The sequence below is a fragment of the Astatotilapia calliptera genome, chromosome 10, assembly GCF_964374335.1.
Source record: "Astatotilapia calliptera chromosome 10, fAstCal68.1, whole genome shotgun sequence".
Taxonomy (NCBI): domain Eukaryota; kingdom Metazoa; phylum Chordata; class Actinopteri; order Cichliformes; family Cichlidae; genus Astatotilapia; species Astatotilapia calliptera.
The window spans coordinates 23,155,650-23,299,828 of NC_137431.1; the positions used below are offsets into that span (position 1 = coordinate 23,155,650).

General features: G+C 37.9%; 2 protein-coding genes across 2 annotated transcripts; one reads left to right on the top strand and one right to left on the bottom strand.

Moving 5' to 3' along the window:
• Positions 1 to 8,906: 8,906 nt before the first annotated feature.
• Positions 8,907 to 34,678, bottom strand: gabra6b (gamma-aminobutyric acid type A receptor subunit alpha6b). The gene is made up of 10 exons (XM_026182502.2): positions 34,472 to 34,678; positions 34,196 to 34,320; positions 33,741 to 33,808; positions 32,461 to 32,681; positions 30,930 to 31,012; positions 30,589 to 30,732; positions 30,152 to 30,304; positions 25,198 to 25,475; positions 17,570 to 17,826; positions 8,907 to 9,064 (listed from the first exon to the last, which is right to left on the bottom strand). The coding sequence occupies exons 1-10, from the start codon at positions 34,555 to 34,557 to the stop codon at positions 9,052 to 9,054; spliced, it is 1,428 nt and encodes a 475-aa protein (XP_026038287.1). The 5' UTR covers positions 34,558 to 34,678; the 3' UTR covers positions 8,907 to 9,051.
• A 12,828-nt stretch (positions 34,679 to 47,506) lies between these two features.
• gabrb2b (gamma-aminobutyric acid type A receptor subunit beta2b) lies at positions 47,507 to 113,455 on the top strand. Its single transcript, XM_026182501.2, has 10 exons — positions 47,507 to 48,100; positions 48,238 to 48,335; positions 48,888 to 48,955; positions 76,690 to 76,910; positions 89,144 to 89,226; positions 97,987 to 98,124; positions 100,064 to 100,216; positions 107,165 to 107,409; positions 108,830 to 108,967; positions 109,095 to 113,455. The coding sequence occupies exons 1-10, from the start codon at positions 48,018 to 48,020 to the stop codon at positions 109,440 to 109,442; spliced, it is 1,575 nt and encodes a 524-aa protein (XP_026038286.1). The 5' UTR covers positions 47,507 to 48,017; the 3' UTR covers positions 109,443 to 113,455.
• Positions 113,456 to 144,179: the final 30,724 nt, after the last annotated feature.

Consider the following 144,179-nt stretch of genomic DNA (forward strand, 5'->3'; position numbering starts at 1 on the left):
TCCCAAGGAACACTGCAGTGGATGAATCTGCATATTTGATTTGGTACAGATTTCCACACCGGATGCCCTTCTTGACACAACCCTCCCATTTATCCAGGCTTGGGCCCAGCAGTAGGAGTAGACTAGCTTGTGAATATGCAATCAATCAGATAAATCAGCAATAATCTGTCACACAGATGAACAGAGCTGCCATCATATCATGAAGCATAAAAGAACTGAAAACAAAAAAATAATTGTTTTACAGCCGCATGCATGATCAAATTTAAAAGACATTCTTCCTGCTGTTGTATTGTTTATGTAGTGTTTTCATTGTAGAGTATTCCAAGTTCGGTTAAAATTTCCATATTTAAGAAATGAGCAGGTAATAAAAGCTGTAATTTAGGTGTATATCATCATCACCATACAGCACACTCTCTCCCTGTTCAAAATTATTTTGAAACAAGTGACAGTTAAAAAGTCACTCCAGCTGTAATGTGCCACTTTAGATCTCATTTACATTTTACACAGTGACACATTGCATAATATCATGAAACACTGAAGATTTTCTCTTTAGGTTTATAAAAAGATACACTGGAAAGAGCCACAAAGCATTGTTGAATAAGTGCTCTTTAATACTTCAGGTCTATATATTTCCATATATTCAACAGCTGAACTGTGATACGTCTGGTTTTAGCTTCATTCAAAATACTCCACATCAAGTGAAGCCTCCAAACCTTCATGTGCTGTGTTGCTACTGAGCAGCAAATGGAATTGGAGATCTGTGTGCATCAAACTATATTAATGCTCCAGAAGAAAACAACATGGAACAAAATGAAATGAGATTCAGGAAGCACCTCCACACAAAACGCTACAGTTAGTGTGTCGGTGGCTCTGTCACAGAAGGAGAGACAACAAGCGAGAGCCTGAGACTGTTTCCCATCTGTGTGACACTCAGAGTTCCCGGGTTAGTGGCTGGTTTGTGCCGTTACGTTTCTTATTGAGCACCAACTTGCCTCGTCAGGCACGAGAGGGCTTGAGTTCTGCTTGTGTGCTGCTTCTATTTATTCATCTTTTATCTGAATCCACTCTCCCCCTCCCTATTCCTGCTTATTTTCTTTCACTCCTCCCGGTTTGTCATATTATCCACTTCCACTATCCAGTTTTCTCTCACCTCTGCATGTTTGGATCTTTTCCCTCACCTTTCTGTTTCTGCTTCCCCTCGCTCACTCCCTCCTTCTGTTTCTCTGTCTTCGTTCTCTCCTGTGTTGACAGTGTGGAAAGATGATGAATCAGACTGCATGTGACAGTCTGGCATTTGAGTGAATCTGATGTGGTTAATATGGTGCCTGCTGACAGTGCTGTGGAAATCGTCATGAGCACTCATAGACAGCTACATTTTGGCCCAACTTTGCACACTCTATTTGCGGCTAGCATGTCTGCATGGAGGGTGCACTTGTTTACTTGCATGTGTGCAACTGTGGGTGTAAATAAACATTTTTTTTCACAGTGGTCAAAGGTCGGCAGAATAAGCTGCCTTCAATTTACTCTACCTACACGAGTCATCCTTGTTCTTGCAGCTCTACCTTCAAGAGTTCAAACTCCAGTGACCTTGGAAGCCAGACAGGCTTACTGGATGAACTCTATGTTTACACTTTTACATAAAGGAAACAAAGCATGTGCAAAACCTATTTTACACAATAGTTTGGCTATGATAACTTCCTGCCCCCCCCCCAAAAAAGGGGAGAAGGTTACCTTCATAGAGACAGCTTAAAATGAGTATTTAAATTATGTTTTTGCATTTCTTTCTTTCATTTCGTTTATGATCACCTGGTAAATTCAAGTGAAAATGTTTATGAGCAAAGATAAGTTCCTTATTTGTACTAAAATTCAATAAATAAAATATTGGCATAATTTATTCTGAAATAATCATGAAATCTCAGAAAAAAGTCACCCCAAATTACATACATATAAAGTCACACTATTAAGCATTAGCAAGGTATTAGGAAGTGCTTAACTAATCATTTATGTATCATTGTCCTCATTACTTAGGTGTGTTACTGTTACACAATGTACAGCTATCACTGCTACTACATTACTGCTATTAAAAATCATAATCACAGTCATAATTATATTTATGTATTTATAAATGACATACTAAGGAGGAGTATTGCCATTAAATGAAATAACCACTTGCTAATAGCTTACTAATACCTTAATATAGCTTAATAGTGTGATGTAGTAGTGTTTAATATTATTCATTTTTTATTTTTATGATATTTTATGTTATTTTATTTAACTTTCTGTAGAAATTATTGCTGATTTGTATTTATTAGTATTAATAAATGTATGAATCTGTGTGTCCTAGCAACTGTGTGGGTAAAAAAAACCAGAACGTTTCCATGTGTCAGTCTTTGTGTGTGCGGGGTTACAGTGTGTGCTCAAACTGTGTTTCCTTTTGCGTGTGTAAAAACATATGGTGAGTCAGTGTGTCGGAGCCGTGTGCCTGTGTGTCTGTGGGGGGAGGAAGAGTGGATAGGTGGGGATGGAGAAAATTGAGGATTCAGGTTATACGCCAATAGATGGCACTCTACCCTTTTTTGATTGGCTGCTGTGACCAAGACTAAGACAGGTCTCACAAGCACCATCCAAACGGAAGAGGAAGTTGGATAATAAAATGTACTTTTTCCCTCCGTGGTCTGGGTTATTTCTGCCTGCCAGCTGCTCTTAATGTAGAGAAGCTGAAATGCAGAGGGAGTAGAGTGTGATAGAGGTTTAAAGCACTATTTCACCTACACCTGGCCATGTGTTGCCTGTATACGTGTTCATGCTTGTATATTAGCTGTGTAAACATGATTGCTTGTGTACCTGTTTGCAGTGCACTCTGTGTTTGCAGTGCGATCAGCTGTAGTTTATTGTAGCATACCCCCACTCATGGAGCAGATAATACTCAGAGTGAATTACATAAATGCTTGAATGAGTCACCATAAATCATTCCTCTACCTTTTTTGTCATGACATGCTCCAATTAGTGGAAACTTGATTAGGTACACCTTATACACCTTATAGTCCTAAGTTGAACCCTGTTTTGCCTCCCAAACTGCCATAATTCTTTATGGCTTGAATTCAACAAGGTAGTGGAAACATTCCTTAGCGATCCGGTTCATACTGACACAATAGCATCACACACTTGCTGCATATCTATTGACTGAACATCCATGATGCTAATCTTCTGATCTATGAAATTGCTTTGACACTCTGTTGGACTGAGATCTTGTAACTGTTTCATGTTCAAGAAACCCATTCAAGATGATTTGTATCTAATAATATGGCTTGTTTCTGATGGATTGAAGCCAATCAGAAGATGGGTACACTATAGTCATAAACAGATGGGCATGGTCAGCAACAAAATTATGCTCGCATGCACCTAAAGGGCCCAAAATGTGCCAAAAAATATCCCCCCCAGTTTTACACCAATACCACCAGATGTCTTGTGCTTTCACAGATGCTCTTGTGATTTACTTGGTTGTTACAAGTGGCTATTTAAGTTACTGTTGCATACCTTTGCTCAAAGCAGTCTCACCATTCTCCTTTGACCTCTGAATAACACACAAACAAAGGTAATTTTGCTGTGTCTTTATTAAACACACAGAGTAATCATTCACGGTGCAGGCTAAAACAAAAAAGTAGATGAACCTATTTTAATGACTTCTTCAGAGGCTACTTGAAGTCAGGTGTTCCAATTAAGTTAATGCCATCTTATATGAGGTTTGTAAAGATTTCTCTCCTTATAAATAAAAACATGCTAAGTTTGGGAGCTGGTCTAAACCATCCCTGAATTGAAACAACTTTCATAGGACCATAAGTGATGTATTACATAGATGTATGAACCTGATATAAAGCTAGAAAGGCATTTATACAGAGAGGTGTTCACCAGTCCAAAACTGCCTACAAACAGGAAATTCAGGCGCTTCCCTCAAAAGAGCACACTGGGAGTATAACATGCATCATAAAAGACATGAAAAATAGAAGAAATCTAGATAACTTGCACAACATTTTGTTAGAGGGAATAGGCACCGCACGCCAATACTAACATAGAGCATCGCAGTTTGAGACTCTTTTCCTATTTTTAAGCCCGGGTTATTCCGTAATCACTGACGGAACAGTGAATTTGCAACTCTTAAAAGAAATGTTACAGGAAAAAAATCAGAGCAATAGTGTATGATCTAAAGGTTGGGTGTTGCAATATTAAAATTACCTGATGCAAATTAAAGCAGAATGTTTGGAAAACAAGAAAAAAGGCTTGAAATGAACCCTAACACTATGCTGTAGCGTGAACTCAGAGTTTGATAAGGTTTTATAAGGAGAAATAGTGCAAATATGTACTCTCATCTCATTGTTGTTCTGATTTCTTTTTTCAGTCTGCACTTTGAGTGATGACTCAATGTATATATAAATGCATGTTTCAATGCATATATATATATATATATATATATATATGTGAAAATGAGCAGGGGTCATTTATTGACAAAACATGGACATATGCACATATTATCTTTTGAAAATAAATTAATAAATAAACACAAACAAAAAGCAAGCCTTACTTGGTAACAGTGTATAAAGGAGCAAAAAGGGATCAACTAAATTCATAAAATGTAAAAAGCTGTAGTCATTCAGACAGGTACAAATGGCTAATATTGTGAAGATGTGGAGATGATCATCAAGCAGAGCCATACAATAGGAGTACATACATAAATATCTCATTATATTCACAAAATATACACATAATATAACAATATATGGCATTCACTGTCTTCTAAGGTGTGGTAAAAACTTCTAGGCAAATAAGAAAAACAGAACAAAACATTATTTGATAAAGAATCAATAAGCCATGTCTGTGGAATGACCAAAAAATAAAAATAAAAACTGCAAAGGCCAATTTGTGGCCAAAGTCACCAGAACAATAGAATTCTATTTTATATAGAGTCCGTTATCTTCTACATTCAACAACCCTAACATACACATAAAGGGTCAGAGTTCATGCATATGTGATTCTTGCAACTAGGCTTTGGGTAAATGCATACAAGTTCAGTCAGTATAGAAAAAAAGTTTCTCAGCACTGTTTAAACTGATTATTTGACTGAATATTGTTCTGCAGAGAAAATGCCCAGTCACTGCTGGAGGTGGAACAAAGTCAGTGCTCCGAGGCTCCATTGGGGTTGCACCAATAGTTCTCTGGCAGTCTGATTTCACTGGCAGTTCCACAACACAGCCTGACATACAGGGCATTAAGGGTTGAAACGTCCCATCTCTTCAGCCTCTGCCTCATAGACAGAGGGGAAGAGGGTGATGAATAAAGTAGGGAAAGAAGGAAGATACAAGGACAGTTTATAGAGACTGCCATTATTGTTACTTTAGTCTTCTAATTTACATGTGAAAAAAAATGCACAACAGGTTTTAAAATGAGCAAATCTTTGAAAATCAGTTTACAAAGATCGTAGATCACAATACACTTTATCTCAGTGTCAACTGAACAAGGATCTCAAACACAATTTACCTAGAACATCAGATTTTTCATGTAGGATACAAGACATTCTATCTTTCACAGATCTACAAACTTATTAAAACAGAACAAGCAGAACACGTCTTTGCTTAACCCTAATAAAGTGGCTAACCTAATGGCAACTGTGATCATACCATGCAGTGATGGCATACAAAACAGCTATGTATAATCCTTGGCAATATTCAAAGACCCTTCTATTAATGTATTATTATTATTATTATTATTATTATTATTATTATTATTATTATTATTATTATTATTATTATTATTATTAACAGATTTAAAATGCTAATTTAGAAAAAAAAAGAAAACATTTGCATCCTACTAACATTTTCTATGAAATTGATCTGAACCTTAGAGTTCAAATTGATTTATTATTGCATTTTTTGTTGCATTGCATATTGTCTTCATTTGACCTTTGCATTACTGATTATATCTGTGTTTTCACAAATGTTCATATAAGATACAATAATTACATAAAATGATTGAATACTATTAAACATGATGTTATTTCTTGTTTCAAACTAAATATTCAAAACTGAACAAGAAGATGGGGAAAAACTTCTCCACCATAAAGTTTGTTTATGTTTCATCAATATCAAACAGCCACTCAACAGACACAGACTTCAGACTTCATACAATCTTTTGGTGCTGTAGTCAGGTGTTTTTTATTTATTTAATATGAATAATAATTATTAATACTATCAAATATTAAATAATATTATTTTTTGTGTCTTTGTCAATAAAAGCACTTTAAATCAAAACACCCTTCGTGCATGATGCATGCAATGAGGCAGTAAACACACTGGTTTAGATGTAGACACCACATATCTTGAACATGTTACCCTTTGTACTTAATTGGAAACACTGCATAATCATATGCTAATCCACATAAGTGGATTATTAATGAATATGTCTTGGCATTTTGTATAATTGGTGATGATAGGTTTAATTTTCTATTTCTGCTGCTTTTTAATGAAAAACTAGAGCAATGGCTGTCATCTTGACAAATTATTGGGAACCAATGCAGGAATCATTTAACTCCAATTAAAATTATGAAAAAAAGGAGAAAAAATAAGTATTGAATAATAAAATGCTTACATTAGCATATAAAGGTTTAAATATTTTCTGTGAAAAGGGGGTTATTGCCATGCCTCGCTGTATTAAATGGTTGCAAGTAATGTCAATATTTTAGTCCAAAAATGTGGCTCAAATAAGTAGTATGCGTGGATGTTTTTAACCCTCTAGTAACTGTATGCACACGTTTTTTCTATCTGCATCTGCATGTGACACTAAATATTCAGTGCAGCCAATGAATCTGTGGAACACACCATCTAAACCCTTTGAAGATTTTTCTTCACATCCTCTATACTCCAGCAGAGGGAAATTAAGCCAATGAACCAAAAAATAGAGTGTTGGAAGGGAAAAAATGAATAGTGGAAAGTAGAGCTGGCAGTGAGAGAGTTCCTGCAATTCAGTCACTCAGTCACAATGGATGCAGTATCAGGACAAGTACACTTATTCCCTTACATGTGTTCTAAATATTGAAGCAGGAAATGTGTCATTTCAACCACAGATGCAATATCATTCTGATGTCTGGAACTGCATGTGAATTGCATGCACACAGAAAATCAATACATACAACAAAGTGGATCTTTGTGGATGCTTTAGCTCTTGCTCTCCCAAAGTAGGTCCTACCCCAGCTATTACTAATGGGTAATTTTTTTTATATCTCAGAGATTTGAAATGAATGAAAAAGAGTGGTAGAGAGATGTAGTTTCTGTTTTAAATTATACCAGAGCATGGGGCTCTGGAGCTCATATGGCTTTGAGTTGCCTGGTCAAGTTGGCAAAAGGATCAGGTACATCTGCTCTCAAAGCACTTGCTTTCCATGCAACAAGATAAAATGAAATACAATGCACTGAGGTGGCAAAAAGAGAGCTTGGCAAGTATTTTTTTTCCTTTGTGTGAAAATCCAGTTTATTAAGTGATCAGATTGCTCTATGTGGTGAATCTCCCCATAAATGTTCTATCTTCTCCAGCACTAGAATCCGGCAACCTGCTTTTTTTGTTTGTTTGTTTTTTTTAAATATATTTTTGCTTTTGTCGTGTAACTTATAGACGAAGTTTAGTGGCAAACTTACTCTATATTATATTTTTAGATTATATCTGCTTTGCTGTTAGGAAGGGTTCAATGGGTTAATGTTGTAACCCATTGAACCCTTTCTTCTTTATCTTAATGTTGTAAGATAAAGAAGAAATTCTACAGGTAGCCTTGAAGCCTTTATCTGGAGTCTTTCTATACTATGTTTACTTGTATTTGCAGCCATATAAAAGTCAGTGAGCTGATATTAAATTAGAAAATATTTTATCTGAATAAATGGATAAGCATAATATTTTTGGCAGTTCAAAAATAACTTATAACTTTTATAACTTATAGATGTGTGGCTGCCCTAGTTCTGCAGCCAGGTAAACATATCCTACAATTAATATCTGAATCTCCTGTGGTATTCTTTCTGGATTAAGGAACTAGATCTCTTCAAAATGTAAATAACAATGATTAGAGATGGGTCAGATAGAGCCAAGTGACTAAGCAGCAGTCAGTAGTAGAAGGGAATATAATGTCCAAATAGGTGGTACATCAGGTCAGGAGCATGACCAGAGTCATGGTTATCTTTTGTTTCATGTACTGTGTAACTCCAGGTTCAGACTTTTCGCTTACATCCTGAAGTGTTTAAGGGGAAGCATTTGGCACAAATAATCCGGCTTGTGTTGCAATGTGTACATAGCAGTTTTTTGTCACTTACCACCATTATTACTTACCTACATGAGTTGGCTACTTGATATGATAAATGGAGTAGGAGCATTGTAAGTAGTGCAAAACATCAAAAGAACTTAATAACTTACTTAACTGGGTTTTGCTTTTTTATGGAGAAGTGGAACTTTTTGTTTGTGCCTCTTAAATTTATATCAGATTAGCCATAACAATGAATCTAATTGCCTAGCACTGGGTTCCACTTGATCTGCAAAAGCAAATCTAACCTGTCCAGATATGGACATGGGGTGTCTGAGGCTGGGTGTCCTCTGGTGCCTGGCTTCTTTAGAGTGTATCTCCTGTGAATTTGTGGCTCATTCTGGAGAATTCCACTGATTCATCATCAGATAAGTACCTGGGAACTTTTGTCTTTGTTGTGTTCTTCACCCATTCCTGAGGAGTTTTTATATCATGGGGGTAAATTATACAGCTTGGGAAGGTTGCAGTTGTTGGGGAATGTTGTTGCAATGGTGGGGTGTGCTTAGTCGGGAACAAAGGTTAGGTAAGCAGTTCAAGTCAAAGTAAAATCCATATGAATGTCAGAGCCCAAGGTTTCCCAGAAGAGTGCTGCATTTAAATGAACTGATCAATGTTGTTCACTTCAATGGTCGCTGGTTTTAAGGTTGTGGCTGATACATATAAATGTAAATGTATGCATGTAAGTGTGTGTGTGCCATCCAGAAGAACAAACACTAGGCCTAGATGGTATCCCTGTAAGACAAAAATCAGAGAAGAAAATGTTGAATTAGTAAAAATTATTCAAAATAAAATAGAAAGCATCATGATCATGAAGAATGGATTTTAACACATTCAACTAAACTAATATATGCTTACAGAAACCTACATATGCATACCTATTCAAATCTGCATCTGTCCATATCTGCCTGAACACCATTCCAGACTGAATTTAAAGGTAAAATAAATCTGAAATTATTCAGTGTCTCACTGCCACTGTTCTCCTGAAAGACTTTGTGAAACCCATCTGGAAAACTTAGCTAGGTAGTTTACATCTTTACCATCTCTGCCTTATGTGTTGAAGCCGGTGACACTTTTGACAGCACTGAGAGCCATTTTTAGCCAGAGAACTTTACATGCCTGCTGGCAAAAGTTGGAGGTTTTCTGTGTGTTTTTAGTTAGAATTCACTGCAATACAAAAATGAAAACAAAATCTTTAATAGTTTCAGTATGCAAATGTATTTTTTGTGTCTTTTAACTTCATCCTTTATATCATCAAGTTTTAACTGTGATATGCTGAGACAGATTAAAAATAGGCATTTAGCATTTGTAAATCCAGTAGACATAAGTGTTTAACCATAGTGTCATTCCAGTCAAAAGTAAAACACAGTGGAGTATGACAACAAATGTACCATTGTATACTGATTTGTTATAATTTATTGTCACTGCCTTGTATTATTGGTACACTCTGGGGTTTAAGAGGGCTGGAATGATCTAGAATAGCATTACAGAATCTTCGATTCAATGACTAAATAAATCTGATAGTTAGTATTTTGTATGAAACTGCCTAACTTACTAACTCCATCTTTCCAGCTGATGCTACAGTTAATTCACCACTTGACCCTACCCTACCTACTGCAGCCCCTTCTCCACCATTGATTCATTCCTGTTATGCATTCAATTGAATTCAACAGTCGCCTCAAGGCGTTTTATATTATAAGGTAGACCCTACAATAATACAAACAGAGAAGAACCCAACAATGAAATGACCCGCTATGGGCAAGCACTTTGGCGACAGTGAGAAGGAAAAACTCCCTTTTAACAGGAAGAAACCTCCAGCAGAACCAGGCTCAGGGAGGGGCGGCCATCTTCCACGACCGGTTGGGGTAAGAGAAGGAAGACAGTATAAAAGACATGCTGGTGAAGACAGCCAGAGATAAATAACAAGTATGCAGATATCAATAATGTTGCACCAGCAGTACTTCAGCATCTAGCTAGCACTACAAAATAACTTTTTTATGGGTAATCTCAAATGAAACCTTTCTAGCAGTTCAACAAACATCACCAGTGACAAACAGGTTCTCTGTGCAGTTTGGCACAGAATCTGTGCGCTAGCTAGATGTGCACAGTTCACGTATTTTCCAGGAAGAACAAAGATGTTTTAAAACGTCCCACTTTAGGTGGAGAAAAATGCAACAAAGAGAGGACACTGAGAGATTACTTTCAAATGTAAGTGCTGCTCAGCATGTGACATTTGGTAAGCTGGAAATTTAAGGCTTAGGACTAATTCATATTAGCTTTCAGTGGATCTCTATATGATTTATGGCTAAAGTTGGCAATTCATATAATGAAATCTCTTTGACAACAAATTAAATGATGATTGAAATTCATCTTATTTAAAGTCAAGGAGGACAACAGGTGCCGGCCAAACTGGGCAGGGTGCAATAGACTTATTGGGCACATTGTACAGTAGGCAGACTCTTTGCTACACAACTGTTGGGTTGAGCTAGCAGCAGTAGCATCATAAGAAAGATAGACATGAAACTCAAACAATTTCTAAAAATGAAATTCATGGGAGATTTTATAACAGCAAATATGCTGGAAAAAGTGAAAAAAAAAGTCTTATTTATGGGTAAAGTCAACAAATATTTAAGTATATTCGATTGGATTTGGCTATTTTGTACATGCAGTTTTTATGGTCCCCTGACCATTGAAATGAAGGGTAATTTTGATAATGTTTCAAAATAATTACTAAAATAACTGCCCCAAATTTGATTCATTGTCGCTGCTAAGTAACAGGACTTGTTTCGAGATGAGGTCGAGTTGAATTTGAATTTCTTTAGCAACTCTTCTCAATTTCCATGTTTACAAAGGCTAGGTTTTGGAAAGCAGCCATAATACAATATTTCACGTAACTCCTGCATATACTATGTAGCATGTACGACAAAGAGCAAAGGAAAACCTAAAGAAGGAGCAACATTTATATGAATATACCCTACAAAATTATTGTAAGACTTAGTTGTAAATGAGTCTTTTTCCCCTTTTGCCCCCTTACCTACACTACCTCCACTTGGCAAAGCCCACTTGGCGACCCCTGGGAACACTGCATAGATTAAACAAAACAATTTGCAATATACATGTGTCCAGGTGACAGAAATTATATATGTGACATTTGCTACGACATTTGTCATTCCATTCTCACAATATTTTACTGTCAAAACAATTCATATGTCTTTAAGAAAAAGATTCAAAGAGTCTGACTTGAAATGAATCATCAGTCTTGTTCTAGGGTGCACTGACAGGTCAAAGAACTGCAGACAGGCTCTTAAAGGAAGTGAACTTGTGACCTTTTGGTAACAGCACCATTTATCTTAAAACAAGGCTGCCTTTCCTTATTAACTGCATTTGTTCAACTAACCAAATGACAAATTTGCATCTGTACAGTTGCTAAAGAGGACTGATCAGCAAAGCACTGGGAGAGTCCCACAGAGACAAGTCTCTTCTTTGCAGTTGAAAGCCTGGGTGATTAATGCTGAGAAAATGAGGTATAGGGACAGCACTCTGCTTAGCCTGTCAGGCTGTCCCGTTTTATCAAGGAAGATTCAGACTGCAGACTGTGCACCATGGCAGAGTGGAAGATGTGGTAATATAGTGGAGAGATGGTGACTGAGAAAGGAAGCGTTTAAAAGAGTGACACTAGATAGAGTAAGAAATAGAAAAAGCAAATGGGAGCAAGGGGTGATAGACGATGCGAAAAAAAGAAAAAAGAGAACAGATTTCTTGTTTGATAACAAATTATCCTATTAAGATTTGTAAATGCTTGTGTTTTTTTTCTGCATGAGTGTGCACACAGGCTTCCATGCAAACAAAGGTAGATGTGTGATAAATGCCTGACAGACAAAGGCAGATGTAAACAGTTCTCACAAGACCCAGGAGAGAAAAATGATAGATAGGGGATCACTGTTTATATCGGTCTTCTCGACTCCCTGTATGAGTGGCCTGTAATTGAATGATCATTACACCAAAGCTATGGCTATGGCCCTGCAGTTGAAAATAGGAATTGAGTTTGAAAGAGCATTTAGTGGTTTTGATTTATGAGCAACAATAGGGAAGTTGTTTTTTCAAGCCTGGAACTCTGATGGCCAATAAAGAGGAGCAAGGCTTATCGCCTGCTGTACCCACTCTGACACACATACACCATTTAGCCTGCTAGGCAGCCAGCAACCAGTCAACCAACCAGCTGGGGCCCTTCACGGAAGGAAGTGTTTTCAGCAAATTTGTTTCCTTCATGTCTCGCCCTGAATGGTGCTATTCATTAAAATAGCCTGCAGTCGGTAGGCACTGCTGCCACGGCACATTTATACACTTGTATGCCTGTATCCTCACTGAAGTAGACACACACTTGCACACAAATCCACCTACACTCACAGCAGACCAAAATCTTTTCTTTTGGTTCACCTCATCTTTGCAGGAGACCCTTCAATAAAAAAGCAAAGACACAAAGAGAGAAAAAGGGTCTGTTGCTTGCACAGCTATCTGCTTTCAGTTAGGCCGCTGGAGTTGTATGTTTATTTCTCTGAAATGAAAAGAGCTGCTCACTTTCATTTAATGGATACAATATTTGGATTCATGTGGGTCTTACTGAGAATCAAGAGGTTACTAGTGTAGGTGGTGCTGCACACAAGAGCAAAGAAATGTAAAGTGTTAACTGTGAAAGTATTGTGCAGTGGACCGTGTTTCAGTCATAATCTATAGCGCTCCCGCTATTTTAACTGTAATTTAACTTATAATCTTAGGCAGTGTTTGCACCACTTTAGCCACAATTCAAAATATCAGCCAAATATATCTCAATTATCCCAGGCAACAAGCAAATTAGGTAAAAATGCAATTCACCATTCAGGTTCTCACCCACGTTGATATGTTTCCCTTCATTCATGCTGATAATCAGATGTTTAATTGAGAAAAGGGTGAACTTTACAATACCAAACAGTTCATTTATGGAGAAAAGTCAACTATTGGCAGCTTTATAACCTCTTTATTCATGTTTACCTCCATGTGGCATAAAGATTGGCAGCAAATTTCAGTGTGATTTTACTTGTAAAGGTTATCATTTGGGTGAGTCTGTTGGCAAGATGCCAAAAGTGAATTATCAAGCAACTATATATATTTCATAATAACAAAATGCATGCCAAGAAATGTTTTATGACTGTTTTTAGTGTTTTAGAAATCATCATTATGTCAACAAAAGCGTTGTGAGTTTTTCTCTGCACTTGTCTATTTTCATGGAATGGATTGAGGTGCAGTACTGTTACTTTTTAGAGTCATCTCAGCAGATAACTGCCCAGCTCCTGACATGACGAGCACACCAAAAACCTCTGATCATCCTGCCATGAACTCTATTCCCTTGCCAAGCCCGATAGTAACTTATTGCTGCCTCTGAGACCCACTGTGATTTGAAAATAAGTAATTTTGTTCCAAAGATGTAATATCTACTGCTGAAAAAATGGATAACATTTTAACAGGTGCATCTCTTCGCAGCATATCACTGTCAATAAGATTATTTTCCCCAAAAAGGGTCTGTTTGCGGTTGTTGTCTTCTGCTGACATGCCAAGTTCGCAAGTAGGATTTCAGACATGAGATGTTCTGTATTGGAGAAGACCTTCTGATCTTTCTCAGGATGAATATAAGAACCATCTCTACAACACCACCTGCAGCAAGCGTGTTCAGTGGCAGTTTTTGTCGATGTTAGACGATTCAACTCTTACAGTCATGTAGCCGTTATCGATCAGAATGACAACCTGTGGTTATACTTGTTCTTTGCACTAGCTGCTTCTAAGACCACTGGGGGTTTCAGTTATTAGCCCTGGGGCTCTGTGTATTGTATCACCTCCTTCTTGCCTTTCATCAATCCTCCCCACTCACTGCACTTTCTCAGTCACACTTAAATGCACTGTATGTGAAGAAATTCCTCTGTGACATATGCACATGAATTCCAAAAGAAACACATGCATACTTTATTATATGCCATTTTCTTATTTTTAATTGCTCCTGATTCCCAGAGCTGAAATGCTGTCACTCTGCAATTTTTCTACAGGACGTTTGTCAGGATCTCCTTTCAAGCTTGCAGTTCCTATCAATTAACAGAAACAGTTAGGAGAGTGTCACTAAGCGGGTTAGTCACACACAGCTATCCTGATCCCTTCCAACACTGTCATGTCATCTGACTTGTCTCAGCTCATGCCAGGGGGCTTTTCTCTTTTTAGAGAAAGAGCAAGAAAGGAGAATAAAAGGAGCTGAACCCACACAGTTGAAAAGCCCCAGAGTCAGAAGTGTTGATGCACATTGATAGTGTGCATATCGATAGTGTGAACATAAATGCACAACCAGGCAGACACATTTGTTTAGAGCATATGGCCGGGACAAATCAAGCACACTAAGTTGCACACATACACAATAAAGTGAGCCTTTTTATCTCTAACTAGTATAAATCTCAACATCCTATCAAAGTGTCATACGGGAGCTATAGATGTAATATAAGAGAGCACAATGCATCTCATGATGTCATCAAAAGAACCATAGCGCTATTTGTGCTTTAGCAATAACAAAGCCAAGACGCAGCACGACTGCTGTGTATATCAGCAATAACTGTAAGTTATGTGCAGTATACAATTTAAAAGACAGCACCTGAAAAAACAGAAAAATAGATTCAGATTTAGTTTACTATGTTGTACTATAAGTATTCATAATATAGTCTGTTGTGAGTATTAGCCTCTCAAGTTGCTGTTTCAAGTCACATCCTATATATGATTTGATGCTGTTTACTAAACTGATTTAGTGTAAGCTTAAGGTGTATTGTTTGAAAGCTGTCGCCTTCGCTGAATTCAATATGTAGAAATCCTGATGTTTGACAAAAAGCTAAAGGATTTCTTTGAGATCACATTTTGTATGAAAATTTGAACGAAAATTTAAAAAAACTAAATATTAGTGGGAGCTTAGTTAGCAAACAGCAAAGAAAAGATCATCATACAGAGTGTGTGTCTGATCAGGACCTGGTGTCCACATATGTGGAAATCACATTTTGGGTTATTTAGACCAAAATGCTGAATTTTGCTCTACAAGGTCACAGATTAAGTGAGTAGAAGGGTTGTTTTCTGGTAGATTAATGAAGTTGCCAATTATAAAGAGAGCAAGCGGTCCCTTTTTACCATATATTTCACTTAATGTGACTGCAGATTCAACATAAAGTTAATTTTGCATTCAATATGACTTGAAATTCCCAAATGAGACCATTAAGTCATTAGTGAAATGTTGACTGAGACAATAAATTATGCGTGAATTAGGCTACTTTTATCCTAGTCTTCTCTGCACTTTGACTTGTTTTAAGATAGGAGAGCCAACCCCTGCTGGCCATTACAGATATTGCACAGTTTTGTACCACATTAGCCCAAATATAAGAGAATTATGACTTTATAAAGAGGTCAAGCAATTATACATTAATTATTTTTTCTTTATTTTCTCTGGCTTGGACAGGCATGGCTCATTAAAGCTTTGCACACAGCTATTATGCCTGTTTACAAGTGCAATCTATGCATGGCAAATGATGGCTAGGAGATATATTTTTAGTAATGTTGCTAAGAGAAACAGAAGATAATTGCATGTTCATCCTATTTGGGCAAGAATTCATTATGTATTGAAAGTACATACTCATAAAACCTGTAAATAATGCAGTCCGTTCAGTATCAACCCCGTGACCAGTCTCTAACACGTTTGGAAAAAGTCATATTGGAAAAATTCTCTGTAAGTTGAAAGATCTTTGTGTATTTGATGAATAATATATGCCCTTCCAGAATAGCAAATGCACAATGAAGAAAGAAAAAAATGTAAAACAATATATATAATGAATACTTCACATTCCCATATTCTGTTTTCTCTCTCTGTCTCTAACTTCCTTTATCTCTTACACACAGAGACCCATTGGTATACAAACACACAAGTACACACACACACAGCAGACAAACTTTAGAACACAGATGGGTATATTTTCAGTTATATTTTGCTCAATAGCCAAAGGTCCCTAAGCGCAACAAAATCCACCAATAAGGAAGACAATATAAGCTATTTCTCACACACTTGGAGACTTAGCAAAATGTAAACTTCCAGAACCACCTGCCCACATAATCAGCATACTGCCTTTCTTTTCATCCAAAACTCTCACATTTTTCTTAATTGTGAGAAATGTGTATGCATGTATGTGTATTGTATTATTGTTGTGGGGACATAAACCAGATTACACAGTCATATTGTGGAACCTTATGAGCCTTTTTTGAGCAAAAAGCATCTTTTGCGTCTTTTAAAATTTACCACATATTGACTCTTCAAGTTTATTATGAAGATCTGGAATCAAAGTAGGTAATTGTAACTGATGAAAAGACTAACACCAACTGCGTGTGAGAACCTCAGCATGCAAACTTGACAGAGAAAAGACTTTCTATTACAGTTTGGTAATACTGTGGTAGTGTGGTATTAATATGAAAGTAGCAAAATAACTAAACCTGCAGTTTCCCATCCAACGTCCTCACTGCTCCTTCAGACTCCACCTTCTCACCCAATATTATTATTACTCAGCTATTACTATTACTCTATTACTCAGCTAAAGCCACTGATTATGCATGATATTACTTAGTTATTACTTTGATATTAATTTGTATTTAAGTCATAGTAAACTCCTATTTCCATATTATTACCTTGTCATTTCCACCTTATTACTCTATTATTACCACACTGTTACCAAGCAGTAATGTAAAGTGCAAATAATTTTCTTGTTCATATGTCAATAATTTGATGAACATTCCATATATCATTATATCTTATATAAGTACAGAAGCTGTACATTTGTTTCGTAGTAGTCAAGTTAATGCTTGACCTCTGACCTTGACCTTGAGGCTGAGATCTGTGAGATTCAAACTTGTGTGAGATTTTAGTAGATGTACCAATGGTGCTAATTTGATACTACTATGTTGCGTTGTTCTCAAGTTATTGCATTCACAAATTTGGGTGTCGACGCCGCCTGCCCGCCCACCCTCCCACCCAGCAGGTTGCCGACAATATCCCATCGGGCTTTCCTAGCCGAGTGGGGGGGAAAAAACCCATTCAGTTATAGTCAGTAAGGCAGTAGTCATCCTAAAATCTGTCTGTTGTCTCTCTACAAACACATAAAAACAAATGCTGGAATCATTTGTAACAACATGCCATCTGTTCACCTGGACATCTCCATTGTGTCCTTGGTAAGATAGACAATCCAGTAGACCAGGTTGAAGGCGCCAAACGAAAGGGGGAAAAGGATGCGTGAGTATTTGTCGATGATGCTGGTGCCAGTCAGAACATTGTTGGCCGGTACAGCCGAACCTTGCTGGAGGAATGCTTGGGCATTGACCGGTGGGTTGGGAAATGTCTTGGCAGGACGCTCAAACATCGGGGTGGAGTTCATCCTCTTCTTAAGCACACTACTGGCATCCACCTTGGAGAGGAAAATAAGAACGATACAAAGTATATAAAGACCAGGGAAAAACAAAATGTTATAATGTCAGTATCTTATAACATCAATGCTAGTTAGTGTTAAGGGAGGAAATAAGGAAAAAAGGAAAAATCCATTCTGATGATAGTGGTGTGTTTAACATACTGTAAATAGATAAGTCCATATGTTCTATGGAGCATGTGATCTATATCTAAAATGAGTATGAGTATCACAGTAATTACACCCAGAAAAGAAAATCAATGATGTTTTGATTTTGATTGAAACTTCAGCCCATTCTGTCAAGGCTGGCGTAGTTGTGGGAGGCAAACAAACCATATTAAACGAAAGAAGCTCAATATATTGACGCATGGGTTTCTCACGCCTCATCAACTTTGAGTAAACTAGTGTGATCGCAACACATGCTCCCTGCTCCAATAGTTGTAAATCATATACAGTATGTGTACAGAAAGTAAGGGGAGTGTACATCTGGAAAATGGGTCAAGTAACAATGTGTTGCCTCCAGGTAGAGTAAGTGAGAAAGAACACGTTCCCTTTTAAAGGAACAAATTTCAGCATAAAAAAATACAGTCATTCCACGATGGCCTTTTATTGATCAGCACTGAACTTTATAATAATATAATTTAATATTTATTTTAAATATGCTGTTTTGTGCCATATTTATGCTTTATAGGACACTTTTTGTTTACATGGAAATTTCAAATATATTCCTTGTTAAATTTGCAAGTTTCTAGAACATTTATTGCAGAGCAGAGTTTGAACAGTTCTTTACATTTTATTTTGGGGGAAAAACTCCTAGTAGTTTACTAAAGCATTCAGTGTTTCTCACTTCAGTGTGGATATTTTTTGGCAGTCTTGGAACAAAATCTGAACTTGTGAGATTTAGGCAGGATTTGTGAGGCTACAGGATTACATGCTCCTCTACAGGTTAAGAAACTATTAAACTGTTACAATCCTAAGGCTTAGGGGAAACATTCCAAAAAATAAATAAATAAATAAAATCCATGGTGGCCAGTTTAAATATCCATTAGCAGTTAAATTAGAGTTATTAACAACATTAATACTGAATCAAATTAAATATAAAATATTTGTCAGTCATTCCATGGCAGCTATGCTGAGTAGTGCAATCATGCTGTAAAATCTTAATATATTATACGTCTGGGGGTTTAAATGTGTATCATTTGAGGAAGTTCACAGGAGTGCAAGTCACAAACATTTGATATGGAGGTGTTAGACAAAGATAAAAAAGCTAATGTTTGAGCAGCATTTTAAACCTTTCTATTCTCTTTAAGCTGTATTATTATGGGCTTGATGAATATATCAAGCTCTGTAAAGTTCTATAGCAACACTGGGGAAGGGCTGTGAGAGAGAGAGCAGGTCCAGATGATCTAACCACCATTACCACCAGTCATTTTCGAGGTTAAGTTCACTCTTCAGTGAATAATAGTGTATCCTCTTATCTGTGAGTGGTATACTGTATGCTTCACAACACCAGGCTGTAGCTTCAAATGTCAGCTACCTGTTTCTGTTTCCCTTTTAGGTAACAACATGCAGTGAGTACACACACCGCATGCATTACTTCTGCATGGTGTACTGCACATGTCTGCAGTTGAGCCAAATGACAAGCTATTGCTCATGATGACAACAGGATCTCTTGGCTTCCTCTTAAATCTCATGGGAGATCAAGTCCTTGTCCCTTATTCACTGCTCTAGTTTTCAACAGACTCACAGAAAGGTTGGGTGCTGACTAACGGATATATGGATCATGTTTGGATGTGGGTCTCCGTGAGTAGAGCAGGTTAAGAGCTACACACGAGTGTGTTTATGTTTCATAGTGTGCGAAGGGGTTAATAGACAGCACGATTTCACTTTCTGTCCACTAAGGAGCCTCATCTCTGGGTGTTTGGATGTAAGTGGGTGAATATATGTAAATAATTATTACAAATTAAAAGCCATGGATATTACACACACAGTCACACACAACAGTTATGATCCAATAAGATGAACCATCGAAGGATACGGATAAATGAATGAAAAGACAAAAAATGTCCTGATCATTGTCATTTTGCACATTTAAACCATATTAATCTCACAATCTCACAGGGTTCACGAAACTGTTTTTTGTTTTTGTTTTGTTTTTTTACTTTTATGTACAGTACCAAGAGATTACTGGCAGAGAAATAAGGATAAGAAACAAATTGTTCACACATATATCAAAGCCTTCAAAAACACTGGTGACAACATAACTCTTTTAACCTCGCAAATTCAGTAACACAGAGATCTTGCCCTAGGCGAAGTGAATTCAGGTGACTTCTTTGAATCATAGCATGGTTGCTCAAGGTGATTGCACAGTTTAAGGCACAGTTGCACATTTTAGATGACTAAATTAATTTGCATGACTAAATTACATTGCAAAACTGCTACTAGTATGACTTCTGAAAATTTCAATAAAGAGTTGGTGGGAAACAGTGGGAGGCATGCAGTTCTGCATAGTGTGTGGGAAAGTTACTTAACTTTCCTACACTACTGCCATTATGGGAAGTGAAAGTAGGCTAATGACATACATTAACTGGCTTAATGGTTGTAGCTTGTTTCTAAAAAGTTCTTAAAAATACAAAATTTCCCAATGATTAAGCCTGGCAGGCAGTCATTTTAGGCTTGGAAACTTTAACTGTGCTGAATAAAAAATGAATAGGCTAGAGATGTAAGCTTCATGTAGCGCCGTTCCCTGGTGGTTTGATTATTTCCTGTCTCATGTTGACTGAAAGATAACAGTTGTTCAGTGTTTTTCACAGCAGAATTTTCTCCAAAAACTGGATGTCCATCGAATTACCATGACTAAATTATCATTTAATAATACCGTTGATAAAGGTGGATATTTATGGTTATGCTTCACATACTGAATTATTATAGAGTTAGCTATAAACATAGAAAAATAGGGGGTGGGGGGTGGAAGACTGCTAAATGATGTAGAAATAGAAATTTCTAAATAAATACCTGTAATCAGTGCATTCAACAAGTGTTACTTCATTACAATTTTTTTATTAGTCCTTCATTTATTCAGGTAAAAAAAAAATCTCATTGAGATCAAAAAATCTCATTTCCAAGAGAGACCTGACATCTTGGCAACAAAAGTCAAAATGTTATGCACCATCCATGACGCTACTTTTTAGTTAGTGTTGATCCCTGAACCTGAAAATCCTCTCTTTCAGTCTAGTTATTAAGCCGACAGGACAGCAAAAGAATTTCCTTAAAAATGTCCTGATTTAATCAGTGTCTCATCGCCTAAGCAATCTTTTCAAATTCTGTGATTGCAAGTACCCGTGGCTCAACCTCTGCATAAAGATCACATCTTTCTATCTCTCACCTTATTTTTTTTTCTTAATATGAAAAAAATATTTTCTTTATTTCCAGCACTAAATACTGCACCACCTACTCACCACTGGAAATGCATTCAGCACCCGTTACTCACACTGACAAACACTCGATCCCCCATTATGTTTACAGTTGTATATTTGATTCATTAACTGAACCAATTTGCTTTTGTGAGGTTTCCATGCCTGCTGTGTTTTACATGACAGTCATAACAGGTCGTGGTCTTTTAAATCGTGACTGGTAGATGGCTATTTCTATTCCCAGTGATACGCCATTGTTGTGTTTTTTTTCTATGTAATAAAGAGTCTTTCCTCCTACATATTTGGTGAAAGCAGTCATTTTCCATGATGCATCCCTCCCACTCTATTTCTCCTCTCAGTGTAACTTTAATGCATACACACACACACACACACACACACACACACACACACACACACACACACACACACACACACACACACACACACACACACACACGAATGCAAACTCACATAAAACACAAAAAACAAACCACACTGGCCCATCATCCATCTCTCCATCTTGTTCCATATAAAAAATAAAAAATAATTTTTTTTTTTTTTAAATGGACTGTGCCTGCTTTCTCAGCCCCCTCTCTGCTTTATTGTGGTGGTGGTTGCCCTCCTTCTTGTGAGCGTGCAGTGATATGCTGGATATTCCCTTAATCTATGGCTCTTACATAATCGGCAGCAACATCATTCACTGAGCCACTGGCTGTCTCCCCGTGTCACTCACTGTGGTTATCACACAGTTACAGGGATGAATAAAGGACTGGGAGAAAGGGCTGGATGGATGATATACTGTAGCTAGATGGATAGATAAGGCATTGTTGAAAGCGATGAGTGAACTATATGGATGCAGGGGACATCGTTTGTTGCCGATGATGTATATACACGGGTTGGTTAGGTGTGTGTTGCAGATAATATCTGCATGTGAGTTATATGAGTGCAAAACTGGAAAAAGTGAAGGTTGTTATGTTTCACTGTTTATGTGTGGACAGCACATTCAAGCAAAAGTAGCAGGAGAGACGCAGAAGGGAGATCTGTGTGTGTGTGTGTGTGTGTGTGTGTGTGTGTGTGTGTGTGTGTGTGTGTGTGTGTGTGTGTGTGTGTAGTAGAGAATAGAGGTCTTACAATAGTAGCATAGAGCAGAGAGAGGAAGCAGGGAAAAGCAATATTGTAACATTTAATTGATCAAAAGGGTGAGATAGAAGCATTGGATAAATTGCAAACAAAAGCATGATTTTGTGATTTTTCATGTATTGTGTTCTATTTACATTATAGATGTGGCAAATGTCGTATTTGTTCTGTCAGCAAAAAATACGACAGAAAGAATTTAGGGGAAAAAGGTTAAGAGTAGAATCAAATCTATTCTTGTCAAGCAGGACCAACATGCTAAAGCAGGGGTAAGGTCTCCCATTGCTCACAGAACAACCTTTAATTTTCTTTGCAGAATTTCACAATATATCACAAACACTGCATTGACATGATTACTTCATGTATGCAGCAGGGACTTGGCATGGTCTACACTTGTTAAAGCCTGCCTTTCTCATTTACATTCAAACAAAAATTTAAGATTTTTTTCAGGTAATTTGGTATTTCTCTTATGTTTCTGTTTATTATATTTGTTGAATGTCTTTCATGAAAGGCTTTGCTGTTAAACATTTTTTAAAATATTGTTATTGTTCTTTTTATTAGATATTCGACTGAAGACAACACTCATGTATCGAAAAAAAGGCTGTTTAAAATAAAGTGAACAAAAACACGAATCTGCCGTAACACTAAAATGGGAACATTTCTAATATTAATAAATTGGAATGCAAACTAAATCTTCACTAAACAGAGGATAAACAACAAATATGAAAATGAAAGTGGTTGGTAAATGGACTACCATTATGGACTATATACCACTTTTCTTAAAGTGCTTTATACAACTTGCCTAATTCACCCCCATTCATTCAAGTACATTTTCCTATGATTTTTTTTCTTTTTGGTAAGTGTTTTTTAATCTAAAATTCATAGAAGTTCTTACTCTTATGGATGCATTGGAGAGCAACTCGGGGTCAGTATCTTGACCAAGGATATTTGGCATGCAGACTGGAGCAACCAGAGCTCAAACAACCAATTTTACCTGCTCTTTCTCCTTCAAAGCGGCCTTTAAGATTTAATAAAGCAGTTTTCGGACACAAGCACAATTGTGTGATCCATCACATTGCTCTGTAGAAAGTCTGATGCTTTCAAATTGCTGTAATTGTATCCCTCCAAGAAATACTGGCCCACGTAGGAGTCTTCTGCTATATGATGGATACAGACTCAAAACTCCAGCTAACTCTTTTTGCATTTGTGTGTCCATGGAGCATTCTCTAAAAAATGGCACAAATAACAGGAGTTGTAGAACTAGTCAAAAAAGACATCAAAGTGTGTGGCTCCGGTAGTGACATGGCTTTTGATGCACACTGTGTTGACGCAATAAGTACAGACTAAGCTTTAAACATTGATCAATGAACAATCATTTGTCATGGAGATATCGGTCACAGTGATGAAATATTCTTGTCATCGCTGGCATGAAGCTGAAACAACTATACGATCATAAAACTTAAGTAAATGTGGTTTAAATCATTTTACACTATAGACAGAATATAGTTCGAATATGTGTTTTCTCCCCACGTGGGTTCTCATAGGGAGTACTACCTACATTTTTCCTACAGTATGGCTTTACAGTGTAGAGTGCTCTAAGATAACTCCTATTGTAAATATCAGAAATGAATTGAACTAAATTTGAATAATTACATTTCAAGTTGTGTGATTCATTGCTGTTTTTCAAGTTCCTTGGAATAAAATGACAGCTCTGCTCTTTATATCACTGCCATCATGAATCATTGCATCAGAGCTCAGTTAACAATGGCTTTTTTTATTATACATACAACTTCGTCAGACACTTTTATATAGTCAGAGTTAGCTAAAAAAAAATTCAAGTGTTCAGGTAATTCAGGTCTTTTTCAGCAAACTCTTTTCTAACTCAGGATTAGACAATTCAGAATTCAAGAATTAGACTCAACGTAAGTTAAGCAAAAAGGTTGCATATTGTAGTACTCGCCTTTTTTAACACAATTACTATTTTTTTTATCTACTGCTCTCCGTTTGCCACACAGATGTGCTTATGTCATGCTGACAGAGCCAACATAAACTGTGAAAAGAATGAAACGCTGAAATTGTTATATAACAGCACAGAGCAAAGAATGGATTTCGTCAGCTAAAGAGAGACAAACACAAGCTAGACAGGATGAAAAAAAAAATACAGAAGCTTAGCAAGATACCAGAAGTCAAGTCAAACCTCAGATCTAAATAAACACAATGATTAGGGAGAAGAACCTGATATGCAATATATAGAGATGATGTCATAATGCGCATGTTATATACCTCAACCTTAGAACCACAAGCACTTTTGGCCACCTCATTTTTGTGTTTTTAGCCCTTCCCAAACAAATGACTCATACTTCACAAAAAAAACTGCTTCCCACCTTCCTTGAGTTATAATTCAGAAAAACCAAAACTAATAAGTAAATTTCTAGAATTTGTGTAATTCAAATAGGGGCATATCAATATGTGCAAGCCATTTCACAGAGCAATTAGTGCAAAAAAATACATAAATACACTTTGCTTAGTATTAGCCAGATGTTACTGAGCCACATTTTTTAAATCCCATGCTTCATTCATTTGCTGGGATTAACCAATTTCTAATGTTTAAAGCTGGAGCTAATACTATACCATCACTTTCTGCATGTCCTTTACTGGTTTAAGTAAAGAAAAGCAAAAAAGTAAAGGTGGCATTTCTCTACTTTTGTGATATTAAGATGTTTTATCTGAAAGAAACAACAGCAGGCTGGTCATCTTCAACTAGCTAATTATCAGAATATTTGTTGATACATGTAAACAGAAGTTTGAAAAGGTGAGCTAGACTTACTGAGGACACCTCTACGTCATTCCCTGCGGCCACAGCGGGAGCAGCGGCCGCAGTTGCTGCCTCCTGAGCTGCTGCCTTCATGGCCGCTGCTTTCCGGTGCTCCCTGTTGGCCTGTAAGGTGGAGAAGTAGTTGACGGCGGCAAACTCAATCAGGGCGGAGAAGACAAAGGCAAAGCAAACAGCAATGAACCAATCCATGGCTGTGGCATAGGAGACTTTAGGGAGTGAGTGGCGGGCACTGATGCTGAGCGTTGTCATCGTCAAGACAGTGGTGATACCTGCATATGGGAAGGAGACAGCAGTAGATATATTGTTAAATAAGGATGCTGAGCCAGCCTGTTTAAATTGAGCCTTTTTTTTTTCTCAAAATCTGTAGATCAAATCTTAGAAATCATTTATCATTTTACCCAAATCTTCACACCACTTATTACAATGGTGTTTAACACCAAAAAAGAGAAAAAAAACTATTTCACGCATGTCAGGATTTTAAAGAGAAAGCACTGCTGTTCAAACAGAGGGCCAAAGGATTGTCTGAACACATTTTATTGGATATTTATTGGAGCTTTCTGGTTGAAATGAGAAGTTTCTGTTTGGAGAAAGGAGAACACTGCATTCCAGCAAAGGAACCTTATCCCATCTGTGAAACGTGGTGGTGGGAGTATTGTAGTTTGGGCATGTTTTGGTGCATCTGGTCCAGGGCAGCTTGCCATTAGTGATGAAACAATAAATTCTTAATTTTACCAGAGAAAACGTGAAAGAAAAAGACAACCAGTAAACAAACACTGATCGGTCGTTCTACCAAAAAGTTTTTGTAGTAAAAGAAAGATTATTTTTTGGAATCATCAAGGTTCTGATATACATCCAGCAGAAATGATGTGGAAGGATCAGGATAAGCAGTTCACGAGCAAACCCACTAACAATGCAAAGTTGAAGCTCTTCTGTAAAGACGGATTTGAGAAAACTGGATGTTTAGGTGTTCATTGCTTCTCAAAAAGTAAAAACATTAAAGACACTGACAGTAACAATCCACACACAAATATGCAATACTGGGACATTTGTTCCTAAAGAACAAAAAAGTTAACAATTTAGGTTAACAATGATTGTTAACCTAAATATTGGGAGAAATCTTACAGTTTCTTCATGCAGTTGCTAAATTTGAGATTTCAAATTTATACTTTCATCAAAATATCAATAGTATCAGCAATATCCATGATGAAACTGCAAACAAACCATCATGATGGACTCGTATGAGTTACTGATAAATATCATAATAAGCTAACTTGACATACACATTTATACATCTTCTTCTTCAGCTGCTTCCTTTAGGGGTTGCTAATGGATCATCTGCTTCAATTTCACCTCATCACTTATATCCAATTCTATCATCCCTACTCTCTGCATATCCTCGTTTGCTACATATATATGAACCATCTCTGTGGTCTTCCTTTTTTCCTTTTGCTTAGCAGCTCCATCTTTAAGATCTTTTCTCCAATATACCCCGTGTCCCTCCTCTTCTTATATTCATACTATCTCATCCTTTTCTCTTACTTTCCCTCCAAATTATTGAACCTGAGCTGTTCTTTTCTGTTCATTTCAGCTGTTCATTTCTAATCCTGCACCTCCAGGTCCCAATCGAAATCGTAGCATCGTGTTATTAATATTTATAGAGAAAGATATACTTTTAAAAAAAGGCACATTGCACATCATACAACAAAAGATACTGTGTAACACTAGTTAAGATGTTGATGTCATAAATCTTTGATAAAAATATATGTGTATATGATGTAACAAGAAAATAACAGAGCCAAGCAGAGCATATTTTTCCCATGGAATATTTTTAACATGTGGCAGCAGTCCTGTTTTATAGCATATAACTAGAATGTGGCATTTCAAATCAGAAAGTGTTGCCAAAAAGTCACTTGAGGGAATGCTAATCTGTCCATAAGCAGACTAACCCCTGCCCCCACATTGGCACGTCGGTAAAAAGAGACCGAATATCTATAAACATTCTGGAGAAAGACATCCAGGCTGTATGGTATTTGCTAATATTTGTTTGCTTGTCTAATATGAGGTACAGACAAGATGATGGAGAGAGATGATCAGAAGAAAGAATGAACATGAACTTGAAGCTTAGACTAAGACTAACAGACTTCCTTTTAGTAGGAAATCAATATACATGTATATATATATATAATTATTCTTTTTTTAATTTTTTTTCTAAGTAATTTTCATTTGGGAGAAGAGTAGTTTATCACACAAAAGGTCCATTACATCTCCATTTTAGATATAACATTTCAGACATAGCCCCTAATACTACTTAATTCATGAATAGAAATGATCCGTAGTTCTTAATCCTTAGATAAGAATTTCCCTTTTCCCCACCCAGATTCCTTCCTTATTAAGTCAGATAAAGATGCTGACAATGGTAAATGGTAAATGGCCTGTATTTATATAGCGCTTTACTAGTCCCTAAGGACCCCAAAGCGCTTTACATATCCAGTCATCCACCCATTCACGCACACATTCACACACTGGTGATGGCAGCTACATTGTAGCCACAGCCACCCTGGGGCGCACTGACAGAGGCGAGGCTGCCGGACACTGGCGCCACCGGGCCCTCTGACCACCACCAGTAGGCAACGGGTGAAGTGTCTTGCCCAAGGACACAACAACCAAGACTGTCCAAGCCGGGGCTCGAACCGGCAACCTTCCGATTACAAGGCGAACTCCCAACTCTTGAGCCACGACAATGAACATCTCTTTTAACAGCCCATTACCAAAGTACATATCTAATTCACTTTCATCAAGCTAAAGCAAGCAGGGATAAAGGGCCATTGAACACTGTTCCCATGGTTTACCAAATGTGCACTGTAGCTGTGCACTTTTCATTAGCATTGTAGGAACTTATGGGGGTTTTAATGCACCTAATAATGTCTCAAAAACATTTTCTACACAGCACTTTGATGGTAAAACCTAACAACCCTCAGATGCAACCTCCTCCAACAGTCAACCAGTCTGACTGTTTAAATCTGAAGCACCAGTTAAATGACTGCAAAAGGGAGGAGGAACATGGAAAGAAAGCCTGTCAGGGTAGGAGGGAGAGGCAAAAGAAAAAGAAAGAAAGAGTGTGGGAGGGAGAGGGATGAAGTATAAAGACAGGATAGAAATGAAATGCTTGGGGCATTTATGGGCTTTTATAAGAAAAAAAGCAAGGTACAAATTAGGCCACACTCAATTAAGTCTGTAAGACTTGTGCTCAAGGGACTTTCAGCTCTTAGGTTGTTGACAATTCAGCACGCAATATGGTATGGTTTAATGCACTGTCAGTGTCAGGCCTGTCTCCAGAACAAAACAACCTAGGATGCATCTGAAGAAAATGAGAGTGCACTAGCTCTGGTTACCTTCCAAATAATGATTATCAGATTAATACACACAGCTATTCACTGTTTTCTGTTGTTGTAGCAAATGTATGTCTTGTGAAGTCAAAGAAGTGTTTAAAGTTCACAAATGAATTATGACTTCATAGACACAATAATTGTTTGTTTTGAACCCCCTTAATACATGTTTTGTATGTTTAATATTCTTACACCTATAGGTCACCTATAACTTATCTGTTCTTCTCAAACGTAACTAAACTGTCTATCTTTTAGTCACAACCCAAAACTTGTGTGTTAATTCAATTTATTCAAGCAGTGGCTTTTTGGCCATCACTTGCAATGCAACTTGTTTTGTACATAATCTCTTGTGTCCTCTGTCCTCGATTTAGAATGAGCAGGTTTTTGGGTTTGTTTCGGGGGTTTTTTGCTTGTCTGTATCTTTTCATTCCAGCCAGTACTGAGTGAATTGAGAACAGCAGGATGAGTGAGGCTAATGAGTTGCCACAGATGTGCTTTCTACACGAGGCTTCAACTTCCATGCAAACATTAATGACGGGGATCTATTCTCTGAAGGAGAATGCAGATTTGTTGGAGCGCTGGCTCGTTTCCAAAGACAAGGGCTAGCACTGCTTCTGTGCACAGCTGCATCTTGAGTTTTACAAATAATGGAAATTCAGTTAAAAATGATAGCAAAATCTGTGCACTTTTGCACATTATCCTCACTTTTTGCATCTGTGCTTTTTCTGTCTTTCTGTTGCTGTCATTCCTCTTAGTCTATCTCTGTTTTTGTTCAGTGTATCTCACCCTTGCTGCTCCTGAGGCTAGAGCTTGGTAGCAACTGTAGCGTAATGTAATGTGAGCAAGCGGAACCTGTGAGTGCTCGGAAAAGGGCCAAGTAAACATCCTCCCCCTCTCAGCCCTTGCATGACCAATTTCAAAAAGGACATCTATTCCCAATTAATTCAGCTCCACCATAGTGGAGGAGGAATAGAGATAATGAAGGTAAAACCTGACTGTGATGACTGTGGTGGTCTTTGTTCTATTGCAGGAGGTTTCATTTTAAAGACAGCTCATTGCAGTTTAATTTAGGGTGCAACAAACAGAGAAAATATAGTTGCTTAAAGTTTGTAAAGTGAGAGTCAGGAGTTGTGGGGTCAACCAGTGGGCGGCAAGTCAATAAATCCAGACAGTTTATTATTTGGCTTTTTGATACTTTGATACTTTACTAAAAAGAAGTAAGCCACAACAAAATAATGGATAATGTATGCTTGGCTATTTTGTTCAGCTAATTAATGGGCACTCAAGTTGTGTCATAATCTGAAGCTAACTGCAATGGTGCAAAATTAGAACTGAGAAAACCTGAATATTTACAAAAAATTGCCAGTTATTTTTGGAAGACAAACTGAAAATGTTCTTCAGCGTTCCAAATATTTCAATCCAAGTAGTCAATGGCTGTGTGAAATGTGTTAGCTCTGGAGTCTACGTCAAAATCCCTTTTTCTGATATTTTTTTCAAATCTTGAAACTGACATTGAAATTTATACACTAAATGAGTATGAGAATTTAAGGAGCTCTTACCGAACACAGTCCGAGCTGGAACTGATTCCTTATTAATCCAGAATGAGACTTGGGCCAGGATGACAGTCATGATACAGGGAATGTAAGTCTGAATCAAGAAGAAGCCCATTTTCCTTTGCAGGTGAAAATGAACGGTCATAATGACATATTCACCTGGAAGAGTAAATACCAAAAAGATTTGTCAATGCTGAGAATTTACTTGACATGGTTGCCATCTGATGAATACACCAGTCTTTTAATACTGACTGGTGAAAAGTATTGTTCTATTTATGATGAAATTTTTAAAAAGAATGCAAGTTCATGCATGACATAACATTCCACAAACATGTAATGGTAAATAGTTCACGGATTCACTGAAGTGTCCTTAGCAGGTTTTAGTTTTAACACAGTGACCACTGCACACTCTTTATGACAGGTGATGTTAAACATCTGCTCACCTGTATTGGATTTTAGTCTCTCACTGGAAACTGTCTGACCAATAAGGTCATACTGCAGCAAACTGGATGATTCTTGTGGCACTTCAACAGATGACAGAGGACCTTTCTTCCATGTGTACACAATTTCACTGATGGGGTAAGCATCTAGACAGCATGGATAAAAAGGGCGATTAAAAATGAAAACTTTCAAAAATTCACACACACATACACACATATGTATGGCATTTCAAATTAAGATCTTTGACGATATCTTGTCAGTCATCTGCTCAGTGACAGAGTAATCAGTGATTGAAAGTGACACCATCTGTCGGGTGAGTAAGGCTGAAAAAAAACTAACTCACAACTCCCAAACTTAAGTGGGCAGGCATGGCCGTCCATGGGGAAGTTCATCAGACGCATGGGGCACTCTGCATTTATAGTTAATCTGTAGGAATAGAAAACAGTTTAATTAAGTGTATGATTTATATTTCATACTAGCTTTATAAACACTGCTCTTTCAAGCTGGGTCTGGTGTGGTGCCATTCAGCATTATAGCAAAAAAACAAGTACAGAATATAGGATTATACAATATTTTTGGTAACATAGATGACCTAAAACCTGCAAGACCATTTCACTGCGGTGAACACACAACTTGGCGAAGGACAACCGTGGATAACACATTTCACAAAGGATGTTTTTATTTATTTATTTATTTTTAATGGCAGAAGAAGAATCCCATGTTTGTTGTCTGCTCATAAGTAAAACATATACTTACATATTTTCATAACTTATTTATAACTTATTTTTAATAACAACTTAATGTTATTTTCTATTTGTATTTATTTTATTTTATTTATTTGTTTATTTACTTGTAAAACACATTTGATTCTTTGGAATTATTCAAGTTATAAAATTCACAGAACACAACATCTTAATAATATCCTTAGTTGTTAAAACATTTCCAGTGATATTATATTGGTTTTATTGTTAATGTAATAAATGACTTAGGTTATTCAGTTCTACAATGTTGTTATAATATTCTTGTTTACCAGAGTGACAGTTTATACAAGAACTCACAGCTAATAAGCAGCTCAGAGCTTTGAGGAAATTTCTCAGGCTCACAGACGAAGGGGGGGAAACTGATCCCAAATGAAATGATTCAAGTTAAACTACTTTAAAAACAAAAACAAAAAAAAACAACTTTAAGATGAAGTAATTCAGAAAAAGTTTAGATCTTTTACCCAAAGCTAACACAAGGACAAAATTCAAGCTGAGACTGTAGAAACTGCATCATTATACTCACAAAACTACAGTTAGCTTATCTGTTATTTAAACATCTATTGCCTTCGAATGTATTTTCTTTTCAGCCAGTGAACCAATAAATGTAGCACTACTTCATATATGTAAAAAAAACAAAAAAACAATAAAAAAACAAACAAGTTGGTTTGTGTCTGCCATCTTGTCTATAGCCCCTCACCCCACCCTCATAAAATCTGTACTGTAGACAAAGGTGGCATCCCTTTATTGTAATATAGTTTACAAATTTTCTTAGATAAAGCCTTTTTATTTACTTTTAAATGTTTTAGAGTTCATCCACTTAGATAATCTAATTAAAAACAAAAAAATCTGTTTTTGTGCCATTATTGACTCTAGGGGCTTTTTTTTTCATTCTGCATATCTCCTTTTGGAACAAAGCTGGAGTCATGTTTGTTTGAATCACTTTCCAGGGCTGTTTTCAGTATCAGATGGCACATATCTTGTTTTTGGAATGGCACGCTGTTTCTTTTCATGTCTGTGCATATTCTTGGATGCCTGTTCATCTAATTTGTTTTCCAGGTCTGTGCTCTATTCCGGTCTTGGCTAGGTTTGAATCTCACTGTCCAGCACTGTTACCTCATGGTGTAGAGGATAGTTCCGTTCTGCATGATGCGGAACAGCTTGTTGGGGGTAGTCATGTTGTGAGAGATCGACCTCTTGCCATTGCGGAAAAATGTGTCCGGTGTCCAGATCTTGCTGACCATCAAGTTGTTGAGCCGCAGGATCTCAATGGGGCCCTCAAATTTTAGTCGTTCGTCAATCCACGTCTGACGAAAGAACACATCCATGGTGTATTCCTGGATGGAGGTGAGAGCGTGGGTTACGAATGTATTTACTACTACTATGACCACTCCTACTGCTGGTGCTGCATCTACTATCTCCTGCCATTATTATCTGCTTCCCCCGGAGATAATGGCAGATGGGTTTGTGAGCCATGGTTTCGAAGGAACCTGCTGGATAGAGTATTGGCAATGTGATGAATTGTTTTCTCTTTCTCAGTCTCTTTTTCTTTCTGGAGGATTATGTTATTAATGCCAATACTGCCAAAACTAAAACCTTGTTTATGATGAAAACCCTCAAGACATAGCATATTGTACACTTTGGTCACCTTTACACACACACACACACACACACACACACACACACACACACACACACACACACATATATATATATATATATATATATATAGTTTTTCTTCAATTGTTGCAAATTTTACTTTTCTGTTTTCCATGTTTCATTCCCTACCAGCTCTGAAAGTTAAGTGAATTGATTGAGTAATTCATTATTAATACACAGTTAAAATAGACACAGTTTATTTCATCTGTAGAGTCAGCAGTAAGTCAGTATTATGAGTCTATCCAGCCTTTAGATCACATGGATGGCCTTGCTTCCCTTAAAAGCTTTACATACCCCTCTATAGAACTGCCCCTAGCATATCGCATGGCAGTTCTAGTAGGCTTTAGAGGCTGTGAAGCAGTATCTAAAGCTTAAGACCAAAGATAGTAGAGTACAACAGACATACATCACTCAGCCTATCCCGTGGCAGAAGTAGCCCGCCTATTCCATCCTAACACAGCCACATCGCTATGGCGGAGGGTGGGGGGGGGGTGGGGGGGATTGTCAACCAGATTAAAATCCTAAGCTGCACTAATGACATCCTGCCCAAATGTTGGAATAATGAATGCTGGGAGTAACATGAGTTGAGGTTGAAAGACCATATACATTGCAGTGAAATCTTGTTTTCACATGTACTTTGTTTACAATCAACCAAACACATGTATGTGAATAACATCCACACATTTTTCCTTGTGTATCCTGTATCAGTACTTCAGTGGTCGGCATAGTTGACATACCATCTCAACATCTGAAACAGGTCCAAAGCTGGTGACAAAGATGTCAGTTTTGACCTCTGTAACTGGACCTACAGCAGAAAGATAAGTGGTTGCTTTGATGCAGACAAAAATTTTGGACTAGCTTATTTGTTAATTTCTTAAAATATAAAGAGGTTAAGGAATAAAGTTATATGTATAAAATGTGCCATTTACAGACTTAAAATAACCACATCAGATAAAATGAACACACAACAAAACAGCATGCTTTAGATATGATAATTTTATGAAAAGTTTCTAATAGCAAACTTGTGATTTTATTATAATGTAAGAGGGGAAAGACGGCTAAGAGATAACGTAAACTAGATGAGATACAAACAACTAGTTGAGTAAAACTTTATCCTTTAAGGAAGGATATGGATCTAATCATCATGAAGCAATATTATACAAAATACAGTATAATACGTCCATTAGCATACCTCCAAATCCAGGTCGCAGTCTGTTGTCATAGCCATCCAGTAATCTATCCAATATACGCGTGATGTTATCCAAATATATACTGGTCTCACTGTGCTGATTTCCCCAAACACTGCTAGCACTGTAACTAAAGTACATATGCACTGCTCAAAGCTCATTTCAACAGATAGAAAATCAGTTGAATATACTGAGTTTCTCAAAGGCACAAGCATCCACAGTCTGTGATTAAGATGCGTAAAAGTCCGAGAACATGCAGAGAAAAGAGTTGCCATACTCACCAAGACAAAAATAAGCAAGTTACAAGGAAAGCCATGCCTCGACACCTGACAACTAGAAATCCCAGGTCAACTTTTAAAATCAGCATATTCCATCATTTTCAAAGCTTGATAAAATGCGAGTCCGCTCTTGCTTTACTTGTAAACCGTGAGAGGATACCGCGCCAGTCCAGCACGACTTGACTTTCCCTCTAGTGCGGTTGCGCCCGCCTCAGCCTGAATCGCTCAGCTGGAAAAACCTGAAGAGTTTTTAAGAGAGTGAAGAGGAAGAACGACGCGAGCTTTAACGTTAACGGGACAAAGCAGTTTGCAGGGAATACATCGGTCTCGACGGCAACTTTGCTTTAGATCGTTTTGAAGGTTAAATAACGAAGAATGTCGTCCTTTATTTATTTATTTATTTGTGTTTTTAAAGACGATGGAAAAGAAAAGCGCGAAGAGGGATACAGAAGGGGAGGAGGGAGAAGTAGAGAAAGAGAGCTTGCACAAATACAATACTGTTATATCAATGGACAGTATAGCAAGGGACCTTTTTGAGTACAGATTGATTTCAAATTCATTTTTCTGTGTGTGTGTGTGTGTGTGTGTGTGTGTGTGTGTGTGTGTGTGTGTGTGTGTGTGTGTGTGTGTGTGTGTGTGTGTGTGTGTGTGTGTGTAATCGCGGGACTTTGTTCATGCAAAACCCGAAAACTGCAAGTAGAGCGAAAGCATGATTCATATAGTAGTTAGGTGGTTGAGTGGAGTGGGCGGTAGGTACATTTAGTGCACCTTCAAACTCCACAGACCCAGAACAAGGGGGGGAAACACCATACTGTAAAAGTCAGAACTGAGTTCACATGAATTTATTTCTGTTGCAAAAGCGCAGTTCAAGAAATTGCACCCTGCTAAGTGAGTTTCCACTAGCACATTTTGTGCAAGGTGTATGGAAGAAAGAAAAATATCGGAAAAGTAAACCCTGCAAATGAAGTGCAAAAGCAAAATTTATCACTCTATTTATTTATTTATTATTCATCTAGGTTTGTGCAAAAAAAGTCAAAGACAGTATTGTGTGGGAGGAATAGTTACTGTACCACCACTATGTGGAAAAAATGCTAATTATAACTCATATGCAATAATCATAAACTGATTTTTTCTCTTGAAAACAGAACAACTTTAAGAGAAAAAAAAAGTGAAAGCCAATATTCACTGACGAATGCCAGCAAGCCTCTGTAAGGTTATATGCTCAGTGATCAATGAACTACAATACTTTCTTCCAGTGCACCATTACTTTTTCATTAGAGGTATCATATCATAAGTGATATCATAGTGATTCCATCAATAATTCATATGAGGGATACAAATATAGGAAATTCTTCTAAAGGCATTAAATTGTGAAGACTGATTATGCAACTGTGGTCTCTTTGTACTCAAAGCTGAAGTTATATAATGATCTCAAAATATTGTTTAAATCATATGGAAACGATCACTTTCAGTTCAAGCATATTCAGATTTGATTCTTTTAAAAGAAAACTGGATATTGCTGTAATTTGTCTGATAAATTGAAGTTATTCTCTTGGTTTTCTCTTTAAAATGGTAAATGGCCTGTATTTATATAGCGCTTTACTAGTCCCTAAGGACCCCAAAGCGCTTTACATATCCAGTCATCCACCCATTCACACACACATTCACACAGTGGTTATGGCAAGCTACATTGTAGCCACAGCCACCCTGGGGCGCACTGACAGAGGCAAGGCTGCCGGACACTGGCGCCACCGGGCCCTCTGACCACCACCAGTAGGCAACGGGTGAAGTGTCTTGCCCAAGGACACAACGACCGAGACTGTCCAAGCTGGGGCTCGAACTGGCAACCTTCCGATTACAAGGCGAACTCCCAACTCTTGAGCCACGATCGCCCAATCTTGTATTGTTAGACATATCATCAAAGTAAAAATCGAAAGTTTAAGAAAGAGTTTGGTGAACATTTATAATTCTTTAAAGAAATATCCTGTATTCTGCATTATTAGAAGAACATGGAGGGCATAATTTCACTTTGCATACTGGATGATAAAACTAAGATTTGATATTTCAAAATAGAACACAGCATTTGTTAGAGGTATGGGAGCAGAAGCTTTAACACTACTTTATACAACACGAGTATTGTGGTGAGAGCAGTGGCCATCCTAGAAGTGGTGGGTACAATTGCAACAGTGGCAATAGTAGGAAATACAGACCAGGCATATACTGAGGTAGTACTGTATTAGAAGCAATTGCAGTGGCAGTTTCAGTTTCTCTGTTGACTTGCTGGTACATAATGTTATCTGACCCTAATGCCGCGATCAACTTGATCTTTTAAAGCATGAGGTCAACTCATCTGACCAACCACAGTGCACTGACCATGAAAGGCTTCTGACCTGATTTGCATTGCTGGCACTAGCTGAGATTTTGGATGAGCCACAGCAAAAGCGAACACATTCTATTCCTCCCTGCTGTGAATGTGCTAAACATGCTTTGTAAAGCTTCTGATATCTCAGAAAAGCAGTCACAAGTGTACGCACATAAATACTTGTGATGCAGACAAGGGCCATCACTATTTAAGCCACCTCTGCAATTTGGTTGCTTTAAGTAGTACTGGACGCACCACACATTTAGTAGATCACTGTTTTTTTAAGCATGCCACCACTTATAAGAATATTTAACATTTACAAAAATTAGCACTTCTGAAAAGAGAAAGATCTGAAGCTACATGATGTTGTTTGTGTGGGAGAAGATTGGCTTGACCCAAATCAGAGACTGACATGCACTTTTGAATATATCTGTAACTTGTCTGCCTGTTTGCTCACCTAATTTCCTTCCATCATAGCATTTTTTTCCTAGACAGACAAGTTGCTGCCTGGATAATTACCTGACTGGATAGCTGATTGATAGAACAATGCGCTTGCTAGTTCGACGTTTTGCCTAAATAGCATAATGACTGACTTATAGACAGATATTAAAATGCTGACTGGATCATTGCCTGCCTGGAGACTACATCTAGAAGTGCACTCTGTCAGTCCTCCAACCAAACATTCACAATCAGTGGTGCAGCGAGTAGAGAAACAGATGGTTAGGCTGGCTAAATTGGGAGCCGTCTAAATCCATATTGTTATATGAACAGCCAGCAGAGATAAAATTCAGCTATGGCAACTCCTTACATCAGTTTTATTGATTGTCCTGGCATGGTGATCGTGATCTTACATGTTAGTCGCAATTCTGTCTTCCCAATTTATAATTTCTTTGTAACCGGTCACTACATTCTAAAGCCCATGTCAAGAGAACAATTGCAATTAATGAGAGGTCATTATATCTAACAGAGCATATTTCCATAAAATATAATCACTAAACCATTCATTAGTCTTAAGTTCTGAACTGAGATGAAAAAGGCACAGTGATTCTGATGGATTGCAATTAGGTATGCTTCGTTCCATGAGAACAATACACCTCGTATGCCAGGATGAATAGCAATTCAATTATGTCAATTTAGGAAGTACAATTACTTCGGGAAGATAACGGGACATACTTGAAAATCCAATGTGTTTTGATGAAGGAGGAAAAAGCCTTCAGAAGGAGTTTGTTAATTAGTTCATTATTCAACAAAACAGGATTTAATTAAACATGTCATGATATGCACTCTGTACTTGAACACATATAGCAGCCTCTCAAGGAGCAAGATGCAGAGCTAGGAGATTATTGCAAGAAACTTTTCACAACTTGCTGACCTTTTTGAGGGAGGAGGAACTTTCAAATGGTAGAACTGGAGTGTGTATGTGTGTGTTAAGCTGTATGTTCAATAAAATTCTTTTTAAAGAGACTGAAATTGGTGTGAGGAAGCACGCTACACTGTAGATAAACAGAAAGAAAAACAGATGAGAGAAGATTTGAAGATATCCGCTCTTGTGCATCTGTCCTTCAGCACCATGGACAGCTCTGACAGGCGACTTGGTTCTATTTTGCCAAAGAAAAATACAATAAGAATTCAAAGTCACTGCTGACAAACTTGCACACCATACTCCACAGTCCCTCTTACGGTGCCTGTGATTAGTCAAAAAAAAAAGTGCATTGTCTAAACTCGTTTCTGGCCGCATCACAGTGCTTCTATAAATAAATGATTTTTCCCACGTGAGATGGACCCACTGTACTTCATGTGCCTCACAATGCAGTATCTATGGTAACCACTTACAGTAGAAGAAACTCAGCATGTGTGGTGTAATGTGGATGCGTGTTTGGAGATGGCATGAACTAAATGTGCTCAAGAACAGTGAACAATTTTAGGTCAGTGCTTCTAAAAGTAATTTTTGGATGACTTTAGGGTTAACGTCAGGATCAAGTTTTATTAAGTGACTGATATGTTTCAGTACGTGGTGGTATAAAGGAGTTGGAATTTGTATTTCAAAGTGCTATTTAGAGTTTAGTATTAGGTTGTTGTAGGGGGACTAGTGGTAGAGGTTATAAAATCATTTTGTGTATCTGAATTTTGTTTTTCCGCTCGTCTGTAGGTTAATGGCTAGAAATATACAGTTAGTGCTTGCGAGTGTTCCTCCATCAATAATGCCATTGCATAACACCTACATTAAATTCAGTCTTTGAAATCTTTGGGACTTGGCCTGGTTTTATCTTTTTTTTCCCGTCAGCCCCCGTAGTCACACATCCATAACAGCGCACACAAAGCAGTAGTTCTTTAAAATCGCTGTTCCTTACACATGATGTGCTGCACCAGTTCCCGTGGTTTTCAACATTAGGAAGAAATTTCCATTGCAGTTTCCATGGAGACCAAACCATATCATAGTACGATAAAATGTTGATTTGGAGAAAACAGTTGTCCTCGCTGCCTCAGTTGACCTCTTGCCTGACTACAGCCAAAAGCTTCACAATGAACTGTGCTGGATAGCTGCCAACGTCCTGCTGTAAGGAGAGTGGAAATAAAAGTGGTGCAACAAAACAGAAAGCCACAGAATACATAATAGGAAATAATAATATTTATATATATGATGTGAAAGTTAAATGTTTTGCTCTGCAGATGCTGGTTTAATTATGAAACAGAAATTATTTGATTGCTGACATTCTGGAATCTTGTCATGCGTATGGTATTCCTTATTTTCCATATGCAAGAATAAAGAGTTGATATTCAGTCTCCATGGGAAGAAAAAAAGTCAATGTCAAGTTAAAGTCAGTGTGCTTGCAGAGGCAGTGCCTTCATAAATCTGTGACCTGAGTTGATTAAACTTGATTGAATCAAATTATTTGAAGAAAAGACGCAGAAAAAATAAAAAAAATTTCAAATGGCATTTTGATTATATATTGACAATCTTTCTCATACTTTTTATCACTGGTCTGCTTGTTAAGTTTGTCCTTGAAATTGAAAAAAAAATGAGTCCAACTTTATATATATATATATATATATATATATATATATATATATATATATATATATATATATATATATATATATACATATACATATACATATATTAAAAAGATTTGTGATTAGATTTGGTTTTGTGCTGTCAACATATAATTTGCTATACAAAAGTAAGGCTCCCTTAATTTTGTAGCTGAGATCACATGTTAAAAAAAAAAGTGCCCCTTTAAAGTGCATCAAGTATAAGCCTCACTGTGTAACTGTAGCTCTTGATCTTTGAAATCTGCAGGTGGCATGGTGGAACGGCGACACAAGAAGCCAACTACATCGCTGTCATCCTGTGTCGCAGTCTAAATCATCGCTTTTGATGCCAAGACACCAAACGTGAGGTTTCTGGCAGAGGCCTCCAAATAATCCTCCCACCCTTCCCTCCTTCCATCACTCCCTTCATCTTTCCACCCATCCAACTGTGGCTAAAGCTGACACTCACCCTGGACTCCTGTCTGCAGTTCTGGCAGCAATGACCGACGTCTGTTGGGGCCAGAGTGAAATACTGAGACAGAAATGAAGAGAAAGAAAATGTGGAGGTGAAAATGGAGTTGGCCAACTATCTGCTGTTTTGGTGTTAGCTGGGCAGGTAAGGACACCATAACCTTGAAAAGCTAGCAGGTGGTGCTTCCTCTGGTAGTGAAGCTAGTTAAGGCAAGCTAATGAAGCATAAAACTTGGGTTATGGACTTCTTTTATTTATTTATTTTTTTCAATCTACATGGTAAAGGTCGATACCGCCATCCTCACAATTTGTTTGGTGTAAGCGCATTGTCAGTATTAACCCTGTTCAGGACACATTCACGGACAGCTCAAAGCAGTGCTGATGGGTAGTTTTTAACTGTAATGGATGGAGTGCAGCCAATATAGGATTTTGAATCTATTAGATCTGGTGAAACATTCATGAACTTAAATGTTGGTGAAGTGCAAGAGAGGACCGTCATATTTTTATGTATTCATTATTCAGAGGACCGATAAGTGTGTTTCTATTTAATTCATTCCTGATGCAAAATCCTCAATATGCCATTTAAAGAATATGCAATTTAAAGAAATTAAAAAATGTGTTGTACATTAGAGCATGACTTGTTTCTTTTCTTTTTCTTTAGTCTTCAAATCATGGGATCCTAAATGAAGGAAGTCAAAAAGCTTTGATCAGATATATGTATTAAAAGACACTCATCACTCTAGTCTATCCACTATCCTTCCTTCGCACAAGTCCAAATGATCTCAGTCTTGTCTCTCTTAACTTCGTCTCTAAACCACTCAACCTCTATAGCCCTCCTTCTGGTCAGTCCCACTGAAAATCAGCGCATCTTTAATTTTGCTGCTTGCTTTCCTTCTATCACCAGTCACCGCTGACAGTCGTCTCCATCTACTTCACCCTGCCGGTACTCTCTCCTTCACCTTTCTTGTGCACTGTCCATTGCTTTGAATGGATGCAATAATGTGCTTTATATTACACAAGCTACTTACATCAATAGCATGACTGATGATTAGTAAACAAAACATTTTTCTAACTTGGAAGTAACCATTTACAAAAGTTTGATTACACATTAATTGACCCTTTATTATTATTATTGATTGTTTTAAAGTAGTACATTTCTTCCTCTGTTTAGGATGTTTTTGGGACATTGTCAGTTGGTGGTTGTAAATGGTCTCTCCTTCTTTATCTTTAACTAGTATATATTGACTTTTTAGGATTCACCTGGGAGAGTTTCATTGTGTGGGAACTCATTTCAGGACCTTTAAGTATGAAGAGGTTGTTAATAGAGGCAGATTTAAGTACTGCACCGCTACTTTATGCTAATTTGTACCTTTTGTTTTCATTTTAAAGGCCACTATATAACACTTTGCAGCCTGGAGGTGAATGTCTTCTCTACAAAACTTAAACTTGCGAGAGAATTTTTACCTCGTAAGATTAGTTATGCCTGAGAAGCAACTGTTGCTTAGACAGAGAATCTGACTATTTCCTTCACTACTGCACCGCGTAAGCTTTTTTTTTTCCATGTCTAGCTATCAATAACTTTATCTGGGTCAACTATGCTTACACTACACACTGGTGATCGTCTTTTTGTGAAGCTTTTTTTTTTTTAAATTTAATTATTTTATTTTAAATTGAACTTAAGTTAACAAGTCAGATCAACACAACAGATTCAAGTTACACACAACACACAATAAGTGAAACATAACTTAAATAAACTTAAATATTTAAATAACTTCTATAATTTCAAGATGATGGAAAAATACACCACTGTCACAAAAGCAGAAAGCTGATTGAGAATATTTTAAAATATTGCATTACCTCAAGTACATCTCAAATACCCTTTTTACAATTTAATTGACCCAAACACTAAAATAAATGAAAAAATACAAGTAATATTTTCAAAAAGCCCTCCATATAAACAATCAATGGTTGTTTGCACCATGCCTCAAAACTGAAACAAAATAAAATAAAAATAATTACTGAAATAGTAAAGAAGGGTTTCTGGGTACTTAGCAACATGCACGACTTTCAACTGAGAGGCTGAGCTTTAGAGTCATTTTTTGAATCATTTTTTTTACATTTAGAGTCAATCGATGTTTACTTTCATTTTCATTCGCTGTTTGCCCAGATTTAGGCATTAAAACTAGGCTACTTGTCAGGATTAGGACCAGATTATAGTTTGGGATAAAACAGAACCTTTTACAAGGATAAACACATGTTAGAAAGCTCCATTTTCTAGGTTACCAGGGTGATGAGTTCTGCCCCATATAACAGCGACACCGCCAGCGCATATTTTACATGCATTTACCACTAGAGGTCGTTCAATTTTAAAAACACAAGGATAATTCATATTAGCTGCTTGCACAAACAACCTATTGGGTTGTACTTTACGCGAGGACAGTCTCGCATTGACATAATTTAAAAGTGCCTTCCCAAGTCCTCTAATGGAGCTCTCCTGCTGAGTTAAGGAGCTCTAATCAGCGGTGTCAATGCTGTAATTGCAGTTCGCATAAAAGAGAAATACAGAGAGGTGTTTTAATTACAGGGAAAGGCAGAGTGCAATTTCCTTCCCTGCCTGACAAATTGTGTTTGATTATATTATAAATGTGATGTACGTTAACTGTTGGATACTATGTTGTTTTGTAATTTTAGATCTGACAGTCAATCCAACTTTATCCAACACAGGGACATGGTGAGAGAGAGACAGAGAGAGAGAGAGAGAGGATGAAATGACGGCACTTTATTTTGGCCATGAGCTTTGGCATGCTGCTGGTCCATCTCTGTCCATCTGGATGGATATCAGACAGTCAATCCATGGGAAGCCTTACCTGCTGAGAACATACCAGGTGCAAACTCCACAGTAAGACAACAACCAGTAGAGGTTTATTAAGTACTGCACAGTAATCAATCTTCTTCCCTTCCCACCTTCCCACAGCATATGCGTGATAAATAAATAAATACAAGTAAACTGCTTTGGTCTGATTGTTTTGCTAATATTTGTTTAGGTTTTATAAAAGCTTTGACAAGATTTTAATGTGTAACAATTCATTAATAAGATAAATGGTGAGTTGAGATGACATTATAGGTACAACGGTTAACGCAGAAGAGCTCCGCATCATAATGAATTTGCTATGAAATTAAAAGTATCGATAAATGACCATTTTTAGAACAAAGATCCAGTATCTTTGAACGTTACATTTACGTATCAGTGACATATGGAAAAATATATATTTCCTATCTATAGTCACAATGTGTCATTTTCAATTTGTGGCCAAAAAGCTGATCGCCCTTCAGTTAAATATGTTTGTATATGTGTGAAGATCAAACTATTAGAATACTGAATGTAGTGCCCATCCAAACAGTCAGTGTTTGACATCCTCTGCCATTGTTTGAGTTTTCCGTCATGTTCAAAACCTAAATCAACGTTATGGCAGATGATTAACTGAGATCTGCTATCTGTGTGCTCAGGCACAGAAGGCTATCTCTCTCTCTCTCTCTCTCTCTCTCTCTCTCTCTCACACACACACACACACACACACACACACACACACACACACACACACACACACACACACGCAGAGCGAGATCACAAGCCTCTTCCCTGAATACTTCCATCATATTGCCAAGATCCCAGCAAACAAACGCATGTTTACTGACATGAAACAACACAAATGCTTCTTTGAAAACATTGCGGACATCCTTTTTCATTCCTCAGCACAGGGCAGCCTGAGTATAGCTTTGGAAGAAGTGTTTTACTGGGACGCTCAGAAAGGCAGTCATTACATTCCTCTTAGTGCAAAGATGCAGAAAGACAGAGAGGAAATGGAAGCATGAGAGCCCATTTGAGGATGTTTAACAATTGGCCAAACCAGGCATTAAGAACAGCAGAGCAGGTCAAAATATTTAATTGCTTTCTTCAGTGGCAGATTCAAGGTAATGTCTGAATCTACACACTGAGATTTGAGGGCTAGATTACAGCATTATGTTTTTTATACACACAGTATTATAACTTGTGTAGAATTGTATAATTCCTCCATCTGTTTATCTTCGAATGAGTATTGGTGAGTCAAAGATATGTCATAGTCTTCAAACCAACATACTTTTATAAACTGTTTTGTTTATACAACCATGTATGATTAATTATGTGAGCTACTTTCATATAAGACATGCTGGCAGGATTAAATTAAATAAATAGACACAAGCACACAATATTCACGTTAAAGCCCGACTAACTTCGGATATACATCATGATTTACAGGGAATTGTGTAGGAGAATGAGGAAGAAAAGTGATTTAAGTGACACTGATGGCTGTTAATGCCAAATGTACTTGGCCAGGCCTGTAATTCGAAACTGCTGATATACCATCTGTAGGATCTGCAGAGAATAGCCTGAAAAAAGGCAAAACATTCAGTAAGTGCCAGTTCTCTTTATAAAATTGTTTTATTAATGCCCGAGACCAGAAGAGAATGGTCCGACTGCTTTGAGCTGATAGGAAGGCAACAGTAACTCAAGGAACCATTTGTTACACCCAACATATGCAGAAGCCCATTTCTGAATGCACAAACATACCAACTAATAAAATCAACAGAAAGCATATGATTTATGCTCTTGTTCATTTGGATTTCTATCAGCAAGTGACCAAGTACAACATTTCACAAAAGTCTTGACCCATTTCTTTAGATTTTGCTTCCAAGGAGACAGACTTTCTGATTCTGCAATTCAACAAGTAGTCTTGGGGATCTTGATTAATGTATTTATGAATGCAGAAAAGTACATTTGACCTGTCATGCAACACCATCTGGAATGCATCCAATTGGTAATGGCTTTATTTTTCAGCATAACAATGATTCCAAACACTCTGCCAATGCAGTAAAAGCATACCTGGATGGCGAAACAAAACACACACACAATGGAACACTATCAGTCATCGAATGAGCACCACAGAGTCTAGACATCAAAATTATTGAAGAACTATGGGATCATCTTGAGAGAGAAATGAAGAAAAGATACCCTACATCTAAAGAAATTATTTGAGTCTTCTTCAGGAAGTCTGGAGAACTATTCCTGAAAACTAGATGAGGAAATGACAATAAAGGTTGCCTAAGAGATAAAAAGTTCAGATTGCCATACCAAACACTGACTTTCAAGCTTGTTAAATGCGTAAAAACTCTTTGCTTTATATACTCTTTTTCCATGTATGGCTGCATGTTTCGATAAATTGCTTCACCTATTTCCTAAATTCCCAACAAAATATAAAGAAATGTGGCGTGGTGGAATACTTTTGCATATCATGGTATTGAAAGGATAGCTCATTAAACTAAAACTGTATTTCCATGTGTTCATCTTGAGTTTCCAAGTCCCTAAATTTCGTCCTTTTTTGTCTATAGTTATAGCTGGGCTTTGTGCCAGAAATAATTTTAGCAAGACCAAATAAATAGCTTACAACTATAGCAGATTTGAAGCACAATTAAACTTATCTATGGTGGCTTCCAGATGACAAAAATGGGGACAAAGTCATTAAAGCACCATAAAAATAATTTGAGTTTGAATGAATTCAGCCAAAATAATGGTGGTAAACATTCTTACGGGTGATCATGTAAAGTGGAATGCCAACTGTTAACTACCCAAGAGGAGCACAGTGATATATGAGTTTTCAAGGCTTTATGAGGACCAAAGCATCTGTGCATGTGTTTCAGTGTAAAACCGTACAAAGACTTATTAGTAAAACAGGCCAAAAGCCCATAATGCTGATGTGCAAAACTTCAAACTTGTTCAGGTTTTTTCTTTTTTTTAGGTAGGATTTGTGCATTTGTGTGCAAAAGATGATTTGCAAATGGCCAGTGTTCATTAAAGACTATTGAAATGATTGTACCTCCCTGTAGTGAAATGCAAGCTACTTCATAACTTACAGCAATAAAAAATGTTTGGTTTTGATGTATGGGGTTGTATAGAATTAACGAAAAATAAATAATAAATCTGGCAACCTAATGTTTGTCTCTTAACGTGTCATATCAGCCCCCTGCAGATAAAGTTTCAATGTGTGCAATGGGGCTTCAAATATACCCCGATTATTATTTGATTTACTTAGACTTTAAGTTAAATTTACTTTGGTTTTTGTTTTCAGATTTTTGCACAATTTTTAGTTCCAGAAACGCCATCAGGTCGAATAAGGTGCAAAAATTCCACCTGTTGTCTTGATAATACAGGGATTCCATTATTTATGTGAATAAATCACAGTAATGAATAGAAGTCTCAATATGAAGAGAGTTGTGCTTTGAATTGAAGAGAAAATTCTGCAGCTTCCTGGCAGGATCCCCCCACCCCCCACCACCAGTACCACACACACACACAGAGCTGTGAATCGCTACTGGACTCCTACACGGGGCTCACTGCCTTTTGCATCTGCCTCTGATCCCACCATATTCATGACGCTTCGTGTCCGAGTTTACACAGCGGCGCACATCCTGCTTACCGGTGCGTGGAGCCACCAGCGTGCACGGCTGTGTGAGACGCGCAGAGTGCAAGCTTCAGCGCATAGTGCTCTCCTCCATGAAACCTGCTTCCAACCTCGAGGCACTGCGCTGGCAAGGCGCTTCCCAGAATGTAAAGCCAAGCTGCTCTTTTTGTCAGAGGCCTCAATGCGTTGAGGTCGATGTGTGAGCAACTGCTGGTTTAGACACGATATCACGATATACAGGAGAGAGAGAGAGAGAGAGAGAGAGAGAGAGAGAGAGAGAGAGAGCTCCATGGGCAATGTCAAGGGGAGCGGCTGACTGAATTCACTGGTTTAAGCATCATGGATAGAAAGGCTTTTTTTTCTCTTTCTCTGGGCGTTGAGCAAATTGCGGACCTGTTGTGTACCCCAGCTGTAGGAAAAGTTTTGTCTCCTGGTTTGGACAAACAATGTCACTGATGTATACTCATATCTGATAATATTTGCACATATCCTATGTCGATTAGATCTTTGGTTTAAGAACGTATCATACATATCCTTTCCTCTTCACCAACGCTTAGGTCTGTGACCAATTCCAGAATCTATAAAACTAGATTTTAGTTAAATGCTTCACCACAGTGCTGCTGTTTCACAAACAAAGATGCTAAATTTAGAATATGAACTGTGTCGTGCAGACTTCAACTGAGAGCTGCCGAGTTGCTCTGCAGGAGCAAAGAGATTTAGTGCCTTCAGTGGTTTGCTCGGGGACTGACGAGTTGGCTAACTGATGTCCGGAAAAAAAAGCTAGTGGAAAGACACAACCACACCCACAATTTTCAGTAATCTCACGAGTGTCGAACTATCGCTTTTTCTATCACAGTTGTTGCTTTTTAAACAACAGCTCAACGTGTAAAAAATCAAAACACACGCCCACGCATTCTCTCTCTCTCTCTCTCACGCATATCCAAAACAAACAAAACAAAAAAAAAGGAAAGAAACGGGGAGACCCCCATATGCCCCTGAGCAACCTAAAGTCTTGATTCTCCTTTAAATTTTCTCCTAGATTTGCCAGTACCATCAGCGGCAGCGGTGCTGCCTCTCGGTGTTGTGGTCGGGAGTACGCATGCGCCCGGCATTGGAATTACTGCGCTGGCAAGAATAAGTTAGACCTCGTCTTTCCTAAAAGAGCGAAAAAACACAGAGTTTAAATATGGTAGTGTTCAGAAGACGAAGAATGATGTGTTTTATCGTCTGCTTGCTCCCCGTCATTGTGGCCATGGTGTGCGCTCAAAGGTAAGTGACGGAGGATGCTCCACTCGTTTTACTAAGTGTATTACAGACGGCATGGGAAATACTTAGGCACTTCTGTTTGAAGAATATATCCTGTTTGAATCTGATTTTGTCTCTTTCTGTGTTTTCTTCGTCCATAGTGCCAGTGTCAGTGACCCTAGCAATATGTCTTTGGTCAAAGAAACGGTGGACAGACTGTTAAAAGGTTATGATATACGATTGAGGCCAGATTTCGGAGGTAAATGTACTTCTATTTTCCGATACTATGTTAAAGGCAGCGCGTTGTCAGCCTGTGAAATATTACAGTTAATGTGTTAACTGGGCAGTTTTAAGCAAGTAAGGAGGGGGGGGGGGGAGGATATATCAGCTTTAGAATGACAGTGTAGATAAAATACGACTAACGCCAGAACACATGTGGATGATAAATTGCACCAGCACATTTATTTGAATGACGAGTCTCCAGAGTTGGGGAAAAAAAACAGTATCTGCTCATTTTTCTTAATATTAACGTCCAACTCAGGCGTTTATTGTCACGGAAATACGTTAGAACTATCTGAGCTAAAGTCAGCAACTTTTAGAGGCAATACCAATACTTTCACTGCTGGCCAACGCATCTAATCCCACCCGAAATGAACACTGTAAACTGTTATTCAGCTGACAAGAGCTAAATTCACAACTGTGTGCTTCCTAGTCACGTACTCATTATTAACCGATATGTCAGCGAATCACTCGGGCTACATCTGATGTGCAGTGTCTTCTTTTTTGTGTGTGCTTGTTTTCATCTGCCCAGGTCCTCCGGTTGGAGTGGGAATGAATATAGATATAGCCAGCATAGACATGGTATCAGAAGTCAATATGGTAAGTAGGCCATTATCACCTCTACTTTTGGGACAGTGTGTGACGATAGTGATAGCTGTTATGCTTAAGCCTATGGTGGGAGATGCCCACCATAGGCTGTGTGAACGTGCCAGATCAAATCAGTGGGCGTGAGTTTGAGACTTCAAAGCCACTGATCATTGTGTGTCATGACACGAATTAAACCTCTTTGGAGCTTTTAAATTGACTGGAATAGATGGACGATTGGTTTTTGGTCTTTTAAGCTGATTGCAGCCTCATTTTCTGAGCAAAAAGGCTGCACAGCCAAGCATCACTAACCTAACACAATCAATTGTTTTAGGGAATAAAGTTCAATCTGCATACATGGCACGCACCTGCAGTGTACTTCCATCTATCTTGAGGGAAGTTTTGATATTAACAAAAGTCTCAACGCTGACAAGATTTTCTGAAACATCGTTTTTGACGAGTCTGTCAAAGCTGGGATTTTGCTAGTAATAGTGACAGTGGAGGAACTTCAGCAGCTGTAGCTATGAGAGGTGATTAAGTTTCATACAAGTGCGCCTCCTAGTGACGATATTATAGAACATCACCTCGATTTTGAGAGAAACAGAGACATGTATTTTATCACACTGGAAGGTCAGCTTGACACTTATAATACACCAAGCAAAGGGGGCCAAAATGATATTTATGATGTTATGCATTAGCTTTTGATAGGTGCATTGTCACTCCTACATTTTTTTTAAACTTCTTCTTTTAATGTTTTACTTCAACAGTGGGAGCTGGCACATTAGTATTTACAACTTTTACATGAAATGTCTAGCTGTGTCCTGCTGCAGCAGTTGTTTTGGTGTTGCTATCTGTGATATGTTGCATATGTTTCACTCTAGGAAATTGTGGGCTGCAGCACCCAAACACTGTCGCTTGTGTTGTTATCTTCGTGCCTCTGTTGATTCGCAAGAGTGAGAAAACAGATGATAATATGTCTATTTGCATGTATTTGAGGACTTGCACAATCAGTCACACACACACCCACATACACAGGTACGCACACACATGCATACACAATGCAAGTCTTTGGAGCCTAGGACTGTGGCTTTGAATTCTTAATTAAAGCCATGTTTTCTCTGTGTGAAGGATGTTGAAAGCTGCCTTACATAGAGGTTGTTCATGTATATGTACTTGTTAAAGAGAGTGTAGGTTCAGAACTGTACTGTAAGTGCTAAAATAAGATGTATTTTCATGTATCAAATGCATTCATGATGTTCTTTCCATCCTCATCCAGATTAATTATAGAATAACTAAGCATGTGAACATGTTTATGCAATTTATAGATGCAGGCTGGTTAGGAAAAAAGGACAGCATACCATGTGTTACGTTACTAGTGATTCACATTATTTTCAAACTCATTAAACCACATTAGGACCCTTATGCCCTATGGATGGGGAAATTGTCATCCAGGATGACACGATAGAAGTGTTTCATCGTAGCAAAAAGTTATTATTAGAACAACCTTATACTTTTCTCCTATTTTGATCAAGTCTACCCAAATGGCAGGGTTCAGGTTCCCACAGCATAACAGGTCGTTACGTCACCTCACTGTACAGTGGGGGTCGAGCATCATGGTTTTTCATTTAATTTGTGTCCTCTCTGTATATTTTCTCAGAAAATGCACAACAGCAGGAACTTATTATTAAATGACAATAGTGCTAGAAAGTAAATAATGATATTTATGTTATTTAGATTACATGGAGCAGTGCGGGAAGCAAATCAGGAAACTGTAATAGATTATGAGCTAGATACCATGGTGTGCCAAAACTATTTTTGCTAATACTTTCAACTCCCAACAACATTCAGAAAAAAAAACTGACCTAACCTAACATCATTATTCTTGCCTACAAGCACACCACAGCTGGGATTTATATTCATGCACCCCCACACGGACAAACAACAAAAAAAAAAATCCCACTCTCCATCTAAACACAAAAAAGCTGCTTCTTTTGATCATGAGAAGCCTTTGTTAGGTTTGGCCTACTAAACACCCTCTAATGTGAAAGCAGAGTCATTACCACCTGACCCACTGGAGTCTCATAAAAAGAAGAGGCCACATGTGTGTGTAATGGTCTCAGCATCTTTGATCTCTTGTCTTCCTCTAAATGTAGCCACTTTTCAGGATAGCAGCTGGTGTAGAAGCACTTTCCTTTCTTCCATTTCCTCTACCCCATCTGGCTCTCTGTCTGCCACTTATTTCAGTGCAGGGATAGAACCTCCCTGTGTACTTTCTTTATTGAACGGAAAAGGGTTGAGGGTCGAGGATAATGGAGAGATGTCACAGAGGAATGCATCCAGCAGAGCTGCATTTATCTTCATGGTAGAACAGAACATCCATGTTTTGGTATGTATATATCAATTGAATCTGCTAGTCTGGCATTACTCTATGTTGGAGGCCTCACATCTGAAGCAGAGACACCAGGTGATGGCATATGTATTTGTTGACATTTTGCAAAAGACCTTTTAAAATAAATACATCTTTTGCAGCATTTGTCCTCAGTGTCATAGATCCATTTGCATCAAACTCACTTTAGATGAGTTCTCAACCTAAAAGAGCCTTTAAGCATGGGTGGCCGTCTCTGGTATTCATCACATATTTAATATTAAAACTGTACATGCATATCTTCACTGATGATTGTGCCATATAGAAAACTATATTACATGTTTGGGTTTTTTTAAGGATTGCGGCTTGACAATGAAGAGGATGTGGCCAGTGAAAGGTCACTTGTTCCTGTGTTTTGGACCCAGTGTCACAATCTTTGGCTTGGGACTTTGGATATGATTGTCTAAGACCTAGGGGTCACATTTTTCACTTTTCAGTATGTGACATAAAGAGACAGAGAGAGAGACAGATAGGAGAAAGAGCTCTGACATTAACAAGTTACCATGTGGAGAGCCAGCAGCGGTGCTGGTGTTGGAGGGAAGGTCATGTACCTAGTGCTGCAGAGGGTTCATTCTGCGTGACTCAGAGGTGGACATACAGAGAGGGACGCACACTCGGAATACCAATGACATGTTAGACATTCAACCTAAGGCAAGTGGCTTGCAAGCCTTGATTCATGTCGTGGTCAAAATAAAAAATAGAAAAAATAGTGGAAATTAAGTGGGAATATAGAGGCATTAGTAGATCTCCCTTCAATCCTCTCAGTAATTGTCTTCTGCTTCTCTGCTGCTCAAGTCTCAATATTTACTTTTGGTTTAGCTCCTGAGCAGTTGAAGTTTAAGCCAGCAGTTTTCACAGGAGAGAAATATTCCTGTCTGAGGATGAAGAACAGTTCTTATCCCCCTCCAAAAGGCAGAAATACCATTATTGATGCACATAAAGGTCGAAAGGAGCTTATTGATTGTTGGAGAGGGACTGCAAACTTCAGACCCCCTTCAATTTTGGTACCACCTCTCAGCACGTCTGGTGTAAATGCATGAAGACTGTACGGAAAACTCTACCGCTTATACTATATATCATAAAGATACATTATAATGGATGTTGGCTGAAAGGCAGGAGATTATTGCTTACCACATGATATTAAAAAGGAAGAAAGATTGTGATAGCACTTATGTGGTATTGCACAATATCTCATCCCAGACCTAAGAGCTTTAAAATGATATTAAGCCTGCTTCTATAGATATGTCTAAATCTATGTCACAGCCACCTTCAGTAATCTGGATAGAGCTGTATACCAATGAGCAGATGACGTACGGAGGAATGTTCAACCGTGTCAGTATTAGTTTAAATAGGTTTCCATGACATGGGTTTGAACACTGAAGAACACTTAGTATAAAATGTCAGTGGGGAAGAAAACATCTGCTTAATCAGATCATAATAAGGTTAAACCAATTGATGGGTGTCATGTAATCTTAGAAAATAATGAGCGCCACTAAATCTATTTTCATTAAAGAATACATCAGCTCTATTGTCTTTTTTTTGTCAAAGCCCACACACTTTGGCAGGGTTTCACCAAAGCTATACACAGGTTGATTGCTGCAGGCTTTGCCAGTACTCCAATTACCCCCACACTCCTGCTCCATGGTTGTTGCATAGTAACTAATGGAAGCGAAGAAGCAATGTGTGAAGATTCACAAACTGAAACACCTTTCATTTGTGGAAGGAAATAAAAAGAAATGTGCTAAAACTCAATCAACATGTGTGAATTTGTGAAGACACACCAATGTTTTTTGGTGTGCAAAGTGTCAAATTAAATGTGAAACTATTAAATCGTCTTTGCTCAGATATAAATTTGAAACAAGCTATTTAGAAAATATTGGTAATATTTATTTGAGTTGGAAATTTTGCAACTTGATGGCATACTTTGATTAAAATGACTAAAAAAAAATCTTCTTTTTTCAGTGTAAAAGTTATAACCATGCCTCTAACTTTGGGAAGGCTATAACTAGTCAAAACGTCTTCATTAAAAGTTACACTTGCTAAAAGCTCATTGAAGTGCCTCGTGTAGTGAAGTGACTTCTTATCCTCAGTCTGTGAACAGACATGGACATACTTAAAATGTCTTTAATGAGAAGTACAGTGTGTCTGTGTTTCTCCCATGCACATGCATACATTCGCAAATCCAAAGCCCTCGCTGGTCTATAGCCATGTCTCATCTCATAAACTGGTATTTTAACAGATCCTCAGTGAAGTTGTTGGAATAATGCAAGAGACCAGAGTCCAGACAAATGCACCCATGGTCACATTCAGGGTTTTTATTTATTTATTTAAGAAAACAAGCTGAACACAATAATTGTACAGTTGCGGGCCATAAAACTACTTTATAAGCTAAAAGAGACTATGGACAGATGCATAGCTGCGTTGCAGTCTGCCACAGTAACTTTTGCTTCCAAAACCTACAACATCTGAAGCATCCTTAATTTGTAGTATTTAATCAGCTGATTATGAAAGCACTGGAAAATGTTATGTAAGAATTGTGAACAACCTTTATATATCAATAGAAGAACACATTTGGAAATAAAAGACCTCCTTCATTGTATATTGATGCTACCATGTTATTTGGTAGGAAAAGCTTATAATTTATTTGTGAATACTTTCAGGTTTGTTTACTCTTATTGTAGCAAAAGTTTGAAAGGGGAAAAAAGGCTGATTTGGAGGTCAGTCCAAATAAAAATATTTATCACAGTGAGTATTTTAGTGAAACGTGTTTACTCATACATTTATATTCACAGGGAATATTTTCAACTCCCTCATTATTAAGCTGTGATGCATTTTGAACTTTTCTAATAAGTTCCTGTCCTTGGCATTCACTTGTCTCTCCCACTGCTTCCAGGTGTAACCTGTTTCCTTGGTATAGTTTGTTCTTCAGACAGAAACCCTTGTGTCACAGAATATTCTCCACCCTCTCACTCTCTTAATATTTTCTTTCATGGCAGTTTTCATTGTGATACCTCTTTCCACCTGTAAATCTGGCCATGACTTTCCTCTGTCTAATCAGCATGAAGAGGAAAAACATGAAACGGAAATGGAAATTCTTCACCTTGCATAGAAATCAACAAGTAAATATGACATTGTGCAGAGGATGTTGGAGATGAAATTGTGTTTTAGTGATGACCCTGTTCCTCACTGGAGAAAGATTCTAGGTTCTGAGGCATTTTTGTGTGTTAGTACGTTCTCCCTCTGCATGTGTGGGTTCCCTCCTAGTGCACCAACCTTTTTCACAAGTCCAAAGACGTGCATATTAGGGTAATAAGTGATTCTATTTTGGCTGTATAGTTGTGACTGCTCACATTCACACCTATATCCATGTCGCTGTCTCTCTGTGGTAGACTGGCAACCTGTCATGGGTGTCCCCCACCTCTTTCCTATGTGTGATAGGCTCCAGCTCTGCCTATGATCCTGAATTGGATACATGGTTATGAAAACAGATGGATGGATGCCAGCCTATAGAGTTTTAGTAATCTATTTACAGTTAAGTCATGGGTCACTTGAATCTTGTTTTAAAAAAAGGCATAATTTATGTGGGTGTTTATGTACACAACATAGGATTACTTTTTTATGTCAACAATAAGAACACATAACCTACAGGTAGGTGTTAGCAGAAGCTATTAGCAGAATATAAATGAGGCTGAAGCTAATAATTGTGTTTCTGCGATAAGACCATGATATAATAAAGCAGGTAAACAGAAATAAGGTTCTAAATGATCCTCTTCATCAGGGAGATTAAGAAAATGAATGTAAAACTTGAACAGAATAAACATAAATGAGGAATTTCCTCCTTTGATGAGCACTGTACACGATAAAGTGATCACCGAGGATGTGCCTCACCAATAAATACCAACAAGTTTAGGGTAAAAAAAAAAACACGTGTCAGAGCCTTAAGACTCTGTTTGTTGGCTTTATGAATATACAGTGGGGCAAAAAAGTATTTAGTCAGCCACCGATTGTGCAAGTTCCCCCACCTAAAATGATGACAGAGGTCAGTAATTTGCACTAGAGGTACACTTCAACTGTGAGAGACAGAATGTGAAAGAAAAATCCATGAATTCACATGATAGGATTTGTAAAGAATTTATTCGTAAATCAGGGTGGAAAATAAGTATTTGGTCAATAACAAAAATACAACTCAATACTTTGTAACATAACCTTTGTTGGCAATAACAGAGGTCAAACGTTTACTATAGGTCTTTACCAGGTTTGCACACACAGTAGCTGGTATTTTGGCCCATTCCTCCATGCAGATCTTCTCGAGAGCAGTGATGTTTTGGGGCTGTCGCCGAGCAACATGGACTTTCAACTCCCGCCACAGATTTTCTATGGGGTTGAGGTCTGGAGACTGGCTAGGCCACTCCAGGACTTTCAAATGCTTCTTACGGAGCCACTCCTTTGTTGCCCGGGCGGTGTGTTTTGGATCATTGTCATGTTGGAAGACCCAGCCTCGTCTCATCTTCAAAGTTCTCACTGATGGAAGGAGGTTTTGGCTCAAAATCTCACGATACATGGCCCCATTCATTCTGTCCTTAACACGGATCAGTCGTCCTGTCCCCTTGGCAGAAAAACAGCCCCATAGCATGATGTTTCCACCCCCATGCTTCACAGTAGGTATGGTGTTCTTGGGATGCAACTCAGTATTCTTCGTCCTCCAAACACGACGAGTTGAGTTTATACCAAAAAGTTCTACTTTGGTTTCATCTGACCACATGACATTCTCCCAATCCTCTGCTGTATCATCCATGTGCTCTCTGGCAAACTTCAGACGGGCCTGGACATGCACTGGCTTCAGCAGCGGAACACGTCTGGCACTGCGGGATTTGATTCCCTGCCGTTGTAGTGTGTTACTGATGGTGACCTTTGTTACTTTGGTCCCAGCTCTCTGCAGGTCATTCACCAGGTCCCCCCGTGTGGTTCTGGGATCTTTGCTCACCGTTCTCATGATCATTTTGACCCCACGGGATGAGATCTTGCGTGGAGCCCCAGATCGTGGGAGATTATCAGTGGTCTTGTATGTCTTCCATTTTCTGATGATTGCTCCCACAGTTGATTTTTTCACACCAAGCTGCTTGCCTATTGTAGATTCACTCTTCCCAGTCTGGTGCAGGTCTACAATACTTTTCCTGGTGTCCTTCGAAAGCTCTTTGGTCTTGGCCATGGCGGAGTTTGGAGTCTGACTGTTTGAGGCTGTGGACAGGTGTCTTTTATACAGATGAGTTCAAACAGGTGCCATTCATACAGGTAACGAGTGAGGGACAGAAAAGCTTCTTACAGAAGACGTTACAGGTCTGTGAGAGCCAGAGATTTTCCTTGTTTGAGGTGACCAAATACTTATTTTCCACCCTGATTTACGAATAAATTCTTTACAAATCCTACCATGTGAATTCATGGATTTTTTTTTCACATTCTGTCTCTCACAGTTGAAGTGTACCTCTGGTGCAAATTATTGACCTCTGTCATCATTTTAAGTGGGGGAACTTGCACAATCGGTGGCTGACTAAATACTTTTTTGCCCCACTGTAGTATGTAAAGTAAATTTAAATTCTTTAACACATACAAAGCAAGTAATACATGTTCCATCAGTGTTCACATATTTTGGAAACTAGCTGGAATTATTCATTACTAAACTTCTTTATTTTAAGTATTGATTGTTTTAGAGACAGGGCATGGACATCAAAAAGCACTTGTAATGCAATTTTATTAAATGTTATCCTAAAATGTTTTACAGTAATAAAAACAAAGATTTCCACTCGTGTTATCTTTTAAAAAACAATTGCAAATTTAACAAATTAACATATTTCTTAACTAGACCACTTACCATTCACACAGTGTCTAATAGCAATTAAAAGCAACTAAAGTAGTACCAAACTGAGCGCCATGACACAACTGCCTAGCAACAACTGTTATAAAGAGAGTGCTGAAGGATCTCCAATCTGGATTGCTGAGTGTAGCCTGAAACTGTAGAGAAGATTGAGTATTTAGTTGCTCAATAAGCAAGCTAACAGTTGGAACCAAAGTCAATCAGATGTAGCAAACACATTTAAAATGCCGTGGGTAGGCAGTAAATCAAAAAGGAGGCTGATGATCATATAAGCAGGTACAGACAAGTGGAACACAGTGAAGGCTGCAGCAACACGGGAATAAGACAACTTAGGCAACCTGGAAAATGTTTTCTATGTGCTATTAATTTCAGATAAGGTAGAAAGAGAGGTCATTGTGATCAGTGTCAAGAAGCAACAGGAAAATTCAAAAACAGTGGCTGGTGGGCATGAAGAAAGAATGACATAGCTGAAAGTGATATTATATTACTGAGAGCACAGGAAATAGTCAGAGGCAGAGGAGGGAGGAGAGAAAGATGGAGCAGCTGTCCCCATGACAAGATTACCACAGGTTTTTGTGCAGTCGAAATCTCTTAAGCCGTGTGTACAAAGATGTCTGACTAAATAGGGACTAAGGAGTTAGCTTGCCATTATTTCTCATCTCACTGCAGGTATCTTTTTAAAATCACACAACTCGTCTTTACAAAACCTGTCCTCAGCCCCGAGTTATGATTCAAAAGTAGTTTTTCGATCACTGTATTTAATTAGGCGTAGCCAAGTGTTGAAAAGCTTTCACTTGGGCAGTCTAACAATCCCTTTTTGCAGATGATGTGGTTCTGTTGGCTTCATTAGGTGGTGGCCTCCAAGTCTAAGGCCATGGTCCTCAGCTGGAAATAGGTGGAGTGCCCACTCCAGGCCAAGGATGAGTTACTGAAAGAAGGAGTTTAAGTATCTCGGGGTCTTGTTCACGAGTGAAAAGAGCAGTAGATCAACCGACAGATTGTTGCAGTGACTGCAAAAATGCCGGTATGTCCATCAGTTCGTCATTCTAAAGAGAGAGCTAAATGTAGAAGCCAAGCCCTCGATTTAACGGTCAATCTATGTCCCTACCCTCACCAATGGTCACAAGCTTTGTGTAGCGACTGAAAGGAAAAAGTAAACGGATACAAGCAGCAGAAAAGAGCTTTCGCCGAAGGAAACCTAGCTTTTCCCTTAGAGATAGGGTGAAGAGTTTGCCCATCCGGGAGGGGTTCATAGTACTACTCCTACAAATCGAAAGGAGCCAGTTGAGGTGATTCGGGCATCTGATGAGAATGCCTCATGGGCGCCTACTCGGTGAGGTGTTCCGGGCATGTCCCACCAGCAGGAGGCCATGGGGCAGACCCAGGACACACTGGGCTGGCCTGAGTACACCTTCTTGTTCCCACGGACAAACTGGAGATGGTGGTTATCCGCTTAGGCTCCTGCCCTGTGACCCAGCCCCAGATAGGTGGAAGAACATGTACGTATGGATGGATGGTATTTAATTAGGTTCAAAGTTTAGGCACAGTTCACAGCCTTGCTATACTTAGCCTCTCACTTTTCATCCTGTTCCATCATAAGGTTAAAAGTGTTGAACCTTAAGCTGTTAAAAAGTTTCTGTGCTGGGTTGAATGCAAGCTAAACAGCAAAGATGGATATATTTACTGCCAGAATACCATTGTCTTACTGCACTTTGCCTCTCTGCACTCTTTCCTGTTAAGGAAACTGGATAGGCAGAACAAAGAAAGGAACATATGGAGTTCAACACTTTCGCAAATGCAAAAAAACAAATTCACTAAAACTTTTCAAAATATTAAAAGCTGGGTGTCCCATGGGTACACTAAATTGTACATGGAGGAATCCTTTAAGTGTTTGGCCACTGCATTTTCACATCTTGATATAACTCAAATCTGGTTATCTTTGAAATATCAGCTGAGTTTCATACACCCATCACTGTATCCACACATGCACCAGAAATGTACTTCTTAGATTGCTATTAATATTACAGACATTGCATATTGTACAATTAGTACCATAGCTCTAAATGTCAAGGGAAGGAAGGCATGTAATCAATTCCCTCAGGTTAAACAAGCTCACTAGTTAAGCATCTGATTCACTGCTGCCTGTGACAGAGAATGATGGGCTGGATGTTCAGACAACAGCACATTCCCTGCAGCAGTAGGTCTAAAATCATCTTGTTTTCGTGTCGGTGGGCAGAGCAGGGCGATTTAACAGCATATTGCCACTGTTCTATTGAGTATTGCAAGGTAATAATTTCTACCCTTATATTATGTTGCTCTGTTATATTTTCCCGTCTGTCTCTCTCTTTCTCTCTCTCCCTCCAAAGTGTATCTCTCATTTTCATTTTTTCTTTGCCTATTTGATAATGACACAAGGCTGAGGCCCTGCTGCAGGGGGGATTAGACAGAGTTACAAATCAAAGTGGGTTAATCGGCTAGCCTACCATTTTTGCAGGCATCGCTCAGTTCAGTGGTCCCACTACTCTATTTGTTTGTGTGTATTACTGTAGTGTTTGCGCACACCTGCTCAATGGTTGTTGTTTTTTTTTGTTAGTTTATTCGTTAAAACAAAAACGAGCAAAAAATATCACAACATATTTCTTTTGAACTTTTTATGGACTCACCTTTGGAGAGACAAATTAGGAGTGACAGTACAATCAACCATCCGCTTTCAGGAAATAAACCCAAGATGGCTTGTGTGGTTGCATACAAAGTCAGTTGATGAGCATGGTTCTGGTGATTCTCCTGCCTTCAGGTTTGGACATTGTGGACTCTTTTTTTGGAGACTGCTGTTTGATTTTTTGTGTGCAGCAGAAAACTCTCCACGCCAGGCATCATCCTGCACATGAAGATTGGGTCACATTCAGAGCTCTTTGCACAAGTTTGAAGTCCATGTTTAAATCACAAATGAGGATTTGCAAGTTTAGTCCTAGACTTCCAAGGAGAAAATGTAGCATGAACTATGTGCTGAGCTTTAGAACCTTTTTATTCAACCCCACATACTGATGAATATTCTTAAAATCCTGTTAGTTGCTGAAACTAAGACAGTCAGCACAGTGTGGAATGGACTGGACTAGGACACAAACAGGTCTAATCTCAGATTCCTCAAAGCTAGTGTTATTTTTGCCAAAGACGCTGAGCCTATATAATTACTTAATTCCCAGTGTTAATCAGTGATAAATGTTTAGTGGCAGCTATTTTCCTTTGATTGAAACATTTTTTAGCCATATGCTGTCATGGCTGGATGCCAGGTGACTATTTATGCATTAAAGATGGTATGATATGTCTCTGACACTCACAGTTTACTGTGCACACATTTATCTTCAAAGCTGAGAGCTGCACAGTATGTTGTGTCACTGAAGTTGTGTTACAGAAAAGCAAAGACAGATGCATATAATACTCATAGTCACAGCCACATTTGGGTGCACTTTCCATTTTGCCTGCTCTTTTTCTTAATAGGAAGGGCACGAGTTGAATCACGATCGACTGTGTGTTCAAAATATGAGTGTTAGTGTGTAAGCATTGCTGTTGAGTGTTGTGTACCAGGGATAACACTCATCACTGCGTGGGATCTATTTTTAGGTTGTTAATCAAGTAACATGTTCTGACTGACACACTCAGTATGATATCCCATGAAGTGTGAGTGCAGGGAGATTGCTTCATTTTGGCTCATCCCACCGCAGTGACCTACCAGAGGTCAAAATGATGTGTGTGAGAGTGCAGATGCAAGTCTTTGCTTTAGTGCCTGTTGTCAAACAACAAAATAGCTCTGTACAGTGTTTCCAGATGCAAAGGGTGCCAGACACATTTACAGAGATTTGCTTCTCTTTATTTGTATGTGTTTGTTCTCTTTAAATGCATCCCAAAAATTGGACAAGAGGGAAGGGTAAAAATATGTTTTTTTTCTAAAACGTCTATTATGAAACAAGAACGGTCATGACACAGAAAGATGCCGTAATTATCCAGGGAACAATACGACACAGCGTAGCCACTCACATTTAGTACAACCTTTTGAACAAAGTTAAACATGTCAGTAGGGCAAAATTTTAGAGTGACATGAAGGTTACAGGTTATAAAAGTCAGATGACATTTATAGTCATCAGAACTAAGCAAATAAGACACTAATAATATGTAATATACAATTGTTTGTTTGTTTTTGTTTTTCATAATTCTATAATGACTGATGAATTAAAGCCAGTTAAGCACTTGCACTACAGCAGGTAATGTTTGAGATAAAGGATTAGCAGTCACTCTCTACTGACCAATCAGTGCTCAGGAAAATAACATAACCATACATGGAAGACCCCTTATCTCCCAGTGATAGGACAGTAATAGGGACTAAAGTTTTTTTAAGTGTTAAAGGTGTTGTTCTTGTTTTTCTTTCTGATTAGCAATATATAATGATTTGTAAGATGGACATTGTAAACACCTTGACCAAAACACAATTGAAAAGTGTAAATTATAACACATAGACATGGACTTCACACCTGACATTTGAGGTAAACAATGATTTCACAGGCTACCCTTACCACAGCAGTTAAAACATTTAAGTTGAATCACATAAAGACAAGGAAAATGACACAAGTCTTTTTTTTTTCTTACTCTCAGTTTATTGTTAGTGTAGATGTTATTCACATACATTAAAATACAGTGTGTACAAAAGCATGGCCACTAAGAGATACAGTGGTTTAATCCTAAAACAGGATAACTATTTGCATTTGCTGACTTTTAATCCAAATTTATAGGCAAGCTGAGTCTACATTTGATAACCACCATAGTGTGAACACATTGCTGAATTGCTAGTATTAAGATAACTGAGCCCAGATAAGACAAAGTTATCCTGGGTATGCTAAACTTGCTTTGTAGTCCAGCCGCCGCAAAAATTCTTAACAATGCTGGGTTTTTTTCTCCTATTATAAGAGAATAATGATCCAATCAGTGATACCTGTTAAATACAACAGTAATACTTACCGGGGTGCTACATTAGGAGTCAAAATCAAATCACTATTTCATTAAAATTATTTCATTTTACCAACCAACTGAGAATGTTGTCAGTTGCAATAACTATAATGTATAACAAACCAAATGAGAAAGTTATTTGGAAGATTCTTGACGCTAATCTTTTAATAAACCTTACATGAGGCCAGCAATTACAAAGTTACAATATTTTTTTTCCTTGTGTATATTCTTGTGTGTATATATTTTCTTCCTTCTCTGATTAAACAGATTTATTAACGTGTTTGTGACTGTTTATCTTTGCTATAAATTTGACTGTTGGTCACATGATTTGCTTCATGTCTGGCAATAACATAGATTTTACAGTGTGTGAAAACTCATGATACTAGCTGTCAATGGAGCACAGGACTATATCCTACTTTATCGCAGCTTGTCAAAATACGAGAAGTTGATAATGGCGTGGCAGGAGAACCAGGGGGTGTGGATTGGTTTTCACAGCAGTTGAACGTGGCACAGAGTTGATAATGGGATAGCGCTGAGCGGTGTAATGCAGCAGTAGCACTTGGCCTAAAGGATATGTTTGCTCTCACTTCTGTCTTATGGGAAAGCATTTTAGCATTGTTACTTTTATGCAAGTTACAAGTTTAGTTTAAATTTAGATGGCTAGTTTTCGGTCCAAAAAAACCCAAAACACAGACAATACAAGCTTATTGATCATAGTCTTAGGTATGGGCTAGGTATGATTTTCCCTCTCGTATTTGTTTCCAACAAGATAGAACAAGTTCTGTGGTTGCCTGTTGTGCCATTAAAGGGAGTTTTATGTCCAGCACCCGTGTTGAATATGAATCATGAAACAATTTCTATCTTATTCAACCTTGTATAGACAGCTGTGATAAAGTATGAAATGAGTCTTTTGAAGGGCTTTTCCTTTTGCTGTTGCAGATTCTCTCTCTCGTACTTCTCTCTCTAACTGTGATTTGTGTTTATGTATGTATAATATAATAAGTACATTTCCTAAGTTCAATTCCATTAACAACAACATGTAATTTATATTACATGGCAAAGAAACTATTATAAGGAAAACCCCCAACAATCAGTTGAGCAAACACCTATGAGCAAGCACTTGGTGACAATGAGAAGGAAAAGAAGAAACCTCTGGAAGAACCGCTATCAGGGAGGGGCAGCATTCTGCCATGACCATTTGGGAGATCATGAGAAAGAGGGGGGAAAGAAAAGCTTAGAGAGAACGGACAAAACAAATACATTTTATATTGCAATACTAACAGTTTCTTGATTGATAAATGGTGGTACAACTTGATAGCCAGAAGAAAGTACTGTACTTTTTGTCACTCCCATATATGAAATAAGGTTTTTTTTCTGCACATTGCAATGGCTTAAAATGTTCATCAGACCTTTGGGAATTTGTGAGATCACTGTCGAAGTTACAATTGTAGATAAACAAAATAATTCTCTTCGAACAGTTATATAAGGATCGAATGGCTCCTAGCAGTGGGACAGATACCACATGCTCCCAAAGCACCTCTCACAGAACACACAAGTGAAACAGTCGAATGCCTTCTCCAAGTCCACAAAACACATGTAGACCACTTGGGCAAAATGTCATGTACTCTAAAGTATCATTGAGGGGGTAAGGAGGTGTTCCAGTGTTCCATGACCATGGACATGACCAGTTCTTTTCCAGCACCCTGGCATAGAGGCTGAGGAGTGTGATCCACCTCTAGTTGGAGCATATCCTTCGGTCCCCTTCTTCAAAAATGGGAAGCACTACCCTAATCTGCCAATCTAGAGGTACTGCACCTGATCTCCACTAAACATCGTGGAGGTGTGTCAACCAAGACAGCCCTACAACATCTAGAGTTTTCAAGCAACTAAGGAATTGTTTAACTGGCTCAGTGACCTTGCCCCCGGTGATGGACGAGTCATCCCCCTTGTCCCCAAATTCTGCTTCCTCTATGGAAAACTTGTCGATGGGATTAATTAAGTCCTTGAATTATTCCTTCCACTGTCCAAAAATATCCTCAGTTGAAATCAGCAGCACTTCACCCACACTCTTCTACCATACACAGTGGAAAAAGAGAACCTCCTTAGTCGCCTGACAGTTTGCCAGAATCTCTTTCAGGCAGTCTTTTTCCGTGGCCTCTCCAAACTCCTCCCACAGCTGAGATTTTTCTTCAGCCACCACCAAAGCCACGTTCTACTTGGCCTGTTGGTATCTATCGGCTGCCTCCGAATTCCAAAGGCTAACCAAGATGGATAAGTCTCCTTCATCAGCCTGATGGCTCTGTTCATCTCCAGTGTGCACCATCTGGTTTGGGGGTTACAACCATAGCATGCACCAACCACCTTGCGGCCACAGGTCAGTTCAGCAGCTTCAGCATTGGAAGTGCTAAACATGGTTCATTAGGACTCAATGTCCCCACTTGCTCTTGGAACACTGTTGAACATCTGCCAGAGGTTGGACTTGTAGAACTCATGGATGGGGGCTTCTGTCAGGTGTTCCCAGTTTACCCTCGCTATACGTTTAGTGACCCCAGGTCTGTCCAGCATCCTCCCCTGCAACCTGATCTAACTCATGGCCAGGTGGTGATCAGTTGACAGCTCAGCACCTTTCTTCACGTGTGTGCGGAATTAATGGTAGCTCTTATGATGCGATTACAAAATCGATCATCAACCTGCGACCTAGGGTATCCTGGTGTACATGCACTCATGGATACCCTTATTTTTGAACATGGTGTTTGTTATGGACAGACTGTGGTTTGCACACATTGCCCACATGAGCGTTGAAGTCTCCCAGTTAGACTACAGAATCCCCCAGGTTGGTTCCACATTAGACAGATCAAACCACACAAAGATATTCAGCCTTTTGGAGTTGCCATGTAAGACCTCAAACCTTAACCAAACAGACATGATCTCAAGGGACTTATTCACATTGGACATTCAAAGAATATGGCTTCACTAACACAGCTGTGTGAAAACAGATTGCCCTATAGTCATCTTGAATAGTATGCATGACTAAAGTTTCCGATTAAAAGTTAATGTTTAAGTAACTGTGGCCAAAGGAGATTTTATTATTAATTAAATATCAAAGTTCAATGTTTTTTGAATGCCTAATTGGTGTGTTAGTAAATGCACACAAATCTAAGAAACTTACCTGTTACTGTCTTCTGTGTACTTTTTGAAGCAGATACTTAAATATTTTTAAATGGAAGGTGAAATATGAAAAAATGTTGAATTGTATTTTTGTTTGTAGAGCACTTTGAGCATTAAGGCTTCTTGATGCTCATCTGAGATTATTAATGGTATACATTCATGATGGCAAATATAGTTCTCAAAACAATTCAAACTGATCTATTTGCTTAGGATCTCTCCCGCACTATCATATATGGACTTGCACCTTCCTAAAAAGTGATACATTTGCAACCTATTACATTTAGTTTCAGTGAAAGCAATGCAAGTTCAAGTATGTAGGTCATCTGTTTCAAATCATCATTTGTTCGTACTTAAAATGGCTTTGCAGTTATCATTCCACTTTATGCCCTTCCCATCACTGATATTTTATATGTTTTTGTAGTGTTGTCAAGACAGATAGAATTATGGTCCACAATAACACATTTCTAGTGTTATCCATGTATGGCATTGCCCCACATACACATACATACATTTTGGCACTGACACCCCTAAAGCACCCCTGTGTGTATTGTAGGTCAATCCAGCTGTGAGGAAATATTGCTTCTTCAAGGGTATCCTAGCTCAAGGAGATACTGTATTCAGACCATCAAATCTGAAGTCACAAAACTATGTGCATGAAAAAGAAAGAGACATTTGCTCCTAGCTACATAGGTAAACTGGAATAAACTGTATTTGTGGGTCATGCATATCTTTATAGCCAATTTTTTTATGCTCACTGTGGTTGTATATTTTCCTTCGATCTGGAGATACTGCATTAGCTCACTGTTGACAATGTGTATGTGTGCTGTGTACTTCTTGTTACACAACTTGAATAACAAACAGGTTCTTCCTCAGTTCCCCAAACGTCCATAATGCATGAGATGCTGGAGTCCAGTAGATCAGCGTATTTCTATGTGCATTGTATATGTGCTGTAGTAAAAGGATAGTTGTAGAGAGCCTCAGGAAGGAGCATCAGAAAGGTAGATATTTGACAAGTTTTCAAATGAGTATATGCATGCAGTGTGCACCACACATTTAGCGTCATGAGACATGCAGGTCACACACATATACCTGCCCACACACACATACCCCCACCCAAAACCCACACATGCAATCTTTGAAAGCAGGAGCGGTAAGTGGAACAAATAACATGCACTGAGACAGACTAATTTTTTTTCCCCCTTCATCTCTTTGGCTAGCTAGCCTTCTGATGTGAATGAGATTGAAAGCTCCATCAGCTACACCCTGTCTTTCAGTGAAATTCAAAAGCACCCTAATAATCTGCGTCCTACTCTGTCCTCTCTTCTCTTCCCCATCACCCCCCACTGACCCCCTCTCTGAATTGCCACTCCACTCTACTACTCTCCGGGGATGCAAAAGGGCCTGCAGATGCTCCAATCATCTCTAATAAATTGTATGTAGTCAGTTACGCTACACAGCTGCCAACTGGCAAAGATTTTAACCTCTGCTTTGGGAGAACTCTGGGAAATAAAGGTTCCTCTAAATTCAATTCACCTTCAGCGATCACTTTTGAAAGCTATGTCCAGGCCAAAGTAAATGATGAAAAGTATAGAGGGAGAAAATGGGTGACACACAGAAAGAGACAAAATAGAGAGACAGGAGCTACATGATGGAAAGAAAGATTAAGCAAAGTAAACAAACAAGAATCTGGCAGTTATTAAAATACATCGTCTGGATTTTGACCAGATGATGTATTTTATATATAAAAAGAGTATAAAGAGTTTTGGTCAGATAAATATCCTCATGGAAATTAAATCTCAAGACCTGAGCAACAAACAAAATTGATCATACTCTTTCTAATAAACTCACATTTGCTACTCTTATCACTCCAATCTCATGTATTAATCAAGAGAACACTAATAATACTGGTCCTAATAATTTGGGAAAATTTTACAAGAATCCCTTAAATTTGCTTACACTTGTGATTATGAGGTTTAATCACTGAAAAATATGATTTAAAAAAACTCATTTATTTTTTTTGCATCTGTTTGATATATTTTTACATTATATGTATTTTCTCTCAGCTTGACCACCTATAAACAAATACTAGTGTTATTAATTCTGGAGCAAACAGGCCAAACAAAACCCTCGCAGCAGCCCTTGTGTAGTTTCCTGTTGCCTATTTACTCCATGCGGTGTGCAAGCTGTTCTAGATACAGCTCTGAATCATAACCCCAGACTGAGAAATATATGTCACTCTGCTCTGGAGGGATGGATGTTTATTATTAGACTTCTTTAGAAATGCTGTGCCCTATTCCAGGTTTCCCGTACCCTGTCGATGATGGCGTGAGGGCCATGGGAGACAGGAAATTGAAAGCCACTTGTTGTTGGAGGGCTTTTTTGGAGGAACTGAAGTACTGGTGTACTAAAGTATGGGCATATGGGTGAGTGGCGAAGTGATCACTTCTCGTCCTCACTAAAGATATTGCAAAATAGAGGAAGAACAAAGAAAATGAAGCAGAAAGAGTGATAGAGGCCTTACAGTCAGGATGCTTTAGTATTCAACCCCAGTATTCAAGGTTACTGCACTTCAGAAATAAATTTAAACAAAATTAGGTGAATGTGTTAAATATGAAAATCATTGTTTTGTGTTTTTTTCAGTCAAAATTTGGTTGATTTTACCTGAATGCAGGATATACAGTTTGGGGTAATAAACTGGAGAGGAGATATTTAAATCAGAATCCTTAATGGAATTGAACAGCTACAGAACTCATATAGCACCTTAGAGGCTGATACACCACCTGTCATAAGATAAGATAAGATGAGATACTTTTATTAGTCCCACAAGGGGAAATTTCATGTTCTCAAGATGGCTTCCATCTGCTTAGTGATCATGATACCAGCTATTAAAATTCCCCATTGATGAATTCCCACCTATTTATTTCCCAAACCACATGCAGTAAATGCAACAAGAAGTCCTCTGAGATTAAGAAAGATGGAGAGAAGAATCTAGGGAGAGAGGAAAAGCTCCAGGGGAAATAGATGGAAGGATATTCATCAAAGGAGTGGGGAAAATCTGAGCTCAAATGGGAAAAAATAGCATGAAATAAGAAAAAAATAAATAGTTGGATGAGGAAATAAAAATGGAGGGGAGACAATGTTTCAGAGGGAGGTCATAGCTGGTGCTGACTGGGAATGAAGAGCAGTGAGAATAAAAGCAATTTGCATTACCGTTCCACTGAGCTTTCCAGTGCCTTTCATTTGCCCCCATACCTCTCCACTCCACCCCACACACACACACACACACACACACACACACACACACACACACACACACACACACACACACACACACACACACAATTCCTTTCTGCAAACTAACCACACTGTTCCACATCTCTCAATAGGAAAACTTTCTTCAAGGTTAGTTAGAAGAAGGAGATCTATAGTATTTAGTAATCCTTATTCTGGCCCTCACCTTTTCTCTTTTGATGTAGACTTTGTATTCCCACTCTAGTCCAGCCTTGTTCACTTACAATCAAAACAAATCACTTTCCATGACTTCTGCTATTTATTTTTCTGCTTTGTGTATTTGGTTCACAGTTTTTGTTAATTTCTTTACCATATCTAAGTTACATTATGCCTTAGAATATATAGCTATATATACTCCTTAAGCTTTAAAATTGTATATATACTATAAACACTAAATAGAGTGTGAGCTGAGCAATCAGCTGAACACAACTTGGTAGTAACCTGGATCAGGTGGTGTACCGTCCTAGTGTACCATTCAATAAGGTGGCAGTGTACCATGTTCCACACCTGCATTGCTAAAATGTCTGTATGGAGCTGTGGCTTTAACACAGTTGGGGCCTATACTTGTGGTGGCAACCCATAAACTGAAGGTGAACAGAGGGCCATCAAGCTAAAAAGACCTTTTCAAGGGTGGTAGGCCAAGTGGAATGCAGCTTTGGCAGCCATGTTGGTCTTAAACTGATTTTTCCAAACTGTTGGGGTGTTTGTGTCTCAGAAGGTGGAGTAGGTTGTAGTTTGAAGGTTAGTGGTTTGATCACTGGCTGCTCCAGTCTGCCAAAGTATTTTTGGGCAAGATACTGAATTCTGAGTTGCTCCCAATGCATTCATCAGAGTGTGAATGTGTTTGTGAAGTTTAGATAGAAAGCATGTAGACACTAAAAAAAATATGCTTGTATGAATGTGTGTGAAGGAGTGAATAAGCCTGCTGAGAAGGGGAAAGCGCTGCTCTGCTCACACAGTATACAGTGATAATGGGATGCTGCTGCATTTCCTCAATCCAATTCCCATATTGGGAGAAGTCTGCGGACTAGGCAAATAATGTGCCAATCACTGGAGTAGATAATTAAACAACCCTGCCACTAAGAAGTTGGGTCAAATGAAGTTCACATTGAGTTTCTTAATGCCCCGGATATTGTGGGCCTGACCTAGGTTAGCTGACACACACCTCTGCAACATTACATGGACTGGTACCTCAAGATTGGCTGGAGGGTGTATTCCAATACTCTTAAACCTCCCTGGGAAGGTCTGTTCCAGGGTACTGAAGAAGCTACCTCCATTTGTCAAACCCCATATTCAATAGCAACAATTTGGTTTGCATCCTGGTTGCAAAATACTGGACCAGTGGGAGTTTGCCCAATAAATATGTTTTGTGGACTTAGTCGAGGTATCCAATCACATCCTTCAGGGTGTCCTTAGAGTTGTTCAGAGTGTCAGACATCAGTCCAGTTGTTGCAAGCTACTGAGTCCAGTCCGTGTGCTACCATAGCGTGAGCTTGTTTTACATTGGTAGCAATAACTCAGACTTAGAGTCAGCCACTCAGCCAGGTCACAGCCAAGAGGTTGAGGTTATCAGGTTTGGTGATTTCAGGATGTTGTCTCTGCCTTTTGCTGATGTTGTGCTTTTGACTTTACCAAGCCACGAACTCCAGCTTACACTGGAGGGGTTTGTAGTTGAGCGGGAAGTGCTTGGGATGAGAAATAGCACCTCCAAGTCTGAAACTATGAGAGGGTCGTGGCTTCAGACTGGAAAAAGATGGACACTCCAGGTTGGAGAGAACTTGCTGCCCCAAGTTCTAATGTGGCGTTCTAATGTTACTGTTTTGTTTAGAAGCAAGGGGAAAGGGAGAAAGGTGTAGTGAGTTAATTTGACATCTAACTAGGATGTCTCTTTGGAGCCACCTAAGTCAGGTGTTTTGGTCATGTCCTGCTGGAAGCTCCGAGGGAGTCCTAGGACATGCTAAAGGCAATATACTGGAAAAGTTACCTATGGAGAAGGATGTCTGGGTGCCTCTGCTTAGACTGAGGCCCCTGTGACCCAGACTTGATACTGGATAATTGGTTGAAGTTGAATGCAAAAACATACCATCTTTTTTGTCTCCCCTAAATATGAAGAAAATATTTTATCATTCACTAGAAAAAATTGAGATAATTGTATCAGGAAGAGCATTCAATGTAAAACCTGTACTCAAAAACAAATATGTAGATCACAAATGGATGCTTGTATATATTTTTGTGTCGTCTTGGTAAGACGCTGATAAAAAAAAGTATGCTACTATATAGTTTGTTTGTTTTTTGTTGTTTTTGTTTTTTGTTGTTTTACTTATTTTTCCAAAAACAAGAAGAAAAAATAATTGTCAGATACACAAAGCAGAGTTTATACAAGGGCTTACAACACAAGACAAAAAAGAATAAGACAGAAAGACCTGAAGAAAAAGCTTTAATGCCGTGCAGTGATGAGGATGAGAGGGTTAGTAGACAGGGCGGCTTGAAGGATGAGTGGGGTTGACGAGGTCAGACTGGGTAGCTGGAGCACCTTTATTTTGGGGTTTTCAGTAGTTTTTCTTCTTCGTGAGTTCACAAAACTGGTCTTCAACAATGTATTTGAAAAAGATGTAGAAGGAGCTTTAGTTTTATTTTTTTCTAGTGTACTGGAGAAAAGATATTCAAGGACAATTTATGACAGAAATAATAGTTTGAGCATTTCGGGAACAAACCATCTGCATGGCCTTTCAGAATATGTTGAAGTTTGTTGCAGATTACCTGCTCACTTAAGATACATATACACACATGGGCATTAGGTAGTTTATACTATATAGAGCTACTGATTATCACTTAATTTAGTGCGTGACTGTGAGTATCTTTTTTGTCACTCTTTCAACATAATGGCCTGACCTAAACTGTCTGGAATTGAATCACTTTCCTAAGTGGATGGAGGGGCTTTCCATGTGTTCTTCTGTGTTGTTTATGACTCATAACTCTCCCGTGTACTGTTTTTAGATAAGATACGTGCTTGGATTAAACACAGATTTTTTTATTTTAGAAGAAATCCTGGTCATTACGACTAATTGAGGGTCATCATCCATAGCTAGGAGTAAGATAGCTCAAGATTATAAGCAGTCTAAAGGACTTATTTGAATATGCTCTGGGAAATAATTGTCGCCTTTCCCATTTGCATTTCACTGAGATAGCTGCAACTTAAGACTTATAATGACAGTACCTCTATAGCGATGAATGCTGATGGCAAGCTGAGCAGAATAAGCATATAGAAACAATCTTACAGCAGGATATAGAGTGGAGTGCACCCATGACATGATTGACTTTACTGCTTTTTCAGAAGAGTACTATATATTTCCAGTGTCTATATATGGAGTTGTAATTTCTGTAAAATAAAATTTCTACAGTATTTTAACAGACTTACTTACTAACAACATGTTATAGAGAAGCAATCAAAAGCAGTTTGACCAACTGTCTTATAGATTATAGAATTTCTTTTTTTAGTTGTTCCAAAAAACTCTAATAATATATTTAACCTTCCAAAAAGAAACAATTATTGCAGAGTGTAAAGCATCCTGCTGAATTGGATATTGGTTATTAGATATAATGGATCATGTCATAGGGTTGTGTGTGAAAATTTAATGATCACTTCGCATTGTCCCCTCTTTGACAGTGTGGGAGCACAGCATATTCTGCACACGTAAATTCAATATCATTCTTCCTGCTTCACTCTGTCTCCTTTTTCATTTCTCTCCATCTCTCTATCTCTCTCCAGCATAGTTTATATACCGATGCTCATTATGACTGTTGTTATGACAGCCTCCCTTGCACTTACATGCACACACCCGCTGCAGTTATTCTGGTGATTTACAACCTCTTTCCTCCACAAGAGAGATGCACTATAACTGTTTTTGAGGGGAGCTTTATGTTCACTGTAAACTAGCCACAGTGGCACCTCCACAGGGCCTGTCCTGCTCAGCAAACCACAGCCTCCTCAAGCAGATCGGTGTGCAATAATAGGCTCTCAGGGATGACAACTGAAACATTCACTCAGTTTAATAACCAAACCGCAGGCCATTTAACACCCTTCTTTTTCCACCAAGGCTGTCCTTTATTTATTTATTTTTTTACACTATTTCTAAAGAGTATTTCAAATTCAGAAAGTGGACTTTGCCTTGTGGGAATTGTTAAATGAAGTTTTTGGGCAGTGGCACAGTTTTGTTTTGTTTTTTGTGATGTTGCCTCTGTGCACCATTGGAGTGGATATTGAATCAAAAAGATACAATTTTAACCTTTAAATCAAAAGCATTGAATTAACTGTTTACAAATTATAATCAAATTTACACATAATCCCAACAGTTCAGAGTCCTATACCTAAATGATCAGACTATGCAGATGAAACATCTGTTCATTGGAGCTCTGAATTTGAGCGTGAAAGAAATCACGATGAAAGTATCATCAGTGTCGTCTCTGTGTGTCGGCCACAATATTGTCATTGTGCAAATAGATATGGACCTAACTGTGAGTGCAACATAAGATCGAAAAAGTTATTATGTAGTGCAAAGAATTCTTTAAGAATGGAAAACTTGTAGAGAGTTGTAGGTAAAAATCACGGTTCTTTTCTTGTATTCCTTTATTAGTCAAGACTGTAATGCCAAAAGAAGAGCATACACATTTACAACACATTAACAGACCCTTGTGTACAAACTGCAGTTCTACAAGGAACATTTGTAAAAAGGTGCAACACATAATTGAAATGTCATTTTCAGTGTCCAGACAAAAACATCTGTGTGTTTGTGAGGAAGAGGTACAAAAGCATTCCTATTGTTCCATGTATCACATGAATGCTTTTGTGTGATGCTGTGTCTAATAAGGGCATCAGAGATAGTATAGGAGGGGAACATTTCAACAAGCATCTCTTCAGTCACACGTGCTGTGGTGCATAGCATGGCAGAAAGAGCAGAGTGTGAGCTGTTACGTAACCTCCAATCCGGGACAGAAATGTTGCAAAGGCAGCACGTGCAGTAAAGGATCTGTTGGCGCAAGACTGAGGCTACCCAGAAATTAGATGACTATAGTTATTTACTGAAAAGACACAATAAAACATTTGTTTTAATTTTAATGTCTCTTTAACGTTGGGTTTTAGCATCTCTTGTTTCCAAAAGTCTTCCAACATGTTATTAAGCCTCCTAATGAACTTTTAAATGGAGATGCAGAAGTAAGGTTTCCCATTATTATTATTTTATTATTTTTATCATAAATTAAGTAAATAATGTACATTCTTGATTTATTGCCAGTAAGGTATTATATGGATGAATCCATGTAAATGGCACAAAGACTATAATGAAATTATATGAAATGGGTGTTTACACAATTCCAAACTATGTGTGACCCTAAATTTACCAGTGTCACTCTGTTCCTATTCCAAGTCTAATTATAGTATTGGATGCTAGTATTGCCACTCTACTGTTTATGTCTTGAAAAACCCAGTTCCCAAACTCATGGTTGTCAGCACCCAAGCCAAATAAGGTACAAACAACAACAACATGACAAAACCGATTTAAGTCAGACAGCGGTTTTACTCTGAAAGCTGCTCCCATTTTCCTGACTCCATACAGTCGATATCCAAGCCTCTAGTTCCCAAGGTGCTGTTGGATGTCAGATCTGTAGCCAACAGGCATACTCAAAAATGCATGTTCAGCCTCTTTGCCAGGAAGTGGATGTGCCAGTCATGACAAAAAGTTCCCTGAGACAGCAAGTTTGTTTAACTTAGTTTTTCATGGATGATTGGTAGGCTTCTTACTGCAGTAAGCTACATGAGCATCTGACTGCTGGCTTGACTATTTTTAACGTGCCCCAGATTTACCAACAGGGAATTTTCTTGCAATTTATCACACTTCTTGTATTTTAAAAAAAAATAAATTATTAAGCTGCTCTATGAGTTTCAGGTGATGTGTGCACTGTAGATCAGATTTCCTTGTACATTTATTCATATATTCATTGCCGGTTACTGACAGCATAGTTTCTACCACAAAAGTACTGTACTACTGCTCTATACTGTAAAGTACAAAATAGAATGATACTGTATTATTACAGCAGTAGATGTTTTTCACATCTACCGCTATGACTTATGGGTTTATTTTGACAAAACCAGTTTTTTACTGACAAATCCTCATGTTCAGTTTTGCTAGTGTAGAGAGTTTGATCATTTATTCACCTGCTAGGCCACAAGGTCAGCTTTAATACAACATAAGTGGAAGGAAGCTGCAATGTTAGCTATATAAAAATATAAGATTAAATAATACAAATAAATAGTTCAATAGACTGAGCTGTGGACAATGCTGTGCAGTGTTGTATACAAACTTCGTGATAAACAATTGCATTCAGAAATAAACAAATTGAGCAAATTGTGCTTCCATAACTGCAGCTCATATCACCATTTCTCTTTTTTTTTCAGTAACATCCTACAAGTTGCATGTTCTGTGTGATTTAATGTTGGTGTCAGTATTTACTGTAATGTTGTATTATTGTCATGACATTTTACAGACAGAGCAAGGTGATAGCAAGCCTAAATTAGCTGTGACAGAAATCACAGTCAGTGCTTGCTGCTCTTTGAATTTAAATGCTAAGATCACAGTCAACATCCTGGCTCACATAGTAGATTTGAGGGATTTATTTGATCATCTTTTTTTTTAAGGTTTGCTAATGTAGTTGTTTTTGCAGTGGTACATTTCCTGGCACATTACCCCACTAATTGCAGAAGTGAAATAAACAGTCAGAAGTAATTTGCATTGCACTCCATGCACCCTCAACCTTGAATGCTTGTAACAGGAATTCTCTTATCAAAACATTGCTTCACAGCAGAACTACTGCCCAAATCCAAAAGCCAGTGGCAGAAAAAAAAGGAATACCATTCAGCTTAATTCAGGTCACACATAGAACTACAATGATCAAAATGTATAGAATTTATTAAGGGTTTTAACAAATTTTGAACTAAAGAAGAGCTCAGCTTTCCTTTGATAAGCTGAGCCCTTAGTTGTGTGGTAGGCAGGTGAGCTCTCTGTCTCATTACTAACAGTTACTGTTGGTTCTAGATTTCCACGTCTTAGGAGAACATTAAGCAAAAGCCAAAATCCTTTCCTGTTAGTGATTTCTGCAACTCGAATACATTCTGTGAGAGAGTGCGCTTTCTATACATTTCTTCATTTGACTTGACTGAGATATCTAGCGTTCCACTTTTGGGCTGAGCAAACAGTAGATGGGTGAATATGTTATGCAAGCACAACACAGCAAACCCAAACAGTTCTTAATCCCAGAAAGACAGCCACTGTCAAAGGAAATAGAGCATGTAGGAAATACTCGGTAAAACTTATTTTTTGAGGTTGCTTGGAGGTTATTTAGAGTTTTCTCAAATATGCAGTCTCTCTTGCTTTGTCTTTCTCTCTCTCTTCTATGTATGAGTCACATGAGTCAAAAATACACAAACACTCGCATTAAACCAACTGGACATGCCACTGACATGTGCTATACTCCACAGCCATACTGACAAAAACATACACACACTTACACACCAAACACGAGCCATCTTTCTCCCTCGCTCTCTTCCTCTCTCTGACACATACACACTCTTTCACACTATCTGTCTTAACCTCATGTTTCTATGAACAGAAGGAATTCCCAGTTGCTTTGTACTGAGGGTTTTTTGGCCTGTAGTGCTACTATTTCATTTGCTTTAAAGTGAACTTCATCCAATATTGAAGCCTGTCTAGTCTGGTCTAATCTAGGAGTTTGCATAAGAAAAGTCTTACAGACCAGCTGTGTAAAATGCTTGTTTTTTGGGGGGAAGTAACCACCTCTTCTGTTGTTTTTCTCCATCTCTCTGTTTTATTCATCTTTCCTCCATGCTTCCCCAACTCCTTTCCTACCATTTTATCTTTACCCTCTATTTTCTTGCTCTTTTCTTTTCTCTGTCCTCCTTTGCCCATCTTTGTGCACTTGCAGGACTACACATTGACAATGTACTTCCAGCAGGCATGGCGAGACAAGCGGCTGTCCTACTCTGACATCCCCCTCAACCTGACCTTAGATAACCGGGTCGCTGACCAGCTCTGGGTGCCTGACACCTATTTCCTCAATGACAAGAAATCGTTTGTCCATGGTGTCACAGTAAAAAACAGAATGATCCGACTGCACCCAGATGGTACCGTATTATATGGTCTAAGGTGAGATTTTAATCTCTTAAAATAACATTTTTGTCAACACAAGAACAAGAACTAAAATGTTATATGCACAAATGCTGCATGACCTTGGTAACAAATAATGACAAACATGTTGCACAAGAATTGTGTTCTCTTTTACTTCATGTTGTCAAACAATTCATACTTAATCCTTGTCAGCATACTTTCTATTTTAAACATCTTGAAAACATCCTGGAAAAAAGAAAATCTTGCAGGTGAGGTAACAGTGAGACAACCATTGCTGCACTGGACCAAGTCAGTAATTAGCTCATTAGAGCCAGATGAAGAAAACTACTGATGGGAGGTGCAACATTCCCCCTAAGCAAAAATGATAATGTTGAGGAAGTGACCTACTTGTGTCCTCATTTAAAAGACGTCTGCACATCACCAAGCCAAGCCTCACTAAAGGCTTGTGTAACACTAAATTCAAGTCTTTTGCATGCTCTCTGCATAATTTACCTCACCACCAAGTATAAAAAGCAGATGTACTTAGAATAGCTGTAGGTGTAAAGCCTTGAAAGTTCATCTGAAATTAAATTACTTTTTTGTTTCTTTCGAGATCCAGGGACGTTCAGTACTAACATTGCTCATTTGAAGGCTGATTAGATAGTCAGCTACAGCACACTGAACTCTGTAAATGTCATTTCAGTTAGTTTAGATCTTGTTCTTCAGTACCACTGCTAATAAAACCGTTTCTGTTGTTGCCTTGCCAGCTACACCTTTCTGAGCACATTGGGGGGTTTTTTCCCGTTACCCCAATGTTACTACATGTCAACTAGATTTGCATAAATGATGTTAGATTACTTTTTCTTCCTAACAATAGTTAAACATTTTCACGATCAAAGTAATTTTGATGGGGTTGACTAACACTGTGAGATGATTAAATATTTAAGCCATTAAATTTATTTAACCTACTGAAAATCAAAGAGCATTAGGTGACAAATTATGAAGTATGATTGGTAATTTTTGCTGACAACGATGCTGTACACATTCAGCAAGATACTTCTCTACCTAAAAAACACCACAACTTTTGCAACGTTTTTTAAAACAAACTTTTAGGAGGGCAACTACTTTAAATATCTCAATGGTTTTCCTCCATGCAGGTATTTGATATGATAATATGACATAACCTAGCTCTTTCCCAGAGACCCGAAGCAGAAATCCTAGTTGCACTATATAAATTGATTGATCATTCCACTGAGTTTCAACCTCTCTGAGTTAACATGATGACCATGCGTTTCTTACTCCTCACTGATGTCTCATCATTTCATTTTGTAAATAGGCCTCTTATGCCCAAAGTCTATAAAATGTTATTGAAAATCATAACACTTTAATGGCTACCATGACGATGAACCGGATCTGCTCTGGGACGGTGAAATTTAATAGAGATTGAGAGAGCACAAGACAAAGGATGAGAGATGTGTTAAGAAGAGGATTAAAATGGAATCTTGCTATTATATTTTTCTGTGATACTCTTCATTGCTGGTGTTGGATAAAGAGGATGGAGAAGGAAGAATAAGACATTTTTTCTGAGATGAAGAAATGGAAGAAGAAAGCACTATGTGGAAAATTCTAAATAATACATTGTCTTGTGCTAAAATCAGAATAATCAACAGTCAATTTTCATGGAAGAAATCCAAAGCTCTCATGCAAAAAAGGGAAAATGAAAGAAAATGGGATAAAAAAACAACATACACAAGCTTTAGAGATGTATTGTTCTATTTGTGAATTTGTCTATAAATACTCTAAATTTTATAAGATTTTTTCAAATGTTATGCCACATTGCATTATAGAGGATCTCCACTTTAACAATCCAATCACGTGGCCAATCATGAAAGAAAATCAACAAAATCATTTGTTCTTTTCAGCTAGGGAGATAGCTCAAAAAGGTTGTCTAGAGATGTTCGGGGTCAGGATGACTTTACCTGTATGTTCCCTGACCCTGAAGGTGCACAAAGGCTGGAGAGAATTCTCCCTTTCAAATTTTTTGAAGCATGGTTGAAGAACTAAATAGTAAATTGATCAAAGAGCCAAGAATAAACTCAATATAATTTTAAAATGCTTTGAGTTTCTGCTGGTAGGGTTTTTGTTTTGTTTTTTAATTATTTATTCAATAATTTGTGTGCTTGAGTGGTCAGTACGGATTGCAGCCCAGTGTCTCCAAGCATGTTTAACTGCAAGTTGTTAGAGCTGCACCATCAGATAATCCACTTCTCCTCCTTGTTTTGGCAGATGAAGTGATAATTATGAGCACTGTATCATCAGCAAATTTCAATGGCCTGATCATAGGGTTCACTTAGCTACACTTCTTAGGTTATTATTGTTTTGTTTGCCCATCATATACTATCAATTGCTTGATTAATTATTCAGAGCAAGCTATATTTGCAAAATAAATCACTAGTAATCTTTTAAAAGTGTAGTGTAAGAATAATAAAAATATTTTAATTGACAAACCTTTCCTTTATAATTGGGAGGAAATGTTTTCCTTTGTTTGTTTTTAATTCATTTGTATTTAACAGTTTTGGACTGATATATTTCTCATTTATACTGTCTTATCTTGCACACAGTTCAATAAACTTTTCATATAATGGACACCTACCAGATTTAAACTTTGATGGATCGAGCAGCAGCCAAAAAGTCTCTGTTGCTTCAAAGCCAAAGTGCTTCATGTCTAGAATGTCTAAAGTGAACAAAACCCAACAGAAGAAAGCTCGAGGCAGTAGCAGATTGTGAAGGTCAGATTATACTGAGATAGAACTCAAATAGTACAAATCATTCTTGTGTCAGGTCATCCAAGTTAAATGTAAAATGAACAGCTATCAACACACTGATGCAATATCCAAATGGAAAAAAAAATCCATAATCACACGAAATATGGGTTTGAACGTTTCCCATCCACTGAAGAACTTGACACAAAGTGCAAATATTACTTTGGATGGAGTAGGATTAGACTGAAATTGGGGGAAGAAATCCATCACCTTTGACACTCAATATCATGTAAGTAGGATGACCAGATTTTTGCAAATCCTAAATTGGGTCATGGAATCTTGTGCAGGTCAGTGAGTGCTCATAAATCCACACAGCACATGCAGATACAGCATATTAATGCCCACTGAAGACCTACTAAAGCTGTGCAGTTATTCAATTTATTATGTTAATAAATTCAATTAGACTACAAAAATGTGTAGACACAAGCATGCATTAAGATGAAATTCATGCAAATGGAAATTCTTGTAGTCTGACATCAATTAAAAATATTTGAATGAAAAAATGTAACAATAATGCATAATAAAATCAGGACGAAAACATAGTGGCACGATGGACTATCAGCTTCTCTAGAACGTGCCCTCTATCTCTACAGCTCTATTTGGATAAATGGTTTAGAAAAATGGATAGGTGGATGCAATTCAAAAGATTAGATTTAGGTTAGACTGGAAGCAGTCTGAACTAAGTCCATCATATATCTAACAAAACCCGTGACAGATTAATAAATTTTGGCTATTTTGTTATTATAGGCGCATAAAGATAAAACAGCAATTTCAGGCTTTATAAAGGCTTTTAAAAGATTTATTTCTAGATGAAAACAAGCCAGGTGCAGGGACTTCTGCAGTTTTGGCATATGAAGTTACAGGATGACAAAAATAAATATCCCTACAACCATGTTCAGTGACCTGTGGTGTTTCGGGAAGATGTACTGTCACAAAGAAAAATGTTTTGAAAATATAATTAAATATAGCATCTGCAGATGTTTTAGAACTAAACCCACAATTGTTGCTGCTTTCAAGAAAAGCAAAAAGCTAAAATTGACTCCAGGGCAAATATTACCTGTGCAAAAGCAAATATAAAATAATAAGACTGCAAGCATTTTTGGGCTGAGAAACCAAAACAAGAGTTGGTGTTTTGTCTTTGTTATATATAGGGAGTATTTGTTGGTAGATAGGGTGTTTATCACTGAAAAATACCCACCTTTAAACCCAGCTTTAGGAGAGCTCTTAGCATACACAACTAATGCCTGATTGAGAATTAACAAAAAAATGTCTTTGAATATTAAGATTAAATGTTAATGTTTTACCTAGAGCATCCTACTTACTATATTTTCATGGACAACAGTGGGTGGAAAGCAGCTGGCTATGGGGAATGATGACTCTCTAAATGCTGTCATTATCTTAAATATCAAATAATGCAGCTCTGGTGCACAGCACATTCACTGTTTCAATGAGCTCTGAGCTCTGCCAGCAATCAGAGTGGAGTATTTTGTTTATAATCACAGAAAATGGCTAGACTACAATTATGCAGGGGTACTCCTTTCCAAGTACAGTGCAAGGAACATTTACGATATTTTTCACTGAAAACCCCAAATAAAAGGGACCTACTTCTCTGAGTCCTACTATTTTTTTATGTATGTATAATTTAACTGTACTAAATTATAATGTTTTTGTACAATTAATTATTTGTTATGTTTTTGACTTCAAATGTTTCTGTTGCAACTACTATAAACTAAGACCAGCATAAATTGAGTACAAATAAGTGACTGAGAATATTTAAGTAAAAAACAAAAGTAAATCATTGCAACGCATTAATCACTCATATTTATTGTGATTGTGACCAACAGCCCGCACATTTCTTTGGCCTGAAATCCAGTCTCTTCCCTTAAAGCTACTTGGCCCTGATTTGACCTCACAAGTTAGATCAATCCAGCAAGCCAATCTCTGAGCACAGCTTGAAAAATATGGAGGGTCACTGCAGGTGATGCAACATATGGGACTTAGTGTGGTTGGCAGCTTTTTCAGGGAATGTTTTTTTTTTTTAGCAACCAGGGAGTGTAAGCAGACTGAAAAATGTGGCTTTGCATCATTTAATGGATGGAACAACTGGGGGAAATGAGAGGGTAAATGGAGAGCAAGACAGCAGTAAACATAGGCAATCTGATGCACACTTCTACAGTGTAACAGCTACGTAACATGCTCACACATTACCTCATACAAACATGCATAACATTTATGTTTTCTAAAAGCCCTGCCAGAGGCTTGTGCTCTGAGTTCTACACCGGTGACTCCGACTTGACACAGAGATCAGAAAGTTGCCGAAAAGTAACCGGCAATTTACTCCTTGGTTAAACACATGGAAGCCACAGAGCCCCATCACCAGCAGTAAATCCATCAGTGTGAAATAAATGCTGACAAAGACAGGGGACAAGAGAGAAAGAAAAGGAGAATCTATCTAAACCTCTTAGGCTCAAACAACCTCACCGTCACACTCTGTGGGGTGGTAATCCCTGAGGTGTGTAATATGAAACAGCATGTTAATGTTAGAACTCTTCCCTTTGAACTTCTTTACTGGCATTAGAAGGAAATGTTATGATAGACTGCTCACTGTCTCTCTTCACATCCTCTGTCCTAAAATATTCTTTCTATGGCTTTGTTTTTATTATTTTACCTCCATTTTTTGAATAACTAAGTAAATTACAACATTTCTTTTTCTTAGCAAAAATATTTAAAAAGTAATACTTAAGTTTATCATAAGAGCTGTCTGATCTTATTTTACTATACCTGTAAAGTAATAGTAATGTGTAATATTAATATTGAAATTATAAGTAACATTAAGTAATCTCCTACTTTTTTTTTTGTATTTGCTTTAAATGGGAAAAAGCTGGGGAAAAGATGGGAAAAGCCTGAGACTAACTGTCGCTATGTGGCTGTGAAAATTAGGTGAACCAATGACTCCACGATTTCAAGATTTAAGTGTCACACTTTCTATTGGCAGAGACTTTCTTTTTCTTTGTGTATATTCTGGCTAACAATGATAGGAAATTATAATATTATGTAATCTGAACAACAGGGAACATGCATACTGTACGTTAAATGGTGGAGGTCCAAGAATGGAACCTTGAGGAACTCCACATTTAAGTGTTGTTTGTTCAGATTCGGTACTGTTCAATTCAATTTAATTTTACGTAGGGCATTGCGATATGACCAAAATCTCATATCCCAATATAAGACATTTATTGTGCCGACAACGATACCGGTATATAGATCACAAAAATTTTACATTTTCTGTAAATTCTGTGAATCTCGGCAGCTCTACTTCCGTAAAGTGTTTTCAGCTGGGCGTCGTGTACCTGGAGTCGAGTGTTACATAAGTTGAAACAGCTGCAGTTTTCTCTGAGTATTTTTTTTTACCTGATGGCTCGTTTTAGCTTCTCGTCTGTAAACACTGTGCATACTATTTCACGTGATTTGGTTTATTTTGAAAAATCTCAACAGGATCTTCAGCTTTATTGTGAAAGGTTTATGTGGAAAATAAACAAGCAGACGGCAGAGCCACGCGATGGTTTTACCGTCATTGTTGCTAACGACAACGCATAAAAACAGTCGCTTGTCCGTCCGTAGGGTGATTATATTAAGTATAAGAGAAAGAGAGAACTTTAAGAAATTCTACAGTGACCATCAAAACGATGAAAAATATTGCCATAAACAGTTTATTTTGCGACTCCACGAAACAAACAATAGCGTAATATGAAACGATAGACGTTTTCATATCGCCATCTGATATATATCGTTATATTGAACAGCCCTAATTTTACGTATACGTTACCATAAACACAAAAGCAGTCACCTCAAGATTCTTTATATTGTAAGGTAAAAACCCTGCAATATCAGAAAGACAAGCAATCACACAATCCCTACGAACAAGCACTTGGGGACACTGGGAAGGAAAAACTTCCTTTTGATAGGAAAAAAAAACTCTGGAAGAACTCGGCTCAGAAAGGGCAGCCATTCACCACAATCTATTGTTGGTGAGGGGAGAGAAAGAGAGAGGAGAAAAGAAGGGAGTGGAAGAGAGTTTAATAATAACTAATGATTAAATACAAACACAGATTTGTAAAAATACAACTCAATACTTTGTAACATAACCTTTGTTGGCAATAACAGAGGTCAAACGTTTACTATAGGTCTTTACCAGGTTTGCACACACAGTAGCTGGTATTTTGGCCCATTCCTCCATGCAGATCTTCTCGAGAGCAGTGATGTTTTGGGGCTGTCGCCGAGCAACACGGACTTTCAACTCCCGCCACAGATTTTCTATGGGGTTGAGGTCTGGAGACTGGCTAGGCCACTCCAGGACTTTCAAATGCTTCTTACGGAGCCACTCCTTTGTTGCCCGGGCGGTGTGTTTTGGATCATTGTCATGTTGGAAGACCCAGCCTCGTTTCATTTTCAAAGTTCTCACTGATGGAAGGAGGTTTTGGCTCAAAATCTCACAATACATGGCCCCATTCATTCTGTCCTTAACACGGATCAGTCGTCCTGTCCCCTTGGCATGATGTTTCCACCCCCATGCTTCACAGTAGGTATGGTGTTCTTGGGATGCAACTCAGTATTCTTCTTCCTCCAAACACGACGAGTTGAGTTTATACCAAAAAGTTCTACTTTGGTTTCATCTGACCACATGACATTCTCCCAATCCTCTGCTGTATCATCCATGTGATCTCTGGCAAACTTCAGACGGGCCTGGACATGCACTGGCTTCAGCAGCGGAACACGTCTGGCACTGTGGGATTTGATTCCCTGCCGTTGTAGTGTGTTACTGATGGTGACCTTTGTTACTTTGGTCCCAGCTCTCTGCAGGTCATTCACCAGGTCCCCCCGTGTGGTTCTGGGATCTTTGTTCACCGTTCTCATGATCATTTTGACCCCACGGGATGAGATCTTGCGTGGAGCCCCAGATCGAGGGAGATTATCAGTGGTCTTGTATGTCTTCCATTTTCTGATGACTGCTCCCACAGTTGATTTTTTCACACCAAGCTGCTTGCCTATTGTAGATTCACTCTTCCCAGTCTGGTGCAGGTCTACAATACTTTTCCTGGTGTCCTTCGAAAGCTCTTTGGTCTTGGCCATGGCGGAGTTTGGGGTCTGACTGTTTGAGGCTGTGGACAGGTGTCTTTTATACAGATGATGAGTTCAAACAGGTGCCATTCATACAGGTAACGAGTGGGGGACAGAAAAGCTTCTTACAGAAGACGTTACAGGTCTGTGAGAGCCAGAGATTTTCCTTGTTTGAGGTGACCAAATACTTATTTTCCACCCTAATTTACGAATAAATTCTTTACAAATCCTACCATGTGGATTCATGGATTTTTTTTTCACATTCTGTCTCTCACAGTTGAAGTGTACCTCTGGTGCAAATTACTGACTTCTGTCATCATTTTAAGTGGGGGAACTTGCACAATCGATGGCTGACTAAATACTTTCTTGCCCCACTGTATATGGTCTTTATAGTCCCTGACAGTACTGCAGCATTCTGGAGTAACTTAAGCATTGCAGGGAGGTTTTAGAACAACATGATAATAATAAATGAATTACAATAGATATCCTAGAAGCAATAAATGGATGAACTAGTTTTTCAGCATCACTTTGAGACAGGATGTTTTTGTAATTTGAGAGATCCTGCACAAAAGGAGAGCAACAAGTGTCTGGTTAGACACTTACACTGGTAGGCATCACCTTGTTTTCTACCACAGTTTTTTACCATTACCACTGTTTTTTTTGTACAAATACCTCAGTTTTACCTGATTTTAGAAGCAGGAAAGCTTCTAAATTCATCTTCTTTATGAAAGCTGCTTGTCACTGGCATTGTATACAATGCCCATTCGCACTCCTTTTTTTGCCTTTTATAGTCGAAACTATGAAATGGAAACGCAGAGGAGATTTTTGAAAAGTAATCATAGCACTGTTGTGTTCGTTTAACCAGGCTTGGGTTAAAAACATAAAATCAAGATCATTTTTTGTAATATATTACTTTATAAATTAAATGCATTAGCTGTGCACTCTGAGTACACTTGGTTAATGCTTTTGATCTTGCCACATAGGATCACTGTTTAGACAAGTGGCATGGAGTCTGTCTCATCTATGATACGCATCTGATTGGTGATGTGTGTAACCACTGCTGCGTAATATATCTTCAATTTGGCTCAGCTTCAGTGTGGAACGTTGACCAGTGAGTGAGTTCAGGCCAAGCCACCTGTCACAGCCAGGTGGCTTGGCTGCAGGTCGTTACAGGGACATCCTCTGGAAGCTTTGGATAATAGGGTGGATGGAGTTAGTTAAGGAGGAAGGAGCATATTCTGTCTGACTATGTATGGTGTCCTGCCTATGTATTCTGTCCTTGTTGCGACTTGAGGCGACTGTTGTTGTGATTTGGTGCTATATAAATAAAATTGAATTGAATTATTCACAGAGTTTAATTAGTATTAGATGTTCCAAGAGCAGGACATAGATTGGCAGCAAGTATCTTGGAGTGATCTTTACAGTTCCAGAATAAACTGAAGTTGTCAATAAACTTTATCCAATAGGTGAGACATGCTGAAGTTAACAAGGTGTTTGAACTAAGTAGTCTCCTAAAAGATCCTATTCCCCTCTCCATGGTAGGAAGTGGGCCACAGAAGAATAACTGATGTGATGGATGCTCAGTTTAAGTGAGGCAGGGATAAGTTTTAGGTCTCCTTTTTTAAAACGTCCCATAATCCAGCAAGTGGAGCATAAAAGGAGAATATTGTCTCCAATTCCGCTGTTAGCTTCTTTGCAGACATGTTGTCAGTTATTGGATTTTGTTTTAATATATTTGCCATAGACACAGACTATGGGATGCCTTTTAGGTGTTAGTAAAATCTTGTAACGCTGGTGCATAATTGTTTCCAAATCTTTGCTTACAAATAATATCATGTAATGTTGATTATATCCTTAATTTGAATGTCCATTAATCTTTCTGTGTTTGTATAGTAGGTGTTTGTAATTTATGAATATAAATGTATTGGCATTATAGTGGCTGTTTGAATAATGGCATAGTAAAAGAGAGATAGAACAAAGAAAGCGAAAGAGGCACAGAGGCACACAAGCATGGTTATCTCTGCTGTGTAACAGAGGATTGGACTCAAGATGAGCCTCTCCTCTGGCACAAATTTATCTATGTTGTCAGGTGTGCCTAGACGATTACCCACCATGCTGTGCTGCTCTGTGGCAACTCCCTCAGTGGGAGTGAAGTTCTCACACAAGACCAGAGTCAAGGAAAGAATGGCAGCCTATTACTCACAGCCTCATCCTTATGTTCCTTTCACAAAGTCTGATGGACAACATAACCTTATCTATTGACTCATGGTTGCCTTCTGTTATTATCCCTTATTATCCCTTGCTGCCTATTTGTTTTGATATTGACTGAAAGGCTGAATGCCTTTATGGTGATAGATACAGTATCCACAGAATATGATAGGATAGAAGTAGTAAAACAGTAAGCTCTGGTTCTTTGACCAGGGTTGTTTACACATATAAGCACATTTACCACAGCAGTACATTTCTTTGGTTAATTTCTCATAATCCATGACAAGAAATTAAGATAGAAACTGCTTTAGGTTGCTCTGTTATTCACAAAGGGTTAACACAGTGGTTGTTTTAACATGCCCAATTTAGCTAACTCTACTTTTTCTTTTTCTTTTCCTCTTTCTTTTTTTTTTTTACACTAAATGCCTCTCCTGATGCAACCCCAAAGAAATTTGTGTCTCCTCCTGGTCTCAAAGCTTTCATGTGTTAGGTGAATGCGACACTGTGGAGTAACTATAACAAACTAAAGCATTAAATAGTATTAATAGCTATAAAAAACAGCAAGTCAGAAATCAGAATAGTATGTGTAGTGGAACTATAAAGCTCTATATGCTCCTAATTGTGGTTCACATCAAAAGAGTCAGAGTTATGTGGTCAAAGAGGGTCTTGACATATTGCTGAGATCAATTCCTCGAGTGTCTTTTTAGTAAAACATGAAACATAGAAATACCATCTAATAAAAAATGTTAAACAAAACAAACAAAGAAAAAAAACACCAAGATTCTATTTAGATTGCCTCTCATCCCTCATTTGAAGTCATGACATATTTTCACATTTGAATTATTATGCTAAAGGGAAAGGATAAGTTAAGCCTTGGGGGGCAGTAATCTAACATTTCTCTTTTCCCCCCAAGCTGTTTTATCTATCTTTACCATTTCCCATGAAGATAATAATCTATCATTTTATTGATGTTCGCATGCTCCATGGAGTCATGAAGTGTTCATTTGTGGCACATCAGGTGCTATATTTGAAAGCCAAGTCCCATTTAAGCTTGGAAACAGGAAATTATGTGAAAATGTCATTTAAAGTACTTTTTTAATGGAATGTATTAACTGAACAACTCAGATATTTGAGGTTTTTATATAGCTGTATGTTAGGAGTGTTAACCCATCAGTACCATGCTGTAATAATGCTATAATAAAGATATTTCCTTGTTTAATATTCAAAGGAACTTAGATTCTTCTTTTAATTATTAAAAGAATAGCTTTGTACAATTTATGTCATTTTTGTTTGTCTGTGCAGCATCTCACAATAAACAGTAATGTTCATGAAAAGGTGATGTCTGACAAGACGAGTGCACACTTAAATAAAACTCTGACACTAACGTAACATCATACTTATTTAAGTTATATGACATTTTTTGTAACTGCTATAAGTAAACAAATGAAAGTATAATATTGATCTTTCAGTCTGAAATTTTTTATTTATTGTGCTGATTCCAGTTACACTAACATCATCATCATTTTATTCACACAATAATACTGACCTACAAAGTCAAAGTTTTCAATAAGGTTAATTTGATCCCATATGGCATTTTAAGGCATTATTACATTCATTTTGACTTTTACAGTATATCTCTCTCTTCTGCTGCTGTCACCACTGTCTCACAGAGAATAAACCCCACAGTGATTCATATCCCAGGTGAAACCTAACAGAGAACCCACAGGATTATCCAAACAAAGCTAGAATTGGGACATAAGGATTAGCTATTCACCTATAATGCCCAGTGGAGTTCCCACCACTACCACCGTTCCAGTCTTTAAAAAAAAATAATAATAATAATTTAGGGTTATTTATTTATGTATTATTTTATTTTTACAAGATTTGGATTTTGTTCAGTTACTCAGTGCCATGCAGCTAGCAAATGGTCATCAAAACTGTTTAGAAAATAAATTAAAAGTAAATAAAATGAGGCAATTAAAAGAAAAACAAAACAAAACAAAACAAAAAGTTGATTCTCACAACTAACAGCATCTATATTATATATCTTTGTCTAGTCCCTGCTGTAGTTACCCTGTTAAAAAATAGAGTTTGCTCTCTAATTTTGCTGTGATTTCTTTTCAGGATAACTACCACTGCTGCTTGTATGATGGACCTGAGAAGGTATCCACTGGATGAGCAAAACTGCACACTTGAGATAGAAAGTTGTAAGTAATTGATTCATTAATGACCATAATGTGTTCTTTTTTTTTTTATTAATGTGTTTTCTTATCAGAGTTGAATTAATATGTCGACTCAGTTTAACAGTTTAAAATTCTAGGTTTATGTCTAGCAATTTAAATTTGTCCCTTTTAGCCCGTGTTCTTCCTTTGTACTTTAATAGTAAAGTAAAGTTAAAGTAAAATGAGTGACTGTGCCACTCATTCACAAAGAAATTTAATTTACCTCCAAACAAAAGTGGTTGAAATTTAGCTTTAATAAGAACTAATGGTGAATAATGATAAATACATCTGAATGCCTGCAATGCTGCTAAAGTGCATTACACCCTGAAAGGCATAAATCTGGTGTTAATGTATGAAGGGAATTATAGCATGAAGGTTTAAAGGACATCAGGATCACACAATACATGGATTTTAACACAAAACAGTAATGCAAATATGCTTCTTGTAACAGTTATCTGTTATTAAGATTATCATAGTTTTACGATGACTGTCATGTCAGATGATTTTATTTTGACTGGAACTTTACTTTCTGTACTCATGGCTAAGGGTTCATGCAGCTTCACAGCTGCTTTACAAACTGTTCAAATGAAACACGCTATTTGTAATCTAGCAGCCTGCTACAAAAGTATCTGTGAGAGTATTGTTGTAGTAATCCATGATTATTATACACAAACCACATTGTTCGTACCACAATGTTTGCTTGGTTCATGATAGGAATATAAAGCTCCATAACTGCATTTCAGTTATGGATATATTCTGTATCCATTCTGAAAGACATTTATAGAACAAAAAATAAATTGACAGAATAAATACCAATAAGAAAATAATTAAAATCAAGCTTTCTGTATTCAGTTAAATAGTTACAAAATACATCAAGGCATATTCTGAAGTGGAAACTGTATAAATAAAAATAAATAAATACATACACACATTTGTAAGTAAATAAATAAATAAATAAATGGGGTGATTTATTTGAGGAAAGGGGTAATAAAGGGAAGTAGAATGGAAGAAAACATTTTAAATATATCATGCATGTTTTGTCAGTTTTTGTCATTGTTGTCATTTAGTTATTGCTTAGAAAGTAAACTGATTGCTGCATTTATCCCCCCCCCCCTTTCGCAAATACTCGAGTTAAACCCCCAATACTCATTTTACTTTTGGGCAGCTTTACTTTCAATTTCTACTCCAGCTGGTCCAGCAGCCTCTGATAGTTCTCAGTGTTCTCATACTCCATCTTTCCTATGTTACTGTAGAACTGCTAGATCTCACAGTTATAATTAGCCCCATGTCAGCCACGCCCATGTCTGGTTGGTTAGTTCGAAGCTCTGTTCTTTCAAAAATTTTGGAACTCTTCCATAAGTACTTTGAATTCATATGTGGCACATGTATGTACGACATGTGCTATATCTTCAGTACATCGTTATGCCTTTCAGTGTATGTCTTTCCAGCTTGCAACCTTAACACTGCTACTATGTGCTTAACAGTCTCCAGGGCACCTTTTCATAATTCTTCTCTGGTAGAATCCTACCTTTATGGATCTAATGTTAAGGGCCTGCTCTCAAGCTGTTCTTCAGGACTGCATTCTGTGGCCAATGATAGGATTTCTTGATCTCAGTCACTTCCTTTATCTGCTGATGATGCATACATTGCATGGAGGGGCTTGTATCCCATAGATTTTACTCCTCCTCCTCATTACTAGATTAGATTAGATTAGATAGAACTTTATTAATCCCTCGGGTGGGTTCCTCTGGGAAATTCGATTTCCAAAAAAGCACAGCACCGACAGAAGTTACAGAGTTACAGAATATTTTATATATATATATATATATATATATATATATACACACACACACACACACACACACACACACACACACACACACACACATATATACATACAGAGACAATATAAATAAAATATACGAAGGGGATAAATAGAATAAATAGGAATAAAAATAAAAATACAAGTGAATTGCACATTTCAAGTATTGAGTCTATTGCACCGAAGGTGAAAAAAAGTTTGAAAAGCCTAGTCTAAAAAAGTTAAAGTTAACAAAAAAGGTGCGGTGTTGCAGAGCTACTTGGAAAGGCTGCTGTCACTCCAGCGCCATCTTATCAACATACTATACATCTTCTGCTGCCTAAGGCACTCTCATAGCAGTTCATCCCCAATACCCATCTTCCTAATGTATTCAGAAATGTTCTGAATACATCAGGAATATGTATTGGCTCTCACAACTGGATCTTGGCACTGACACTCACTAATCCTCACCATCCTTCTTTTCATGGCTGGTGGAGTCTCATGGTGCTGGACTTTAGATGGAACCATCAGTGCCCTCAGAAGTTTGTTTGTATTGATGTTACTGCCATACCAACTCTTGTGGCCACTTTATTATTTAAGCCAATATCTATTTTGACATTGAAAGCGTTGATGGTATGGGTCTTATTCCTACAATGGAAAGGGCTCATCAGCACTTGTTCGTTTCAATTGAGCTTTATTTATATAGCACCAAATTACAATAACAGTTGCTTCAAGGTGCTCATTATTGTTAAGAGGCTTCATATTGTCTCACTGTCTATTATCTATTTGCTGCTTTAACCGCCAGTTCCTGGTCCTTTGACATTTTGTTGTTTCAATACCCTTTTGAGCTTTGCTCATATGTGTGGAGCTTCCATGTTATGTAGAAGAAGTTTATCTACCAGTTTGTTACCTGGTATTTATACAAATTATACCTTTGTGGGTATAGCCAGTATGAGTATTGTTAGCCACTCATGTGATATTCGAATAGAAGTGGATCATGGCAGGTCCTTGTTGCTGTTTGCATACACAAATGCACACAACTGCCACATATCATCTATATATAGTTTGTCATGCCAAGGGGACAGACAAGAAAAAATACTATAATAAAATCTAAATGGGAACTTCATGTATATTTTTACTGCAAATGTAACCCCCTGCTTTGTAGTGTCCAGTTGAACAAATTGTCTGAGTTCAGAGAATGATGGTAAACAACTGAGAGGAAGATGGAGAGGAGTGGAGCATTAGTGGTGTACATATGAGCTCACCTCACAATATGTCCAGTCATTAGTACCACAAGCGCACATCCTTCTCTTTTAATGTGGTTGGAGTGTTTTCTTTCTCTTAAGAAACTAGCTGGATATTACTAACTGTGGCTGTGAGCATCCATCATATAGATTATGTATGTGTAATTATCATAGCCACTAAAACATACCCAATAGACAAAACCTCTGAAAACACATGCACACTTAAAAGGTTTAAAGGACTCACAGTGCTAATATAAAAGGGTAGACTACTGGTTTCCATCCATCTATCTCCTTTATAAATTCATCAGTGTTTTTTTCCTTTCTCAAAGTTCCACCACAAGTGTTTCTTTCTTACTCTGTATGTATCGCTCCATTAGCCATTCTATTTTCAAATTGAACTTTATGTGACTTAGAGGCAAATGTAGAACCGCTGATTTACCAGCTTTTATTCATGCTATGGCAAAAGTGCTCCATAACAAGTAAATAAGGTTTTGGAACAGTGGACACTTTATCAGCATAGCGAGATGTAAAACTGTTAAAGTTAATTAATCTGTTACCGTGCACACAAATCTCAAAGTATTAATCATGCTTCAATTCAGATCAACTCAGATCCTATGGTACAAAAGTTTGTATTAGTATACAAAATTTCACACCTAGACTATTATTGAAGGATTTTCTTGCATTTGAAAATGCCATTCATACATTATTTATAATGCTCAGTGTCGCTGTTACAGTAATATACAGTCTATATGCTGCTGTATAGCCCTACCTTCAAAAGAAAACTGATTTGATCAAAAGATACAACACTGACTTCATAACAACAGTAGCTGTGAACCTTTTCAATAAATCATACCAAGATTAGGATCAGTCAGCCGTTAAACATTGAACACTAGCCAAGAAGCATCTTCGTGTAGCAGCTTTACAAACTTGTAGTGTAGTAACTTTACAAAATGTATGGCTCTACACAAGACGACAAAATTGGTCATTTCAGCAAAGCTGTTTTAAAAGCCATAAAATGAAACAAAGTAATTAAGACAGCTATGTACGTATTCGATAACTTTTACATGTACTGAGGGGAAAGTAAAAGGCACATTACATTAGATGTTTCAGTCGATATGTGCTCACTATGAAACTATCATTTCATTACAGCATCTCTGTCAAGTTATAGTTATATTTTCTGCACCAGTGATCCCCATCATATGGACAGCCACTTCCACTCTATCTCGCTGTTGCCATCACTGCTTATCAGAGCCCATTTTGGAAACTGCAGACATTCTCTGGGGTGTGAATGGTTTCCACACGTGGGCTTGCATGGCTTATTTATTTATCTTATCTTTAGATGTTCCGCCCCTGTCCAGGCATCCAAGTGAGCTGCAGCTTGCTGTATACTGCAAAACTTTAAAGATATTTTTTAATTACTAGGAATAACATTAAAGTCGCTTTGAACTTTGTAAAATCAAAGTTAGTTGCAGACATATTTAGAGTTGAGTATCCTTCTCAGCTTCACTGGGCTATGCGTGAAGCAGGCATTTGTCGGGGGGTGGATTTCAAGTATCGATTTTTGTGTGAGAGTGATGTTTGTGAATGTGTATGTGGACACATGTGTTTACGCATCACAGAATGTCTATTAATATGTATTAAGTTGATATGCATTTCGTCTGATAAACTGTGGGGAAAAAATAATCCAAAGGACTTGCTTGGTGACTTTAATAATTTTCAATAAACAGTCAAAATTTAGGGAGTCACAGCATACTGTATTTCAAAGTATTCTTATTTCAAATGTTTGCAAATGCCAAATGTGTTTACAAGTTTTATTTACAATATATTTAGAAAAAAAGTATAGATGTGAAGAATAACATGATTGTTTTGATTCATAATGCTTTATCATGACCTTGCATGCCAGTGGTATTTAATATATGTATTAGAACTTGGTATTCTTTTATAATAAGTATATAAAAAAACACTTTTTTTATTATCCCTGATTATCTTCTGCCCATAGCAATATCAAAGCCAGTGTTTTATCTCCTTCCAAAATCCTTCTTTGCCCATTAAAACAAATCAACTGAGACATTATTTCATAAGCTTGATAAAAATGCCTGGAGTCAGATTTGGTCAGGGAGATATGCCAGAGTCCCAGTTAAATAGCTTTAGTATTGTATTGCTATCTCCTCTGATGTTATCGTGAACAATTTCATTTACTTTTGGTCTGGCGGTGCTCTCTGACATTGGAATCCATAAGAGAAGGTTTTGTGCTAGTGTAAAATAGATATCGTCACCCCGTGTTTTATTATTATTTAAAACGTATTGTTTTTTTTAATCTAAGTTCTGTAATCTTGTGCCAGTTAATAGTTACAAAGCCAAGTTTCTTATTTCACCATTTTGTAATTAATAGATATACTCTCAACTAATTATTTATTTTGTGTCTCTTACTATATTCCTTGCAGTTAATTTCATATGGGATGGGAATTAAGACAATCTGAATGTGCTAAACACTTTGACACAAAAACTTCAGTAAAATAAAATTGCAAAGTCAGTCTAAGGGTTAAAGTTCTTAGGTAACTAAAAACTAAGTTATAAGAGCACTGGGTCAAACTTCTACTCATCTATGCTATTACAGTACAGAGGTGTGTGTAGTCCTTGTTTGTTGACAGTTTGTTTTTCCTAACATGCCCCCATTCAGTCATCCACTTCAGTCATGCAGTAGCTCTGTTCCCCCCTGAGTGTGTCCACAACACAGATTGATAATTACTGCTATGACCTCATATTGTCAATTCACCATAAGCACATGGCTCAGAAAGACTCTTGTTGTCTAGGTAACCCTCTCATGTATTTACTACCAGGTCTTCTACAAGTCAAAGATATCCTTCGCACTCATTGGCTGTCATCAGTGTTGGTCAAGTTACTTGAAAATAGTAATTAGTAAATAATTACTGATTATTTCTCCAAGAAAGTAATCCAGTTACTTTACAGATTACTTATTTTCAAAAGTAATTAGTTACTTTTAAAAAACATGATACACAACCTGAATACGTAATAAAGCAATAGACCTTTCAGCCCAATTCTATTTTTTCTGCATAATCGATCATATAAAATGTATTTAAATGAAAAAGTCTTGTTTTAAAATTTGTTTTATTAGTTTTAATATTTTAACTTTATGCATCAAGCAAAAATTTAATTATTTGCAACAGTCTTGTTTAATCTAATTTGATCGGATATCGGAGAGAAATAAAAAATATCACAAAAACGCCTCACAAAACTTGCGACATGGCGTAACTCGGCTCATAACCGTAGCACGTCAGAGCAGTATGCGTCACGTGATAGAGCGGCTGTGGCGTGCGAGACCTGTCGCTACCAAACCAGCATTTCATCTCAGAGAAAGTTATCCCAGAGAGAAGTAAAGCAAGTGTGTAAGTTCATCTCTGAATGTTTGTAAAGCATTCCAACGTTAAGCATAACAACCGATATATGGAGTGACTGCCTCTTCGCTCTCCCTCGCTCTCCTGCTGCTACTTCAATCATGAAACTGATCAATGATCAGCTGATCGGCTTTTCTGTCGCGAGTCCGTCTCTCTTGTTTGTTTTTGGCCCACTTTGCACCAGAAAGAGGGAACCAGCGGCTAAACAACAGCAGCACGTTTAAGCTTGATAAGCTGTTGTTAGAATTTATTTAATATTACTTTCTACACCAGGATCCATTTCTACACGTAGTAAGCTAGTACTTTTGGATTTTTTGTCGCTTAAAAAATTCATCCAAACTAAAATTATTTCTGTCTGCCCCTGACCAGTCCTGACTTCATTTCAGTCATCTCAACTAATATAATTTCCTTATACACTTCACTCCATGAGGATTTTTTTCTTTTCTGGCACCTGTACTGAGGAAGTCATTTTACCATTCCTTCTTTGGAAACTTTTTGTTATAGAAGAATGACCGAAAGTCACATACACATTAACAAAAAAAAATTACAATAAGTAAATAAATAAAAATAAAAAGCAGACAGATAAGCCTCCATCGAACTTCTGCTTAGAACTTGTTCCTGTGCTGCCATCATTAGTGCCTGTGAGCTGTCTTTCAGTCCACCTTTGTCTAACCATTGATAGGTTTTCTTAATATCAGCCACTTCTTCTACCTGTCAGTGGTGCATGCAGTGCAGGGGCCTGTCCTTCCATGATATTTCCTACTCTTGCTCCTCTTCTTTCTTGGGTTTCTTCTGCCTGAGGTATTCACTAAGCACACGGTCAGTTGTGGCCATCTTGGATTTGGGTGTCCCATTCTTGGTTCTGACATTCACTAGTCCTAGCCCACCTTCCTTACACTTAGTGTACTGTCTCAAGGTGCTGGATTTGGGGTGAAACCATCCCTGCATAATAGGGAAGTTTCTTTTCTTGCCGTCAGTGGCTTCTATCTCCTCTTTTGGCCAGCTTATTATCACAGCACGATATTATTATCAACTAGAAGGACATAGGTGTTGATTGCCTAGATGTTGTTCTTCTCAGGACTTTCCTTACTCTCTGCAAGAACTTGATGATTGCAGATTTCCTAGCGGCCTCTTGATGGTTCCCATTTGCCTGTGGAATTTGCAGGTACTTGTAGCTGTCTTCGTTGTTTGTAGTGTTGCCTTCTGGTAGTACAATCCCCTCAGTTCTGACTACTTTCCCTCTCTTTGTTGCCACCTGGCTTCAGTCTCTCAGGTTCAAGCAGCTGGCCATAGCTGTGAGACTTTGCTTGACAATTTCTAAGGCCTCAGGTATGGGAAGCTTACTTCTTATGCATCCATTTGTTATATTAGCAGCACCAATAGTTGGCTAATCTTCCTCCATGCTGCCTTTATCTTGATGGAGGGTACTGCCTTTTGTGGCTGTTTATCTTGTAGCCAAGCATCTCAGTGATCAAAGTTGCTGTGGTGTCACAGTAGTGATTGTCCATGTTCTAGTAGACCTTAAGAAGGTACTTCACGTAGTCTTGGTAATCAGCCACAGAAGGTCTAGGTTTTCATTTTAGCTATGATCCTAGCTATCTCTCAGGTCATCTCCTCTCACACTCACAACCGTTAGTTCACATATAAATATTTTGCCACATTGCAGTTATTGCGAAGTGCACAGTAGTGAGAGATCTAAATAGTAAGGGTATCTTCATGTTGAGATGGCTTTGAATAAGATTTTAACACACAGTAATTGCACTACTGAGCTTTACTTGTGTAGCTAACAGAATTAATATGTTAGTTACACAAAAATTAATGACCAGCATTCATTCTTCCAAGGTTGCAGTATTGCGAACTGTTATATGTGTGGTTCAAGGAGTGTTAAGAGCACAAAAGTCGATTGTTTTGACTAGAAAATAATAACAGGTAAACAAACCCACAACTTAGAAACATTTCAAACCATATATACACTATGCAGGCCTTTTGAGGAGAAGGAAGCAAATAGGAATAGGAAGCATATTTAAAATGCACATGCTTTTACAAAAAAAAAAAATTCAAATGAATAAAAGAGTTTTTCCTTGCGGACTGCCATGAATTTTTCATCAGTAAACCAAAGCCCAGTGACTGCATCTAAAGTCAAAAGACTGTAAACTGGTAACAAATGCAAACCTAATCATTACTAATTAAATATACAAGAAGGACATGGGATAGATCGTGAACAGATATAGTGTGTAGACCTTATTGTCAATCAGTGATTCTTGTTGCTTGTACTGTCTCGCAGATGGTTACACTACAGATGACATTGAATTCTACTGGCGAGGAGGAGATAATGCTGTGACAGGAGTAGACAAGATCGAACTTCCCCAGTTCTCCATTGTGGATCATAAGCTCATTTCCAAGAATGTTGTCTTCTCCACAGGTAACGCATCATAAAAATCATGATTCATTATCATTGTTACTATTATTACTAGTAATTTTACTTTATTATTATATCTCTCAGTGTCTCTGTATATTCATAAAATAGTTTAGATGTTTCATACTTTATCAGTACTGACTTTTTTCACTGTTTCAACTTATATATATGAAAAAATAATTTCCAGAAATCCTAAACATCATGAAAACAAACAGGCATACAGATCTTTGAATGAATCATTGTCTTCGGAGGCAGATGATACCATGACATTTTAACAACAAACAAAAGAGAACACTGCCTGATATAATGAAATATTCATATGTTCAAGTTTTTCATATTCATGATTTTGTCATGCAAACAAGCATTTGTGAGCAGGACAGTGATTTTTTTGGTGATTAGTTAAAGCCGCTGCACTGAATGATAGCGTAACGTAAATTCAATATGAATGTTGCAGCTGCACCAATGAAAGCTTGTTTTGTCTGCACACACTGCTTGTGCGTGTATGTATGTGTGTTGTTGTGTATTGGTATACTATTAGTATGCAAGAAACTTTACCCAAGTGTCTACCTGAAGTGTGCTGGATTTTATTACCCAATATAGAAATGGGGGAATTCCCCTGGTGTCAAACATTCACTGGATACAGCTTGGTTATAAAACTGTCATAATTATAGTGCTAATTTGAAAAACTCTGTAATTGAAAAAAAAAACCCTCAAAGAAATGTGTTGTAGTTGGACAATTGTAGTAAGACTTTATTGTATACCAAATTTGTATTTGTTTCTATCACATATATGCTGACATTTCAAATAACAGGCTATACAGGAATAACCTGGATTTGTCCTCATTCATCTTCATAGAACAAAAGTCACAAGATCACGAAAGTTAGACTTTATCCTCTGGATACCACAAAACAAATTTTAGTCAAGAATTGCAGAGATTTTTCCTCTGGCCTGACAGAACACCACTGTCATTGACAGAACCACGTGATCAACATGGTCACAAACCCCTGTTTTCCTAATGAAGCATGTTTCAGCCTTCAGATTTTTAAGCTTTATTTTGAGTGTGTGCCATGACCTTTTTTTTAAGGAAGGTAGTAAAAAACAGTTGCTCATCAGTCAGTGATATTGGAAAGAACAAATTTAAATTACTTGGTTCAAACTGATCCTGATTACTGATGATTGTGTTCATATTTTTTGCCACACACCTGATATCTTTGGCATTTCACATCTTTTCTGCCATGGTCCTGGGTTGTGCGACCCAGTGTTGAGTTTTATGTATCTTTTGTATTCATTTATGCTCTAGCTTAGTTCGTCTAGTTAATTTCTAGGGTGCTGCTTAGCCCTTTGTTTCTTAGTTGTTTATGTCATCTCCTCCTGTACTCAGTCTCCCTGGTTCGTGCATCTACCTGTCATGCGTCATGTCTGTGTGGTTAAGTTCAGGTCACGTCTAATCTCCATGTTTCCTGTTTTACTTTGAAAGTCTGTGTCTAATGTCAGTGTATGTAGTTTCGCTTTCCCTGTCCTGTCATTAGGTCCATGTGTATCAGCTGTTCCCCCTTATGTGTTTCCACTTCCCTTGATCATCCCTTATGTGTATTTAGTCTTTGTGTTTCTTTTAGTCTGTGTCGCGTCATCTGTGTTCCCACCCTCCATGTTTTCACGGCCAGTCTTTGCAGTCATCGTCATAGTTTTCTGAGTCTTTATAGTTTATCACAGTATCAGTTTCCCAGTTTAGTTATAGTTTAGTTTGGTCACGGTATTTCTGCTTTGTTTGAACTCTATGTCATCAGCCATAATAAAGGCTCGCTTTCAGTTTAAGTTCACTCCCGTCTACTCACTTGCGTTTGCACCTGGGTCCACCACACACACCAGCATTTCTTCTCCACAGACCGTGACATTTTCTCTTTTTTAAACATTATTTTTAATTATTATTCTCCTTTCTCCAAAGGTTCTTACCCTCGTCTGTCTCTGAGTTTTAAGCTGAAGAGAAACATTGGTTACTTCATCCTACAGACATACATGCCTTCTATTCTCATCACCATCCTTTCCTGGGTCTCCTTCTGGATCAACTACGATGCCTCTGCTGCCAGAGTGGCTCTAGGTAAGGTTCATAAAACAATAAATAGGCCAATAAAAGGGGAATATGTAGTTGAAAGCTTGCCCAACCTGTGTGCTGGTTGTACTAAATACAAAAATGAAGAGCATGCATCTTACATTCTCTTGTTCATCTTTTCTCATTTTATCTCTAGTTGCTTATTTCCTCGATTTTGTGAACTTTTTGAACTTTACACATAAACCACACTGTTACTGTATCTTTTGCAAGTATTGTGGGTGTTAGTGGGTCAAATATTAATCAAGTATAGGGTTAAATCATAGAACTATAATGATGGTTGACTAGGCTGATTTGTTTCTACTTTTAAACCAGAAACCGTCTGTTCTTTTTTGGGGAGCCGCAATTTCCTCCAGTCATTCTTGATTATGTAAATCCCATGTTGCCTGGGAGATTTGTAACGAGCTACTCTGTGTTTATCAGTGGTTCACTGTCTTCTTTTTACCGAATTCCATTCATTCAGCTTAATCTATATTTCTACCCAACCCCTCCTTTTTGTCAACAAGGCAATTTTGCTGATTGACGACTGGGCTATATGTAGTGGTCCAGGGGAAGGCATGCATGGGATTTAATGAAAAAAGTTAATGTTTTATAATAGAGGCAGGTCAGAGTTGGGAAATGTTTGGCCACCTCCTTCGCCATACTAGATTCAGAATCTACTTTATCCTGACCTCCTTTCAGGCATTAAAATGGACTTGTAAGGGCTATGTCACATGATCACTATGTGCAAAAATCTGTTGTTATTGTTAAGCTCTTATCACAACAGCTTGGGAAAATTGTTTGAATCCTATTTTGACCAGTATTAATTTATATTAATTGGCTAGAACTCTTGGGATGCTCTGAAAAAATGTTTCTTAAAGCCTGGATGCAATGACTAGCACAATTTAAATGCTATAAAAATCAAATTAAATATATAAAAAAAGTAAAATAAGTCTATAATGCTGCTCATTTTGAATGTGATGCATTAATAATAATAATAATAATAATAATAATAATAATAATAATAATGGATTGCATTTATATAGTGCTTTTCGAAACCCTCAAAGCGCTTTACAATTCCAATATTGATTCACTCTCACATTCACACACTAGTGGAGGCAAGCTACAGTTGTAGCCACAGCTGCCCTGGGGCAGACTGACAGAAGCGAGGCTGCCATATCGCACCATCAGCCCTTCTGGCCAACACCAGTAGGCAGTAGGTGAAATGTCTTGCCCAAGGACACAACGACCAAAACAGACAGAGCTGGGGATCGAATTGGTAACCTTCCGGTTACAAGATGAGCGTCCCAACCCCCTGAACCACTGGGTTTCCTCACTTGCAAAAATATGAACAGTGTCTAATTTTCAAATTCAAATTTTATTTGTCACGTACACAGTCATACACAGTACGATATGTAGTGAAATGCTTGGACAACTGCTCGTGACCTAAAGAAAACAAAAAAGGAAAAGGCTATGAATAAGATAGGAAATAAATATGAAAAATTAAAAAGGGTAAATTTAACTAGGAAGGAATAGAATATAAATTAAGGTTAAAAATGAAATAACTGTACAACACAAATTAGAATGAAGGGTAAATTTAACTGGGAAGAATAAGATAAAATATATAAATTAAAGTTGAAAATAAAATAACTGTACAACAAAATACACAATACACAATATAGAACTATATAAGAATGTATGAAGAAATCTAAATATAAATAAATATATACACAATAACAGCAGCTGTACAAGTATTAACCGGAAATGAAGAATATAGTGACCAGTGTTGTGCAAAAACAAAGTCCAGAAAGTCCAGTGTGTGTAAGAACTATATGTGTGGGTCAGTACTGTGTGGTGGTGTGATTGAGAGACCGTATCGCCTGCGGGAAGAAGCTCCTCCTCAGTCTCTCTGTGTTGGTCTTCAGGGAGCGGAATCGCTTTCCTGACCTCAGCAGAGAGAACAGTCTGTTGTTGGGATGGCTGAGGTCCTTCACGATCTTCCTGGCCTTGGTCCAGCACCGCCTGCTGTAGATTGAGTGCAGGTCAGGGAGCTCGGAGCGGATGGTGCGCTCAGCTGACCGCACAACCCTCTGTAGAGCTCGTCTGTCCTGCATGGTGCTGTTCCCGAACCAGGTTAAGATGTTTCCCGTCAGGATGCTCTCTATGGTGCAGGAGTAAAAGTTCCTGAGCACCTTGGAGGGCAGTTGGAAGTCTCTCAAGCGTCTGAGGTGGTAGAGACGCTGACGGGCCTTTTTCACCACGGTGTTGATGTGACAGGACCATGACAGGTCCTGCGTGATGTGAACTCCGAGGTATTTGAAGCAGTCCACTCTCTCCACTGGGCACTCGTTGATGACAGGGGTCTGGTAGTTCCTCTCCTGCTTAGTGCTGAAGTCCACTATCAGCTCCTTTGTCTTACTGACGTTTAGAAGGAGGTTGTTCCTCTGGCACCAGTTCTCCAGATTCCTAATCTCCTTCAGGTAGGCCGTCTCGTTGTTATCAGAGATCAGTCCCACCACGACGGTGTCGTCAGCAAACTTGATGATGATGGTGGAGCTGGTAGTGGCCACACAGTCATATGTGTACAAAGAGTACAGCAGGGGGCTCAGAACACACCCCTGGGGGGCTCCAGTGCTGAGAGTGGTGGAGGCTGAGACATGTCCGCCCATCCTTACTGCCTGTGGTCTGCCAGTTAGGAAGTTGGAGATCCACTGACACATAGATGAGCTGAGTCCCAGATGCTCCAGCTTGGTGGTGAGTGTGGAGGGAATTATGGTGTTAAATGCAGAGCTGTAGTCTATGAAGAGCATTTTAACATAATTCCCCCTTCTAGTGTCCAAGTGAGTGAGTGATGTGTGGAGGAGATGAGAGATGGCATCGTCTGTGGAACGATTTGGACGGTAAGCAAACTGTAGTGGGTCCAGTGTGTCTGGTAGTGAAGAAATTATGAAGTCTCTGACCAGGCGTTCAAAGCACTTCATCACTACTGAGGTGAGGGCTACAGGGCGATAGTCATTGAGAGAAGCAGGGTGGGGTTTCTTCGGGACAGGAACAATGATGGACTCTTTGAAGCATGTGGGGATCACCGACTGAGATAAAGAGATGTTGAATATCTCAGTGAACACAGGAGCTAGCTGGTATGCGCAGTCTCTTAGGATACGACCTGGGATGCCGTCTGGTCCTGCTGCTTTCCTGGTGTTCACTCTCTTGAAGGCTCTCCTTACTTCATGCTCGGAGATGACGAGCACGTTTCCGGTGCTGGCAGTATCTTCCTGTCTGCAGCCGTTAGCGCCGCTAACACTAGCATTGTTGGAGACCTTAGCTGCAGCCTCGAAGCGAGCATAGAAAGTGTTCAGCTCGTCTGCCAGAGTCACGGCCGCGTTCGTCATACCGTGCTCCAGCTCGTGTTCATACTGTGTACAGCTCGTCTGCCAGAGTCACGGCCGCGTTCGTCATACCGGTTGTTGGTGCTTTATAGTCCGTTATTGTCCTTAGTCCCCGCCACAGGCTCCTAGAGTCACTCTGTTGGAGTTGTGACTCTAGTTTCCTCCCGTAGCGCTGCTTCGCCTCTTTCACCGCCCTCCACACGTTATATGACGCGGCTTTGTACGGGTCCATGTCCCCCGTCATGAGTCCCGTGTTGTAGGCAGCGGTGCGGGATCTCAGAGCGTCGTGGATGGTTTTATCCACCCACGGCTTCTGGTTGGGAAACGTTGTGATAGTCTTTGTCTCCACGGTATCATCCGCTAGTTTCCCGATGAATCCCACAACCGCTTCCGTAAACACGTTGACGTCATCGTCGGAGCTGTTTCTGAACATGCCCCAGTCTGCGTCATCGAGTGCATCCTGTAACGCGGCCACCGATTGATCCGTCCAGCGCGCGACCTTCCTCTGAACCGGAACTTCCTGTTTCAGCCTTTGTTTGTATTTTGGCATGAGGAAGATGGCGGCGTGATCAGATTTGCCAAACGGGGGGCGGGATTGTGCCTTGTAGCCGTCCTTGACCGTAGTGTAGCAGTGGTCCAGTGTCCTTTCACCCCTGGTGGGGCAGGTGATGTGTTGATAAAAGTTCGGCGCTGCGCGTTTGAGGTTGGCGCTATTAAAGTCCCCCGTCACAATAAGCGCAGCGTCCCGGTGTTGTGTCTGGTGCTGTGTGAGTGCCTCATGCAGCTCGCATAAGGCGGTGACCGTGTCCGCTTGTGGTGGAATATAAACGGCACTTACAATGACCGATGTAAATTCCCGAGGTAGATAAAAAGGACGACACATGATGGACAGTAGTTCCAGATTTGGTGTGCAGGAGCGTGTGAGAGGAACAACGTTCGCACTGTTGCACCAGTTGTTGTTCACCATTAAACACACGCCGCCTCCCCTTGACTTCCCCGAGTCCCGTGTCCTGTCCATGCGGTGAACCGAGAAGAACTCGGCCGGCTGGATGGCGTGGTCCGGCACCGCTGGGTTCAGCCATGTCTCGGTGAAGCAGAGGAGATTGCAGTCCCGAATGTCTCTCTGGAACTTTATCCTGGCCCTGAGGTCGTCAAGCTTGTTCTCCAGTGACTGGACGTTGGCGAGCAGGATGCTAGGCAGAGGTGTGCGGTGTGCACGAGCTCTCAGCCTGTTCCTGACGCCGGCTCGCTTCCCTCTAGGCTGCCGCCGCTTCCCTTTGTTCTCCCTCGAGATCTCACTCGGCCAGCTCGGATCCGGAGTTAAAAACTTCGAATTGTGAGTACATTGTATACCAATAGAAACAAGAGTGTCACTGTCATACCTAATGTACCCAATGATGATGATTTTGCCGATTTAGAAACGCTGAAAACTAACTTAAAAAACAAAGACAAACAAAGACAAAGAAAAAGTGGTCGGAGCAGTCGTGACGGGAGCCGACCTCACCGACCTCACCGGCGCCATCTTAAAAAATTTTCATGGTATTTTCATTTGAGAGACAGGATATCATGGCCCTACAGAATATTGTAAGGTCATGCCATTTGACCCCTGATCTCAGTTTTACATTTCACATCTTCCTTTCTTTCAGGTTTACCCCAAAATGTGTTAAATCTTTAAAGAAAGTATTGGCAAGAGAAAGAAAATGAACTGCATAGTTAGTTAGAAATATACTGTAGTGTAATATATAATAAAGTTACTCATGACCACTTATATACAGAGTAGTACCCATTGTTTATTACCTACTCCTACATAATGTTTGTGTAATCAAAGTAAACACACGTCGTGCTGCCCTTAACCAATTTTTACTGTACAACAAGTACGTTAAAAACAACAACAAAATTAACTAAATAAATATACACTGAATATGCAGTGTTTGTGTGCACAAACTTGGCCAAACAAAGATAATCCTGATATACAAAACACAATACTACTCCATTAAAATGAAATGAGTGAGCTGCCTCAGCAGAGTTTGCACTTTTATAGTACTTGATGTTATTTTTTGTTGTCGTTCTTATTGTAATTTAATTTAAATGCAGCATTTTAATGATTGTTAAATTAATGTATTCTAATTTATTTATATGTTACTCACTACTTTAGAAATTTTGTTCCAATTGTTCACTAGAATTTAAATAGTACTGCTGTTTTTTCAATGAATGAGGCATATGTAGGAGGACACGTAAGCACTGTAATTTAACCATTTTAGTAAGTTCTCATATAAGCATTAGAATCTGGCTTCTCTTACCATTTCTCATTTCCTTTATATGAATAGAACAGTGCTAATGTAAGCCCAACACATGTACATCCAAGAGCGAACATTGTGTTAAAAATTACAAAAAAAAGGGAAAAATTGCCATGTAATAACTCTTGCAGGGGTTTGTGTGCCGTGCATAATAAGCAAATTCTCAACACATTGATATGCATAGTCTGACAGTTTGCTTGGGAAGGCTTTGGAAAAACTGTCTTTCTCAATAGGAGTTCTCCACTAATGAACAAGATCAAGGTTGACATTTGAATTTCAAAATACTCCACTTCAGGTTCTTCTTCTAAAGCATATTTTTAAAATCATGGGGCAAACCCTTTACTTTCACTGATCAAGGTCACCTAATCAATCGAATCAGCAGCCAGCATTTGGAGGCATTTCAGCCAATGGTGCGCAGCAAGTCACTGAACAAACCGTTGTCCGTCTTGGACAACCCAACACACCAGCTGCATTCCACAAAAAACCAGCAGTGCACATTCTCCCACAGATTTATCCAACCCTGCTGAAACAAAGGACGCTTCTGGAAATCATTCTTTGTTTTCTCTATAAAACTCTACAACAGCTTTCCATTTTTCTGATAGGTGAACACAACTGTCAGAACATAAGCTTCCTCACACATTTCTATATTTGTCCCTCTTACTGACATTTTTAAAAAAGAGTACATATTATTGAGTTGCTCTGCTATTTGCAAGAAATCTATTTTCCACAATCTCAGTCTTTTTTCAATTTTATTTCCTTTTATTTGGTCACTATTATTAAGAAAATTTTACACTTCCCAATATTATACAGTAAGGCCTTCACCTTATATGTGAAGGCCTTACTTTCACAACGTTATTAATATTCCTTCCTTCTTGAATTATTGTACTCGTGAGGTTTTTAGAAAAGTTGACTTCTGACTTTGTCATTGAGGTTCAAGGTCACTTAGATTTGAACTCATTTGAGATTATTAGTTGATTCCCGTATGGCATCAATTTGAAAATCCTACATCGCCACATTCATGAGTTATTGCATTGATAAGATTTTCAGAGAAGTATACCTCTGACCTTGACCTTAGACTCACAGGCCGGGACTCAGACTTGTCCAAGATTTGTCGTAGATTTCTCTATGGTATGACTTCTTTCTTGAGTTATCAGATTGACAAGATTTTCTGAAAACTGGACCTCTGACCTTGATCTTGAGGTCAAAGGGCAAAATTGCAGTTTTAAATCTGACTACTGAATTTCTCAATATCTTTTTTTGTGTTTTTTGTGGTTAAGGTATTACCACTGTGCTGACCATGACTACCATTAACACTCACCTGAGAGAAACGCTCCCCAAAATCCCATATGTCAAGGCCATAGATATGTACCTGATGGGCTGCTTCGTCTTTGTTTTCCTGGCTTTGCTGGAGTATGCCCTAGTAAACTACATCTTCTTTGGCCGGGGCCCTCAGCGTCAGAAAAAGGCAGCGGAGAAGACAGCTATGGCCAACAATGAAAAGATGAGAATGGATCCAAACAAGGTAACTATCTAATAGCTTAGCTTGTCCCTGTAGTTTGGTCATCTACCTGCCTACGAGCATTTAGAAAGGACTTGTTGAGTCCAGTATACTCACTGCATTGGTCACTTTGCACAACATAGTTGACATCTTCACACAGCCACATCCATTTATGCTCGCCTGAGGTAAGGTACCCACTACAGTATTCTCGTGAACGATAGGTGTTGGCACTTAGATAATAAGAAGCCAAAACTGGAAGTCAAAAAATTGCTAAGTTTTTTTTTTCCCCACAAAGTCTCATCTTTTCAAACTGCTGCAACATCTCACTTTGTATAGTCTGCAAATCTCTGGCCTTCATCAATAAAATGGTGATAAGAACCAATGTGATCCTTGTGTCTTCAACCCAGCATTGGCAGCAGTAGTACAATGTCCCGGGTTACACAATTGGCAAAAGGGTGGCTTGCAACAGAATTATTGCAACTTGGTGTCAAATTGACGTCAACGTTGTTGTATAATGCTGCTCTGCCACCACAAGAGGACAGGTATAATGGGGCCCTTATTGAGAATTAGTATGGTTTTCAGAAAAATGTTTACATAAACAATTAAAAACTAGAAACATATATTTGAATACATAGGCAAACCACATCTGATGTTTTACCTCTACATGCATGAAAATGCATGAAATCGCATTTACAGTGAAAATGGATTATTCAGATTGTCTAAAGAGTCCAGAATAATAATTAACAACATTCACTGTTAAAGCAGCTTAGTAGGATTGTTGTAGCCCGTGTTTGGAAGCCTTGACAAAATGCAAATGATCACCATAACATGGCTGCACCTGGACTGCTGAAATACTCAAGGCAAAATGCCAAAGAAAACCAAATAGAAAAATAACTGCATTTATATCCTTTGACCTATTTCAAAGAGTGCACAGTCTATATAGCAATTTAGGAATTCTGTTCTGTTAACCATTTAGGTTATGTCTACATGGAATTTGAAATGGAAACACTAGAACAGCGGTTCCCAACCTTTTTGCGCCACGGACCGGTTTATGCCCGACAATATTTTCACGGACCGGCCTTTAAGGTGTCGCGGATAAATACAACAAAATAAAACTAGTACCGGTACCGAAAAAAAGAAGATTTATTCATAACACACGTGAAAAGACCCAGGAAAACAGAGTTAACGATAAAAACGATAACAAAATAACGCTGAAAACCGATAAAAACCCTGAAAACCATACATTTCACACCTGAGCCTCAACTCTCGCGGCCCGGTACCAAACGACTCACAGACCGGTACCGGTCCGAGGCCCGGGGGTTGGGGACCGCTGCACTAGAAGATAATTATTTCATAAACTGCAAAATGTAACAGTAACAATTTTTTTTAATCCAGTCCATCAACTGAACCACAGCAATATTGTTTTGTTTGAATGTGCTTGCAGTGGCTGGTGGGGAATGTAGTTGGCAGAGATGACACGCTGTATGCAAGAATGAAACAACGTGATATGGATGGCCATGAGTCATTGTGGGAACCAATCTTTGTGGATGATGCAGCAATTGGACTTGATCAAAAAAATAAGGTATCTGAAAATGATGTGCAGGTGATTTCAAATGAGTTTTGTGCTAATGTCAATGCCAATGTCTCAAAAATAAACCCAACACTACATAAACTTGAATCTAACAAACTTTACTCTTTTACTTGGGCAGATGGACCCACATGAAAACATCCTTTTGGGCACCCTGGATATTAAGAACGATATGGGTGTTTCAGAGCTGGCTCTGGGTCTCAATGACCCACGGAATACCATGTTGACATATGACAGCTCAGCCCTACAGTATCGCAAAGCAGGGCTGGCCAGGCACAATTTTGGCCGAAATGCATTGGAGCGTCACATGACTCAAAAGAAAAGCAGACTACGGAGGCGTGCTTCACAGCTAAAAATCACCATCCCTGACTTGTCTGATGTAAACTCTATTGACAAATGGTCACGGATGATCTTTCCAACTGTATTTTCTTTCTTTAATGTTGTTTACTGGCTTTATTACGTTAATTAGGATAAAAAAAATGTTTTTAATAAAAAGGACATTCATGAGGGCAAGACCAAACAGCAAATATGTTGCTAATTTTGTCTTTGTGTCTTGTTTGTTTTCTATCCATGTGATCTTGTAATTGCTAGACTGAATCGGTAAATTACGGACTGGATCTGTCATAACTTGGAAAAGAACATTTGCTGGCTTACACGTGAAAACCTTACACTAGAGATTACAAACATAAGGTGCCTGTTCCTGAGTATTTGTTTAACATTTTATGTATTATGGGATGTGTGGATCTTTCCGTTATTTAAAATGTTTGCGTTTCTTATGTTTTTATTACTTTAGATTTAAACTAAACAGTAATTGCCAAACTGTTATATAAATGAGATATGAATGGATAAGCTGACACTTTATAATGACCATTTACTTTTACCGATACTAATTCAAAGTACTTGAAGCAAGTTTCAGGTTAATAGGGCTTTCTGTCTCAATTATATCAAAATGTCATGTTTATATGGGACACGGGGGCCTGAAATATACTTTTTTAGGATTTTGTTATTTGAAAAATCATTGAAAATGGGGAAATTACCAAAACATTCCAGATTGATTGAGTAAGAGTTGCATGTTAAAAGAAAATTCAGTGAGTTTATTATGATTGTTGGGTGCTATCCACTGTGTCAGACAGCTAAGGGAACAAACAATATTATTCCTGTTATTCACTTAAATGAGATTTATTTTAACAGATGCATGACAAATTAAAGGATAATCCAACATATAATCTATTAAGATGGTGCTGGGCCACCATGTGTCACAAAAATCAATTCAGTGCATTTTCACATTCATTCCCCAATTTTGTGGAACTCTGCTGAAGAGATGGAAAATTAATCCAAAACATATTCTCTTAGTTGTATTCTAATGTAATAACCAAAATCTCTGTTTGGTTTATTGGTTGGTAGGTTTTTGGACCACCTTCCCACAAAATGCCACTATCGGCAAAACAAAGCCACCGGTTCTCCCCACTTGATCACTTCAGTGATCAGTGACTTCATTGTTTTTCCTTTAATTTGTTTCTTATCTGTTTATCGTTGTTACATGGGTTTGCTTTAAATTGCTTGATGATATAATGATTGTTTCTTCGTCTCTTGTTTTGTACAAAAAAAAAACAGTCAGTGAAATTAAATGGGTGCCTGTGTTCGATGGAAAGAATAGAATTCATAAATATACAAGCATTATGTCATTATAGTAGCAACTGACACCACGATTTGAATATTTATTTTGACTTTTTTGTTTCTCTGTTTCTTTGACTCAAATGTGTTTATTTATTCATCTTAATCCCAAGCTAGACTTGTATACTATATATGGGTATAAAATTACCATGTATTGTTTTTACATTGAAAAATATGTTGACAATCACAAAATATACAGCTGTCAATACACAATGAATTTAGAACAATGACAAAATACTTGCTAACAGTACTGCCCAGAAGGTGGAATTTATGTGGAACAACTGATTATGCACAAAAGTTGTTATAAGCCATAGAGGCTCAATAGTTCTTCTAACATCTGGTGCTCATGGGAGTGTTTTAAGAGAAACCTTATTGATCTTTTTACACTATATATTTCAATTTCAATTTAAAACAAACCTAGGGCAGCGATACACCAGTTCCAAAGTCCCTTTCCTGTAGCTCTATACTATTTAGATCATCAAATTGCTCTGTTAAAAAACAAAAACAAAACTAGAGGTAAAAAAAAAAAAAGAGTAGCAAAGCCTCACATGTGAAATTGTACCTACATAAACATTGTTAAATATAGTGGAAGAGGGGAAAGCTAACTTCAGATATTTACCTAAAACACAATCTTGCGCATATTGCTGAAGTCCTCTGGAGTGATATTCATTTTGAGTCTTAAGGCATGGGTGAATACTCTAAGCATTAATATGTTAATGTTTAATCAAAGTGTGGCCAAGAACAGTTATGACCCACTGCATGCTCTGTGTAGAAGTAAATCTTTTTTTTTTCTAATTACCCAAATATTCACTCAGTTTTTGTGTTTAATTCATTTCACAAATACATATACATAATGTTTACAGGTTTATTAAAAAAATGTCTTAATAGTTACTTGTGGTGTTATTAAAAATACAATTTTCTTTTCTAGAAATAATTTACTTAACCATTATAGTCACTCTCCAACAGCTCACAAACAAGTTAGACACACTTTTAATTATCAATAAAGTGCAGATTCAAGTGAGCTTTCAGCTCTGGTATTTATATATGTTAATTATCAAAATAGTCAATTTCACACTGCTTTCTTAAGATTGAAAACTGTGCATTGTAAGTGAAATATTGTATTTTTGTTCAATGGTTATGGTGATTATGTCACAAAATTTGTCGTCTTTGTTGTTTTAATATAGCTTTCTATCTCTCTCTCTCTTGCTCTCTTTTTGGGTCACTTTTAGAGGGATCTACTAGAAAATGATTGTTGGTGTGAATCTCTGAGGAGTTCAACAAAAAATTTGGGAACATGTTCCAAAAGCATATTTATATATGTATATAGCAAACATATATATTGTTAATCAGAAATTGAAACATATTAATACATATTAATAAATACTTAAGAACTTTCTACACAACAAAAAAAAAACAAAAAAGATTTTCAATAGCATTTATATTGTAACATGGAAAGAGAGAATGCAAAAGCAGATGTAATGTAAATAATCTATTCAACAATGTCACTTGATCACTTTGATCTTATGCTATTAATCGGAGAATAAGTATTTGTTTTTGCCAAAATGTAAACATGTCTTGATGAATGTAGTTGATGTTCCTTTGCAGGGTGTTTTTGCTATAATGTTTCAGCAAATGTATACGAGATTTTTGTACCAATAATTAGCTAAACACAGCTTAGTCCACACCACCACTAACACAAAAACACACAAATACAAAAGGTCATGTGATTAAGAGGCTAATAATACCTTGTATCAGACCAAAAGTCAAACATCTCAGGTCAGCACAGTTCACACTATTAACAACACCGACTACAATATACTTGTACTTAAAAAAAAGAAAAAGAAAAAAGAAAAAAAAGCGGCTTGGTGCATTTGTTTTATCTGTTCTCCCTGTAATTTATTTCCCTTCTCCTGTTTAATATAATGCTCATGATACAGTACAGTACACAGTAACTATATTAAAAGTATGGTACAGTATTTGACCATAACCACAATCTAGACATGGCTAGTATTTAAAAAAAAATATACAATAATAAACAAAGTTATTCTATCCACATCAGCTGTAGACATATAAAGATAACTCAGATTTTAAAAACAAATCTTAATAATAGTGCTGTAACACATGATGTATCTGAGTATGAGTGTGGGAAGTGGGTGCATGTTGGCCAGATAGCAATGCATTTCCAAAGCACAGTTTGGATGTGTGTTTGTACTTCACAGCACTTTTTTGTTTCATATATTTTTATACTTCTATATTCCAATGTAAAAATGGCAAAACCCATTTTTCTCTAAACCTTGTAAAACAAGTTTGAGCATTTTTCATATTTATACAATGCTTATTGGTTGCATTGCCCCTTAGGGATAGTGAAAATGTAATGATTTGTATGATAACGAAATCCTGTCAAGATACCTTGTTTAAAATTTAATTCATATAAAATACATGGTTGTAAATGGTTTGAAAATGGTTTTTTTTTCTTAATTCCTGGAAAGTTAAGGTTTTTGGAAATTCTAGATTCTATTTAGGAGAATCTGGAACGAATGACATCTTAAAAGCCTAAATGACACATCTTTCTGGCTGAGTATGTCTGCACACAGTCACAGAAGAAGCCTTAGCCTCCTGCTGCCCTGGACCTCTTTCCAAGCAGCATCAATCCTACTCACTCTCAACACCCTCCACCTTGGAAAACCCTTGTATATGGCACTCATAAGAACATAGCTGCACATTTTTGAAAGACAAGCTCTGTAAAAATTATGTCTTTTCTTGGGAAGTGAAATTATTTCCCTGATAATAAATATTATATACAGTTCAGAGAATGCCTGTTTTGCACTTATTTCAAATGAGGGGGAAAAAGCAGAGTGATCTCAATGCATGGCAAGTATTCCCAGTTGTGTAAAATTAACAAAAAGTAGACAAATGCACTTGAATTATGACCGACTGCAACATATAATGCAGTTGATGCTTATGCAGTACAAAAAAAGCTAAAACGGGTCATTTTCTGACATGATGGCTTCTTTTTGTGATTCATCTTCTGGAAAGCACATACCAACACTTCAGAAGGTTAATGAGTCATTCACATATGTATGAACTTTGGAATATTGTACACAAATCTGTAAAATTAGTAAAACTGCCATAAGAAGACTCTGCACCTGTACATTTCCCACTGAAGAATTTTGTTGAATGAATAATTGAAAGAGCCCATTTTCACTGGAGCAGAGTTTTCTCTAAACACTCTTCCCATTATAATGAAACACACACACACACACACGCACACACACACACCTATGTTTTAACATGACTGTAGTCCAGCCAAAGCCAGATAAATCAAAAGAACTTGCATGTGATAGCAACAAAATTGTATGTAACCATAACCTTTTCCATTCCACACAAGCAGAATGTTATGCTGAGATTTGAAACAGAGCCACCGTGGTGTAGAAATAGAGCTCTTGTGGCTCTGAATAGGAGTACATGAGTCATGACATAGAGCGGTAGGCAAGCTTGGCATCGCAACAAAGACATTAGAACAAGTGTGAAATGTGTCTTTTTATCTTTCACCCACAACACCTTTTTTGGTCATCACCCACAGTCTTCAGTTTGCGATTAAACTTACAAAGGGAAGCAGTGACTGTTCAGCCAATATATCAAACCAGCATTTTTTTTAATGGTGACTCAGTGTTGAGGGATAATTGCAATACAAAAGTATGACTTTGTGTTAGAGCATCTGGATAAATATAGACACCGGAAGTATATGTGCGCGTGTTAGTGTGTGTTTCAGTGTATTCTAATATAAAAGCCCACCTTCCATTTTTATATAAATGCTTATGTGATTCAATTTTTGATAATCCAAGACTCAACTCTAGCAATCAGCTACAGAATCTGTTCCAGTTCTTTTTCTGCTTAGCCCAGGTAAGATTATTCTGACATTGGTTTAGGAATTGCTTGATATTAGGAATGCAATAGTTGTAGCCCATTTCCTGTACAAATCTGTGCATAGCGGCACTTGATGCACCTACCCATGAAATGATGATTCTTGACAATCTTCTGAAGCCTGTGGTCATCTGTGTTCCTCGTACCCCTGTTCCTAACACATCTTTCTCTTCCACTCAGCTTTCCTTTTATATACTTTATGTATTAAATCTGTGTTTATTCAGTTGTTGTCTGATACTAACCTGTGAGATAACTGACCAATTACTTTCACATTCCTTTTCCTTATCTAGAGTAAAGTAATGGTTAAATGTGTTTGTTGACTTTGCTTGAAAAGCTCTTTTCCCACCGTATCTATTGAGATAACCTTTTCCTATGAGAAAGGCAGAATAAGGTTGGTGGATTCAAGCTTTACTTTTGTTATTCTACTTTGTTAATTTATTTTCTCATATTATGTAACTTCATGAAACATCTTTAATTTCTCTGCCTCTGCTTCTCTTCTTCTGCATGTGTGTGTCCCTAGTTAATTAGGAGGAATATATGTTAATGGGACGCTGCTAGCAGACTAATTAAGATTCTGATTAGACTTAAGATACTGTCAGCCAGTCCCACTGTGTGTGCCCTTATGATTATGTGTGCTTATATGTGTGTCTTGCCTCTGGTTTACTTGTTGAGGAAATCACCCAAACTCTAACATGCATTTTGTCTATGGTTAGAAAATGAAACTAATTCTTAGCTCTTATGGTGACTCATACTTCATGAAAATATCCCATTTGATTATTTCTCTCAGACATAACATTAGCAGTAGATTTTTAAATAAGAGGGTACAAACTTCTAGTTTGGATTGCAGAATAGGCAGAATTTAAATCAGGAAGATACTGGACTTATTGTCAAGTCTGTGCGAAACATATTGATAAGAGACCAAAAAGTAATATGAAATATTAAATAAACCTGTATTTAAAAGTACTTATTTCAGGGGTTTTTTCCCCACTTTCACTTTATTGTCTACAAGTCATCAGTATCAGTTATGATATCGGTTTGGATATGTGGTGAGAGGGAAACATGAAGATGCAACCAGGAGATGTCCTTACTGAGTCATCAGAGCTGAACAGGTGATAGAGAAACAGGTTTACCTTTTAGGTGACATAAATGAGTTGAACCGAAAGTTATGAACTGTTTCTGAGAGGCAAATAACACCAGGATCCTTTGTAGCTGACGGCTGGTAACTGTGCAGGGGCGGGTCTCATTAACAGGGAAAGGGGGGCACAAAGAAATACTTTTCTTTCTTATTCTCATTTAAAATGTCCAGCTTTTAATAAATAGTTATCTGAATCTTACAACCAAAGTTTTTATCTGATATAAAATGTATATAAATCATACATATACCAACAAGTTGTATCAAACCAGAAATTTAATGAGCTGGATTTGTCTCGCATTAACTGGCTGGACACAGAGGACATCGAAATTCAGCTGATTGAACTGAAAAGCTCCACTCTGTGGGGGTCAAGGTTTGCAGAACTACAAACGCAGCTGGAATCCATAGCTGTGTGTGTTCATGGGGCTTGCATTTTCACCTGCTGGACATCACTACCTGACAAGTTTAACTGTCTTCAGAACATTGCAGAGGCCTTATTGACAGTATTTGGCTCTACATATCAGTGTGAGCAGATTTTCTCTCACACGAAGAGTGTGCTCAGGTAGCTTTCTGAATGCAGGACACTCAGAGACCTGTGTCTCTGAGTGGGAAACCAGAGATCACATTAACATGAGTATCCCTGTATTAACAAACATGCCATATTGGTCCAGTTTATTTATTTTTTTATCATTGTTGTGAGGAGACCATAAATAGCACTTGCATTTTCTGTTGTACAGTGCATTTGCAGTTATGGAGTTCATGTTATGGATAAAATGTGTCCTTTTTTTTTGTTTCAAAATAGTGGAAAACTATTCGCTGATAGCTGCCAACATCTGCGAACAAATATAATTCTATAAAGTTGTTCTATATAGTGTGTAACTGTTGATATAAAGCATTATTAAATGTATTGCTAGTGCAATTCTATGGCACATTGACTTCTGAGGAAATTTTAGATGGCACTCATCATCAGAAAGGTTGCCGACCCCTGGTCTAAATAATCTAGAAAAATATTAGCAATACCTTAAGGGACAGCAGTGACCCAAAAATGTCTGATCTTAATCCTTTATTGATACAGTACATGCATTAGTGGACTTCGATGTGTACTAATGTGAGAAACACATTGGTTGAATTAAAAGAATTACACATCAGATAATAAGGTGGTGTCATTAGGTATCATCATGAAAGCACACTCTTTTCTCCTTATGTACAAACAGGTTGTTGGATGAAGAAAAACAAACGTACAGATCAGCTACAACCACTGATGTCCATTTGTGGGACATTTAGAACTGCAATAATTTGTCTACTTTGGGAGTAGAAAACACATTTTCTTAATGCATTGCTTTGGTCTTAGAATGAGCGTAATCTATTGTAAGAAACTGTTTTAAAATTCTGGGCTAAAAGCCAGATTTTCCCACAAATTGAAAAAAATGTTCTAGCTATAGTTATCATTCCATTCAACAGTGATTTAAAAAAAATGTACTGGCAGCTAATCAACAAAATGCATATGTTCCAACTTTGTGTAGTAATGTCTTTTGTTTTCTTAGATGAATACATTAAGCTCTTTAATTAATTATTCTCTTTTGTGCAGTCTATTCAGAAATATGTTTAATATAGGTTGGATAAACACATATAAGCAATTTTGCTATGCATCTACATCAGGAATCTGTAGATAATTAAAGAAATTTTGATAAAGCATTCATTAAGTGAGCAAAACACAAAGTGAGTGTAGATAAAAATGTCACGTTGCTGTCACAAAGCCCAAGATTCAAAAAGCAAATCTGCTGAATACGAGTGTGCACAGTTTTTCTAGATTTTCAACAATAAAACAATTTTCAGACATTCCCAGTGTAAATTCTGTAATCATTTTAAATCTTCTAACGAGGCCATGTGTTCACATAGCATAGACACAAACAACTGCAGTTCGGTTTCTTTTTAACACTACTCAGGATATGGAGTTAAGGTCATACTGACTGTCACTAGGTGGCTACCGTCTTGTGCTTTTTAACAGCGTCACTTCTCACTTCACGCTCACAGAAAAATCACCAGTGAGGAAAACTGCTTTTTCTACACCTTAATATCAATAGCAGTTCTCATCGGGTATATTTTCCTGATTCAAATGTCATATAAAGCCAACTGATGAATGTAGGCATTTAGTATATTCTATTATGAATGAATATCACATCCCAGCAAAGACCCAGAAGGATTAGATAGATACAGTACATAGAAATATGCATCCACATACAAACACATTTACAAACCAAATACATGACTCTTTATTGTCTTGGTCATCCATATTTGGTTATGAATATTATTTATGTTCTCACTTTTGTTTGATGTTAGACATTTTTAATGCTTTTAAAAAACAGAATGTCTCATTTAGTCTCTTTTGACAGTGACTTGGTTGATCAACATACATCAAGATATAGCAAAGGTTCTTACAAATGTGTTGCTACATGTGCAATGTTGGGTGCTTGAAAAAGACGACGACTGGACTTCTACATTGTCCTTAATGTTGTTATAAACTCCCTGAGATAAAAGTCAATTTTGGGGCTGCTTAAGTTTAAAGAAGTCTACTCGCCTTCTTTTTCAAGCTCCAAAGACTACAATTAGCTGCATGCCTGAAAAACTACAGATGAAATTTACCTATGGAGTATATGGATGGCAGATTGAAATGTGCATTGAATAAGGCTGCAAGAAAAGAAAACAGCAAGAAAATCATGAGGAAGATGGAGCTCCCTAGAGGGAGAGAAAATGCTTCTACCTCGCTGCTATTTTTCTGACAATACCAGCTGCCCTCAGAGGTATAGCAAAGGGGGTAGCAGGAAGTAAGAAGGGTACACGCAATATGTAGGACAAATGGGATAGTGTAGTAACACAAATACTGTAAATATTTTTACGTGTTTCACAATTTCCTTTTTGTGTATGTGTTTTACGTTTCCGTGCCCAGACATTTACAGGTGTATTCAACGCATCATGTATGGTCTATATGACAACGTAAATTAGACAATGATGGCCCCCAGGAAATGTTTCTTGGTAAAGATCCAAAGGTGACCAAAAATAGACCAGATGGAAAATGATATATCAACCAGACTCTCCTCCCTCCACTCCTGTCCTGCCATTTTCTAAAGTCAAGATTAGTGATGTCATAACTTGTGTACAGTATAAAAGCCCACTGAACACTTAGAAAATGACTTATTTCTTTTAACATGGCCTCTACTTCCTGGGAGTAGCATGAGAAGAGGAAGAGAGGCTCTTTGAATACCACACCATGAGATGCTTACACCAGGTGGAACCCACAGGGTGCCCTAGCTGTGCAGAAATGTTGTACAATTATGTGTTAATTTGCCCATGTGGATAGGAAAGACGAGTGAAGGAAGACTGGACTGTCTGTCAGTGCCAAGAAAATGGTACATTAGCTACATTAGCCCTAAATTACATGGCTGAATTTATCTGAAATAGCTCCACTTCCACTTAAAAGCACTAACATCCTTTCTGTTACACAACATTAGTAGCATTAAATAAGGCCAGTTTAGCAACATTATTTAAATTTTAAAAGAAATTCAGACAGAAGTTTCTCTGTGCCACCCTTGAACAAAAATGTTTTTGATTCCTTGTGGTTAGCGAGTTTAATGAACAAATCCACTTGAATAGGATAATCTGTAAATGAAGACACAATGCATGAATCCTTGTTTGTCCCTAATCTTCCAAAGCACTTGATGCTATTAAAAGGACCGGCAATTGTATTTATAAAATCACTTTTCTCTGCCAGGAATATTATTTCAATACGTTATTCCGTGTGTCTTTAATTAATTTCACTGTGGAAAGATCCAGAGGAATAAAAAAAGCTATGGAACAGAAATGGTTGCGTGGGAGAACAGACCCGCAATCTCTTTACATTAGCAGGGATTAAGAACGTGAAAGCATAATACATAATGTATATTGCTTTCATGGGCAAATTATTTTCAATATAATTTCCAGTTTCATGTGTTGCATTCATTTTTATTGGCTATGTCTATGAAAAATTTCTGAAGCCAAAAAAATCTATTCCAATAAACGAAGTACTGAATAAGCTCAGAATTTATACTAATATGATGGTGAGAAATTGAAAAAATAGTACTCATGTTTTCTTAAGAACTGAAAAATGTCCAAGTGTATTTCCATAAGGATTTTGGCACCATTCTACTAATCCATATGCAAATACATAGAGATTACCCATTTTATCTTTAACAATAAAGAAATTCTAAATGGCAAAACAGATTAATTGCATAACACTGAATAAACAATTTGTCCACCCAACCTGTGTTACAAGATAAATCCCAGTATCAGTTGCATTAGGATGGGCTGCATATAATCCATGTTTGCATCAATGACCTTAATTTATATAATGGGAGAAAAGGGATAAATATAGAATAAAAGTCAGAAAAAGTGAAGGACAAAAATGTAACTGAAAACAACAAATAAGAACTAGAGTAGGACATATAGAGAAATTAAAACTGACTGATGTGTCATTTTAATTTGCAATGAACTACATTATCCTGCTTCACTCTCTCTTCCATCATAGTTTTATTGTAATAAAAAGTAGGAGCTGACGTCAAAACAACAAACAAAAGGAGCCAATCTCGAGGATTTAACAAATTTACCTTCTCAAAAGAAACAGACCAAATGACAGCAACGTGCCTCCCTAACTAAGAAAAAACATGAGAAAACTACAATCAACAAAAAGGCAGTCCACCCCTACTTAAGTGAACAGCGCTGGGCAAGTAACAAAAGGCCTGCTGGTTGGAATGAGCCGAGGATAAATGACTGGCCGTCCATGGCGGTGTCATCATATAAGCTGTCTACAGGTAGCTAGCCAATCCATATGAGCCGCCCTCTGGAGCCACCAATCACGGAAAGGCACCTACACACTGAGATTTGCATATAACACAACATTACAACAGCAGTCGCAACACAAAGTTTAAACATTTTAACACTTAAATTAAAGAATTTAGCTCTCAGTTTTCTTAGTGAAAAAAACCTAAACAAATAAACAAAGACCTGAACAAGGTGGCTAACATTAGGAATTTAAGGGATTATATAGGTTTTGGTTTCAAAAACATGTTACCCTGCTACCATAGGGTTACTTGTACTATATGTCCTTGCACAAGGGATTAAATATCTTCTTAGCATTAAAATGCACTGGACTGTTTTAGTTATTCTCAACAGACCCATTCAGTGCCTACATTGAGCAGTTGAGTGCATTTTGATTTTTGAACTTCATGCAGAATATTATTTGGAAGCTATGCTACTTGTTAGCATAATTGTGGACCCATGAATAAGTAATAAAAATATAAGACCACAGTTTTTCTTTTATTTGAAGAATAATGTGTACTCAATAGACCACCAACATTAATGTGCTCTCTGCCACACTGGCTTGCAAAGAAGGGGAATTGAATTACCTGTCCAGAGTGTACCCTGCCTCTCACCCTATAGTAGCTGGGAAGAGAATGGCTGGATGGATTTCTAACAGCTGATATAACATACCCCTTATTAATTCTAAAAATTTCCCATTTTGTTGCTAAATAGAAGTTTAAAAGTAATTAATTGAAGTGTTGCATATAAATCATAGATATTAGAGGTAGGAAAATTGAACAATTTCAAAATAAAGCATAACCTTTACTGATGACCCCAAACTGTAAAATTATGTTGCCAATTCTTACACCATAGTTTTCATACAGTTACCAAGCTTCAGTATTGTTAAGTTGTATCTGTTCTAGGAGTCTGGATGCATGTGATATTGTATGTGAATTCTAATGTGCTTCATCTAAAGCATCTAGCCTTATTTTTGTGTGTTGTTTTACTGAAACCATGCGGCTGTGCACGATGAGTCATTCACTTGCTCAGTTAGCCAGCCCCTCTTGGCTCCTCCTGAAGGCCATTTGGTTAGTAGATGTGTGGCCATTTAAACTGGCCAGTGCTGAAATGGCACCACAGCACAGACGGTGCCTGGTGAGTACCTGCTCTTAGCTCATTATTGGCAGCAGTCTCATGTTGGCATTGCTTCTTTGCTGATTCTCAGCATGTCTGCAAGCAATAACCAAGCATTATTGGTTATTGCACATCTATATGGAGAAAAGGGCCTCAGCTGGAGAGGTTGCAAAGTTCACATAGGTTTGTACCTGCATCGAAGTCAAATAAATTAGTTTATTAATTAAACTATGGTAATATTATGTTTCTCAAGAGCTTATAACGAATAACACACAACTAGTTTTGTTTATTGTTTACAAGCTAACAAGGAGTGTGTTAATGAATTTTGCTGGGAGTTTTTTTTTCCCCTGTAGCTTCAATCAAGCTTTCTGCTCCTGTGTCAATATTACAATCCCCAAATCAATTTTGAACAGTAGATGTAGGGTGCTGACACTGGCCTGTTGTGTTAATTGATGTGCTAACAAATGGCAACACACCAGAGTTGATTTAATAAGGCTATCTCTATTTGCAGCGTTATAGAAAAACACAGGGGAAGAAATTAGGGCTGCAAAAGAACAGAGACCAAAGATATGATTATAACTCATATTTTTTTGCAAATAGAAAACAGTCCTTTTTCCCTGGTTATGAAGCCACAGATTCCATAAAACATAATTTTCTTTGCATATTTACGTTATTATTTTGTTTGTTTTAAAAAAAAGAAAGTCTATATGAGATATATGTCTACATACATCTCAGGTTTTCCACCATGAAATAGGTGCTGTGAAGAGAAATTAACTAAATGTAAACTGTGATGAGGCCCATTTGGTCCCAATGTACACAAAAGGTTTTAAAACTAAAACCTCAAAAATGTCTACTTCACAAAAGACATTTGAGGTAAACTAAAGAGTTGGAGACTAAAGGGCACAACAAGGGGTAAGTTGCAACACAATACAAAAAGCATGCAAAATAAGAGGCTGTTTTAAGAACTGTAAATTCTAGAGCTTCTTGGTAAACACTTAAGCGTCATTGTCCACAAACACCTACATTCATCACTCCATCAGTTCATGCGGAGATTGGAATAAGGCATTCTCCTTTTCTGCCCCATCTTCATGGAACATGTTGCAAAAGGATTTGAAGCTTTCTCAATTGATTTCACTTGCAGACTTCAAAATACATACAAATGTTTTTGTGAAATCGTCTCTGGGAAGTTGTTTTTGTTTTTAATATGACTATGTACATTAGTTTTTGTTTTGTTTTGTTTTTTTGTTTTTAAATTAATAATTATTTAATTTTAATATGACATTTTAATATTTTTGTCTGGAACAGGTTTCTCTTGCAAATGAGACATTGGGTCTCAATGGGACTACCTGTATAAATAAGGGGTAAATTTAAAAAAAAAAACACCAGTTTTTACTTTGGAAGTGTCAATTTTCAATAATTTTCAGTTTCGGTTTCAAACGATCTCTGGTCCTCATTCAGTGCTCTTCAGACAATATTGTTTCAGTTTCTTCAGTTGGACTTTCTCCTGCTTTTTTGCCTCAGCAATGCAGGATCCTCTCTTACAACACAAATGCTTTCTCAGCTTCACCTTACATAGAGATATGGGGGTCTGGCAGTATGCAGATAGTATACAGATTGTACAGGTCTGTTGGGTTAGATTGATTCTGACTGACACATGCACAATAGTAAGAATAAAATACGGTAATTCATGAACCCAGTGGTATTTTCATGCACATGTATTTTCTAGTTAATGGGTGAATACAAATGAATGAAGCCCGTTCTCATAAAAGCAAATTTAGCCACTAGCATATTTCCATCTGAATTCACTGGATAGGTACACACAGTGAATAAGCTATAAAATGCAAACACTCCAATAAGCAAAATGCAAAGAGGAAGACAATGAAAAGGTACCATCTGAAATTGAACAATGTTGACAAGTTTTTCTTTTTGCAAAAGGAAAAAACATTAAAATATACTGATGATTTCAACTTGGTAGGGAGCTAATTTCATACGTTAATACCTCAAAGGCCCTGCAAGAAATATGTTAAACAGTAAACACTAAAACACAAAGTTGTCAGTGAAGCTCTGTTCAGAGGAAACAAAAGGGCAAAATCAGGCTCTCACAGCAATGATTCCAGCAATGGTTTCGTAGTACTTTGCAAGTAAGTAAAGTAAATGAAATCAAATCTGTCTATATTCTAATATTTAAAGATCAGTGTATTGTTTTTTGTGTATTCTCTGTTTAAATGTTATGAAACAGTACAGCAGCAGGAGCTGTAAACTATCAATACTCAAAGCTTTGATTTCTGTAACAGGACTGCTGTTACTTTATTCACAATAACAGCTTAACATTTTCAAGAGAAGCTTACAAAGCATGTGCTGTGACAAATGCAGATGGATAAACAATAAACGAAATTGAAGAACTACCGTGAATTATTTCATGTGTCCCAAAACATAAGGAATAATGAAAAAACAACAACAACAACAAAAAAAACCAATCCCTCTCTCCTTGACTCATTCTCCAATTTTAGCGTCTTGCTTGAATTGTAACACTGTGTTGGCAATATTCTATTTGTTCCTTGGGGTGTCATGGGAATCTGAAACGAGATGTCGGGAGAAAGTCTTTCAACAAGGAGTCTTACATGGAGTAAACCCCTTGTGTGGATTGTCAGAAAATTGAATCAGAGCCCACATTGATGTGTTAGCATTACTGAAAAATTTCTAAAGCGCTGTGCATTTCTAGTAGGATTTAAAATGCAAAAGGGACATTGCTGCAGTTCTCAGAGGGCCGAGGTAGAGAACTACTTAAGGGATTTTTGGTTTTTAATGGAATCTGTCAACATACATCCCAGATTGGCTAGTATGTAAGCAATATCAGCCTTATTCACTTCTGTGCTTCCTGTAAGTATCTGTTGTTTATTGTACCATATCAGTTTTACTCCAAAGCTGTAAAATGTCGATGGGGTATTGTCGTTACCCCATTGGCCGGGCGGGAAGCGTGGACAATTGAGTTGTGTAAGTGAATACAATAAATGAGTCGACATAAGACTTTCAAGTTAATACAATAGATGCATCTACTAAAACTCTGGGTTGAGTTCAAATCCTGGTGACCTGAACGAATATCATAGGTGCATCTACTAGGAGCCTGACGGGTAGCACTGCCAGCTTCCAATATTTTTATACAAAAGAATGATGCTTTGATGTTGATGTTTTAGCAATGAAAATAGGCTTTTTTATTTTAAAAAAATAACTATTAATAAGAGCTTATTAACTCCAGTTAATAGCAGATAATAAAATAACGTGCTTGACATCACACCTTTATATTGTATCAATCCATTTCATTCATATAACGTTCATTTAATGCTTTTTCAGAGTTACATGATGCTATTATTCTCACCCTCTCAAGAACTGACTTTGAAAGAAAAGCACAAGATGTCATAACGTTTGTGAAGTAATTGACAAATTCCTGCTTTTGGCTCTTTGGTTCCTCGGCATGAAACAAATCTCTTTACTGTTGAGACTTTTACAACAGTTAGATGTAATGTTATTCCCAGTAGATGAGCAAAAACCTCTAAAAAAAATAACATTGAAATGAATTATTTATACTGTGAAGAAACCACTTACCTCATGGGACTTTGTGTGACTCTTTCTCAACATAAATGAGAAGGAAATGGCTTTAGATTTAAATAACCTCAGGCCTTTTTTTTTTTGGTGTAATTGCCAGAAGCCTTGATGAAACAAAAAGGAGATGTAGCACCCCACAGTTTAATTGTGTAAACTTCTCCAACTGATCATTGGATGGCCACGGAGCATCAATTCCAAAAAACCGACGTAGTCCTTTCAGTCAAATAAAAGACTGAAAATAAGATACATAGCAACCTTAATTATTTGTAGAGTCACAGAGGTCACCAAAGTAATCTGAAACAAATTAAAGTCACTGTTGTTGTCCTTGCATCTCAAAAGAAGGTGAATTTAAAATATTCTAGCCCTAATGAGACTTGCCCTGCAGTCCTTCCTCTTCATTGGCATGTCTTATAGGATTTCTTGTAGTTGAGAAATCCAATTTGAGATGAAATTTTACAACTGTTCTCTTGAGAGATAATCACATTGTTGATAAACAATTGTACTGCTGTTAAAGCCATGTTTTTATGGACTATATTTAAAGACGGAATGTCTTGGTGTGACTTTGTAGCCCTTTTGTTTTTTTAATTTTGATTTAACCATCTTGCTGAAGAGAGGGTGATGATAAATTACTAGTTAGTACAGCAAAATAAAAAAAATAAAAAACATTCATCTATTTTCTTTGGCGCTTATACAGCAAAAACGTGAAGTGTTTACATTGTTCCATAACATAAATCTACTTATTTTTATGTATGCATATTTCAAAGGACCATGGACTGGCAAGGCTTGAATTCATCATCGGGGGACAAATTAGCCAATAAGTAAAAAGCTACTCTGGAAAGTAATTATAACATGTAACCCACTATTTTATGCTGAGTGTTGAAAGAGTATCCAATAGACAATGCAACCTCAAGGAAAAAAAGAGGGTGGGAAACATGTCCTAGGCACGGTTTAATTAAGGTACATGTGATGGGAAATTCATCAATCTCTTACAGAAACCCAAACATGTTACTATGATTAATTAGTGAGGTTTTGCCTTTTAGTAATTGGATTGTTAGCCTTTTCCAATAGGGAAATGTTTGCTACATTACTTAGAAGTAGGCACACTCTAACAAACTGCTGTGGTGCATTGGGATGTTTTCAATAATATAAACCACCATAATAATATGCTATACTGTGGAATCTTGGGCATTCTAAAAATAGTAAACAGTGTCTAAAATTTCATCTTTTATTTCCACCAGACTGAGTATAGTGATTGAAGTGAAACAAGGATCAATGCTGTATTTATTAACACCAATTTAAAAAAACAAAACTGATCTAACGCATCCACTGAGAATACTGATACTGAGAATACTGATACTGAGAATACTGATATATGACATTAGGCAAGTGTACGCAAACATATATTTGTGTACAGTAAGTTATATTTTGTAATTATTAAATACATACATACAAAAAAATGTGTTATTTTAACAATGTGCTTTATTTTGAAAAAACAGAACAAAACAAAACATTAGGACACATTTAAACTGCTCGTCTGTGGTCCCTAAATATCATTTAATTACTTCTTTCCCAGTTGTCATGACACTAGTTCATTTTACCAAGAGGCTGTAATCAATAACACTCCCTAGCCAAACAATAAATTTGCTTTCAGATGGTGAATGCCAATAACAACTCACTATCAGTCCCATGAAAATGTAACCCCCTTTCCTGATTTGCATATTTGTCACATTTAAATGCTTCAAATCATCACAAGTATAATATTAGACAAAGATAACCTGAGTAAACAGAAAATACTTTTTTTTCTTGATGATTTCATCCATTAAGGGGGGAAGCTTTCCAAACCTACCTTGCCTTATGTGAAAAATTGATTCCATCACTTGATAGAGCCTGTCTTACAAAGTGAATTAGGCTGAAATACCTCAAAAACCAGTACATAATTCTCTAATCTAAAGAGAAACATGAAACATGATCTAAGGAAACAGGTGAGAAACAAGACATCTATCAGTCTGGAAAGGGCCATAATACAATTTCTAAGGCTTTTGGATGAGATGAGCGCCATTATCCACAGTTGGAAAAAAGATACCTGGAAGTATGGTGAACCTGGTGAACCAAGAGTGATTGAGAGCTTATTCAGAAGGCCATAAAAAACCTAGATCATCTAAAAAACTGCAAGGCTTACTTGTCTCCATTAAGGTTTGTGTTCATGATTCAGCAATAATCTTTATTTATTCCAGACTTAAAGTCCACAATTTAAAACAAAAATTAAACAAATCACATAACAAAAAAAAAAAAACACAACAAAAAAATCAAATAAAAGCTACACCAAAATCACCTTCCCACAAAGACATAACAACACCAGTGTTTCCACAATGAACCGATAACTTGTGGTCCTAAACCTTTTATCTGTCTCGTTCTCAAAGTGCTCAGCCTGAAAACTAATTTATATAAGAGGATACTCAGTTGTAAATATGTTATCCTACACTGGCTATAAATGTCACCATTGTCTTAGATTTGATCTGCAATACGATATCCATGGTATTTGACCTTGTTACAGGCAGTAAGATTGTTTAACAATTTCAACTTTGATCTGAAACACACAGGCAAGTCATTGTCTGAATTGTTCAAGAAAAACAAAATGACAATTGTAGAGTTGCCTAGTCAAAGTCTGTGTCCAAAATGCTTTGGTATAACCTTAAACAAATAAGTAAATAACATTCCTCCACAATAAAGCATAAATTATTCATTACAGTTATAACAAAAGTTTGATGGCAGTACATGATGGCAAGGGTGGTAAAGCCAAAAAGGTTGTGTAGCTCTTTTCCCTTAATAAATGAGATAATGATATAAAACTGAATTTTGTATTTAAGCAGGCTATCTAAAATTTAAATTTGTTTGCTGATCTTAAAAAAAAGCTGAGAAATCAGAAAAAAGTTAAAACTTTTTCGTGGCGCTGTACGTTGCTGCTCTGAACCTGTCAGGGTGCTGGATTGTTGATGCAGCATTTTGAATGTCTTTCGTATTTTTGACTCCTTTTTGCTGTTTGGGGAAATGTTTAAGTTCTATTGTTTACAGTTGGTATGGAGTTTAGTCTTGGTTAGGTTCTAAGTTTAGTTAGTCTTATGATCTGTGTTTTCTTGTCAATGTGTCATTCCCTGTTTCCTGCGTGAGTCTGTCATGTCCTCTGTGTTTGTCTCTTAAATTACAGCCGTGTTTCCCTCTGTCTTGTCTCCCTTTCTGGTTTACATATTCCCCTCATGATATCATTCCGTGTCTCCCCTATCTGCATCTTAGTGTTTCCTGTTTTACTTTGACAGTGTCGCGTCCTGTGTTTAGTGTGTTTAGTTTTGCTTCCTCTGTGTCGTTAGGTCAACTCCTTCCAGTTGTTCCCTGTGTGTTTCCAGTTTCCCTAATTCCCCTCTTCTGATTATATTGTGACTGTTTTCCTCTGTCCTTTGATTGGCTCTCTGTGTTTCTTGCATCATGGTCCAGTTCCCTCGTTCATGTCTTATGTTCTGGTTTCCTTGTGTTTTAGCTTAGCTTCAGTTTGCCCGGTTTAGTTAGTCAAGTCTCAGTCTCTCATTTTGCCTTTTATTTGTAGTTATTTGTTCCAGCCTTCGATAAACAGCTTGCTTCCTGTTCAACTTCACTCGCTTGTAAATGTCTGCATTTGGGACCTCCTCCTCTCTTCACATTCTCTGCCATTGCACTTCATTGTCAACCTTTCATTTACTGAGTTACTGGTACTTGAGGAGGTATTAGTGGTTTAGTGTGCACTTGCATCACTACATTCCTTTACACTTACATACTTAATGCAAATAAGCAACTGTACGGGAGTTGTTGTTGACTGTTCTGACCTAACCTAAACAGCATACTGTATGTAAGTGAGTTTGAGACACATGCACTGCTCTTTCATGCCACCACAGCTACACTTGAAAGAAACACTTAAGCAGAGTTTAGTGCTGAGTTAAGTACCCTTGGAGCAAAATTAGTATTTCCATCACAACGCTACCTAGAAAATAAAAGCATAAAAAAGACAGGGAAATGTATCTAGCAAGTGAAGAAGTCATGGATTATTAAAGAGGTTAGACATGAGAGGGAATGCTTTAAAGGAAAATGTTAGAAGAAGGAAGTGGTGGAGATGCAAGCTGTGAGGACATTTGTTTATGGAATGGGTGAGTATGTTTGGAGGACCAGCTGGAAGTAGAGATGGGACTTGCTTCTCTCAAGCTTTGCCAGATGGTGCACCTGTTTCAACTCAGGACTGGTGGAGACTCATTCACTTATTGACATGTATTAATGTCAAGTGAACTTGTCTTCTGGCAGGAAAATTGACACACACGTGGAATAGTAGTTAAGATAGTCAAAACCAGTGTGTGTGTTTGTGTGTGTGCAAAAAAAATGTCACTCATCGCTTACTCATCACTCATTTGTTTGAGAGTGAATCATTAGCCTGGACTACAAGGCAATCACAGCATAATTCTGTTTTCCTAGCATGTTCTCTGAAGAAGAAAAGAAATCGGAAAAGTGATTTTAATGATTTGACAGTTATAATTACATGCCATGCTTGGCTCCGGTAATAGCAGGTTGTTGTAAATATTTTGTTGCCATATTGGTTTTCATTGTGTATAATGTTGATTTTATAAGATTACAGACTTAACAAAGATGCCAAGTTTATTACTGTTTTTGCCTTTAATTATTATATGCATGAATTAGTTAAACCATAAAGGAGTATAATGCTGCATAGGCATGCATTCATTTGTGCCTTTGTGCCCAGCTTTACAGATTTTAAATGCATAACTAGTGTGTAGGGGTTTTTCATGTATGTCCTAGTGGTGAAGATAGTTATTATGTTGCTTAACACATGAAATCACACTGTACTGTATGATATTACTTTTACCTATTATTATTATTACCATTATTATTGAATATAACCCTATCATCATTCTGGAGTCAAACAGGATAGCATATGAGCTATCCTGTTTATTTCGAAAAAAAAACCCCAGACATAATCCTTTTAGACCTTGTTTCATTACCCATGATATCAAGAAAGTTCTATCTAAATTACTTTAATAAGCCACATCTAGGTAATATCTTAATGGAGAGAAGGAGAAAGTGATAGTCTGATGATGGTGAGACTGTTCCCTGTCCATTCAATTTATCATTCCTGGCAATCTGTGATGTAAGTCTAGCCTATGCAAATTGTTGTGTAGAGACAAATGTTCTTCACTGTCTCTGTGTCTGTCTCTCTCACTTTATCTCTGTCACTCACTCACTAACGTACACGTACACACACACACACACACAGGGACGTATAATTTAACTTGACCAAACACCGTCACCCTTTTTATCCAATAAAGGGCTATGACAGCAACTTTATCTCGGCCTGCTGGTTCCTCACTGATGGTTTTCTTTTTTTGACAGCTTTAATGAGATTAGAAAGAAGCCAGAACCACAGAGACATGTAACGCCTTTAATGAGATGGAATGAAACTCAGCTAAACTATTCATCAACTGGGATTGTGTTAGGTGTACCCATGCAACCAGCCATGCGCGCACACACACACACACACATACACGTGCAAACATGTACAAAATCTAAGAGTGCTTCCTAGCCTCCTTTGACTCAACACGACAGCCCTCCAAATTAAAGCAGTCGCGACTTGGTGTTGTACGCATTACCGGAAAACACTAGATTCCACTGCTTTGACTTCCTGAGATGAGTCATACCCTAGGGGGATTTATCTTACTGGCTAGATAGAAGACAGAAGGTATAATCTATTTAGATATCTCAGCATTTATCTTCCCTTCCCCATTGCTTCCATTTTATCATTATGGTATGTACGGTAGATTTTCCATCAAAAAACAAAACAAAACATAAAAAAGACGCTGTCAAAATTGCGTTAAATGAGCCCTGCAATAGCAATTGTTTTGGATAAGAATGAATTCTCTTGCTGACTAAATGATCTATTTAGGTGTAGTCATTTCCATCTTTCACATCTGAAAGAGACTTACGAATTGTGATTATCATTAGTATCATCACTATTATTATCTTAAAGTTTGTCTGGCATGAAGATTGTATTATAACTGTAGTATGCAGTAGCTATCATAAATGAGTTCGAGGAAGCGATATATTTAAATCCTTACTGTGACTATTCCTACTTGTAGTGCTACTTATCCTTACAGACCAGGCAAGTACACTTAACTGGCATTTCAGTGTATCTTAAGCAAAATATTTAACGAACCAAATCAATCCTGCTATGATATCTTTGACTATATGTCCTCCTGAAAGTTTTCCTTGTAATACGAATCATGATTTCTTTACACTCACTTTCCGTCAAATTAATTTCACAATAGAGTTGTTAAAATAAAATGTGTGGGTTAGCAGCCCTGACTGCCATGTATGTCATCTCTATGATAGGCCCCTGGGCAGGCATTTTTTTAGATTCTTGCCGCCACATTGTACCTGAGCAAACACACTATCTCACATTCTCTCACTCTCTGTCGGTCTCTTTCTCTCACACATACTGAAAGTGCAAAAATAAAATCATATGGCAATAATCATATCAATAACATCCTTCTAGTTTGTGATCAGTACCATAGAAAGCAAATGCAGCATTTGGGAATGGACACTGTTATTTCAGCTTATGCTATAAGCCAGTGTTTCCCAACCACTATGTGCTGCGAGAAATGATCAGGTGTGCCGTGGAAGATTATCTGGTTCCACCTGATTGGTGCTCTAAGCGACCGGCGTAATGGGCAGAACAATTATATTCTCTTCTACTAGAGGGCAGTACAACTACCTGCTCTAATTAAATGGGTTACCAACTGCCAGTAAAACAGAAGAAGACAGAAGAAATTACATAATAGTCATGCTGTGAGAAGAGGCAGCACTTAATAGCAATAGATAAATATTTGAAAAGAAAAAGCATTCAATCTGACGTGGTCCTGGAGAAATTTCCGACCCAGATGAAGGCCCTAGCATGAGTAGTGGTCAGAAGAAAGCAAAAAAAGTATACTGGGGACCAGAGATGGGCAGTAACGCGTTACTGTAATCCGATTACTTTTTTCAAGTAACGAGTAAAGTAAGTGATTACTATTACAAAAAAGATAATTACATTACCGTTACTTTTCCGTAAGCATGCTGCGTTACTGCGTTACTAAAACTGTGATTCTTTTGTGAGTGTCTCATGACAATGATGTAAGCGAGTGCGACATTTGTGGCAATAGCTGTGTCCAGATCAAGAATTGATAATATATCGAGTGTGGGAGAGAGTATGAGCGTGCAGCATTTAAAGCGTGGAAGTACTGACCTTACTTTGAGTTTGATTCTGTAAAAAGTGACAAAAACATTAGCGTCCGCTGTTCACTGCGTGGGAAGAAAACTTCTTTTTACAGCGAAAAAAACCCTTAACTTCCAAGCAAGCACCGAGTGCGCTACCACAGAATGTGAAATTCACGGAGACACTCGCGTATTTTTCCACTGACTGCTGCGGCACACCTGCACCAGGGCAAACCTCCACCTACCCCACTCCCGCTATACAGGTGAAAATAGAGCAACAGGACCGCTAGTCTTTGATTTTATTTATTTTCTGCTGTGTTTCACTTGTATTTATTTGAAAGACTGAGTGTAAACACAAAAAAATATTTTATTTTATGTGCAGGAATGTGCAGAAAATAGGTTTAAATGTTAAACAAATTTCTTCCGGTGAGTGAATGTTGCATATAATTTAATGTTTGTTTGATGCATAATAAGTGATGCATAATAAGTAGTAAGTAAAATAAGTAATCAGTAAAGTAACAGGATTACTTTTTGGGGGAAGTAATCAGTAATTAGTTACTGATTACTTTTTTCAAGTAACTTGGCCAACACTGCTGGGGACAAACCGAGACAATTCCGCTATACCTGGTGCTTTTTGTGACATTTTTGTTTGGTGGTGTGCCGTGTGATTCTTCTAATGTGAAATATGTGCCATGGCTCGAAAAGGCTGGGAAACACTGCTATAAACCTACTCCATCTTCTTCAACTAGGTTACCACAAGACTAAAGTAAATTTAACCTAGCTAAAGTAACCGAAATATAATAATGTTTGTAACCATGGTCGGACAGAAGTCATCACAGGTTCACTAAAGAAGTGGACATCGCTAAACATCAGCACTCTGAGAAGATGCAGCAGCAGATCTCAGAGAATGACTCGGCCTCTGTGTGGAAAGGTTTTAGGAATATCACAAACTACAAGCCTAAAACCCCCCACTCCACTGATGACTTGCTCTTAGCCAACACCCTTAACGACTTCTACTGCCGTTTTGACGAGCCATCAGGCAGCCTTCACACCTCCAACGGCCCCAACAATAGAGACACTTTGGACACTAATTCCCCCACCTCTCCCCCCTCCATAGAGCCATCACCACCTTCAAACCGTTCACCTACAACACCCCCCTCCTCACCCCACACAAAAGAGGATTTCACACCACCTTCTCCCACCACAACTCTTCATATTCATGAAGCAGATGTGAGGAAGCAGTTTAAGAGTCTGAATGCTCGGAAAGCTCCCGGCCCAGACGGTGTGTCTCCTGCCACCCTCAGACACTGTGCAAACGAGCTGGCCCCAGTGTTTTCTGGCATCTTTAACTCCTCACTGCAGGCATGTCATGTGCCTGCCTGCTTCAAGTCCTGCACCATAATCCCTGTCCCCAAGAAACCTAGGATCACTGGACTAAATGACTACAGACCCGTGGCTCTGACATCTGTGGTCATGAAGTCTTTTGAGCGCCTAGTTCTCTCCCATCTCAGGACCCTCACGGCCCCCCTCCTGGACCCCCTGCAGTTTGCATATAGAGCCAACAGGTCTGTAGACGACGCCATCAACATGGTCCTACACTTCATCCTGCAGCATCTGGACTCCCCAGGAACCTACGCCAGGATCCTGTTTGTGGACTTCAGCTCTGCCTTCAACACCATCCTTCCAGACCATCTCCGAGACAAGCTTTCCCAGATGAATGTGCCTGATCCCATCTGCCGGTGGATCACTGACTTCCTGACGGACAGGAAGCAGCACGTGAGGCTGGGAAAGAATGTCTCGGACTCCCGGACCATCAGCACCGGCTCCCCTCAGGGCTGTGTTCTTTCTCCTCTGCTCTTCTCCCTGTACACCAACTGCTGCACCTCCACCCACCAGTCTGTCAAGCTAATCAAGTTTGCAGATGACACCACCGTTATTGGACTCATCTCGGACGGGGACGAGTCTGCCTACAGGAGGGAGGTTGAACGTCTGGTGTCCTGGTGCAGCCACAACAACCTGGTGCTGAATGCCCAGAAGACAGTGGAGATTATTGTGGACTTCAGGAAGCACACAGCCCCACTCCCCCCCATCATCCTGACTGACACCCCCATCACCTCTGTGGACTCATTCCGCTTCCTGGGTACCACCATCACCCAGGACCTGAAGTGGGAGCCCACCATCACCTCCGTCATCAAGAAAGCCCAGCAGAGGATGTACTTCCTGAGGCAGCTGAAGAAATTCAACCTGCCAACACGGACGATGATGCAGTTCTACACTGCAATCATCGAGTCCATCCTCACCTCCTCCATCACCGTGTGGTACGCTGGAGCCACTATCAGGGACAAACAGAGACTGCAGCGTGTTGTGCGCTCTGCTGAGAAGGTGATTGGCTGCAGACTCCCATCTTTGCAGGACCTGTACACCTCCAGGACATTGCGGCGTGCAGCTCGGATCTCAGCTGACCCTTCTCACCCTGGACACAGTCTGTTTGACCTGCTCCCCTCAGGCAGGAGGCTCCGGTCCATTCGCACCAGAACCTCTCGCCATAAGAACAGTTTCTTCCCCTCTGCTGTTGGACACATGAACAATAACCATATGACTGTACCCATCACTAACACATGACCCTACGCTGTGTCACTGCATCATTCCATGTTTGGCACTGATCACCACCTGCACTCATGTATATATCTTTCAACGTAGCACTCTTAATTCTTATTCTCATGTATATATCTCATGTATATCTCATGCACATATCTTTCCACGTAGCACTTTTAATTCTTATCCCTACTTTTATTTTTTTCCATGTCTATTTAAGTGCTATTTATGACACTATGTTTGCACTGAAGCACCGCAGCAATTTCCTAATGTTGTAAACCTGCTCAACATTTGGCAATAAACCCCATTCTGATTCTGATTCTGATCCTGTTCACTTCTCTCCACCCTGTGTTAAGCACCACTTTTTTTTGCTTTGGCATGTTAAGCTTTATTTAAGGTCACTGTGCTAATGAACTGCTCTATAAGACACTTGTTTGCATAGATGAGGTCAACGGGTTGGTGGACAAATTTTAATATATTTTTTGTATTATTTATATATTTATAGGCTTTGGTTTAAAACCATGGCTTAAATATATGAAATATATAGCTGAGTCCCTCCTTCCTTCTAAGCCCTGTTTCAGTGATCCAGCTGCCCTCTCAAAAGATACATATTTCTGTATATGTTATGTTTATATACAACTCTGCAAAGCAGCCAAAGCGCTTTTGTTGCAGACCCATTTAAGACACAGTGTGATGAATTTCATTGAAACATTTCTTTTACCATTTAGCACATGATATATAGAGTCAAATGCTTTAAATGTAGAATCTGTGTACACAGTTTTCATTGTTTCTCTTTATATATTTGAATCCGTTTTCTCCAGCTGCAAATAAGCAATTTTCTGAAGCTGTAAGCACTGGCATTCTCCACGTGTGGGCAACTGTGAGTAAGAAGCTAATGAGCAAAATGGTCAATGAGACTTGAAAGGGACAGATGGAGTGACTGAGTGAGAGAATGGCAGATGGAATGACTGAGAGTGGGAGAATGATGACAATGAAGCCAAGGATTTGTGAGAGGAGTTGAATGATTTGTATGGGTGCATACATAGACATGTGGGTTTGATGTGTCAGAGGTGGGGGTGGGTTGTCCTATCAATGTCTAATTGTCTTTGTCTTAAATTGCAATTCCTCTGGTCTGCCAGTGGCCCCATTAAGATGACCTTCAGTTGCTAATGGAAGGGGAATGGGAAAAATGTTGCCCATGATGAGGGCACAGAGGAGCTAAAGAGTGTGTGTGTGTGTGTGTGTGTGTGTGTGTGTGTGTGTGTGTGTGTGTGTGTGTGTGTGTGTGAGTGAGTGAGTGAGTGTGTGAGAGAGAGATCAAGGTAATTTTGTTTATTTTGAGAGAAGATAAAATGAATAATAGCAAAATTGGTAAGTAAAGTCAAGAGAAAGGATAAAACGCCTCCAACCGTCCATAGTTTGATATTTGAAGCTGTTGGTAACTGAGGAAAATGAAAAGGCTTTTCATTGATGGGATAGATGGGGCTGGTGGTGGTGGTGGTGGGTGGGTGGGGGGGTATAAGAGTAAGGCACCTGAGGCCTGAGATAATATGATGATAAACAGTCCCGAAGGAAAAACCCTTTCCGCCCAGTCATTTCTGGATGTAAAAAAATACAATTAAACCTACATTGAAATGAAAAAGCATACATAATGCACTCTGTATCCTGCCTAACCTCTCTAGATAGCGGTCACATGTTTGCTTGTTTTCTCAACAAGTACACAAAGAACAAGGTGTGACTCCCTCGTGCGTCAGTACCATTCATTGAACACGCGCACTATTCTCTGCATCCCTTTGAAACACAAATCCATTTCTGATTACATGTCCACCAATTTAATGAGTCATGTTTCTGAAGGGCACGTAAAGTTGACTAATTTTCATCCTCCAATCAGAGGAGATGGGCTTTGCTTTTGATTGTTTTTGAGTATGGCTGATACACGAGAATTACGGACCTGAGCAAACTAGGACAAAATCAAATCTAGATAACTGCAGCACAGGCAAAAGTGCACACACACATATACACAAACACACACACCTTTTCTCAGAGATACAAACGTGGCTTTATTTTTACAGTCAATTGGCTGGCATTGTCCTTAGTAAAGAGTTATATTTCTTAAACAGAATCAATCATGTTACGAGACAATTAGAAGCCCAGACAAAAACGCACTTTTCTTGTTTGTTACTCTGTCCCTCTTTGTCACTGTGCTTCTCTGCCATTGCCTTTCTATTCAGGGAACATTTTAGAGGCAAAACACCCTGCAAGTCATACTCCAAAGTCAAAGATCTATAAACAGAGAACAGTGTCACCTGGTGGTTTATTCTCAATTTATTAAAAACAGTGCGTGGTGAATAATTGATACACGACAATACCCATTGCTGGACTGACTCACTTTGGTTATTTTAGCTGTTAAATTAGATATATCTTTAAAGCCTTTACAGCCAGATTTATGACCCGGGATCATGATCCGGAAATAGTGGAAGTGTCACATTAAAGCCTTGACATTTCTATTTTGTCACGAACAAATTCTGATTATTTAGATAGGTGTTAATATAATGGTCATTTGGATAGTTTGTGTATTTTCATAACAGTATTTCTAAAAAGGTTGTATAAAACACTTAAGTGTTTTTTTCTACAACATTCACAGAAAATTCCATCATGCATTAATCCTTACTTGGATTCACAAGGTTGTAAATGCAGAACACATTTGAATGTTTGAACCAATCAACTCAGGAACAATTTCAAGAATTGAGACTTGGACAATCTTTTCTTCTTTTGTGTTATCATGTGGTTGCCATGGTGTTTGTCTTTTGGAGCAGACCAACAGATTCATTTTAGTATCTCAGTCACATCCTCATTTTTTTTTTAAAGTTTTCCTCCTCCCTTTCCTTATCGCTCACCTCTTCAGAAGCACATGCAGTATGAACACCAACTGCTGTTTGCATGACAAGGCTGATAAGGAAAGATACTGTTCAGAGTTTCAGACCATGATATTAAATTGCCCTTTTCAGTGGTTTGCCGTTTTTCACAGTTGTGTGACTCTGTGAGACAGTGTACGTGATTTCTGAAGTTAAGCCCACCATGGACCTGATAATTACATAAATTTGTGTTTTTATTTATTTTTTCAGCATGTCTCAAGTACATGGATGCACACTTAAACCCACACACGTGTACGCCTGTGGTGTCAAGGTTTTATGAAGCATCAAGTGCCTTGCTTCATTGGGCAGATTGTCCCCAGAAAACTGTAAGACTGAAATCCCAAAGGTCAACTGCACTATGCATAAACAGACATGAACCACTGGCCCGGATGTTTTCAGCGCACGCGAGGCAGCTCACAGATAAACATAAATCAGAAACGGTGCCAGTCAGAACTTTTAAGCCTTTGAGCACCATCTGGTTCTGAGCCTATCCAAGAGGAGCAAATCCCACCAGGTTAGGAAGGACAGGAGGATGAACAAGAAAGGGAGAGATGTATGAGCACGCATGGATGGATGTGTGTGGATGGCGAGTAAAAATTACAGCAGGAATGAAATGTGAAACGTACTCAAAGTAAGAAAGTAAAACATAGTCATTTTTATACTGAGCCATTATTACAACCATTTTCAGGCTGAAGCAAAGTGGATAAATGAATGGATGAACAATTAAAGTCAGAACTTCCCCAAATGACGCATTACTGGGGGAAACACATTATTATGTTGTTTAAATACTTCAATGTGAAGGCTTCAGTCTCTAAAATGAAATAAAAAAAACAATAAAAAGCCTCAATACACTGCCCAAGACACTGGAAAAGACTCAAGGAAAATAAATATTATGCTTTTTGCAAGTGTAAATACAGTCAGCAGCATAAAGACTAACCAGCCAGAAGGAAATATACTGGAAGGGACAATAAAAATTTCAATACCAGCAACAAGCAGCTAAGCCATGATGCCGCAGTGACTTTTATCTTGGACTGCTATTATAGCACAAAGAGAACTCATGGCAAGCTACAAATTCATTGATTACTTCAAAGATCTGAATAAGTGCATCACCCACCAACAACAACACCTGGAGGAACAGTCAGTAATGCAACTGTTTACTACACTTGCATGACCTACATTTTTGTGAGTGCAACAACAAATAAATGAAATTTATTTATTGACCTCTTTTTCTGATACAATTTGGATTTCGTAAAAATAGGTCAACGGCATTAGCGTTGTTGACTTTTATTGAAGATATTTCATCTGCAACACATAATAATAAATACACAGTGGGAGTATTTGTTGATTTAAAAAAAGCTTTTGATACGATACAACATTCTATTTTGATTTCTAAATTGTATAACCATGGAGTGAGAGGAGTAGCATTGAATTGGTTAATGAGTTATTTAGAGAATAGGTTGCAATATGTTTATTATTTTGGCAATACTTCTGAAAGACTGAAGATTGTATGTGGTGTTCCTCAAGGTTCTATTTTGGGACCTAAACTCTTTAATTTATATATTAATGATATTTGTGACGTATCTAAAAGGTTAAATTCGATTTTATTTGCAGATGACACAAATTTTTATTGCTCTGGAGAGAATTTGAAAGACTTGGTTGAAATTATGACTTCTGAGATGTTAAGAATAAAAAAATGGTTTGATGTAAATAAATTATCTTTGAATCTGACAAAAACGAAATATATGATATTTGGCAATCGTGTAAAGGAGGATAAAGTCATTATGTTTATAGAGGAAGAATTGATTGAAAGAGTTACTGAATTTCGTTTTTTGGGTGTAATAGTGGATGAGAATTTGACATGGAAATCTCATATTGAACATATTAGAAAGAAAATGGTCAAAAGTATTTATATTCTGGGTAGTATAAGAGATTTATTAAATTATAAAACAATGCGTATTTTATATTTTTCTTTGTTTTTTTCATATATCAACTATTGTGTTGAAGTTTGGGGGAATACATATGAGAATACCATAAAACCTTTAAACCTATTACAGAAGAAAGTTATACGAATAATTCATAATGTTAAATATAGAGAACATACAAACAAATTATTTATAGAATCAAAATTATTAAAATTAGGAGATTTAGTGAAATTACGGACATTATTAATTATGTTTAAGGCTAAAAATAATATTTTGCCTTTTAAGTTACAAAGAGTATTTTTGATGTGTTCAAGGGGAGAAGAGAATAGAAGGAAATTTTATTTTAAACATCAGTTAGCCAGGACTACACAAAGATTAATGAGCACAACGGTTAGGGGTATAAGACTGTGGAATTCACTTCATTATAATTTAAAGAATTGTATAAATCTACAATGTTTTAAAAAGTGTTATATGTTTAAAACGATAACTCAGTATGAAGAATGCGAATGAATGTGATGTTGGTTTGGGATTCGACCGGAGAGAAATGTCAATATTAGTTTGTTCCTGATTTTTGGTGCCCATCGGTGATATAAGTTCGATGGTAGATAGGGGGCAGGGTTTAATAAGAATATTTTCTTCTTCCTGCTCCTTTTCACACATGGTTGTTGTGTTTTGTTGATAGAAGATGTGGTTGTTTTGTTTGATTTGTAGTACCAAGTGTGAAATAAATAAAAATGAAATGAAATGAAATTTACTTTAGCAGTAAAGCATGATAGAACTTAATTGTATGTTGCTATATGATTTATGAACTATACTTACAGGATGCATAACTACAAATTACGTTTAAAAGGGGGAAAAAATTCCAGGTTCGAAACATAAAGCCTCAGTGGCTACAGTAGTTGCTTCATCCATGAATATATAGAGGGAAATAGTGAAGCAAAAAATAAATAAAATGTGTGGCTTCATAGTGGAGGAAAACTCATGTGATTGAAATTCATGATCCTACGCCATTAAGCCACTAAATCTCACTCTCTCTGGAGAATTTCTTGCTCTTGATATGGCTTTATCTCCACGGCCTGAATCAAATATGTCATCAACTGTTTTCTAAATCATGAAATCAAAGTTAAAAGGAGGCGCAAGTCTAGTTTTCTCCCAGGATACTTGAATTATAGTAGCTGAAAGGTTGCTATGGATTTTTTGCCAAATCATGATAAATATATAAACTTACTACTGCTTCCTAATGCAGAACAGCCTTGTTAAAAGGACCCATTATACCATGTTAATCATCAATGTAAACTTACCTATTGATGCAAAAGAACAAAAGTCATTTTCTGTACTTCAGAAAACATTACCTAGATAGGTTGGGAACAACAGCAAAAGAAAGCCAATAGCTGTACGCTAATTAGTGACTATTGTACTGTTGAAACCTATCCACAATTTCATTATATCAAGTCCCACAACCACTGCAGTTCACTTCCTGTTCTACTACTGCTGATTTTCACTGGCAAAATCAGCAGTATGTAAACCATAAGAAACAAAGGAAGCTACTCCTTTAACAATTTGTCAGACCTTTTCAGCAATTATACCCAGATCTTTATGCATTTAGATCCATCTCAGGCAAATAAATACATGCTTAATTGGTTTGAAATTAAATGTTTGAGTTAGATGTTTGAGAAATTAGATGTTTGAGAATTTTCCACTTTTTACTTGAAACAGACCTAGGTTTTTTTTCATTGTTCATACAGAACATCAAGATCCCCTCAGTCAACATTGCTGTACTGAGTTTAGTTTGATCAGTAGGTATAATTCGGCCTATTAGTCCATTTCCATACTTGCATACATGTATAAATATGATATACAATTAATTATAACAGTTGGTTTATTTTGCTTTGTTTTTCCAAAATAAAAGACTTACTTCCAGTGCAACATCATCTACTTCAAACTCCACCACTCATTTTTGTGCTATGTGAGAATTCTCTGAATCATATGCTATGTGGCTTTCAGGAGTTTCTTTAGCAATGGTATAAATAGTAATACACAGTAGATGATTACTTTGATAAAACTGCCTGTGCAGGCTAACAATTTTTATGAGTCTCCTGAGACCTATTATCTTGCTGTAATTACTATTGAAAAGACTAAGGGAACTATTTGTCCCTTTGGTAAGTATTAATCATACTTCTTCATGCCTGTGGGCTGCACAGCTCTGCTGCTTGATAAATTGTATCACTGAAAAAGTGGGACTTTACCACTGAATAGAGATAATACATTACTGTTTGCACTCAGGTTCATCCATGAGCTCATCCCCATCTTGAATCATTGTGTCAGGGCTCTGTGTGCAGGCGGATGGTGAGGAGGATCCAAATGTGAGACTCTGAGACTCTGGAATTGAATTGAGACTGAATTGAAACTCAAAAACCTCAGCTTTATTGCTGGTACGAAAACAAAACATGAAGTGAACATGGAATATGGAGAACCGAAACACACAGGCATAATCTGATGGTACAACGCGACACTGACACAGAGAAACACAGGGCTTAAATACACAGACGACAGTAATCAAGGGATGAGAGACAGGAGGGGAACACACCTGGGAGAAATCACAGCTGACGAGACAGGGGAAACGTAAACTGAGCACACTCACATACGACACAGACCTTCACAATAAAACAGGAAACTCAGACACATGGAACCAGACAAGACATTGAACTAAACAGACAGATTCACAAACAGACGGGGTGACACCATAGACAGACAGATACAGACGCAGACCGAATATAACACGTAGAACTCAAACAATAATAATAATCATGATAATAAATTGGAAAATGATAATAATAAACTTAAAGCGCTGGGTCACCGACCCAGGACCATGACACATTGTTATTGTTACTCATTGATTAAAAATTGCGATGTGTGGGCCATGAACTTTTCAGCTTCCGAAGAGGGTTGAGACAGAAAAACTTTGAACTACTGCCACAGACAAATTTTTAAAAAATTGTTCTTGAAAACCAACTTGTGAGTTACACAACTAAGAGACACCAACAGTGAAGCTCAGTCACCAGTTTAGGATTAGAAATCATTAAGTTCTGGTTATAGTTATAGATACTGAATATTTAGAGAGACACTAAGCTATTCAAGGCTTTAAAGACGATGTAGGTGGATGTAGCCGTTTTCTGTAATTGCCTCTTTATGTGGCAGAATCATTTTCATAGTCTTGAATTGAGCAAGCACTCATTATTAGGCCACGTGTTGTATTAAATATTGGTGTTTGCATATGTATATTTGTCAAGGACAAAGAAAGGAGACCTTTTGATGTTTGTCTTGTTATTGCTCTGTGTGTGATTGTGTGGTGTTTGTGTTGTTCTATAACTGAGTAACACATGAAACTGGCAAAAGAGAGCGGCAGAAAAAGAAAAAAAGGATTTTGCACATTTTAACATTCGGCAGCAGCCCTCGGTTGGCACCTTCAAATATTTGCACGAACAGGGCTGTTGGTGCACTCTTCTCTGTGTGCATTTATCTGTGACTCCAATCGTCTTCCTGTGTGTTTGTCTAACAGTGTGCGCTCACCCACACTTGTAGTGATCTGCACTGGAGCCAACAAGCAGGCATTCTCACTGCACCCAGCATTTGTCTATTGAGGTCAGCTGTCCTCGTAACCTACCAACGCTGCAAATGCAGCAAATAGAACCTGACGCTGGTAAGTAGTCCTCCCCACACTTTGTGCAGGTGGCCCTGTAATCAGCTGTCCTGGCTTTTAAATGGGGCTGACTGTTCAAGCACTTTAAAATACACAGGGCAACAGAATTCCAATTGCTTTTTTGATCTATGTGTGGCTGGCAATAACAATCCAGTTTCATTGATTATCATCCTCTTTTTGTGGTTTTGTTCCTTCAGTACATGCACATAAGGTTGGCAGGTTATTAATATGAACGACTCAAGAAACCCTTCAATGTACTAAAAGAGATCCGTTTTCATCACAGCTACATAAAAAAAGACCGGAAATTCAAAACCTATTTTCTCAGCTGCCAAGGCATAAGTAAAAGACATCTGTTTGTGTCAAACAGGTGGCAGTGATCCTTTGAGCCACTCACCATCGTCTTTAGAAAAAGCTTACTGTATGCTCTATGGCACAGTCTCACGCTTGAATCAGATTGATTGTGTCATAGTCAATGTCATGCCCAGTTTCCCTTTCT

Coding starts and splice junctions, on each gene's coding strand:
- gabrb2b (XM_026182501.2), top strand. CDS start 48,018: ATGGTAGTGTTCAGAAGACGAAGAATGATGTGTTTTATCGTCTGCTTG. Junction 89,227..97,986: donor CACACTTGAGATAGAAAGTT/GTAAGTAATTGA, acceptor ACTGTCTCGCAG/ATGGTTACACTACAGATGAC. Junction 98,125..100,063: donor GAATGTTGTCTTCTCCACAG/GTAACGCATCAT, acceptor CTTTCTCCAAAG/GTTCTTACCCTCGTCTGTCT.
- gabra6b (XM_026182502.2), bottom strand. CDS start 34,557: ATGCTGATTTTAAAAGTTGACCTGGGATTTCTAGTTGTCAGGTGTCGA. Junction 32,682..33,740: donor CTGTTTCAGATGTTGAGATG/GTATGTCAACTA, acceptor ACCTCCATCCAG/GAATACACCATGGATGTGTT. Junction 31,013..32,460: donor ACTATCCTCTACACCATGAG/GTAACAGTGCTG, acceptor CTATTCCTACAG/ATTAACTATAAATGCAGAGT.